At 37.6% G+C, this 144,179-nt stretch overlaps 5 protein-coding genes and 1 long non-coding RNA gene across 7 annotated transcripts; 4 read left to right on the top strand and 2 right to left on the bottom strand.

Annotated features, from left to right (window-relative positions):
* Window positions 1-20,225: 20,225 nt before the first annotated feature.
* On the bottom strand, window positions 20,226-25,768 carry LOC133528890 (carboxypeptidase B-like). 2 transcript variants are annotated; one of them, XM_061866384.1, is made up of 7 exons: window positions 25,628-25,768; window positions 24,162-24,374; window positions 23,547-23,637; window positions 23,021-23,122; window positions 22,478-22,693; window positions 21,014-21,439; window positions 20,226-20,454 (listed from the first exon to the last, which is right to left on the bottom strand). In XM_061866384.1, the coding sequence occupies exons 2-7, from the start codon at window positions 24,248-24,250 to the stop codon at window positions 20,290-20,292; spliced, it is 1,089 nt and encodes a 362-aa protein (XP_061722368.1). In that variant the 5' UTR covers window positions 24,251-24,374; window positions 25,628-25,768; the 3' UTR covers window positions 20,226-20,289. The 2 variants fall into 2 exon arrangements, with proteins under 2 accessions (XP_061722368.1, XP_061722367.1); XM_061866383.1 differs by lacking the exon at window positions 25,628-25,768 and adding an exon at window positions 24,634-24,766.
* A 4,819-nt stretch (window positions 25,769-30,587) lies between these two features.
* On the top strand, window positions 30,588-35,263 carry LOC133528891 (uncharacterized). Its single transcript, XM_061866385.1, has 4 exons — window positions 30,588-31,007; window positions 31,570-31,739; window positions 34,037-34,212; window positions 35,032-35,263. Exons 1-4 carry the CDS (start codon window positions 30,851-30,853, stop codon window positions 35,249-35,251), a joined length of 723 nt encoding a protein of 240 aa, XP_061722369.1. The 5' UTR covers window positions 30,588-30,850; the 3' UTR covers window positions 35,252-35,263.
* Window positions 35,264-50,997: 15,734 nt separating this feature from the next.
* Window positions 50,998-80,979, top strand: LOC133528779 (clavesin-1-like). The gene is made up of 7 exons (XM_061866245.1): window positions 50,998-51,150; window positions 59,110-59,248; window positions 71,916-72,069; window positions 76,036-76,194; window positions 79,343-79,436; window positions 79,977-80,193; window positions 80,802-80,979. Exons 2-7 carry the CDS (start codon window positions 59,116-59,118, stop codon window positions 80,951-80,953), a joined length of 909 nt encoding a protein of 302 aa, XP_061722229.1. The 5' UTR covers window positions 50,998-51,150; window positions 59,110-59,115; the 3' UTR covers window positions 80,954-80,979.
* A 6,932-nt stretch (window positions 80,980-87,911) lies between these two features.
* LOC133528783 (uncharacterized) lies at window positions 87,912-91,497 on the top strand. Its single transcript, XR_009801052.1, has 3 exons — window positions 87,912-88,066; window positions 88,853-88,961; window positions 91,428-91,497. It is a non-coding gene; the product is annotated as an uncharacterized LOC133528783 (long non-coding RNA).
* A 2,046-nt stretch (window positions 91,498-93,543) lies between these two features.
* LOC133528780 (cuticle protein 16.8-like) lies at window positions 93,544-115,909 on the bottom strand. The gene is made up of 4 exons (XM_061866246.1): window positions 115,761-115,909; window positions 97,222-97,420; window positions 95,792-95,992; window positions 93,544-94,729 (listed from the first exon to the last, which is right to left on the bottom strand). The coding sequence occupies exons 2-4, from the start codon at window positions 97,418-97,420 to the stop codon at window positions 94,572-94,574; spliced, it is 558 nt and encodes a 185-aa protein (XP_061722230.1). The 5' UTR covers window positions 115,761-115,909; the 3' UTR covers window positions 93,544-94,571.
* A 1,234-nt stretch (window positions 115,910-117,143) lies between these two features.
* On the top strand, window positions 117,144-143,421 carry LOC133528777 (clavesin-1-like). The gene is made up of 8 exons (XM_061866242.1): window positions 117,144-117,262; window positions 125,756-125,898; window positions 130,920-131,073; window positions 138,905-139,009; window positions 139,919-140,066; window positions 140,484-140,609; window positions 140,891-140,981; window positions 142,278-143,421. The coding sequence occupies exons 2-8, from the start codon at window positions 125,760-125,762 to the stop codon at window positions 142,430-142,432; spliced, it is 918 nt and encodes a 305-aa protein (XP_061722226.1). The 5' UTR covers window positions 117,144-117,262; window positions 125,756-125,759; the 3' UTR covers window positions 142,433-143,421.
* Window positions 143,422-144,179: the final 758 nt, after the last annotated feature.

The following is a 144,179-nucleotide window of genomic DNA, read 5'->3' as shown; positions in this document are numbered from 1 at the left end:
GGCGGCCCAAAACCCGGCTTGGGGCGGGATTCGGGACTTTTATTTAATCTCGTAACATCGCCGCTTTTGTGGCATTTTGATCTGGCGCTTGATTTATATAAAAACTGGTCGTCTACCAGTTGAGATTGGCTCTACTGGTACTCACTGGATCGTACAACGTGATTGGTGTTTCTTCACATTTTCCTTCATTACCCTTTCGTAATGTTCAATTTGAGTTATTTCAAGTGATACCTCACTTGACCTAGTAACTAGACTTTGAAATTTTGCTCCCCCTTTATATATTGGGCATTTTAAATAACACTTTCAATGTGTCTGGGTTAGCGTTGTTCATAACTATACTAAAATATGATATCGATCGCATGCGTGCGTTCGATACGGTTTCGTATGATATATTATGGGATAAGATGGAAAAGAGCACGAGCATTCCGAGGGAGGAGATTAACCTGTTTCGGTATTGGTACGGGCATCAAACCAACCAGGTGAGATGGGTGGGCGCGCACTCGGACGTGTAGGTTTGAGTGCGGGGTGAGACAGGGTGGACTTACCTCACCGCACTTATTCAATCTGTACATGGATGAGCTGATTGTTGCCGCATAAGCGTTTTGGCATCCTTAGCTGTAAGTTTATGCATATGAATGAAATAAACAAATATTGAAACATTTATTTTAGAGTCTGTATGTAAAATTGCTCCTTTTTGAAGTGAACGAAACTTCGGTCGGTACGTCACCAGCTGTCAGCAAAGCACGTCGAATTGAACCATAAACCCTTGGGACGAGGGCCAACGAGAATACAGAGCAGGCTGCCAGCTATTTTACAATACTATCCAAACGGTTCACCTTAGGCTAGCCACTCTAACACGGCTTTATACACCTCTATACACGGTGTTTTTGTTCAATTCCGGGAATATGGCTGAGCACATTCTAGGAAACTAATTGGTATTGTGTATATATATATTGTTGCTTATGTATATTAAATCTCAGATAAGCTTTTGTGTTAATTTTGTTAACACTCTCAGCGCCATGGAACAAACTATGTTTTCTTCAACGGCAGGCCATGTGGGTATTCCGGCCGCCCCAAAAAAATCGAGCCCAGAAGGCCGCTGTGATATTTAGTAACTTTGCCAGCAGGCCAAGTAGGCCGCCTGCGGCCCACATTGATTCTGATGTGGTCGACCAGTTCGATTTTTAACAACTTTACCAGCAGGCCACGTGGGCCGCCGGTATGCGAGTAATGATAAAGATGTTGCAATATGCGTAATCTCTATTGCTACTAAATTATCCGGTATGGGTATAGGTACTTTATCCTTAATTTTTCTATTTTCTAGTATGAAGTATCAACTGTATTATTTTGAAAAAAAATATATATTGTGGACCTTTATATAAGCAATAACGTAACGAAGAACTGTGTACATTTATTAATGATTTCTTTAAGAAATAATAATAATAATTCAGCCTATATACGTCCCACTGCTCGGCACAGGCCTCCTCTCATGCGCAAGAGGGCTCGGGCTAATAGTCCTCACGCTAGCCAATGCGGATTGGGGACTTCACATACACCTTTGAATTTCTTCGCAGATGTAGGTATGCAGGTTTCCTCACGATGTTTCCCTTCACCGAAAAGCTATTGGTAAATATCAAATGACATTTCGTACATAAGTTCCGAAAAACTCATTAGTACGAGCCAAGATTTGAAGATTTGAACCCGCGACCTCCGGATTGCAAGTCGGACGTCATATCCACTCGGCTACCACCGCTTACTCAAATAATAAAAATAAAATAAAATATTATTTAAAGAATATAGAGATTACCGTACCAAAATTTACGTAAATCGCATCGGCCAGTGTGGGATTTTTTATAATTTACGAGTATAAAAAGTTTAAAAAACTCATAGCTCAGAATAACAGAGATAGGAAGCTAAAACTTACAAGAAATAATACTTGTCATGAGAGTTCTCAATAAAAAAAAATACTGTAAGCATTTCGTGGAAGCAGCTCGCTTTTCCATGAAAACACGACTGCGCTCTTTAGAGCGTAACTACGTTTGGGGAACCTAGCTTGCTGTGGACTCTTAAACCCTTGGATTTCTGTTGGATTAGGGAAAGGAAGCCTAGCTTAAGTATTTAAAAATGGAGCAGCCGAGCCTTTCGCTACATTATGGTTGTTTTCCAATAAATTCTCCTTCTTTTTTTCCTGAGTCGTGGATTTTCTATGTATTTAAATGTGTATAAATATTTATACATTATATATATCGTTGTCTAAGTACCCTCAACACAAGCCTTATTGAGCTTACCGTGGAACTTAGTCAATTTGTATAATAATGTCCTATAAATAGGAAGCTCCCTAAAATCTTGTAGTATGTTATCTAACCTACATAACGTAATATAATTATGTAGAAAGATTGTACATAAATAAATAAATATTATAGGAACATTCTTACACAAATTGACCAAGTCCCACGGTAAGCCAAGAAGGCTTGTGTTGTGGGTACTCAGACAACGATATATGTAAGTATGTACATACATATGAATAAATTATTTATATAAATACTTAAATACATAGAAAACATCCATGACTCAGGAACAAATATCTGTGCTCATCACACAAATAAATGCCCTTACCGGGATTCGATCCCAGGATCATCGGATTCATACTATAGGAGGGACGCTACCTACTAGGCCAAATCGGCCGTCGTACAACAATTGAGTATTTTATTTAGTTCACTAATATTTTTATATGACTAGCTTCTGCCCGGACTTCAAATTATCCATGATTTTTTCTATCCAAATCGGTTCAGCAGATTAAGCGTGAAGAGGTTGTTAACTCGCTTAGCTTATACTGCTGAACCGATTTACGGGATCGCGGGCTGTGTTGACAGACAGACAAAGTTAACTAAACTTTCACCACACCAACGCAACAAAAATACTAACTGTAAAATAAAAATAAAAACCAAACTAAATCAATTTAAAAGCATAATTTAAAAGTGAATTCTACCAACCAACATAAGGAAACAACTCAAAACTTGCATTTAATTACTTTGCCACACATGTGGATAAAATGCAACTTTCTCGTCCGTTTTTGAACAATAAAGAGAGCCACCAGCTGGTGTGGTAAAATTTTACTTTCACATTTATTGGTAATTAGTAGGAATACCATGTCGTCTCAGATTGAGCAGTAAAAGGAAATAATTACGTCCTGATATGAATCTTAGTTATTCGAAATAAATAATTAATAATAAATAAATTAATTAATTAATATTATAGGACATTATTACACAAATTGACTAAGTCCCACAGTAACCTCAACCAGACTTGTTTTGAGGGTACTTAGACAACGATATATATAATATTAATGAATGATCGAATGAAAATAGACATGAATCGAACTCATTTCAAAATTCAAAATTCAAAAATGTATTCTGCAAGTAGGCCTCAAGGGCTATTTTACAAGTCAATACAACATTTATAGTAACATCATATAGTGACATGAAAAATACATAACAACATTTATAAATACAACAGCCAATACCTGGGTAAACATTACATTATAATAATCTTAAAATAAATAATTACTACAATACAATAGAGATGTATAGTCTCTATGGTTAAAAACATTAAATCTGGAGATGTAAAAGGTCCCCAATGTCAGAGTACTAATACTAATAAAATTTGGAGGTGTAAAGTCTCTCCAAGTGTCAAAATAAAATGTATACTAAATAAATAAACCGCGTCTGGACTGTTAAACTAGCAGACTGTTAAACTAGAAATCATGAATATCATTCCAATAAGCTTCACTACATTACAACCAATAGTTATATGTCTCAGATACACTCTCACAATATCATGGTAATATATTATCTTTCCCCATATATCCCTAATATTATTGGTGTAATCCTTCGATTTTCCCCATAAAGGAAGGCCGTAGGAATAAATAACATTTATCGCCGCATAATACTGATAAATCTTTTCAATGCACGCCTTCTATTGGGCCTATTTCTTGATAATCCTTACAATGGCGAAAATGAAGCTGGTTTGTTCATGTTACGTACTAGTCATAAATATACGACCGGTCTGGCCTAGCGGGTAGTGACACTGCCTACGAAGCCGAAGGTCCTGGGTTCGAATCCCGGTAAGGGCATTTATTTGTGTGATGAGCAAAGATTTGTTCCTGAGTCGTGGCTGTTTTCTATGTATTTTATATATTATATATATCTTTGTCTGGGTCACAACACAAGTCTTCTTGGCTTACCGTGGGACTAGTCAATTTGTGTAAGAATGTCCCTGTAACATTTATTTATATGCAAAAAAAATATTAACACATTTTACAAATACAAATACAAATACAAATTGTTTATTTGACAAATATAAGTTTAAACAGTGTTACATGTTATACTGACCTCCACACTAGGCATAGCCTGTCTCGTAGAGGAAATAATAAGATTAACATATTGTAAGCATTAGCGGCTAGTAGCAACAGTAAGTACTTATTCTAAAGGTAATACATATAATTAATTTAAGTAGCAATTAAAAACAGATAAGACTTATGACCTAGGTAAGTAACATGCTAAGAAAAATGAAGTTGTATTATAGCACAAGCGTGTGTGTGTGTGTGTGTGTGTGCGTGTGTGTGTTAGTGTGTGTGTGTGTGTGTGTGTGTGTATTTAGGTCTCGTTAGGATGTCGTCTTTAATAGATTTTCGGTGTCTACATAAGATAGGCTTATCATGTTTTTCAGTAGAAGCTTCCTTGTCTTGAAAACGGAGTGCTCTTTAAACTCGTATAGCCCTACTAGACGATTGTAAATACGGGGGAACAAAAATACTGGGAAATGGTGTGCAAATTTGGTATTAACTGCTGTGGTTGGGATTTTAAAGATACGGTTTTTTAGTAGATTGTTGTAGTTGGATGAGCTGAGAACCGCTTTATGTACGTGCAATGCTACCCTCGCTAAGTATAGTTTCCGGACGCTGAGCACCTGTGTGATTTTTTGAGAAATATTCCCACATTTTGTTTATTTTTCATCTAGTTACCTAGTAGCAGTAATTTAGTAGTAGGTGTACCTTAGCACCTTAGGTACTTAACACCAAAACGCAAAGGACAACGAAAGGTACAAAAGTAGCTTTTGCTTCTTCTAATAAGTAGGCAAGTGAATCAACTTTTTCCTGCCACGCGTTGCCATGGTTACGTTCTCCTGTGTCACTATTAATAATATTAAAATCCGGCTTTTAAGGTATACAATCTAACCAAATATGCATTTTGTGATAGTTATAAGCCCTTCATAATAGGTCCAACTTCCAAGCTTCCCAACTTCTACTAGTTGATGATGTTACAACAGTTCCTCTAACAACCTGGGCTTATGTTGTTCCGGGAAGAATACCCCGTTTCTTCCCGGAGGGAGAATAAGAAATATTCATCAAGAAATATTTGATCCACCCTAACAAACTAGGTACCGCACAGCGCACCATTTTGGCTGTTAAATAACGCCTTAGTTTAAAAACTTAGAAACTATCCGCATAGGATTTGAACTAACTTATTCAACCAAATCCTTATAATATTACCCTAGATCATAATTCAAGGAATAAAGGTCGTTATGCTAATGAGAATTGGTTCCGTATTGCGTTATTGTCATTTCTGGGTGCTTGCCAACGCAGCGTTACTTACGGCCATTTTATCCTTAACCAATAAAACCGACTAATATTATTATTTCATGAGAAACGCAGCAAGTATTTCCTTTACTATATTCGAATATAACATTTATATTTATTTTATGTGAAAATGTACTAATTTTTACTTATAAATTGGTTATTTCCATAATAGGTACAACATGTATAGTAAAAAGGGGTATTCGGGAGAATTTATTTATTGTAGAAAAACAATTTTTTACGTCAAAATTAAATCGAAATGTTCTACTGTAGAACACATCACACCACTCTCGCTCTCTACTTACCCACCGCCACCGCTCCATTTGCCGTTCCGCTCACCGCTCCGCTCACCGCTTACCGCTTGCTGTGCGATTGTCGCGAGTCAACACGCCACGCAAACTTCAACTGTAATTAACTACATTAATTCACAAACTGTTCTCTCTCGTCTACAAGACCTTCCCTATTATAATTAGACCTTTAAATCAAAAATACCAAAGTGCATTAGAAGACCAAGCTTGTACTGGTATGTTGTGTTACAACCAGTTATCTTAATTGTCATCGTAATTAGAAAATTTTGGGAAAACGAGTTTACTTTGGGACGTTGGACGGTTAAGCAAATTTAATATTCGGTAACATATTTCACTGTCAAAATGAGATTCATTAATAGTGATATTTTCTTGATTTATCTTTTATCTCAGGTACGATTTTTTACAATATGGATTTGTTTTATTTATACCCATATATCCATATATTACAAAAATATGTAAAAAGAATCATTTAAGAAACCTCAATATCATTATTAAAGACCTATCCTATAGATACCCCACACGTATGGGTTTGATGAAAAAAGATTTTTTGAGTTTCAGTTCTAAGTATGGGGAACCCCCAAAAGTTATTGTTTTTTTTTTTCTATTTTCGTGTAAAAATCTTAATGCGGTTCATAGAATACATCTACTTACCAAGTTTGAACAGTATAGCTCTTATAGTTTCGGAAAAAAGTGGCTGTGACATAATCGGACAGACATGACGAATCTATAAGGGTTCCGTTTTTTGCCATTTGGCTACGAAACCCTAATATGTAGGCAAAAAATATATATTTTTCAAGAGAAGGGTTTGAGGGCGTTTTATGCCTAGGTACATATATAAAACGTATTTCATTATTTTTTCACCTAGAGTCAGTTCGAAAAGAGAAAAGTCGTGGAATGTATTGGGCCCCATACATTCCACGACTCTTCTCTTTCCGCACATTCTAATATTCTTTAGGTCATTCTAATTTATCCATAGAGAATATACAATATTTAACGTGACTCATACGATACGAGTAAATAACCTTATCAAATTATAAATAATATAGACAACGATTAGATTACTTTAGTACCAACAAATCAGTACAATGGATTGGTTTTTTGTTTTACTTTTTGTACTTATTGGATTTCTATTCCTGTATGTAAGTACCTATACATTTTTGAGTGCATTATTTGATGATACCGCTAAGAGAGGCAGGCAGGCAGGAGATTTATTTTATTTTTTTATTTTACTTTATTGGGTACACTTAACAGAAATCGTACAATAACATGAAACATACAATTGCATATCAATGCTTGGAATCAAGCATGAGATTCAAATCAAGTGTACACAGCATGCTTTACAAATAAATAAATAATAAATATTATAGGACATTATTACACAAATTGACCAAGTCCCACAGTAAGCTCAATAAGGCTTGTGTTGAGGGTACTTAGACAACGATATATATAATATATAAATATTTATAAATACTTAAATACATAGAAAACACCCATGACTCAGGAACAAATATCCATGCTCATCACACGAATAAATGCCCTTACCAGGATTTGAACCCGGGACCATCGGCTTCGTAGGCAGGGTCACTACCCACTAGGCCAGACCGGTCGTCAGCTTTTGCTTTCTAAAAACGCAAGCTTACTTTTACAAGTAAGCACAAATGTTAAAAAATAATGTAACACTGTATGAACACATAAAATAACTATCTTTTTTTATATACTACGTCGGTGGCAAACAAGCATACGGCCCGCCTGATGGTAAACAGTCTCCATAGCCTATGTACGCCTGCAACTCCAGAGGAGTTACATGCGCGTTGCCGACCGTAACCCCGCCCCCCTCGTTGAGCTCTGGCAACCTTACTCACCGACAGGAACACAACACTATGAGTAGGGTCTAGTGTTATTTGGCTGCTGTTTTCTGTAAGGCGGAGGTACTTCCCCAGTTGGGCTCTGCTCTAGATCTGGAATGACATCCACTGGCTGTGCCCTACCACACAAAGCGAGATGAAACTTTATACTTTACATTATTAAGATTTAACATCGCAAATGAGAGATTACCGGCCAATTGTTTTTTGCCCTGGGCTTTTTATTTTGGTTTGGAAACGACTTCAAAAACGAAGTAATTACCAGGATAGTTATTAATTTACTTATTTTCTTCCTAGCGTTGTCCCGGCATATTGCCACGGCTCAAGGGAGCCTGGGGTCCGCTTTGACAACTAATCCCAAGATTTGGCGTAGGCACTAGTTTTTACGAAAGCGACTGCCATCTGACCTTCCAACCCAAAGGGTAAAACTAGGCCTTGTTGGGATTAGTCCGGTTTCCTCACGATGTTTTCCTTCACCGAAAAGCGACTGGTAAATATCAAATAACATTTCGTACATAAGTTCCGAAAAACTCATTGGTACGAGCCGGGGTTTGAACCCGCGACCTCCGGATTGCAAGTCGCACGCTCTTACCGCTAGGCCACCAGCGCTTTTTTTATAGTTATTAATTTATTATTAGGTATTAATTACTTTTTGTCAAAAAATTGCTTTACGACGGGATAGGGACGGGACAAAGATACGGGTGGGGTATATGAAAATTATTTTGTACTCTTCAGTGGGTTTCCCTTTAAAAATATATATATTTCAGGTACTTATTCAAGTCTGCAGTAGCAAAGATCCCAAACGGACAATCGAGCTCGTATCCCAATCCCACGCCACACGTATGAGAAGACCCTCGCCTTCCAGAATAACCCGACCGCAACCAAATGTTTTCCACATTGACATTGACCCTAGAGGAACTGATAATGGAGTGTATGTTGTCCCTCTGCCAGAAAAAGGTGGAAATGATGATGGAAAACGAGTAGGTTGAGATGATTGCGTTTCTCTAGAAACTATCTGCCTCGCACAGCTAAACTATGGTATGAACTGTCGCCTGCGGTATTTCCAGATCAATACGAGCTTTTTCTTCTTCCTTCCCTTATTCCAAGCTTTATCTGGGGTTGGGCTTCTTGTACGGCAGCGCCAGGACGCTATCCTGGGTTATCATATGAGTTAGGTTCTGGGCTTTCATCTCCCTCTTGATATTGGACCACCATGTGTCGGGAGGTCTTCCTCTTCCGAGGGATTTTGTGTGGACATTTAGGACGGATTACCGACCGGACGGAGGACCGATACCGCCTTGAATGAAACCTTTAAAAAAGAGCGCACTTGTAACCACCCAGTGTTGCAGGTGTCCATGGGTGACAATAATCGCCTGCTTCTTTGCCTCCTATGTGAACAAAAGGTCAGATCGCGAGTATTGAAGAATAAGATGACAGACGATTTAATAACATTCAAGTTAACGATGTATTGAGGGTAGTGACCCTGCCTATGAAGCTGATGGTCCCGGGTTCAAATCCTGGTAAGAGCATATATTTGTGTGATGAACACGGATATTTGTTTCTGAGTCATGGGTGTTTTCTATGTATTTAAGTATTTATAATTATATATTATATATATCGTTGTCTAGGTACCTACAACACAAGCCTTATTGAGCTTACTGTGGGACTTAGTCAATTTGTGTAACAATGTCCTATAATATTTATTTATTTATTTATTAAGAATAATATTAAGAATGACGATTATGATTTAAAGACAAAAGATTGTAAAACGGTAAAGAAGATAATGATAATAATGCCGATATAAAAATATAGTATTGATAAGATAAGGATGGTTAAATGCAAAGGCCTCAATAAAATTTAGGTCATTAATTTAAAACTGAAACATGAAAATATCTACTTATATTAATAACGGAACCATGACATGTAACTTTGTGTTAACAATAAAAAAAATATAAAAAATGAATGCACCTTTGCCTTTTTCTATCGTGTGTAAATATTTAATTTTATATATAGGTACTTATTTAGGTATTTTAGTTATATATAGGTTTACTTTGAGTGTTACTTATTGAAAATAAATTAAATTATTTAACCCATCAACCATTTATTAATAAACAAGAGTGTTAATCATGACTGTATTGGTTATTTTATTTTAATTATTTTTTTATAAAATTACCTCGTTGCAGCTTTGACGTATACTGCAATAAAACATATATACATCATTGTCGTTTTTTATATAATGAAAGGTTTTGGTTTTTATAATTAAATTACAGTTTGCTAATTTACGATCTAGATAATTTATTTTATTAATGTTATTGTAGTGTGTGCTACGCCTCACCCACACACTAGCATAGCCTTAACATATATAAGGTACGTGTTATTTAAGCCATTATACGTTTTACCTCGAACCTAGTTGTTTGATTCAACGCCCAACATCACATTATATTGAATTTTTGTAATTGTATATTTAAATTAACTTGACAACATCACGGTACGTGGGTATAACATGTATCCGTAATAGTTCCATTAATCATTTTCATTACGTATTTTTTATCTACTCACATATCATAAACCCTTTAGATTTAAATAAGAACTGTTAAGTACCCTTTTCTGAAGCCACTCAGCAAGAAAGCAGGTGTTTTAGCTCCACTATTTTCTTTGACAGGTAATCGAGCATTCTGTTGAGGCAACAAGCTATAACCGCTCTCGGCTTCCTACGGTCTGAGTGCCACAGAAGAGATAGACAGCTAGAGCTAAAGTTAAAAGGTCACAGAATATCTGCTTCTTTCCATCCTGTTACCTCCTGCTAGGGTGTAGGGCTCGAACCAATTTTCTTCCGCTGACTCCAGACCTGGGCAGCTTGGGTAACCTCCCAACACTCCAATCCCCAATACACCCAACTCTTGCTTCACGGAACGGCGCCAAGTAAATTTAGAGCGACCATGTTTCCGTTTTCAGGGCATCTTCCAGGTCAGGGCCACTTCGGATAGGTGGATGTCAGGCTTCCTGAGGATATGCCCAATCTAATGCCATCAGCATGATTTCTGCTTGGAAGCCTGGGCTTTAACTCCTTGGAAGTGAGGCGTAATTATGCTCTCGTGACCGGGGCGTGCCGAATAATACGTGGGGATTCGGACTGTCCACAGCTGGTCTCGCAACTTTTACGCCTTCTAGTGCCCCCTCTGTTTCAATCAAAGACGAATTTTAGGCCACGTAAGCGCGACTTACTGGCAGTTCCTAAAGCGCGCACTGTGGCGTACAGGAACTCACCATTAGTTCGCGCCTTACAATACCTAAACGCACTTGTCAAATCAGGTCCTGACTGTGATGTTTTTGCCAGTAGTTGGAAGATACTATGTGACGAATGTAAGAGGTTATGTGAGACGATGGCTGATCACGCGTCTTCGGTTAGTATTTAAGTTTATTTGTTATTGTATAACGCAACTTTACGTTAACGTTTTTGGATAGTAATTATATTGTATGCATTCCACAGTGCCTTAGTGTCTCACTGTAATACTGTGTAATCTGTTTGACTAAAAAAAAATGATGGCATTGGACCAGGACATTGAAAATCACCGCACACTTACGACATAAGTAGTAGACCTATAAAGTTCATATCTATTCATATTATATATTGATTAATTATTTATTTTTATTTATATATATATATGAATGAATTATTTTATGGTTAATTTTCTATCTATGTATATTTGTATCAATGTGTATTCAAAACATGCATTTCATTAATTTCAGTGATTGTACACTTTTGTTTGTGTTTGTCATTCATTCACCGTTACTTCTGTTTTACTCATTTCTTCAAAGGTCAACTGGAAGAGATCCCATACAGGGATAAGTTCGCCTTTGTTGTATTTTATTTACTCTGTAACTGTGTTTTTCGTGTTTTTATTTCTATGTACAATAAAGTATACACATACATACATACATACCTATAAAGTTCTCAAACAGTGATCCTTCTTCGAATACTTGCGTCTGCATCCTTTCGGAAACGCTTGGGAATCGAATTTTAAAGCTCGTTTTATGGAAATTGCCGGAAAAAATGCCGAGGAAGGGAAGTGGGAATTTACTAGGAATTTTTCATTGCAAACCGTTTATTGATTAAATTGGGAAATGCCAGCTTGTTGCCTTACGCCTGTGGCTATAAAAAGGACTTACTTGTCGCGATTAGAGATGTTTGCATGTATATTTGTGCAGGCGCTCAAAGCCACATATAGTCTCCAGACCGGGGAAGGCCGGTGAAAGCATATTTTAGATTACTACATTAGAAGGTTCGATTCGCGTTTCGAAAAATCTGGATTCATGTTTGGGATTGACAGATTGAAACTTTATGAACTTTGGATGACGTAAAAATGAAGTCGTTTTGCAAATTTACACACAGATGATGTGATTACGAATATTTAATATATATATATATATATTTTTTTACTTTGTACTGTCTTCGTAAGCATAATAAAATATCATGGTGTCCATTTATTGTTTATCTGCAAAAAAAAACATTTTTGGTACAAGCTTTTATCGCTTCCATTGTTCGTAGACAAGAAGCGAACCATCAACGCTCCGTACCGAACGAAACGCAACTGACTCTGTCGCACTAATATGAAAGAGTGATAGAAAGAGATATCACGCTCCGTCGTGAACGATTGGACTGTACTTTTCTTTCCACAGGCAACTAATACTCATCGAGACAACTCTAACAACCCGGAACACTATTAGTTTGCGTTGTTTTATCAATAGAGTTCCCATGGCCACCTCCTGTCTCCATCTGATCAGCTTCATGTCATCAGAATATTCCATTGTCATCCGATTTACATATGTATACAAATTTTCAGCTCGATCCGAAATCGGGAAGTTAGTCAAATTTTGCTTCCAAGATTTGACATAAAGCAGGCAATTTAAATAAAAGCCTGTAAGTAATAAGTTTTTGGCAAAAATTTCATTTTTGGTACAAGCTTTTATCTGACTGTACTTTTTTTTACATAGGCAACTAATACTCATCGAGACAATTCTAAAAACCCCAAACAATTGCGGTTGCGTTGTTTTATCACAGAATTCCTATGGCTACCTCCTGTCTCCATCATCAGATCAGCTTGATGGTAATTGGTACCATAATATTGCATTGTCACCCGACTTAGATATGTAGGTATACAAATTTTCAGCTTGATCGGAAACCGGGAAGTGGGTTAAATTTAACTTGCAAGATTTGTTAAAAGAAAAGCTTGTAAAAATACGCCGTGACCACCCTTTTCAGAGACCTTACAAACTTCTGTCAGACCGTCATAAAGAAAGATATAAATTGACAGCATTTCGTGAAAATAGTAATAAAACTATGGAAGGTGGAGATAAGGAATGAAATCTCCATTTACCAAAAAGTGTCATCAAAAAAACTTAAATAGGTGGCGCTACGATACCTAGAATACTTGAAAAAAAAACAATCATAGACAGCTCACTTCACTCCGTCAAAAACGCCTAGGTTCTTAGCTACTCTAGCGCAACTCTGGAGAAATTTGGAACTATTATTTATAGCTGACAGCTGAACACTTTTGCAACAGTTCTACCATAAGAGATTTCACTCCTTGTAATTCTACCCTGCATAAATAAAACCTATAACAAACAAATGCAATTACCATTCCAGAATTTTTTTCTTTAATTCAAATATAAATAAGTATTGCAGATACTTGGGAAAGAAAAAATATTGCTTTATAACTGGATTAGTAGCTATCGAAAATTCACCCGCTGGGTGTTTGGGCACAATTTAATTTACGTGATTGAGGGCCAATCCCAAAGGTTTTGAGGTCAGGAAAGAAGCGAACACTTATCTGATTAATTTATTATTACGAATACACAATAAAAACAAAAAAGCTGCGAACATAAAGGCACATTTATCACAATTTTGACTTAAAACTAACACGCTTTGAAAGAGACACGTGTGATTTTATCGGATATTTCAAATTCTGTGCTAATATGGTAAAACAATTACCAGTTACAACCTTGCAATTATTTTAAAATATCCAAAACTAAGTTAAATACATCAGTTTTGTATTTAGAAATACAGTAGGCACTAGGTAATCCTGCACCTGAATTATTTCCCCTATGCGATATTGTTGGAACTGCTGGATTATTGGATTTGTATCTTAAACAAAAGCTTTATGTAGAAGACAAATTCTAGGTATCTAATGTAACCCTTCTTTAATCCGGCGTTCGGTTGTGTTAACTGCCGGGGTGTAAAACGGGTCACTCGAGTCACTGAATTGCCAGATTGCTGGGCGTGCCGGACTGGCGGACGCCGGAATACCGAGCGCCTACTGTATACGAGTACGTTAAAAATATTGAGATTGCTGATCACTACTTCGAAGACAGATAAAAATGTTGCCCATGGACGGATCTTTATTTAAAAAATTCTGTATAATTCTATAAAATAAATGTAACATGATGACCAAATGCAAAACGTATTGTTTAAATGCTGGCTCTCCTCAATAAGATTTCATTTGCTCTCCATTACATTATATTTCACATGACTTAGGTACTTTTGCTTGGTAGACTAAAAACGACTAATTTTACTGTATAAGTTTATCGAAAAATGTCTGATTGGATCTGTAACTATCAGCCATCATTCCTTTTAGTTACGCAATAGAGTCCAATCAAAAATATGAAGAAAGGAAGAACATCTTGTTCGGCTGCCTTTACATTGAGTCGGTGTCGGAGATAAGAGGAGTCGTGCGGGAATCAACCAATAGATTACAACCAATGCTATTAGTTGCTTCTCTCAAGTTTCCTCTCATCTCCGCAGTTGCTTCCTCATTGACGACTTGTTGCATGAGTACAAGAAAGGAAATATGTAAAAATTGTGTTCTAACGATAGGGTTGCCATACATCTTCATTGACATGTCAGGATTATTGGTCCTTTGTCAGGATTACGGGGGGACTTGAAACTAGACAAAAGTTTGTAGTTGGTAAAGGAAAGGAAAGTTTTGTTGCAGGAGTGCAGCTACACCTTATGGTGGCGAGTTATGAGACTAGAAGCCCACGAAAGGTGTTGGAATAAGGGATTTAATGATCTCTTTTTAAGGTGGGTCAAGATTCCAATCCACTCTGTCAAGCTTGTATTTGCGTCTTCGATCAAATAAATAAAAAAGTCGAGTGCTATTGCATGTCTTTGTAGCTGTAGATTATAATTATCATGAGAATAATTTAAAAATAAATTTCATCTCATACAAAAATTTACACTCCGTCACAATTTTTGGGGACAAACACAAAACGAAAATAATTTTGACCCAGGTATACTTTTTCGTGCTAATGGTAGCGGTAAATTGTGGATGATGTTGGGGAGGCTTTTTAGAGAACTTACCGTCTTGGCAATACCAGGATTTAAGAGTGAAGTCCGGATTTTTGTCAAGTTATTACATATTTTTACTTGGCAACCCTAACTAGGGATAAACATCTGTTGTTACCATAGCGCTCTTCGTGAACGCTATATTACGGTATTTGTTAGTCTATGTTCCAATTTAACAATAGTCAGCAAAGCATCTTGCTACATTCTTAAGACTGCAAAGGCGTCTGTTCTGCCAGCAGCGCCTTTGGCGGGGCGGAGGGAGCGGAGGGTGGAAGCAGCGCAGCGTTGGTCGCCCCTGGTGCCCCTGGTTTCTCACGCTTGCGGAGCAGGCCGCGCTTGGCAGCCAGCAGGAGGAGGATGGCCGAGGATATCGAGAAGGATACCACCTGGAATTGTAGAAGAAACAGTTTTTCAAATTAGACTTCAAGTTAGGCATGTACAATTAATACTCTTATGAATAAAAAATGTTATATCATGAAAATCTTAAATAACATTTATATATCTTAAATAATCATAGTCAAAGTCATGGAGCTGGGCGGGACATGTTGCCAGGCAGAGTGATGGCATGTGGGCCAAAATGCTAACGGAATGGTGGCCGCTTTCAGACGAAAGGAGTGCCTGGCGTCCGTTGGCTCGTTGGGTGGACGACATTCGGAAGACTGCGGGTCACTTCTGGATGAGATTGGCTCGGGACCGGGATAAGTGGCGTACTAGAAGAGAGGCCTATGCTCAGCAGTGGGCGATAAAAGGCTGATATGATGATGATGATGAGTCAAAGTCAAATCTTTATTGCGTATCACAAATCACATTAGATGGAACAGAAGGTGTAGAAGTACAGTGCCCTGAAAGGGCACAGCAATTTAAGAGGACTAAATCTACATTAAATAATGAGAAACTAATAACCTAAACAATGCAATTAAATACATGAGTTCTAGCATAATACTAATGGTAGTATTAACATCAAACATGAGTATCCTCTTCAAAGTATTCACTTAGGGAATAATAGCATTTATTTATTAGAAATATTTTTAATAGTTATTAATTACTTTAATCATAGGTATTATTTATTCTAAGATTATTATAATGTACATACTATGTAATTAATAAGACACTTTATTGTACAAAAACAAACATAAAACAGGAAAGAACACACATCATTTGTATAAAGGCGATTTGTACAAATCTCTTCCAGTTAACCTTTGAGCAATCTTTGTTTATATATAATCTTTGTATATAATAAGTGTTGATATGTATTTTTCGTGTCACTTAGGATATAATATTATTGTAAATGTTGTATTAACTTGGCAAAGAACCTTTGAGGCCTACTTGCAGACTAAAATTTTGTTTTTTTTTTCGTCCAAAGTATCGTAGAAAAATAATTCTAAGTTTTTCGAAAAACATATCGCTATTCTGCCGATCCCATTTCCATCTGCTTTTAGGTCATAAAAATCTATCACACAAATATTCTTTATTTATCACCAAAACAAACAAGATAATTTAGAAGGTACATAACTAATACAATTCGTACAATCTGTTGTAAAAACATACCGTCTTATCTCTATTGATATATTCCAGTCAACTTTGTAGATTTTTTTGAAGTACGAGTAATAAAAAAGCGGTCAAGTGCGGGTCCGACTCGCCCATGAAGGGTTCGACTTAGGAAGTGTCTCTCGCGTAAACTATTCAGTTTAGAAAAAAAATATATTAGACACCTATCATTTTTGAAGACCTATCCATAGATACTCCACACGTATGGGTACGATGTTTTTTTTTTTTTTTAATTTTATGACGTATTAAAAAAAACTACTTTAGCTAGATCTCGTTCAAACCAATTTTCGGTGGAAGTTTGCATGGTAATGTAGGGTCAAGGAATTTAATTTCCTACCCATTTCGTACCTTGTCTCAGTGACAAACAACATGAAACTCGCCAGAGACCTCATACTATTGTCACTATGACAAGGTACGAAATGGGAAATTAAATTATTTGACTGTACATCATATATTTTTTTTAGTTGTATCCTTATCTTATTTTAGAAGTTACAGGGGGGGGGGGGGCACATTTTACCACTTTGGAAGTGTCTCTAGCGCAAACTATTCAGTGTGACATAAGGACGAACAGACAGACAGACATGACAAATCCATAAGGGTTCCGTTTTTTGCCATTTGTCAACGGAACCCTAAAAATCCTTTAAAAATCACGTGAGCCCAATGAGCATGATATTATATTGGCCGTGTTATATTATAATTTATAACAGATACTATCAGTACCAACCGTTTACCTACCGGTACTAACAATTATTAATGTATGTCAGCGATAAAATCCCAAGGCTTTGTAAACAATAGCAACGGTCGACGTCGATAAAAAAATGATATTTGAACGCTTGAAATTCGAATGATGTCATCATATCCAGTCTTGCATTATAAATAGACCATTCCAGAGTTAACCAATACCTAACCAAATATAGCTTTCTGCAAATAACGTTGATAGAATGGATACTGAGAGTGGTCTGAGTCTGAGAGATGCAACAGATACCAGATACTAATTAAATATAGACTAGAAACTTATTTATTATATCAGTTAGAAGTTGTATATGTAAATATCTTATTACTCCTTCATACACTGCGTTTTAGTTCACAAAGAACTCCAACAAAATGCACAAAACCTTTCATACATTTGTTTGGGTACAAAGAACCATTCATACAAAATATTAAAAAAACTGTACTCACAGCTGACACTCCGAATGTGGCAATCACTTCAAACGTCAAGAACATGTTCACAAAAAAATTAATAGATCAAGCCAAAAAAAACGTAAACACACCGAGACGCGTGCGCAGCGAAACTAACTGCGAAATGATCATAATCCCGTTTTCCAACTTTTAAAAACACACGAGGTTTATCAAGCGAAAAACGACACTGTGCCACACTGTGTTTGAGTTGACTCATTGTTAAAACGTCTATACTGGACAAACTTACATTTGCAGTTGAAATAGGCGCTGCTATCGCAAATTACAGCGAATTGATTAGTTATGAATTTGACCACCCGCATTTACAAGCTGGTTGCTTTGACGTTTCGCTCGGAACGGCAACGTTGTCAGAATGGCAATGACGATAACAGGTTATGTCGTCACTTTTTGTTTGCTATGGTGGAATGAACCTTATTTAAAATGGTATAGAGTTTATTTTAATACGAATATCGTTTATAAGAGGCCAAGAATTAATGACGACTTTGTATCATAATCTATGTCAAATGAAATATCTAAAGGGCGACTTTTAAGCTTCTAAGCGGATGGTGTGCAGAGCTATAATCGAAGTTCGTAAATTGCGGGCATCTTTCTCTTTTACTTCAATAAAGTCGTAAGTAATTAAAGTAACAGAGAAAGATGCCCGCAATTTGTGAACTTCGATGTTTGCGGCAGGCCCTCAGTTATCAAAAATAAGTTAAAGTGTTTAGGTGCACCATTCTCTATTGTTTTTGTTTTACTGGCACATACAAAAAAAAAAAGTTAAAATGGCTGCTACTTATATAGGTACTACCAATTTAATGACAGCTATGGTGGTTAGAGGTACCTCTACTCTCCATAATGACAACTTATCGAGACAATTCTAAGATAGAATTTCTATCAAACGCAAACACAGGTTGCGTTGTTTTATCACAGAGTTCTTAAGGCCACCTCCGTCGGCTCCGTCCGAATCATCAAACCAGCTTTGCATTATCATCCAAGTTACATAAGTATGTGAAATGTTAGCTCCATTGAATAATGGGGATTGGGGCTAATTCAGCTTGCAAGATTTGATTAAATAAGTACGTACATACAGACAACGGGACAAGTGAAACTACATAAAAAATAAAACTTTCAACACTTTTTTTCGGGGTTAGCCCTATTAGTATTTTAAATTGCTTATCGATAGCGTAAGTAGTTCCAGAGATATTTATCGATATGACAGATAAATGACGGACAGAGTCGCATCAAAGGTTTAACCTTTTTGGTACGGAACCCTGAAAAGCTTGTTAAACCACGATGCGTAGTACTTTTGAGGATAATGGATAATTTGCGACGTACAATAGCCCTGTCCGAAATATCCCTATCAAAAAAATATGCTCATCAAAAGACAATGTGGAATGGCGCTGTGTACACATTTTTTCTTATTATTAAATTTCCAGCATGTACTTTGTAACTACCACGCTAAGTAAATGAAAGTAGATTTCGAATATTTCTTAGGGACTAAGGAGAAAATAAAATAGTCTTCTGGGAAATGAATATTTAAATTCGTGTTCTTTTATCCGTCACTAAAATTAAATCACGTTGCCCGGACTAAAATATTTTCAGGTGAGGGCTAAAATGGTGAATTAAGTTATACAGTTGGTTTCTCGTTTTATAAGTTTTATTTCAAATTGTTTTTAACTGCCATTCTAAATTTTTGGAAGTGAAAACTTCTTTAGCGGCCCTGTGCACTTTTTGTAATGGGGAAAATATGTTAAACTCGCGACAGGTCACGTGACCGACAGATTCGTCAGATTGAAAACTCGTTAGACGGACACGTGACCTGATCGAAAAACTGTTACCATGTCATTGAAGCCAGTAGTCGTTGAAATTATGGATGGAAGTTGATTTTTCTGAGAGATAAACTTTTTAATGTTAAATAATTGTAATAGTTCTGTACCCTTAGTGTAAATTTATTCGATGGCGTAACGTGACGTACGCGTTTGTGTTAAGTCTCATTTTGTATGGGATTTTGAGTCCAAAACGTTCCGCGTGGCGTGTTGTTAATGAGACTGACGCAAACGCGCGTATGTTACGTTACAAAATCGAATAAATTTACACTAGGGGCTCTGAAGTGTTAAATTTTTAATGTAATAAAAATTTTCATGTTTGTGTACCTACGATAGCGCAATAAATGAATATTGTATAAATGATAGTACTTTTATACTGATAATAAAAGCAATTCGTGCAAAATTATTCCTTAACCATTGCAAAATATCAAAAATGCACAACGTTAATATTCAAGTGCCAGTGCCGGAGTGCAAGCCGTTCTTTTTTTTAGGGATATTAATGCAATCAACTGTAGCGAAAGATAGGTCATGTCACGGTTTTTATTATAAAACAAAAATCATTTCACATTCTGGCAATTCTAGAATATTAGTTAGTGTTGCGAGCGTGGTAGTAAGACCTCGCGAGACGCGCAGTGGTCGCAATTCCCCTCCAGGTCTCGGCGTTGATGTGGTCGATGTACTGCGGTGGCACGCGGAAGTCCTGCCCGTAGCCTGGCAGCTCCAGGGTGTAGGAGAATGGGACTCCAGCGTACTGCAAAATATAGAAAATCGCTGTAAAGTCCAGGACCTAGATTTGAACCTTGGGGTACACCTATATTGTGAAAATTAAATGTAAGCCTAATAATGTATTACCTTTCAAAGAGACTCAGGGACGCAACTGGGGACCGGAGAGCTGGCAGTTATAAGTTTTCGCTCAACGCATCGGTCTGGCAGTTCAGCGGGGTAACGCAGCCAGCATCTTTGGGACCTTGCCGTAGGGGCCTTTTTCAGGTTTAGTGCAGTTTTGTTTTTGTATGGTCTGTATTTAGATTAATTGTAATTTATAGTTGTTTTTATTTATTGATTTTGACATGTTTTTGTACCTTATGTATGTTGCAAGTAATAATATAAATTTCAGTGCCAAGAAAAGTAGGTACTTTGAAGTAGACCTAGACTGAGACATTAAAGTCTAAGTATTGAAATTGCTATAAAATGCAGGACATTGGTGTAGATTTAAGTATACTATGCATCTAAGACTTTTAGACTTATAGGAAGTTATTAATAAGTAAATATATGTTTATAAATCAGTAAATATATGTTTATATACTAACCTGTCCATAATCCTGAGCACTTCCAGACGTAGGGTAAAGAATTAACGCACTATTTCCAACCCTATAAAACGTAGCTTCTGGCAGTTTAACAGCATCCATCTCAGCTCCCATAGTCGCACCAACATGGTGGATATGTGCCACATTCGAAGGCAAATCTCCTGATCCAAATCCATACAGCACCCAGTTCCCATGGCTATGAATGTTCATGTACAGTTGGATTCTGTCTACATATTCTTGAAGGATATCTCTAACGATTTGGGTTTCTGGTTCGGAGAAGGCTAAGTGGCCAGGATAGACGTCGCTGCAGGGGTTGGAGGAAACGCCGACGGTATTAAAAGAGACGTTGAAATTACGGTTGGCGTCAACACCGTAGCAAGTTTCGCTGACTTCGGGATAGTAGGAGCGAGTGCGGCGCCAGAGACGAGCCTGAGGGATGGAGAAGAATATACAATATGACTACAGCTCGTAACAGTATTTGCACAGGTGAACACACATATTTTTTTACAAAATTAGATAAAAGAAATATAGCAAAAGAGTATTTGAATAAATAAATATTATAGGGACATTTTTAAACAAATCGACTAAGTCCCACGGTAAGCTCAAGAAGGCTTGTGTTGTGAGTACTCAGACAACGATATATATAATATACAAATACTTAAATACATAGAAAACATCCATGACTCAGAAACAAATATCTGTGCTCATCACACAAATAAAAGCCCGTACCGGGATTCGAATCCAGGACCATCGACTTCATAGGCATGGTCCATGGTCACTACCCACTAGGCCATACCGGTTGTCAAGTGAAGTAGATAGTAGTTACTGGCTCATAACAAAGTTGAGCTTCTTAGGAGAGCTGGCGAGCGCGAGTCGGACTCGCCCATGAAGGGTTCCGTACCATTTATGACGTATTAGACAAAAACTACTTACTACGATTTTTCATGGTAATGTACATCATATATTTTTTTTAGTTTTATCATTCTCTTATTTTAGAAGTTACAGGGGGAGGAGGGGGACACACATTTTACCACTTTGGAATCGCGCAAATTATTCAGTTTTTTTTCTATTTTTGTGTGAAAATCTTAATGCGTTCCATAGAATACTTCTATTTACCAACCAACAGTATAATTTTTACAGTTTCGGAAAAAAGTGGCTGTGACATAAACGGACAGACAGACATGACGAATCGATAAGGGTTCCGTTTTTTGCCAATTAGCTAATTAACTACATCCAAAAAGTTCCAAGAAAGGAAAAAAGTTATTATACCTCTTAAATAGTTCAGTTTCTTAGATACTGACTCACTACGCACCGACTAAACGTATGATCTGTAAAGGTAACTTTGAGACATTATTCAAAGAGTTCCACTGAGGAAGGTTTTTTATTATTTAATACCCAATACCATAGGTGACAAATTTTTGCTACTTATCATTATTGACATTAGACGATCGAGAATAGAATACTCACAACAGTATGCGTGTGTTCATAGCCGTCAGGATTAACGAGCGGATGAATGATCCAGTCAACATTCTCCAGTAGGTCTCTGTCCTGCTCCTGAAGATCCTCGACCAGGCGGTGGATGCTGTACAGCGCCACTGGGGTGGTCACCCATTCTCGAGCGTGGATCATGGCGTCCATGTAGTAGATTGGCTTGGAGGTGTCCGTGAAGTTGGTGGTTGAGATCTAGTCAAAATAACATTAGCAGAAATGGAACAAGCAATCGATTAATATTTGTGTCGTAGTCCTTTAAGGTCAAAGGGTCAGATTTCTAAAGTTATAAGAAACAGCCAAAATTAAACGCAAAAAAATATAATACTTAAAAACATCCAGCAAACCTTTATACGTAATCTGGTCAGCTTTTCAGTATATTCAAAATTTGAAGGTTTCATATTAATTGTTAAATTGACGTGGAAATTCTACAAAGTAGCGTGCCTCTATTAAGACATATTTACAAATTCATATAAATTTGTCTAAATTCACGATGTATCAACAAATAATTAGAAGATGTACCTTAAGATACTTGATAGCACGACCTTCCCAGCTGGTCCCAGCGTTGACTAGAGTCACAATATCAGGATACGCCGCTGCGATTCTTTCCAAATACGCATCTATCTGTAAATAAACGAAAATAATTTCAAAATTCATTGTAACGTCCAGAGTATGGACCATACCCCAAACAGATACAAAACAGCATGCTTTTAGATTCATCTTCTAGGTACACGTATGCTCCATCCTAGACCACGTTGGCACTTACTATCAGGTGAGATTGAGGTCAAATGTTGACCCATCAAAGCAAAATGCTGTGCTGCTTGCTGCGCCTCTGAACGGGTTCCAGCAGGCGTTCTACATAACATTAAAGCTCTCCACGGGGCATCTACGTATTGGATCTATATCCCCACGCAAGCCTATCAAAAGACCAGAATTTATAAGCCCGTGAAATCCAAGGAGATAGAAATAATATTCTGATACTTAACTTTCTTTAATTTTTACATATAATTGAAATGCTGTGTAGTAGTGTGCAATATATTTCACAAACCTCAGCATACCGAGGGTATGATTCGAAAACCATCCTATTGGTTCTGGTCCGCTGATAACGCGATATCTCGGCGTCGTGCTCTTCGAAAGCCCTGTAATAAATTATATTGACATGTACTTATTGTATTGGCCTTAAGTCTATGTCAAAGACCATGCCGTGTGAAACGGACCCTGCTGAAGATGTAGAGAGTATATTGGTATTTATGTATTAAATTGTAGAATCGTTCTTTCGTTGCTAATGGAAAGACGATCCAGAGATTCTTAAAAATGTATATTTGTTCTCACTTGGAGAACATCTGATCAATCACTAGTTTACTTGGGGTAGAATGTCCACCTTGCGACATCTTCCATGCGCAAATGCTTCAAATAACTATTGCTTCAGAGAGACCATCAGCGGAGCTTCACTCAGTTTTATGGTTGCTGTCAAACATCCATGCGAGGGATTTTTGGTCAAACCCTTTACTAGTATTAGTATTACCTGAGGACCTACCGTCAACATCGAGAAATCTAAATTCGCTATCTGCAGATATTATATTCTCTGTCACTAATATGCAAGATAACGTTTTCCTATTTTTTGATGTTGGCGTTTGGCCACTTGAGTACCTACTCTACTTACTTAGCTACATCTTCTAAATGCAAATAATGTTCTACGCCATTCTTCTCCAATTCTTTAAGGAACTGTTCCTTGTTCTGAGGAGACACCATCACCAGAGCGTCGCTCAGGGCTACGGCACCATGTTGCCAGACGTCCACGTCCAGGGAAACCTCCAGGTCGTGGAGGAGCTGGGCGTGGGACGGGTTCGTGAGCTTGACTCCGTGGACTGTGAAGCTGTAACACATTTATTTATATTTATTATCATATATCATATAATGTTTATCATTATTTCCTTAATAAGAGATTCATTTACTTATAACTTTCTCTTAAAAAAGCTTAAGGTCAATATTGAGAAGACCATCTATCACGTAAGACCGTCTACAAACACTTTAGAGCAGAAGGAGCTAAGCTCTTCCTCTCTGACTGTGTCTGAGCGAAATAAATATAACTAAGCAACGAAGCAAAAATAAACAGTAATAAAAGCATTACGTACCCGGAGTAGATGTCATGTTTCCCAGCATTAGCAAAGGAAACGATAATAGCACTCAAAATGAAAAATCCTCGTAAGACCGCCATTTTCATGGCAAGCCACATAAGAATGTGCCATATCTTTAGTCTTAACGAATTAGTTTAATCTTAAACTTGCTTTGATAATATGATAATAAATGACATATCTGATATTATCATTATCGTCAAATAATTATATGTATTACACTGCATGTTTCAATCAAAAGATCGACGTAAACTCAAAGATATTAGTGATAAAATTTACAAACAGAAGTTTTAATACATTAAGTCCGCACTTATACGCACTATCTTGTATTATCCAATAAATATTAAATAAATAAACAAGTAGGTACCAAAAAAACTTGTAAATGTTAATAGCCTAAACAGTAGAAAATATACAAAGAACAAATAGACCCGTATCAATGAACTACCGGCAAGTACAACACATCTAAAATTGGTTTCGTTTATATATTGCAGAATTAGAGAATAAATTTAATATTTATAAGTAACAAAATAAATAAAATAAGTATATGTTAATAAATGGAAATACTAGAGTCAGACCAAGATAAGTTGGCAGTGATTTTGATAGGCCAGCCTGTGCAAGGGTTAAGTAAACGTCATAATGTCATAGAAGATTGACGTTTTAAATAACACTGGCATTGTCTGTGCTGCCAAAATCGCTGCCAAATTATCTTGGTCTGTCTATATGTTTTGATTACTTTAGTCCATACTCATTTCTGTAGTTTGATCTACATTCGTAGTTACGCAATGAACGTGACTATAAACACGTTGAAATGGACGTCCTTGGACGTCCTTTAAAAACCCATGATTAATAAAACTCCAGCGAACCATGCATAGTACCCCTAAGTTCAGTTTGCATTGTTTTCAGAATTTCCTGTTACTTGAGACGAGAGTCCACTTAAACAGCCACAATGTTTTCTAACGTCTCGAGGTAAAGTTCAATATCCACTGAAGTTTACCTGAAGATATCACCTTACAGCTTTGTGTAGTTTTGTATGTGTACACGCAAGTTGATCCAATGTTATGACACATCAATGAACGGACCAAGCGAATCAACTTGCACCTTTTAAATTCGCTTTACTTGACTCGAGCAAACCAATTTAAAGTGAGTTCTCATTACGCATAGTTCAAATGTGATGTAGGCATATATTATAAACTAGTTCAGAAGAGGAATTAGCTAGCTAAACGGTAAAGAAAATAGCAAGAAACCGTGTTTGTGGTTTTAAGAGTCAATGCTCACAAGCATCACTGAGTTCTGTCGGAAAACATACTCTGGCCAATTCGTCCCAGTTCGTTTGAGTAGAGGCGATTACGATCGTCTTTTATTAAATTTTATTGTGTTTGATCATATTGAAACGAACTTTGCTGCTTGAGCGTTAGAACTGATATTTGACTGATGGCTGATCATATTGAAAATACTCAAGCTTGAGTTCTTTTAGTTGTTGTTAGTGAAGAAAGTATAACCTGTAGAGTTATTTGATTTGTTTGTGATTGTGAAATTATATTATAAATTGTAGATAGACAGTGTTAAAGAAGATCGACGTGAAATGCAAGTTATAGGGATAATCTTTTTCGCATGCTTGGCCTTCGTAAGTATTTTCTCTTTGCTCGTGAATAACCGGTTATAAGGTGAAAAACTTGATTGTTATGTTATATCGAGTAGTTTAGCCATTTCTTCGTGTGAAATTAAAATATGTAAAGGTTAATGTAGGTGTGTGTATAATGATAACTACTTAAAAATTCATTAAACCAATTATGCTATGAAAGTAGGTAATTCAGAGAGTATAAATAGAAGTTTAAAACACGAAATAAAATTAATAATCACAAAGTATGTATAAAAAGCTATTAACACAGCATTTTGTGATTCACAATTCTATAAATTATAGACGATTATATTGTTCTTATACATAAGTATCTTAGCAAAAAAGAACAAACAGTTTTAACTAATATTGGTATAGGTAGTCAGTTATTGAAACGAGGAAACACTTATAATTTTTAACATAGATACTTTGTATTTATTTTCAATATTGATTACGATGATTTAACAATGTGTAAATACAACTGAGTATAATTATTGAACAAAAGATAGATAGATAGATAGAATACTCGTTATTGGCACACCTCGGTAAAAATATACAAGAAAAATAAACAATTGATTAAATTTAGAGGCAGACAACAGGCGGTCTTATCGCTAAAAAGCGATCTCTTCCAGACAACCTTTGGGTAGCGGAAATAGAGAAGTTAATCGAAAAAGTAGGTGTTGCTAAACCGTTATGAAGCCTACATTCACACACACAACTACAGTGAATAAACATACACATATAAGGACTACAAATAGACATACATATAAATATATATAAAATTAACCGAAACATAGCTAAATATGACAGCAGCAAATCAGCCACAGAGTAAAAATAACTATGTACTATATAAAAAGTGATTTATAGTTGCAAAGAAACAAACAAACATATATGCCTTGACATAATCCTTCCCCAAATAAGTTTACAATGAATGTCAGTCCAAGGGCTGATGCTCATTAATTCCACGGTTCCCCGCCAATCCTATATATCTTCGCCGTTTTTGTTAATTAAAATCAATAATGAACTCTTATTTTATTGTTTCAGGCCATAGCTATTCTAATATTAATCACATGCTGTTTCTGCAAAGTCAGCAGCGGCAAAAACGATCCTAAAATGTTCAAAGCATCAATAAAAACACCAGAGAAAACACATCCGATGACACAAATCACACACAACAAATCAGCCAATGACGAAAAGCCAAGCGCGAATGTAATTTTATTTATAAACAAGAAAAATAAATACTCAGATGAAAAAAGAAATTATCAAAGTCCCAGTGGTGGGCCTGGAAGGAACCATTACCAAAGTACCGGTGACGGGCTTGGGATTGGTCATTTTAATGATGGTTTCTGCAGTCAAAGTGGTTGGGGTCATCACAGTAATGATCAAGGATTTGATGATTGTGGACATACTGATGTTGGAGGGCATGGAGGGGATGACGGTGGTGGCGGGGGTGGAGATGTTTAAGTCATTCATGTGAAAACCCAATGTATTATTCATAGTGACATAAGCAATTACTTTTAAATTAGTCTAGGTAAGTAGGTACCTAATGCCAATATATACGAGAATACCTAAGGGTCAAAAACATTCGGGAAAACCGGTGTGTTTTCTTATCTGCATACATCACAAAAACTAACGATTAAGATATATTTTTCTAAGAATCAGAAGCAGGTTTTAACATGCCGGTAAAGTACGAAAATTAAGCTTTGAAGACCGTTTATTTTATGAATTTTATGATGCCTACGGGAAAGTAGCATAACTTACGGCCCGATCCGAACTTTAAGATAATACGTCATAATTATATTAGGTCTAGGTACTATCTAGATACAATAGGGCCTGGATCGGATATGTCAGTGTCATAAATGACTTTAAACAAAAACATCACTTTAGACACTGACATATCCGATCCATATCGTATCTAATATTTGACGTATCTTAAAGTTCGAATCGGACCGTTTAACTTGTACTAAAAAAGTTTTAGAGCCAGACCAAGATAAGTTGGCAGCAAGTTCGATAGCCCAGCCTGTGCAAGTGTTAAGTAAACGTCATATTTTCATAGAAGCTTGATGTTCAAAATAACACTTGCACTGTCTAGGCTGCCAAAATCGCTGCTAAATTATCTTGGTCTGACTCTAGACCCCTATTGCTCTTGCATTGAAAGGCCGTTGGCAATGATACTTCTTTAGTTTTATGATACAGGAGGCAAACGAGCAGACTGATCACCTGATGGTAAGCGACTACCGCCGCCCATGGACACCTGCAACACCAGAGGGGTTGTAATAATAATAATAAAATGCTTTATTGCACACTACAAAAAAAATGGTGCACAGTATGTAAAGATATAAATATGTAGGTAACAACAGGCGGACTTATCGCTAAACAGCGGTCTCTTCCAGACAGTTGTAAGTGCGTTGTCGGCGTTTAAAATGGGAGTACGCTATTTTCTTGAAGGTTTGCAGGTCGTATCACGGTCGTAGGTACTTGTCAGAATACCTTTGTTTTTAACCCCGTTATTTACAGTTTCATTTATATTAACAAATAAACACTGATTGATTGATTGACATTTTGACAAAATCAAATATAGCTTGAATAACAAATAATGTATTTGTTTAGAATACATTAATGTAATTAACTGCAAAAGCCGGCGCGGCGGCAGAGGCGGCCGAAAAATTAAAAAAGATCAAATATAGGGGTCTCGGCCCCGAATACGATTTCGTACCTTTTGGCGTTGAGATCCTTGGCCCGTGGGGTCCGAATGCATCTACACTATTCAAGGAATTATCCAAAAAAAATAGCAGACGCTACCGGTGATCGTAGAGCTGGCAGCTTCCTCGCACAGAGAATAAGTATTGCGATACAACGAGGAAATGCTGCCAGCATCTACGGCACCATGCCCCAGGGGGATAGTTTTTAATTATTTAAGATTAGTTTTATTTATTTTTAGATTTAGATTTTAAGTTTTATATGTATTATGTTGTGTTTTTAAATAAATTTTAATAGGATTAATTTAGGTACTTACCCACTGCAAATTACTTTTTTAAATACACTGTCAACTGTCACCAAATTAAAATTAAAACTAATGAGAATTTAAACCATGTTATTTAAGATATTACCAATGTCAAGATATTACTAAAGCTATTATAATTAAGTATAATAGTGACCGAAGTAAATACTCGAATTAATATTTCCATAGAAAGTAATTTAGCATTTTAGTATTTTTGGTAGCGATAAGGCCGCCTGTTGTTTACCTCTATCTTCATGTTTTTTATGTGTTTCCATGTACATTTTTTCAGAGGTTGTGCAATAAAGAGGCTTTGTATTGTATTGTATTGTAATTTAATTTGTTTTTATAATATTATATGTATAGGTATCAATATGTTAGTTTATTTTATAATGTTTATTATATTGTTTAGAATATTTCAATAGCGTTATATAAAATATCATAAAATTTACAAAGTGTTTTATTTGTTTCTGATTTTACCAACCTCTCCGCTTGTTTTTTTATATTTAGGTAAAGATTAAATATCATAATGGGTCATTTCATCTGATTTCGACGAATGGGGCGGGCTTGGTTATTTTTTTTTAATAAAAAACATTGAGAAATGAGAATTATCCTTATGGTGCCAGGAAAGATAAGCCACCACCATTTTTTTTTTTGAGATGGCGGCACAACCTTGATGAATGACAGAGACTGGTGGGACACTTCCGGGGATTGGGACACGTGGAAGAATAAGTGGGAGGCCTCTGGCTATGGGCTCATATAATAATATGGTCCCGAGATATGGAAAGACATACAAATAATCATTTAAGAGCAGTGTCCATTCGAAGGAAAAATTGTTTATTATACTAGCGACAGTAGCGGCCCGCCCCGGCTTCGCGCGGGTTACACAAAACCTTAACAATTTGTACACCTAAACCTTCCCCAAGAATCACTCTTTTTTTTTTTTTTTTTTTTTTTTTTTTTTTTTTTTTTTTTTTTTTTTTTTTTTTTTTTTTTTTTTTTTTTTTTTTTATATAGGTGAAAACCGCATAAAAATCCGTCCAGTAGTTTTTTAGTTTATCGCAAACATACATACACAAGACAAATACGGCGGGGGACTTTGTTTTATAAAGTGTAGTGATGTAAGATGTGGCTTTTGATTAGTAAGGACAGTCAAGGTATTAAATATCGACACGGACAAAATGCCAAAAATATGTATATACGACCTTATTGGCCGTACATAGGGTGTACATATTTTTGTGACTTAGGCCGTGTTGATATTTTATACATACCTCGACTGTACATCAGTTACGTAAATTGTTTAATTAGTGATATTATTAACTCGTTTCGTTTGCACCTCTTTAACTGATTGTGTTATACTGTCGTTATCATTAAGGCACAATTAATTAATTGAATAAATGGAGCAAGTATAATTGCACTAGAATTAATGTATAAGTACACATTAGCCAAGTTTATCAGTATAATCACAAACAGCGACAGACTTGTCGCTATTTCAAATCATAAATAGGAAGTCTTCTTCAAAACGTCTACAGTGAAAGTGGGTGACATCGCGTTATTTTAACAAACGTTTTATTACATGAAGAAAAAAAAGTAAGCACAACAATATGTCACCAAAAGTATGGTTGAGCTTTGAAAAGCAGACGAGAGATGGGACATTGATGAAGCTGAGGATACAGGACTTGCCGCTGGAGAGGATCGGGGTAGCCACGGAGCTCATGGTGAAGTACTTCGCCAGGGATGAGCCTTATCGAAAAGCGACAGGTAAATCTCAGAGAGTCATCAAAGGGAGAGTAAAATATGTTACTTTTACAAGCTTATAATCAATTTCACCGGTCCTGTTGCCTGTATATCTGTTATCAAATCTTGGTGCAAGCTAAATTAGCCCACAGCCATTCGACCCAATTCCAATTTAAATAATTGGATTGAGCTGAATCTTCACATTCTTATTTATATTATAGTATTTTGAGTGACATATTGACAATGCAATATTAACGAATATGTTTTTACTTATTAGTAATATTAATTACAACTTACGTAGGTATTAAAATTCAGACAAAAACATTTTGAAAAATTGTTGTCAAAAATTCATATTTCATTGGAAACGTGAGGTTAACGTTCGTTTAAAATATTCGACAAAAATATAATGACATTATATTACTCGATGGCTTCTCAGGTCATAGGTGTGTAGACTGTAACTTATTAACCGGTGGGATTTTTTGATATTCTTAAAAAGCGCATTATACCTATGCCCCATTTGAAACAAAAAAACTTGTCTACATCTTATGTAGGTACCTAACTAATGTAAATGTAATTATTATTTAAGGTTTTCCTAATAACCCAGAAGCATTAGAAGAATACAGAGTTTACATAAACAAAATATTCCGTGAAGCTGCCAGTCGCAACGTGATGTGCTGCGCTGATACTGATGATGATAACCAGGATATCATCGGGATTTCCTCGGTGGCTGTAGCTACCGAATCGTATTGGGATATGGTAATATTCCTTATGGTACAGTATATTAGCGCATCCAAGATGTTCAGAAATATTCCGTGACCCTGCCAGACGTTATTTGATGTGCTGCGTAGACACTGAAGAGGATAACCAGAAGATCATTGGGAGCACATCGGTGGCAGTAGCTACTGAGTCATACTGGGATATGGTAGTATACACTCTGTTGAACACAGAGCTTCTTGTAATTTAAGGCAACCGACCGGAGGAGGTGTAGCAATTTTTTATGTATTTCACAAATATCTTCTATGTTACGGTGCCATTCCACAGAAAGGTCTACTTTGTCGGGTACTTGACGAGTATGCTGGCAGCTAACTAAATCATTTGCAGAAATCTGTATTATATAACGTTGAAATTAAAGCTATTTAAGTTATCCATAGTTTCAAGGCACGAGGGTTAAACAAACTTTGCCCCCGAGTGAAACACAAAAATTTTCACCACACCAACGCGAGGAAAATATTAACTATGAAATACCAAAAAAAAAAAAACCAAATCAAATCCAAATGAACGTAATTAAATATTTATCATCCAAAGTCATCATTTAAAAGTCAATTCTACCAGCTAACATAAGGAAACGACTCAAAAGTTGCATCTGATTACTTTGCCCCACATGTGGATAAAATGCAACTTTCTCATTAGTTTTTGAACAATCAAGAGGGCCTTTGCCAGTTGGTGGGGTGAAAAAGTATTTTATCATTATCATGCCTAATCGGCTTCTTAGCTTTATCTGAAGTGTTAAAAATATACCGTCACGTAGGTACTCGACACTTTTCTGGAATGCCCTTACTGCCAAATGATATCACTGTTGAAGGTTAAAAGTTGTAGTTTCTTATAAGGTCATCTACCAACTTCTCGCCTATATCGAAAGCTTATAGTACCTAGGCGTCGATAATCCACAGCAAAAGGAAAATGCTGCCCTATCCCAATAATTCACGCACGCTCCCTTGAACGTACGATGTTGATACCCAAATCGAAATCTTAGACAAGACAAGACAAAGCATTTATTGCAATCATATTAAGTACACAAAATTACATAATATGTACCCTGCAAGGGCGCAGCAGTCTTATAACTAAATAACAATCTAGTACAAAGATTTAGAGACAATTATTTGAGATCACAGGCAGTGCTTAAGAGCTAAGTTACCTACTCATAGCATAGGTATTAATTTAACGTTCCATTATCAAAAAACTCCTGCAGCGTATAGAAAGATTTGTCTTTTAGATGTGTGTTAAGTGCTTTATTGAATAATTTTGAATTTTCTATTTCTTTTATTGACTGCGGAATTAAGTTTATTAAAGATTTTTATGCACATCATGTGTGGTCCGGAGTGAAATATTTTTAAGGTAGAAGTGGGCAAGGAAAGGAAGTTATTTTGGCGGAGATTTAATGGTTTTGCATGACGGTCTTTTGCTTGTAGGAAGAAAGAGCTGTGTAATTTGACAAAAGTGCAAACTTCAAAAATATATAAGGAGGTAAGTGTTAATATTTTCAGGTTTTTAAAATGTGGCCGACAACTTTCCCTTGGTTTTATGTTCGCTAAAATTCGGATGCATTTTTTTTGTAGAATAAATAAGTTATTGGCATTCGTACTATTACCCCAAAGGAGTATGCCATAGCGGAGTATGGAATGGGCGTAGGCATAATAGGCGGAAGTGGCAGTTTTTAAGTCTGTTGTTTTTTTAATTCTAATAAGGCATATGAAAATCTGGATAGTTTATTGCTTACTTTCTGTATGTGGTCTTTCCAATTAATGTTTGTGTCGATGGTTAATCCTAACAAGGGAAATGTATCGGTTTGTTCCAGTTTAATGTTGTTGTATGAGAAATCTATATTTAACGGTTGTCTTTGGTGTGGTCTGAATTGCATTAATTTTGTTTTGCTGAAATTCAATTGTAGATTATGTTCGGTTAGCCAAGAATCTATTTCAGTCAGGATATGGGTGAGGCTAGAATTAAGATTATTATTATATATGCACGGAAATACTACTGAGATATCATCTGCAAATAAAATACTAGGTGTACTCGTATTGATGGAGTAGGGCAAATCGTTGATGTATATAAGGAACAGTAAATCTAAACTAGACATTCATTGACACTTCGCGCAACTTATACTGACACTTAGACAAAGGGCTTCTGCCCTCACAGTTCTCGCACGTTCACAATGAGCCTCATGATATTATTCAAAAACCAAATACAATGTCTCCAGAACAATGGCAGCAGGTTTATGTGAAGACTAGGAAAGCAAATATTTCTTTAAGTAATAAAGAACACATTATTCACAGACTGCTGGCAAAGGAACGGAAGAAGCTAAGAAGATCAACGCAATCTTCTACGACGTGTCCCATAAGTTCGATATCTTAAAGGAGTTCAACCTCTCCTCTTACTACTCCGGGAAATCTTTGGTGGTCGTGCCGGAGTACAGGGGTTACGGGATTGCGGAGAAGTTTCTGACAGTGAGGTACAATTATTTTAGTATCTTTCCTCACAGACCGGTGGCGGGGGTGGCAAAGAAACAGGGATATTACCGCGAAAATCGCAGTTGATGAATTGCGGAAATTTTTCTTTATCATTCTAATTACGGCTTAGTGAAAGTAAAAGAGGAAAATCCCCGCAATTTGCGAATTTCGGTTTTTGCGGTAGCCCCCGTCCCACTCGTTCAATCTCTTGAAGGAGTTCAACCTCTCCTTTTACTACTTCGGGAAATTCTTGATGGTCGTGTCGGAGTACAGGGGTTACGGGATTGCAGAGAAGTTTCTGACAGTCCGGTAATTTATGTGTTTCGTACAAACCTAATGGTGCTCAGGGCCGGATTTAGGGGAGGGCAACCGGCGCTGCAGCCCCGGGGCCTCCACAAAAGAGGGGCCCCAGATTAGAGACTTCGGAAATATTACCTTTTTTTTGGAAAATAATTTGGGGCCAGGGAGCCTCCACTCCTTTATTGCCCAAGGCCTCCAGACCTCTAAATCCGGCATTGATGGTGCTCCTATGCTGGCTGTAATATATTTCGACGTGTTTTAACAAATTAAAACTTTATTTTATTCTCCAGTCTTGGATAGTATGGCACAATTTGTTTTAAAACAGATATAAATTAATGGAGCGTTAAACTAAAGGCAGCTCTTACCTATTTGCTTCTCAAAGCCAAATCTATTACTTAATAAATAAATAAAATGTTATTTATTCAGGTATCAACACATTAAATTACAACTTCTAATTAATACCTCCTTCAACGAACACTAATAATTTATTGAATGCCGCTCATAATATATTTGTTTTACAGGCGACTAATGTGTGGAGCCCACGGCATACCCATGACCGCCGCATGGATGTCCACCTTCGCGACGCAGATCGCCGCAGCAAAAGACGGCTGGCAGACCCTCTGTGAGCTGGACTATGGAGATATTGCTCGGAGGCATGGTGTTAGCTTTGAGGGGGTACCCCCCACTAATAAATACATGGCGGCTTGGCCTCTTTATGAATCAAATAGGCTTGATAATTAAACTTCTTGTAAAGATTTTTTTAGTCTTAGTTACAAGTTATACGGGCTTAGGACGACTTCGTCCAAAATTCTATTCCTTTTTAAATCGTCCACAATGCCATGTCGCTACCATTGAATTCCTAAAAAAATAAAATAAAAATAATTAAATTAAAATTAATATTTAAATAAAAATAAAATAAAATCCGAAGTCGTCGACATTCTTATGTCGTCAATTTCTTATCTTGTTCATATTCCTCCTTCCTTCCATAGGTCGCGGGTTCAAACCCCGATTCGTACCAATGAGTTTTTCGGAACTTATGTACGAAGTATCATTTGATATTCACCAGTCGCTTTTCGGTGAAGGAAAACATCGTGAGGAAACCGGGCTAATCCCAATAAGTTTACCCTCTGGGTTGAAAGGTCACCTGGCAGTCACTTTCGTAAAAACTAATGCCTACCCAATCCTCGGGATTAGTTTCCAAGCGGACCCCAGGCTCCCATAAACCGTGGCGAAATGCCTGGACAACGCGAGGAAGAAAAAGAAGAAGAAGATTCCTGCATGTTCCACCGTGCTAACTCGTCACCTTCGGATATCTTCTATAGAAGAGTGCTAACGCGATATAGGAATTGTGGTATTGTGGTCGATATAGGAATCGTAACGAGTTAGCACCGTGGACTATATAAAAATGTGGACGAAACAGGACAGTGGACCTTATGGCAATAAGGATAACTTAAGAAGGTGACCAAATAGAACTGTAGATAAGGTGCCCTGAAATGAGCCGTAATACGTTTAGTGAAGTAGAATGTTATCGGCTGCAGCCACCAACTGTTAGCTTATGTATAGCGATTTGATAAATAATATGATTTTACAATGTACGTTTAATTACAGTATTATTTGCCTCTAAAGTTATTTTCCTTTTATTCAAATCTCTGCAACGTATAAAGCGCCTTGGTAATAAAGTAAGCAATCTATCATCATTTAACTTTGCTGCTCATTTTATGGTAGGCGCTTACATTATGAACGAAAGTTCAGACATTTGAAGCTAATCTTTCGTTTTATTTGCGTTCAAAGCACGTTTAAACTGCGGTTTATAGCTTAGAATATGGTGTAAAGGACTTTGGGATCTGGTGGAAAACTTTATTTGATGATATAAACCGTTTTATTATCTGATAAACTCCAGATGTTGAACTTAGTTCTTAAGTCGTTAGCGCGAGACATAACGTTTGAATTAAATATACTTATTATTGAGTAATTAATGATTAGAGTCGATAAGATTATCCATATCCTGTTGACAGAATAACTCGAACATAGGTAACTATGTTCGAATAAACAGAAAAGTGAAATAAAAGATCTTTACTCTTTACTCAATTTATATTTTCAGTACCAAAAAGTTAAGAACATTAATGAAACCAAATGCTCATTATTTTCACAAGAAAAAATCACATCGGAAGCGGTTATGGCTGATATGTCAACTAAGTCGTTTCCTTTTAGGGATAGACAACTTATTTTGACAAATTATAGGTCGGGTCATCCCTAGAAGTTCATAAAAACCATTAGCGGATGGGTTTTACGAGGGTTTATTTGACGTGTATTTATAATAATTCAGCCTATATACGTCCCACTGCTGGGCACAGGCCTCCCCTCATGCGCTAGCCCAATGCGGATTGGGGACTTCACATATACCTTTGAATTTCTTCGTAGATGTATGCAGGTTTCCTCACGATGTTTTCCTTCACCGAAAAGCTGGTGGTAAATATCAAATGATATTTCGTACATAAGTTCCGAAAAACTCATTGGTACGAGCCAGGATTTGAACCCGCGACCTCCGGATTGAAAGTCGGACGTCATATCCACTCGGCCACCACCGCTTATATTTATTGCATAATATAGCCACTATTTATTTATTGCATAATATAGGCACTTTATGACTCCATAGAGCGTCTAGTGGTGCAGGGTAGATCAAACGGAACAAGACCGCGTATAAAGCCATCTATGCGATGGACAGACCAAATCAAATCTGCCTTGGGACCGCTGAACGCATTTGCCAGTATGACCTCCAACCGAAAAAAATGGGGCGAAATCGTATGTCAAGCAACATCTGCGCCTGATGTCAGCAGTTGACCACGACATTCTGCAAAGAGCGAAACGACAAAGAAAAAGAATATTTTTCTCTAGGTACTCATAGATAGATAGATAGAATACTCTTTATTGGCACACCTCAGTAAAAAGATACAAGAAAAATAAACAATTGATTAAATGTAGAGGCAGACAACAGGCGATTTTATCGCTAAAAAGCGATCTCTTCCAGACAACCTTTGGGTAGCGGAAATAGAGAAGTTAATCGAAAAAGCTGTTGCTAAACTGTTATGAAGCCTAGATTCACACACACAATTACAGTGAATAAACATACACATATAAGGAATACAAATAGTCATACATAATAGTACATTACGATACAAGTGCGAAAAATAGGAAATTCGAAACGAGTGGCGATAAATTAAAACACGACCGAAGGGAGTGCTTTAAATCGACACGAGTTGCGAATTACCTTTTCGCACATGTATCGTACAACGTTTTACAGTACATATGGCCCTTTAAATGTTCGACACAGTAACGTAATATGCTAATTTTCGCACTAGTGCTATAAAGTAGCACCATATGTACTGTAAACATACATATAAATAATTTCAGGTTTTGCTTAATTTTTAATTTTTTGTATGTAGTTTTTTGACAGAATAAGATAATATTATGTAAAATTTTTGTGTTCCTTATTCTGTACAGTATATGTATGGCCTACAAAATCTTCCTCTAAGTTACGAAAACTTGCGATATTTAAGTTACCTTAATGGAAAACTACATTACATTTACATACTACTACTAACATTTACATACTATTACTAGATAATTAATTGTAATAGAGAGCTAAAGTCAAGTAAAAAACTGACCTTGACATCCAGAACAGATGGCGCTGTACTGCGCCATATGTTTGAGGTCATTGAATTGTCAAACGTCAATTTTCGACAGTCAAACTTAACGCACAATGTATTGAGCTGTACAGCACCATCTCGTTAACCTGTCAAATTTGAAGCACAAAATTGTCTTAGATTTTACGCATCTTATTAGTATCTTTGCTACCATACAATACATATTCACCCAGAATAAGGAGCTCTTCTAACTTACCAAATTTTATCAAAATAACTATAATAAAGTAAAAATTGACACATTTAGCACTAAAAATGACAATTGTGTCTGTTTAGAAGATATAATCTTGAGGGTCCATCCCCGACTAGTCACGTTGCGTTATTCAACGGAATAATTTTAAGGGCAAAGTCACGCGGCTTGCCCTTGGCCTTTCCATGACCTTGGGTCTACGAGTCCCTATCCCTTTGACGGTCATGGAATACATTAAACTAAGAAAGTTTCGTAAACAACCGGTTAATTGAGAAAAACAAGCTAATTCTAAGGCTTTGCTTGACATTTTTATAACATTTTTTTAACACAGATCTACGATGACGCTTAAACTAAGATAGGGCCCATTTTATTTGAAGAAACGTCACTTTGGACACTTTTGGACACAGGACAATTTTGTTTGAAGAAACGTCACTTTGGATACTGACATACCCGATCCATATCGTAGCTATACCTAATATTTGACGTATCTTAAAGTTCGAATCGGGCCGACTTTGTACCTACGCGATCATTGACAGCGGTTAGGGCATTCAGTACCGGTCAATTCGCAATACCTAACAATATTGTGTATTAGAATACCTACCTAATTTTCATATACTTCGGATATCTCTCACGCTGCCAAGGGCGGATCCACCGTTGTGGGCACGATGGGCATGCCCACAACCCTAATAGGGTGCCCTATTGATTCGCCGAGTAAAATTACGCCAATTTTTGTTTCGCAGACGCTTTGGCAGACCACTGTTTGGCAGAATTTCATAATACAGAGTAGTCAATTGGCAACTTGGTATAACATTTATAAGCGGATTTACTCTTCGTAGAGTAATCGATTGGTAACCGTCACAATTACCCGAGAAACCCGTGGTCGAAACACGATAGGTAGAGTGATTTTTTGTATTAATTATTAGAAATTGGAGCATATTAATATCAGCTGATCCCTACTTATTTACAAGAGTAACAATTATTTACTAACATTACAGGGCCGGGGCAATTGATTTTAGCTTAACGAGTCTTAGAAACCCGAAACATTTACAAATATTAGTCCAAATTTCTAAAAATAATGCCAGCTTTGAATTATCAGACGTAGTTGTTTTTTAGCGTAGTTATTTATCTAAACAGGGCAATTTATTGTTTGAGATTTCAGATACATTACTTTATACACCTATAATATGTATGTAGTACCGCAATTACTAAATTACTAACTGTCACTTTATTCGAAATTAAATTTAAAAAAAAAGCGGCCAAGTGCGAGTCGGACTCGCCCATGAAGGGTTCCGTACCATTTATGACGTATTAAAAAAACTACTTACTAGATCTCTAAGTATGGGGAACCCCCAAAATTTATTCTTTTTTTCTATTTTTGTGTAAAAATCTTAATGCGGTTTATAGAATACATCTACTTACCAAGTTTGAACAGTATAGCTCTTATAGTTTCGGAAAAAAGTGGCTGTGACATAATCGGACAGACAGACGGACATGACGAATCTATAAGGGTTCCGTTTTTTGCCATTTGGCTACGGAACCCTAAAAACGTTACTCGAGAAAAGTTGTTTAATCCGACAGATTACTCTGCCAAATGAAATTCTTAGGTTACTAACCGATTACCAAATTTTTTGCTAAATAAGAAAGTAAGAAATAAAGAAAAAAAACTCTAACCAAAAGACCCAAAAGATGACCAAAAGTTTTTGCAAAGAATTTATCGCAAAAGAATAAACACCAAATAATCATTTCCCAACTCAATACATAGCATTAAAAATGTTTTGCATCAGAACGTTTTGAAAAACACTGTGTAGACATTTCCGTATTTCAAAAAATTTTGTCACCATTTTTATTCCTCGAATTATATTTATCAAAACATTACAAACCAATTTTGACAAATATTTTTTTTATTTAGTCATTTTTATACGTCGCTGTCTCTTTCGCTGTCGCTTAACCTAACCACACAGTATTTTTATGCGACAGTTCGTTTTTGTGGGGGTCGTACCTCTAACCTAACCCGCTTTTCCGGCAACCGTTTGCCTTTCTGGGGGTCGCAGTTCTAACTTAACCTGCTTTTCTAACAAGAGTTCATTATTAAGAGTGTCGCAGTTCTAACCTAGCCCGCTTTTTATGGCAACAGTTCGTTTTTATGTTGTTGTAAAAAATAAATAAAAATAGACTAAACATGTTTGATAAACTAAAAATTGTTCAACATTTTTAAATCAAGTTCAAAAAAATTGGTCTAATTAAATTGTTTTTAGGGAAATGGTAATTTGTTAAATTGAAATCTGTCAAATAAGTATAGAGGAAAAGGTTGATTGAAAAATGTACAGTTGCAAAAAAATATTTGGGAAATGCAATTGGGTAATTTTTTTTTTGGTAAAACCAAAATTACCAAAAGTTACATCTAGGTACGAATAAATCCCTCTGCAAATCGATGTTCGGCGAAACGTTGTCTGCGAATCTACAAAAAATATGTCGGGGAATCATTAGGTACACCCTTATAGTCTTGTGACGTAACACTTTCACAGTCTATTGAGATCGATAGGCTGATGATCGTTCATAAACGACGAAGATCATATCTCATGAGTCATGATTGTTCATGAGTGAGTTCGTAATCCGACTCGCACTTGGCCGATTTTAGGGTGGCTGTGACCACAACCTTTTTTGAGGGCTGGATCCGCGCCTGCACGCTGCTCCCCGGATAGCCTAGATAGAGTTATTATGACGGGCAAAGTTGAAGGCACCAGACCTCAGGGCCCTTCCCCTACTAGATGCCGTACTCAAATCACTGGACCTATGCAATTAAAAATGCACGAGGCCATGCGCTTGGCGAGGAGTAGAACCCTATGGAGGAACCTAGTCTTCAACAGAAGGACATGATGTCACGATCCTCAGCACTGAGGGACCGACTGAAGAAGAAGACCAATATTGTGTTTCTTCTTATACGGAATTTAGATGGACTTTTTTTTAATACCACGTCGGTGGCAAACAAGCATACGGCCCGCCTGATGGTAAGCAGTCTCCGTAGCTTATGTACGCCGACAACACCAGAGGAGTTAGATGCGCGTTGCCGACCCTAACACCCCGCACCCTTGTTGAGCTCTGGCAACCTTACTTACTGTCAGGAACACAAAACTATGAGTAAGGTCTAGTGTTATTTGGCTGCGGCTTTCTGTAAAGTGGAGGTACTTCCCCAGTTGGGATCTGCTCTATTTCTGGAATGACATCCGCTGTGCTGTGCCCTACCACACAAAGCGAGATGACATTCACAATGCCCATACCTCTCTTTTGTAGTACTTTAAGGACGTACCCAGGTCCAACTACACTAAAAGCCATTAAAAATATATCTGCAACATTAAATTTCATACAACGTTACCTCCAAAACTAGACTAAGCCTTCTCCAAAGCTAAAGTGCCGTAAGTGCTCAAGGTCAACATATTACGGCATTGTTGTTACGACATTGTGCACGTAAAGGACAACTTGTCGGGCTAGCTACGTAGATTTACGTCACATACCTGTCATGGGTCACAGGTCGCACGAGATGAGAATTTTAAGTGTTTTTTCGTGAATTTGCTGTTAGTATAAGAAATATAAAAGTACGTGGATAGTATACCAAATTCTCCATAAAATCAATTTAAGTATTTTACATACAAAACTTTTATTCACTCTATTCTTCGTTTCTGAGGGCACTGTAGTGCCCCCGCCAAGACAAGCGAAGCGCAAGGGTACTACCTTTTCTCAAAGCGCTTCGTAGTTTTTTTAACCCTCGTAACTTCGACGACCGGTTTGGCCTAGTGGGTAGTGACCCTGCCTACGAAGCTGATGGTCCCGGGTTCAAATCCTGGTAAGGGCATGTATTCGTGTGATGAGCATGGATATTTGTTCCTGAGTCATGGGTGTTTTCTATGTATTTATAAATATTTGTATATTAAATATATCGTTGTCTAAGTACCCTCAACACAAGCCTTATTGAGCTTACTGTGGGACTTAGTCAATTTGTGTAATAATGTCCTATAATATTTATTTATTTATTATTTAACTTGGGTTTGAATTTTTCCAGATAAACAAAATTCTCGAGATATAATGTCAATAGTAGACCTATTAAATATAAAAAGTTACAATTGCATAGCTTTTATACTTAAGATTTTATTGATATCTAAAAACCTCGATTTCGTCACTAACTCAATCACTGATGATTATCAAAACTCTTAGCTAGTATTATATGATCTGTGCTCTTAGGGTAGTTCCTGAAGTCCTAGAATGCTGAAATTTGGTATGTAATTTGGAACTTTTACCCCCCAACCCCTTATTCTAGGGGATGAAAATTTGTATGAGGGTTCCGTAATTTTTTATGCTAGACATCTGAGAATTGATATATGGACTCCTAGTTAAAAAGAATAAATATATATATCAGGAATTTTCGCAAATCACCCCCACCCTTTAAATTAGGGGGTGGAAGATTGTCATAAACAACTTACAAAACCAAGTGAAATCCCACCAAACACATGTTCATGTAAAATGTTGCCAAGACGAAACCATCACATAGGCGTAACGTAAATTTTTTTATTCATTGTTTAATACTTTTCTATAATACAATAGTTCTTGACGAAACGACCAGACCACATATTTTGACTAAGGTGTAGAATTTAGGCTTGTAGAGTTAGAAGCTTGGCTCTACAAGAGATCTGATAACTTTTTAACAGTGCGAGCCTTATGGTTTGGTCTTGGTAACATTTTACATGAAAATGTTTTTGCCACCGACGTAGTATAAAAAAAATACATACCTAAACAGAATAGATGTATTATTTGGTTGAAATGTTATAAAAACTTTTTCCTACTCCTCTACTGTTATCTGTCATTTATGCATTCATTAACACGAATATAAGAACATACATAAAAGATTTCAAGAAAAGTCTATATTGTCTATTCCTCATAAAAGCTCTTGTGCTTTTATAAGCTATAACGTTACTGCGATTAATGGCTACCAACCTAACAAAACCAAAACGAATACAGTTTTAAACTAAGTGCATTGCTGCCAACTTACTAAATATTGATTTGGTTGCATAGTAAAAATAATTACTTCATAAGTCAGAAACACGCATGTGACACCCGTAATATAGCAACACCCATAGACTACGAAGACCGCTTAGCGTTGCTTGTTAGTCTCCATAGGCTACGGTGGCCAAAATTGAGAAAAAACTGTCCAAAAAATTAATTTAGCAAGTAGCAAGTACCAGGGCCTCATGAGTTACGAGGAGGTGTCGCCGACCGGCCGGCCGCGGCCCGGGGCAGGCCGGGCGCGTAACAAGGTATGCTGGCGCGTCTTGGCTATATACTTTTGCTGTAATTTGTTTACCTAAATTAAGATTTATTTTTGTTGACTCGTAGGAAAAATATTGTATGCAACGTTGTATAAGTAGGTCAAAAAATTCTCGTGGCGTATTCCTTTACAATGTTCGCCTACGCCTTCGGCTCCGGCTCACATTGTAACTCACGCCACTCGCCTTTTTTGACCCTTCTTATACAACTGTTGCATAAAATACTATTAATTACATATCTACTTCCTCCTGCAGTCAAACTGTTAAAACAGTTTTGCAGGGATTCTGTCCAAATTGTAATATTATATGTTTAATTATTGTTTAAATGAATAATAAATAAAGCAAAATGTTTCAACTTCATCTTTTGACGATCGGTCGTGTGATGAGCATGGATATTTGTTCCTGAGTCATGGGTGTTTTATATATATTAAGTATTTATAAATATTTATATATGATATATATCGTTGTCTAAGTACCCTCAACACAAGCCTTATTGAGCTTACTGTGGGACTTAGTTAATTTGTGTAATAATGTCCTATCATATTTATTTTTATTTTTTATTTATCGTAGTATAACTGTAGCCCATATAAAAAAAAACTCGTAAATAATTAAATATCTGGGCGTTTTAGGCATGGTTTCCATTGTTATTTACGAAAACGGAACAAAATGGCGTATAATTAAGTTTTCGTTAGTAATAATGTTGACGACCGATCTGGCCTAGTGGCTAGTGACCCTGCCTATGAAGCCGATGGTCTTGGGTTCGGATTCCGGTAAGGGCATTTATTCGTGTGATGAGCACAGATATTTGTTCCTGAGTCATGGGTGTTTTCTATGTATTTATCTTATACCTTTAAACGAGCAATTCTTGTATATATATATATATATATATATATTTCTGTGATCTCGGTACTTATAGTATTTATAAATATTTATATATTATATATATCGTTGTCTAAGTACCCTCAACACAAGCCTTATTGAGCTTACCGTGGGACTTAGTCGATTTGTTTAAAAATGTCCCTATAATATTTATATTTATTTATTAATGTGTAAAAACGGGAAAATTGTAATCAGTGTGATTTCGATTATACACGTTTTTATCGAATAAATATGAAACTAAATTTACGTAATATTTTGTACCTCTATATTATATTTAACCTGTTATTTTAGAATATAAAACATTCTGCCAGAATTACCTACGCAGAATTTTATAATACCTAAGTTAAAAACTGGTTTCGCAAATGCAAAATGAAGCGCATAAATTTTGGAAACAAAGTTATGTTAATATTTACACGCGAAGAAAAAACGTGAAGAAACATCAAGAAGAATTCAAGGAAAAAACAACACAAATGACAGGCCGATTCGAATGTGCACTGACATCAAACCGATATTAAAATGATATTGGAATCGTACCAGTGTTGCCTCCCTGTCACACATACGTACAAATTTACAAGTGCGACAGAGAGGCAACACGTCGAACGTGGTTCGCGGTAGGCCCTCAGCTCTCATTGGCGCGGGCGTCTCCCACGCAACTTGTGCGGACAAGTCTGAGCGAAATGAACACGCGAATGACAGCCAAAGTGCCAATTACATCTACACTTTATCAGGCCTGATATCAGGGGGCCTACCGCGAAAACCGAAATTCGCAAATTGCGGGGATTTTTCTCTTTTACTCTTAGTATGACGTAATTAGAGTGACAGAAAAAAATGCCCGCAATTGACGAATTTTGATTTTCCCGGTAGCCGCCCAGGCCTACGTCGGGCCCCAGCAAGAATATTTTTCCGTTTCACCAAATATCAGTACATCGTTAATAATAATTGAAATGTAAAAAAACCCGGACAAGTGCGAGTCGGACTCGCCCACCGAGGGTTCCGTACTTTTTAGTATTTGTTGTTATAGCGGCAACAGAAATACATCATCTGTGTAAATTTCAACTGTCTAGCTATCACGGTTCATGAGATACAGCCTGGTGACAGACGAACGGACGGACGGACGGACAGCGGAGTCTTAGTAATAGGGTGCCGTTTTACCCTTTGGGTACGGAACCCTAAAAAGCTCTAATAAAACATTAACAGAACCCTAAATAATAGAACTATATATATATAGAACTATATGTATTCTAATAGAACTTAAATAAGGTTCACCATCATGTATATGTACATAATTATATGTATTAGTCTATCTTTTATACATTATATAAGTAGTAGTATTTAACTATTTATATATTTTTGATATTATTTGACTTCACGTTTAATTTTTTCCTTATTATTTGTTATTATTTTTTCCTGCACCAACATACACAAATGTCTCTGTTTGACCCAATGGTTGACTGGTAGAGAATGCCTTTTTGGCATTAAGTTCGCCATTTGTACATTTTTCTTTATGTGTGCAATAAAGTTTAAATAAATAAATAAATAAATAAACATTGAGTTGACTATAAGTACATCAAAACAGAAAGCGTTTATGATAAAACCATTACGCGAGATACATTTTCCTCATCCCTCGCACAAAGGACTACTATTTAAAACAAATGCGAGTCAAACTCGCCCACCGAGGATTACGTACTTTTTAGTGTTTGTTATTATAGCGGCAACAGAATTACATCTTCTTCCTCGCGTTATCCCGGCATTTTGCCACGGCTCATGGGAGCCTGAGGTCCGCTTGACAACTAATCCCAAGGTTTGGCGTATGCACTAGTGTTTACGAAAGCGACTGCCACCTGACCTTTGAACCCAGAGGGTAAACTAGGCCTTGTTGGGATTAGTCCGGTTTCCTCACTATGTTTTCCTTCACCGAAAAGCGACTGGTAAATATCAAATGATATTTCGTACATAAATTCCAAAAACTCATTGGTACGAGCCGGGGTTCAACCCGCGATCTCCGGATTGCAAAGCGCACGCTCTTACCGCTAAGCTACCAGCGCTTTGCAACAGAAATACATCATCTGTGAAAATATTGAACTGTCTAGCTATCACGGTTCATGAGATACAGCCTGGAGTCTTAGTAATGGGGTCCCGTTTGACCATTAGGGTACGGAACCCTAAAAACACCGTGTATTAAGGTATTTATTTATGTGCCACTAATTGCCTGGAATAAAGATTTTCTCTCAGCCGCCAGAAGCTTTCCTCCTTCAAAGTTAGTGTCCTCGGCCCAACGCAGCGACCCGATGGCAGCTGAAGAATCCGCAAAAACGTCGAAGTTGAACAGATAGTAGCTGAGCCAAATATCATGGGTGTCACAAAGGCGCAAAGGCTGCGGTGGCTCGGTCATCTAGAGCGAATGGGAGCCGATCGGGCGGTGAAAAGAGCGTTTGAGGGAAAACCGACAGCACGCCACCCAGCCGGTCGACCTAGGTATCGATGGGCGGATGTGGTGGACACGGATCTACGCGAGCTCCAGGTTGAAGACTGGCGAGAAACTGCACAGGACCGGGATCAGTGGCGAGCAGTAGTGTTGGAGGCCAAGACACACTGGGTCGCTGCGCCAGAGGAGTAAGTAAGTAAAGATTTTCATTTCATAAGGCAATCGAATAGTGTACCGTAAGAAATAATGTAGGTATAAATTAATATCAGTACTCGTTAAAAGTATCCTTTTAAAGAAGACACAAAGGGTCACCTTTATTAACCTTTTCTTAAAGTCAGGTCAGATTTATTCGTTTTTCTTTTATGTCAAAGAAAATAATTAATAGAATCAGGCGTTACTTTGCGGAAATCCATGCTAATTAAAGCAAGAAATATTACTGTGCTAATCCGCGAGAAAATAACGTGTTAGTCAATCAGTGCTAACCCGTTATACTTACTTGCGTATTTTTACATGCAATTAATATTCCCACCTTCCCACCGCAAAAATAAATACGCAAATAAATATAACAACCCACCACCAGAAGTACAAAACTCGACACGTGTTTCGCCTCTCTACGAGGCATCCTCAGGAGATGCTGGAGATGTTGACGGTCTGACACCCGACCGGGGTGGGAACATTAATTGCATGTAAAAATACGCAAGTAAGTATAACGGGTTAGCACTGATTGACTAACACGTTATTTTCTCGCGGATTAGCAAAGTAATATTCCTTGCTTTAATTTTCAAAGAAAATAAGCCGTCAATCATATTAAGGATCTCAGCACACTGGGGTCCTCAATAAGGAAAATATTTGAGTATAGAATTTTAAGAAAGGGAACGGCCGCTTGTCTATACAAACGTAATCCCCATTTTCCTCTCTGAATATTATAAATAATAATAATAAATAAATATATATTATAGGACATTATTACACAAATTGACTAAGTCCCACAGTAAGCTCAATATATAAGGCTTGTGTTGAGGGTACTTAGACAACGATACATATATAATATATAAATATTTATAAATACTTAAATACATAGAAAACACCCATGACTCGGGAACAAATATCCATGCTCATCACACGAATAAATGCCCCTACCAGGATTTGAACCCGGGACCATCGGCTTCGTAGGTAGGGTCACTACTCACTAGGCCAGACCGGTCGTCGTATAACAACGTGTATTTTATTTAGTGGGATCACAATTTAATCACGGCTCATGAGAGCCTGGGGTTCGCTTGGCAACTAATTCCTAAATTGGCGTAGGCACTAGTTTTTATGAAAGCGACTTAACTTTCAACCCAGAGGGTAAACTAGGCCTTATTGGAATCGGGATGGAGCTCTGGATATAGTCGTTATGGAAAATATTTTGACATAATTTGATGTATATTAACTATAGCTATGCCCTCAACGCAAGTTCGACTTTATTCGATTTTTTGATTAGTGTAAAAATTAGGTGCGTAAAACAGATTTCATATAAAATTCTGTACCCCTAGTGTAACTGTGATCGACATCATAACGTGACGAACGCGTTTGCGTTAAGTCTCATTTTGTATAGGATTTTGAGGTTCCAAAACGTCCCGCTTGGCGCGCTCTTTCGAAATCCAATACAAAATGAGACTAAACGCAAACGCGTACGTCACGTTTGGAAATCGAATTTATTTACACTAGGGGTACTGAATGCTCCTAACTATTATAATAATCAAAATTCGAATAAATCAAACGTAGCGCCATAACTGTGGTTGATATACAACTATATGTGCAACAATAATACTTCCTTTATTCATAATAAAAAAAAATAATAATAATAATAATAATACATTGTGCAACGAGGGGGGGTAAGTGAAACTTTGGTTACGAGTGGCTGGAGGGAATTAAAAACCCGAGTTTGCAATAATCTTACCACAGTTACACACAATGTTTTTCATCACACTTGCGAAGAAAAAACTAAGTTTTAAGCGAAATAATTCTTAAATACGGTGACATATCAAACATTCGTCCGCCATTTTGTAATTTCTTGACAGGTAAGGCATCGAAGGCACAGACCTATTCGGCATTCAGCCACGATTGAAAATTATGTAAAAATATTTTAAACGGCTGTTAAATTAATCAAACTAAATAATTTAAAACATAAACAAAAATATTAAATTATAATCGTCCGTATTTTAAAAGTAAAACTCATTTATGCTGCTTGGTTTTTACCGACGTTATGAATAAGTGACATAATAAAAAAAATGCTATAACTCCCTAGGGAGTTACATTCTTTTTTTCAGAATCCATAAGTCCCCCGGGAACAAAATAGCCCTTATCAATACACTTGCATGAAATAAGATCTTTTTCAAGCATGTGAGATGAAAAAACATTTTTTTGAAAAGACGATTTCGCACGGTCCTCCTCTTTAAATACCTACCACTTATTTAATCACATTATTCATTTCATAGGTTTTTTTATTTTTTTTATTAATATATTTATTGACAATAACAATATACATAATGGATATATACAGATGATTACTATAACTAGCTTATATCTAAAATAGGCCCTTGAGGCATTGTACCAAGGATGCTGGCGGCATTTCCTCGTTGTATCGCAATACTGATACGTTGTGCGAGGAAGCCGCCAGCTCTTCGGTCACCAGTTACGTCAACCAGACGTTTCGCGATTTCACCAAAAAACTTGTGCGCGCTAGGACCCCATGGACCTAGGGTTTCAACGCCAAAAGGTACAAAATGGTACTCTCTACCGAGGCTCTTATATTTATTACGTTTCATAGTTATACTAAAGCCACTAAGATGAGAAAATGGGAGTCATTAAGTTCATTACATACAGGGTGATTTCTGGGTCGTGATCCAGAACCACTTTTTCTGAATCTATAAATGATTTACATTATCATACGGTAGTATTTGATTGAAAGATAATTAGTTTGATTTTTATTATTTTTCAAGTAAAATTAATCTTATACGAAGTAATCATGGTCACCCTATGACTTTTGACATACGCTGTATGGAAAGCGACAAGACGTCACATTGAGTAGGGTGACCAAACTGTATGCAACATGTTTTTTTCTACTTGTCATCTTAAAAATAATCATAATTATTGGTGATAATAAATAATGAGCAACATCATTAGACTCATCTTTGAATTCTGTGTGATGTCTTGTTCTCTTGCTCCACGACCCCGAAATCTCCCTGTATAGTGGTTCATAAAGTTGAAGAAAATTGAGGGTGCCACTGAGTTTCTACAGGCACCTCATGATGCAAACATCAGAATGATCCTCCGATATGTCAGGATTGTCAGTGTTTTTCGGACTTTTTGCAGAATAACTTTTTCATATTAAAACTATAGGTAAACGAAAATTAGATGTTTTCGTGATTTTTCTATCGAGCCATCTTTAACCTTTAAAAGTTTTGGTTGAAGTCTGCCCTTGCGATAGTCTAGTTCCGTACCCAAAGGGTAAAACGGGACGGGACCCTATTACTAAGACTCCGCTTTCCGTCCGTCTGTCTGTCACCAGGCTGTATTTCAAGAACCGTGATAATAAATAAGAATTTTCACAGATGATGTATTTCTGTTGCCGCTATAACAACAAATACTAAAAAGTACGGAACCCTCGGTGGGCGAGTCCGACTCACACTTGTCCGGTTTTTATTTTTTATCACTTGCACTTGACTAACGGTCCGATTCGAAGAATAAAATACGATAACTATAAGTTCTGGTTTAGATATCGTTTCTATGTCGTATATTTGACAGAAGCAGCTCGATTCAGGCAACCAATGTCACTTTGACGTTAGAAATATCGTAAATAGATCTTATTGGGATCACAGCGGAATCGAAATAAACGTCAGTTTTGACATGTCGTTTAGTTATCGATCTTGTAAGGATCGGAGAAGAAGAATCGGGCCGTCAATGTGATTCAGCCTTAAGTCGAAATCCTTCGTCACGGCGAACTCCCGCGCAGTTGACCTGCGCGCTTCGGCTTAAGCGCCAGGCTTCGAAATATAATTGTTCATAGTTTGTGAATTCAGTAGTATTTAATTTTTTATTAAGTAATTTTTTTACGGTGTTGTGATATTTAGTGACAAAATAATTTGGTAAGTTTTTGTCTTTTATTTTGTAGGCCAGTGCGAAAAAAGATTATTTTAACTCATTTACACTTATAAATGAGTTAAAATAATATAGTTTTTGTTAAACAATAATAATAACTTTATTATTATTGTACATAACTCAAATATAAATATGTAAAAAATCGTATTTTTTAAGTAAAATAAATCAATAAGTGCGGATCAAAAGCGTTATTCGCCATTCCATTATTTCGTACAATGTACAACAAAAACTCATATCTAGTTAGAGCATGCTCAACGTATAACTCTAAATATGCCAATTTTGATGTGTTCAATATGAAGCTGGGTAAATTTGTTACCTCAATGAAGAAAAAAAAACCTAACTTAACACTTAACATCAAGCTACATAACGCACTAACGTAAGAATTGTACTGTACCTTTTCTTCTCCCAAATTAACAAACATAAGCGTCCGCTAAAATACCTGTTAAATAGCTTTCGATTTACTACTTGATTGCTTTGGATAATACTTTATGTATTTTACTAAGTTCTCTTTGAGCTTTTATGATTTCATTAACTAGTGGAAACTGTTTTGGCTTGTGTTCTATTAATATTAATTCATATTATGTAACATTGTTAGCTGTTTGTTTTCCAAATAATAAAAAAAGAGAAAAGCCGAGAAATGTATGGGATCCAATACATTCTACGACTCTTCTCTTTCCGCACAGATTATAGTTGTTAGAAGTTTTCCAAATTTTCGATATACGTCAATCGGTCTCAGAGAAAAACGCATTTGCAAAACCGAAATGATCCCATAAGTGCTCTGTGATCTGAATGAAGTTTATATACGGAGCACCAGAAAGTACACATTATATGTACCTGTATGTATCAGTAAATACACGTAAGTGTACTTTTCTTGACATTTATTTTATATTAATATCCTCTACACGATTTGACGACCAGTTTGGCCTAGTGGATAGTGACCCTCTAGGTTCAAATCCTGGTAAGGGCATTTATTCGTGTGATGAGCATGGATATTTGTTCCTGAGTCATGGGTGTTTTCTATGTATTTAAGTATTTATAAATATTTATATATTATATATATCGTTGCCTAAGTACCTTCAACACAAGCCTTATTGAGCTTACTGTGGGACTTAGTCAATTTGTGTAATAATGTTCTATAATATTTATTTATTTATTTATTTAATATCATTGCTGTATCTGGAATTAGTTAATGTTTAATATTTAACTGCACCTAGAATAAAATTACGAATTTAAAAAAATCGCATGTCATTAAGTGGCGAGATGTAATCAGAACATACTGTATTTACTATAACGACTCGACTCAGATAAAATTCATAATACAATAACAAAAGTTTCAACCGAAAATATAAAAAATAAAAATAGACAGAGTTTTAACAGACTTTCAAAATGCGAACCATAACATTTTCTAATAATAATTTTCTTAGTTGGAAGTCTAAAGACCATGGACCATCTTTCTTTTTAGATTTTGCGGTAGGTATCGATCCCACAAATATGTACGTAACTTATCCTGTAGAACGACTCATAAATTATACAAATAAAACGACAGCTATACCTACAGCGAAGCATTTAAAAACTCGATTTCCACCGTTTATAAAAAGTTAAATTAGGCCCGGTTTGCCATTTTACGCGCAACCACACTAGTTTTCATAAAAAAATTGGTTGTCTGTAAAGTTGGTTTACGGTTAATTTTGCGTGATAACGTTATAAGAAAACATTAATGAAAAATTACATACTTTTATTTATGATTTGAATTGAATTATTATCACTAAATTATCATTATTTTGTATAATACAAAGAAGGAGTTAATTGGAAAATAACAAATGTTTCGATGAATTAACATTTATTTGCTTTTTTACTTAAATTATACAAGTAACAATGTGCTATTAACAATTTATTTACAACTTATATACATGTGCGATATTTAAGATCCTGCAATGTGCGTTATTCTGTTTAATCTTTTTAACTTTTGAACCTTTTTAACGTTTTATCCTTTTTAACTTTTTGAACCTTTTGTACCTTTTGAACCTTTTTAATTTTGTCACTCCTTGATACTTGTTATTGATCTTTATACTTTTTTACATTTATTTTATATATAGATATAGGTTTACGGCGCATTTACTGGGCCATTTTATTCGCTTTTGAAAATAACCTAGTTCTTATAAAAACAAGAATAAAAAAATGCAGAACATACTGACACAGGTGTTGGTAATATTGAATTCATATAAAAAAAAAACTAGGGCCAAAATCCGGAAAGGAAAATGTTGAGAACATTTGTTTGTATGGAAAAATAACCACTATGTTTCCTCTCAAATTTCTCATAAACATATGCTATTGCTACTAAACCCAAGTTAAATATTTAGCAATATGCCTAAATCTGGGCCTTAAGCCACAGCCGGGTGCGAATTATGTACAAATTCGCCAAAATTTGCAACAGGTTTTTTGATTAGTCCATAGTTCAGCAAACCTCAGAGAACGAGAGATACAGGTTTCCAAGGCCATACGACAACACGTGTACATATTTATGCTGTCGTGAACCGAGAGCCGGCTATTAAAGATGTCAAGGACAAAAATGTCGACCGAAAACGTAATTTTTTTTTTTTATTGCATTTTTTGCAAAACACGTCCCCTTTATGCCAAAAAAATATTAAGCAGACATGACACAAAATTGGCTTTCAAGACGTCGCATTTGCGAATTGTAAATAATCCACGTCGTTTACATAATTTTAATTTGAAATAGTTGAAAATGCAACAGCTGTAGTACGGTCAAATTAAGTCAAATTTCCCTAAAGTCAGGAACTAATTCTAAGGACTAATAAAATCACTACGGATTGTTTTGTATGGGCTAAAAATCGAACTTTATACAATCGTTACTAAATTCACCCCCCCCCCCCCCCCCCCGGAAAGGGGTGAAATCGGCTGAAAATAATGTAATGGTTCTTAAAGTATCAAACAAACTGTCTCGGAACAATCGCTGCGCGTAGGGTTTGAGATCCGGATATTTCGGATATCCGGATATCCGTCAACTATAAGATCCGGATCTAGCGGGTCATAAGATCCGGATATTACGGATCCGTTAAATATGGTTATTGACCTATAACCGAAACAATTTTCTCATGAAATTTATGAATAATTTCATACCATTTTGTCATTTAAATATAGTATTTTCATATATTTAATCAATTCAAATACTAACAGCACATCAATTTTGATAAGTACATCATGTCACGCAGTAACTTTATACAATGAATGCGAATGTTGCTTAATGCAAACATTAGATCATTGGATATCCTGATGACTTGGGGCTATAGGCTCAAAACAAAAGCTACCTGGAGGCCAAGGCTAGGATAGTAGAGTAGGAAAGAGAGAAAATTGGTCTGATAATCAACCACTAGAATATCTCCAAATGAATAGGGCTAAGATGGTCGGCTATTTATCATTTGTCATGAAGGGCATAGTGACAAGTGATAAAAATAGAACCATGCTGCCACCGCAGATCGAAAAGAAAAGACCTACCTAAAGTAATCGGGAAGAGGAGATAGATGTTCGAATCCAAAATGCCCTTAGATGCTCAGCAGCGTTTCACCGAGTTCTAGTGTCCAAGCTGATCAGTAGACTGTCCATGATTCAAGTCTATAAGACAATAATTAGATTTTGATGAATGGCATCGGTAAGTATTACACTTGGACTCTGAATCAGAAAAAAAAGATAAAGTTCTTAGTGAAGAAGACGAAATTCTGGCGGAATATTCTGGGACCTATCAGAGATGAAGATAGAGAAGATGAAAGCGTAGGAAAAATAGGGAGCTAGAGTAGCTAGTTGCGGCACCCAATATAATTAGCGAGATTATAGCCGCACGACTTCGCAGGCTTGGTCACTTGGAGTGGACGGGAGAGAATCGGGCTGTGAGAAGGTATATCTTCTTCGCAGCGATGTAGCCCTAAAACACATTTTCGCCCTCGGAGTATCCAACTAGCGTGGAGTGGTGTAATTAACAGAAACAGCTCGATTCGGGCAACCAATGTCACTTTGACGTTAGAAATATCGTCGATAGATCTTATTGGGATCACAGCGGAATCGAAATAAACGTCAATTTTGACATGTCGCTTAGTTTGCGATCTTTAAAAAAAATTGCTTATGTCCATGGGCGACGATGACCGCTTCCCATCACCCGGCTCGTCTGCTCGTTCGCTGACTATCACATGAAATAAAAAGCGGCCAAGTGCGGGTCGGACTCGCCCATGAAGGGTTCCATACCAATTATGACGTATTAAAAAAAAACTACTTACTAAATCTCGTTCAAAACAATTTTCGGTGGAAGTTTGCATGGTAATTTACATCATATATGTTTTGTAGTTTTATCATTCTCTTATTTTAGAAGTTACGGGGGGACACACATTTTACCACTTTGGAAGTGTCTCTCGCGCAAACTATTCAGTTTAGAAAAAAATGATATTTGAAACCTCAATATCATTTTTAAAGACCTATCCATAGATATCACCACCCACACGTATGGGTTTGATGAAAAAAAAATGAGTTTCAGGTCTAAGTATGGGGAACCCCCTAAAATTGATTGTTTTTTTTTTCTATTTTTGTGTGAAAATCTTAATGCGGCTGACAGAATACATCTACTTACTAAGTTTCAACAGTATAGTTCTTATAGTCTCGGAAAAAAGTGGCTGTAACATACGAACGGACAGACAGACAGACATGACGAATCCATAAGGGTTCCGTTTTTTGCCATTTGGCTACGGAACCCTAAAAAGATAAAGTCAGGGGATTTTATGTCTATGCCACTTCCTACCTTGTCACAGTGAGAAGCAGTGTTGGCCGAACGTCAATTAGAATTGAAAATATTGAAAATAACCATTACAAATTGAACTATAATCTGTAACCGTCCGTTACGGCTTATGGTTCAATTTGTAATGGTTAATTTGTAATATTTTCAAGTAAGAAGCTTATCTCAGATTATAGTTTTTTTTTTTTTTTTTTTTATCTCAGATTATAAACGCCGTTAGGTTAGTGTCATGGTGACATTGGGTACAGACACCAATTTTATTCAACGTACAATACATACTCTCGGAAACATAACCCTCCTTCGGCAGTCGGGTAAGGTCAACATGCGAATTAACACCTGTTTATGTATCACCTTAAAACCAGTAAACGTTTTTAGGGTTCCGTGGATCTCGGGAACGCGTGGAGGTATCAAGTTGAAATGAAAACTATATACTCACGTCTACAGTCTCATGAAGCCGTGAAGAAAATCAAACTTCTAAGTTAACGTAAAAAATAGGTACCTACGGCCGTTTTTGCCGCAAAAAACATTGACTTATATATTATAAATAAATTATTACACAGATATTTTTTTTTTTTTATATTATAGGACATTATTACACAAATTGACTAAGTCCCACAGTAAGCTCAATAAGGCTCGTGTTGAGGGTACTTAGACAACGATATATATAATATATAAATATTTATAAATACTTAAATACATAGAAAACATCCATGACTCAGGAACAAATATCCATGCTCATCACACGAAAATTTGTCACGTTGAAATCCTGGTAAGGGCATTACGAATAAATGCCCTTACCAGGATTTCAACCCGGGACCATCAGCTTCGTAGGCAGGGTCACTACCCACTAGGCCAAACCGGTCGTCGAAAATATTACATAAGTCAATTGCTAAAAACGTATATTTCAACGCTCTCAAAGGAATCAAAAGGTATCTGACTCTAGGGTACTTTCCATTAACCTAGAACTATGAACTTTGGCAAGTAGCGTCTAAAACTATACAAGTACAGGGAAAAATCAGTTTTTTTTTTGTAAAAAAAATATTTTTTAATAAATAAAAAATTGAATTTGTACGGAACCCTCGGTGTGCGATCGCGACACACACTTATCCGGTTTTTATGTATTTATGACATGCAATCAACACGTAACACTTAAATAAAAACAAAAACTCGACAAACAGGATTCACACGCCGTGAACGTGACACGAAAAAATATTTCGACACTGTACAGTCAGCATCGCTGGTACGAGCCCCGATGCATATGTTCTCGTCTAGTCAGATCATTTTTTGGGGTTATCCTGTTTGTGCAAAAATAACGTTTCTAGTAAAAAAAATCACTAATGTTTAATGCTAATGTAGTAAATGGGTGAATCAACTTTTTTTGTTTTGTTATCCTGTCCCGTTGTCCAAGGGACAACAGTGGCACAGTTTGTTTGAAGAGACGTTGTATGCGGTTCTATTAACATGCTTAGTAGGGGGCCCATTATGGACATTGGTTATAACGACCACAAAAACGCAAGTTTAATACATTTAAGTACCATAAAATCAGTATTTCAATGAACTTTTGTCCCCTGGACAACTAATCGTAACCATGGCAACGAGTGACGCTAAAAAGTTGATTCTCCCAAATACCGTTTTTAGTGAAAGAAAAATAACGATTTTTTTTTAATAAAAACTCGTTATTTTCTTAATAAACATCCTGTATAACAGATGCAGAAAGGGCTATATATTTCCAAGGAAATCAACACGGCTCTACCAAATGTAGAGATGAATTTGTTTCGAGCCCATGCATGCAGAAGTGCTGTAGGAGAGGACAACATAACTTGGACAACGTTTTTAAAACTCACAATTTAATAATTATACGATCAAAATAAACTACATACTTAGATTACCTAAACATTATTATTATGGTACCCATTACTGAGTCGTTTGATCTACGTGTGTACAATTTATTATAATACACAAAATATTTGTGTATATGACTATATGAACTATATGAACTCCACTGGATCGGGGCGCATCGCGAATAGAACAAGGAACCATAAATTAAGTATCTGACACCTAGTTTCACAAATTCCTACTTCCTTACTAATATGATAAATAATTTCGGCTGCCTAAGCTCTTTAAGCTTTTAGGTTTAAGGATATTTAACATGAATCAGACCGCCGACTAACAATTCAAGCTACGCTCTCATTTTAAAACGATATTCTTAAATAACACGGAATTTATCATGAATGTTCAAGTAACACATGAGGAGGACTATATATCTATGCCTGGCACTAGTTTTCGCTGCTAGAAATTGTAATACACAAGCAAGCAGAAGTTTTACACACATAATAAGTACGTTTGTAAGGGGTCCCATTTGGGTCCATTATTATTCAACATTTACATTAATGACGTCGTTGATTGTTTCAAATTTTCTGACTTATTATTATATGCCGACGATACTAAAATATACACCATTATTACATCAAGTGATGATTGTATGAAAGTTCAAGCTGATCTTGATAGACTGAGTTTATATTGTTCTGAATGAACTGTACTTGAATGTCGAAAACTGCTGTGCCATTACATTTACAAGAAAACGCAATAAGGTAGAGTATAATTATTCATTAAACAACAAAAATTTAAGGGTTGTGTCTGAAGTGAGCAGGGATTTTACAAACCCTAAGACTCTGCAACTTCTCTTTAACGCATTTGTTAGGTCCAACTTAGAATACGCTACTACAGTCTGAATCCACATTTCAATGTTCACTTAACACAATTGAAAAAAATCAGAATAAATTTATCAGAACGATGAAATATAAATTTAAATCTTTTTGCCCTGACAATTTAGAGTCAAGAGACTATATTTATTAGCATTGAAAGCTATAAAATAATGTTATTCGAAATTAGGTCAAAGAATATTATAAAATTCTAATAATAATATTGTTATAAGAAGAATGTCCAGAGTATTTTGAGTAGACTTTAACATTTACGAAAAGTCTTTGTTTATTTTTATTAAAAAAATGTTTCAAAACCTCAACCGTCATCGCTCACTTTTACATTTCCGAAAAGTCTTTGTTTATTTTTATTAAAAAAAATATTTCAAAACCTGGACCGTCATCGCTCAAGCTAAGATAACTGCATCTGAAACCTCCTTATTTGGTTACAGTTAAAAATGTCCAAAGCGGTGGCACAATTCCCGATCGAGCAGGAGTACATCAAGAACCCTGATATATCGCCGGAAGACATTCAGAAGTTACGGGAATGGCTGACGACGCAACCACATCTGCCAGAAAAATACCTCGATGGTAAGTCATACTGTAGACAAAGTTACGGGAATGGCTGAAGACGCAACCACATCTGCCAGAAAAGTATCTCGATGGTAAGTCATACTGTAGACAAAGTGTCGGGAATGGCTGAAGACTCAACCACATCTGCCAGAAAAGTACCTCGATGGTAAATCATACTGTAGACAAAGTGACGGGAATGGCTGGAGATGCAACCACATTTAACAACCACATGAACCAACAGGGTTCACAAAGACGTAGCTTATAAGTTTACCTTTTGTACAACTACTTTGTGAATTTGCAATAAAATATTGAGTATTGAGTATCTGCCAGAAATGTACCTCGATGGTACGTTGTACGTAGATAAATTTACGGAAATGGCTGGAGACGCAACCACATTTGCCAGAAAAGTACCTCGATGGTAAGTTAAGACAGTAAATTAAGTGTTATACGAGTAGTTCATCCAGAACCCCGACATATCCCAACTGAAAACCTCATAGAGACAAAACTTTTATTGATGAATTAAATCTTTTATTCGTAAAAACAATAATTCATTGTGGGATTATTAACGAATACAGAATTATTCGTTACTTTATTCGAATAAATAACAACAATTATAATTTAGTACTCGTCTATCTGAATGAGCAACTTCAGCGTATTTTAGGGCTAAAGAATGAATAACATCGTAAGTAGCCAACTATATAAAATATAAATGAAAGAGCGAGAAAACCACGTAACTAAACTTTCTCATCAGAGACTACTGTTTCAGGCAGAACCGTGTGTTGATAATTATTCACATATTATGGTAGACCTAGGTGACATCAAACAAACCAGATTTATATCGAAAGAAAACATTTTTTTATTGGAATAGAAAACAGCTAAATAGTTGTTTTTTAAGCTAACTATTCGACCAATATTATTCGCGAATAAATTGAAAAATTAACTCGTTATTCGCGAATGATTTTCTTATTCTCAATAATTATTCGTCATTCAAATATATATTTGGCCATCTCAAATCCCAAATGTGTTTTATGATGTAGAGGAATACTCCATCATCATCACTCCATTCTATGTCGTCATAATATTGCATTGTCACTCGATTTATACATGTATGCAAAATTTTAGAATTTTTATCGAAAATCGTGAAGGGGGTCAAATTTACCTGCCAAGATTTGACCCACAAGAACACACTAACAGTAGGGCTAATATGCTCGGCTCTTTATCATTCGTCACCATGCCTGTCACGTTCTAACAAGTATGTAAGTGCGAAAGTGACGCATGACATGACAGGTGATAAAACTGTGACCATGATACCGCTGCAGGGCAAGTTGAATATAAGCTTGTATTGTAATTACTAATTACACTCATACACCTGTAACTGAAGTCGATTTTAAATAACAGTACCCCTAGTGTAAATTTGATCGACATCATAACGTGACGAACGCGTTTGCGTTAAGTCTCATTTTGTATAGGATTTTGAGCTTCCAAAACGTCCCGCTTGGCGCGCTCTTTCTAAATCCAATACAAAATGAGACTAAACGCAAACGCGTACGTCACGTTTCGAAATCGAATTTATTTACACTAGGGGTACTGGAAATGAATTTTACGAGTTGAACAATTCAGCAAATGACATGAAATGCGATCGAAATTGCTGTAATATAAACAAAATTGTACATAATGTGACTCATTTTAATATATTTCCGTACATTACACCGAAAAATTGTTGTTTATATCTTGTTTGTTCAAGGACAAAACTGATTTGAAAAAACAATGAACGCTTTTGGAATAATTTTATTCGGAAAATTAAAAAAATATATATATTTATGCACTACCACTAGTAATGAATAGAATCAGGCGTTACTTTGCGGTAATCCCTATTAATTAAAACAAAAAATGCTACTTTGCTAATCCGCGAAAAAATAACGTGCTCGTCGGTGCTAGTCAATCAGCGCTACTTGATATACTTACTTGCGTATTGTACATGCATGCTTACTTGCGTATTGTACATTTGTACATGCAATTACTGTTTTCATACTCCCACCACAAAAATAAATACGCAATTTAATATAACAACTCACCACCGAAAGTACAAAACCCGACACGTGTTTCGCCCATTAACATATATTTCTAAGGACGGGCCTTACGGACAATAAGAAAGGGGCCAGCACAGCGGTGTCACGCACACGAATTCGAGCCAATCGTGCAGTCTAACGCCGCAACGCGATTGGTTGATAAGTTGAAATCACGTGCGCGATTGGTCGCAACTAGTTCCGTTAGACTGCACGTTTGGCTTGAATTTGAAAGTGACACCACTGAACTAGCGCCATTCTTAGTGCCCGTTAGGGCCGTCCTTAGATATGTCAATGGTTTCGCCTCTCTACGAGGCATCCTCACGAGATGTTGACGGTCCGAAGTCCGACGACTGAATTCTTCTCGCGGAGTTATCTTTTCGCGGATTATCAAAGTAATATTTTTTTGTTTAAATCACTACCCACTAGGCTAGACCGGTAGTCAAATATCATAGTTAATGCCGCGCAAGAAGTTTGAAATAATTATAGAAACATCTGGGAGACAGAACTTTGCTCGGAAAACATATAAAAACTCGAAAATGCGCGTTTTCCCAGAGATAAGACCTAGCTAGATTGATCTGTCGCCCCCGAAACCCCCAAAATAGAAAATCATCGAAATCGTTAGAGCTGTTTCCGATATCCCCTAAATACATAAATATATTTTATTTATTAGGTTCTCCTAAAAGAGTAAAATGTACATAAGGTTCTATTAAAATTAACTTACTTACACATAAAACGTGCATTTTCCTCCACGACAGTATACACACTGTATACGTATATAAAGAAGAATTGCTCGTTTAAAGGTATAAAATAAGATAAGATTTTATTTTAGCCAATAAAAACTTTTATTGACCAATTTATTGATCAATTGAATTTGTGCATTAGGTAAGTAATACTTATTTCAAAGCTGCGTGCGAGGTGTGTTTATGGAAAGGGATAACCAGACAGAAGTTTTTGTGGCAATTGGCAAAAGTGGCAATTAAGTTTTTGTGGCAAAATAAAGACAGAAGATTTGGGGAAAAATAAAGTTATTGACAAAATCAAATATCGACATGTCTATTATCGACGATACCCTAGCGTTATAGATATTTTTAACATTGTATAAAAGATAGCTACCGCGAAATACACAACACGTTCCATATCTTCTTTGATACACCCATAGGTAGATTGTTTATTTTTTGACACTGTATTCTATAGTTCACGTTTTTATTTTTAAATACATTATGGTCGGATTTGCCAAGCGGACCCCAGGCTCCCATGAGCCGTGGCAACGCGAGGAAGAAGGAGGAAGAGGAGAAGATGGTCGGATTTGTAATCGATTTGCATTCTTTAAATTTACCGGGAAATTACAGCAAGTAGAATTTATATCTTTTAATTATTAATTTATGACTGACTTATCGATTTTATTATTTGTCGATGTTTCATTTTCTCAAGCACTTGTTTTTGCCACAAAAACTTCTATGTCTGGGGATAAGTTTCAGTGATATGTGTCATATAAGTGTCAGTCATGTGGACCGTTTTTCGAAGTCAAAAGTACCTATAGCTTCGTATATTTATTGCGTCGCAGCTGACAACGCATATTTCGTGCAATCTGCCTTTCTATGAAGACACTTGACAGCGATTAATTTAATGACAGATAATTTAGTCTGCATCCGTCAATGCGACCACAGTGCGACAACTCTTTATAATTTATAATTACGTTATTCTCATCGTAAATCGAGCATTTGACTCAGAAGAACTGGTTTATACTTTTAACACCTATTACTGTGTAAGGTAGGGCTAAGATGGTCGGCTCTTTATCATTTGTCACCATAGATAGACAGATAGATAGAAAAAGCGTTTATTTGTTTGCTGCAACTACACACAATTTAAAAACACATAGGCAAACAGAGAAATACACAATGACTTATATAATACACACTTAGAGACCAATGCGAACATGCATCTGTCGTCATACCGATATTGCGGTAAGTCACTAAGGCGCAAACGATTCGCACCTTGGCTAGGCCCCTTCGAGCAACACCGGAAAGGGAAACGGCATTCGTACTATTTACCCTCTACCGAAGTTACAACTGTACCTATGGCGGTGGATGTTGTGACTCGTCCTTACACAAAAAGAGATCGAGGTGTGCAAGATTTGTCTTTGACGTGTGTCATTTTCTATGTATTTGTGTCATCATTACAGATTGGATTTTGTATGTAGTGAGTGAGGAGTGCGACTATGTGCACGGTTCCCCCACAAAAAATGGCAGAATGATTTGTACGGTGAGATATCGCTTGAGCTCCTCCCTTCCGACGTGTCGGAAGCCGGTGCTGCTCGAAGCTAGGCCCCCAGGACCGGGACAAGTGGCATACTAGAAGAGAAGAAAATGCTAAGTAGTGGACGATAAAGGGCTGATTTGATGGTGACGATGGTGATTGAAAAAACACCTTGGAAAGCTGTTGGAATAGCTCCTGGCCGCCGGCAAACGTCAATTATCATAGAAAACGTGCAAAACGCAATAAGAAACCACGTTTTCAATTTATACGTTTTTGTCAAAGATAGTAGTAGTAAACAGTTTATTTCACAAAACAAGTATATAACACAGAAAGAATACAGTAAATGTGTACAAAGGCGAACCTATCCCCTTAAGGTATCTCTTCCAGGTAACCTTTAAGCAAGTGAGAGAGATACATGACGGCAAGACTTTAAACTTTAAAGAAGTAGCTAATCCTAGAAACATAACTATATACAGTCCTCCACATCGATTTCGATGACGGCGACCTCAGCAATCAAGGGTTTTTCCTCTCATGAGCTCTTATGTGGCTGGCCAGGCCAAACTTGCTCTTAAACACCCTTTCACATTCACAACAGTATAGTTGACCGGCCGCGTTGTATGTATACACATAGGAGGGCTTAGGTCTATCCTTGCGTAATTGGCGTTTTACGTCTAATGTAGCGAGGCGGTTTTCCTCAAACGACTTGGTAGATTCGAAGATGGTAGATCGCCAAGATGACCGTTTCGCAGCGAGCTCCCCCCAACGTGCATTATCGATCGCACACGCCTTTAGGTGGCGCTTTAGCACGTCCTTATATCGAAGGTGTTGACCGCCGTGCTTCCGCTTTCCCTCTGCTAATTCTGAGTAGAATATAGCTTTAGGCAAGCGGCGATCGTCCATTCGGAGAACATGCCCACACCATCTGAGCTGACGCTGCATCAAAGAGTAAAATGTACATAAGGTTCTATTAAAACTAACTTACTTACACATAAAACGTGCATTTTCCTCCACGACAGTATACACACTGTATACGTATATAAAGAAGAATTGCTCGTTTAAAGGTATAAAATAAGATAAAATTTTATTTTAGCCAATAAAAACTTTTATTGACCAAGTAAGTAGCTAATCCTAGACACATAACTAAATACTATATGATGCATTAGGTAGTGGGCGATAGTAAGCGATTTCAGAAATTAGTCGGTATGTATAAAGGCAAATATATGCAATTGGTATATGCACATATTTGCAAAGGTAGAAAGGTAGTTTTGCTCATCGATTCGTAAGAAAATATCATAACAATAAGATAATGAATGCATACCGTTTTATTAGGCAGACATTTTATTTCCTATAACCCAGAATTATATTTAGTCCATCGCTTTTACCCAATAGCCTAGTTCTTTTTTTTAATACTACGTCGTTGGCAAACAAGCATACGGCCCGCCTGATGGTAAGCAGTCTCCGTAGCCTATGTACGCCTGCAACTCCAGAGGAGTTACAAGCGCGTTGCCGACCCTAAATCCGCCCCCCCCCCCCCATCCCTCATTAAGCTCTGGCTACCTTACTCACCGGCAGGAACACAACACTATGAGTAGGGTCTAGTGTTATTTGGCTGCTGTTTTCTGTAAGGTGGAGGTACTTCCCCAGTTGGGCTCTGCTCTAGATCTGGAATGACATCCACTGACTGTGCCCTACCACACAAAGCGAGATGACATTCATAATTCCCATACCTCTCTTTTGGACGTAGTTGAAGGACGTACCCGGGTCCAAAAGTTCATTCTAGATTCCATCAATTCTCAATAACGCTGGCGGGTGCTTCCTCTGCGTGAGTCCTATGACTCTGGCAAGGGCAGCATCCGCTCGGTGTACCCCTTACACTTTATTACTGTCAAAAGTCTACATCTTGGCTTAGGCTCCGAGCACGCCTCCCAAAGATACGAAACACCATTTTTCCGTGACAAGAAAGACATATAGATAATTAATACCTACTTTTCATGCTCAATCAATCATGTTATCGCTATGACAAACTTGTCATTAAAGAAACTCGTGCTCGCAGACAATACAATTGCCACCTCATTACTTGCTGGTTTCTGGTAATCGTTTTTTATAGACTACCACGTTGAAATCACTCACACTTTTCTAAGTTAAGTAAGTAGCATTTTTCAAACAATGGGTCGCGAGTGTTGTGACCCATTGGTGGGTCGCGAGTCGCGAGCCAAATGACGACATGCCAACAATAAAATGCAGCTAACGAAAAACTGGCTCTCAGTTGCCGGCAACTATCCTTGCCTATTTGAAGCTAAGTAAGGCCGGGGTTTCGGCAATAATTAGGTGGGTCCCGAATGTAGCAGTCAATTTTGGGAACCACTACATTTAGAATATATTTCCCAAACTCATCTGCATCCAGCGGTAGTAGGACGGTCGCATTTCTATCACTTCTTACTATGTCTGTCACGTTCTGACAATTGTATAAGTGCAAAAGTGACAGGCATAGTGACAAGTGATAAAAAGCGACCGTGCTACAGCCGCAGTTTTTGAAATGATTTAATATTGCATGAAGATTGATCAATACGTTCATTTCGTTCAGAATTATCCGTACATGTGTTAGTGTGAGCGAGACGCCCGCGCGAATGACAGCTAACTGATATGATTCCAATATGATTCAAATATCGGTTAGATGTCAGGTGCAGGTTCGAATTGGCCTACTATGTAGTGTTTTACACCTTACCTAATGATTTGCATCTATAGTAATTCAAAGTAACATTGTTTCTCACGCTTTACGATTAATGTGAGGTGTAATTGCAAGATTTATTAACATAAACTATTCCTGTAATTACACATACCTGCATTTAAAACTAATGCTTGAAATCAAATTTATTGATTATAAAATATATTTTATAACTACGATTCTTGAGTAAAATTAGGGGTCACAAAACCGCTAGTATTTTTGAAAACCGGTTTTTCGGTTTCTGTACATTACAAAACCGGGTTTTCCGGTTTTTCGGTGATTTTTCGGTTTTACATATAAAAAGTGGAAAAAACTGCATTTTATGAATTTAAACTTTAAGGTGGTTCGATTTTCATACAAAAAACAATCGCTATTTATTAATTAATTACACAATATTATTACATAAATAGTTGCGCATCTATCTACTTTCGAATATTCATTTGCGCTAAATTAATAGAAAAACTTTGTTTCATACAGAAATCATGCAATAATCAACGTTATATTTTGATAAATTTTACTCATGTGTGTGTGACAAATGTCGTGTACAAATACATTGCGGCGTTGCCACTCTATGCCTCGGACGGCCATCGGCGCGACGTTGCGATGTTTGACGCGTTTTTAGCTGACTCTGTCGACACTGACACTCAGTGTGACCAGGCGTACGATAATTGTCGTACATATACGATAATTTGGGTCCCGGTATGACGTAATGTTCCAAAGAGCATTATCGTACACTAAAGTACTATAATTTCAGCCCTTGTATGATGCCACCTTAAAAGTCTAGTAATTTGAAGCAAAATATGACACTTTCTCTCAGAAATAGGCTAAAATTAGTATCTTTTGGGTGTTCGGCTCCTTGGTGTAAGTTTAAAGTTTAAAATGTCTCAATTGCCTGTATACCGTTTGAGTCTATCCCAAAAATACACAAACATAAACAGATTTTTTGCGCAATTTAGACGAAAATTGTCTTTTTTTTATTATTAATTGGAAATTTAAGCTTATTTTGCTAGACATTTTTAGGGGCTGCCTTTTTGATTGGCGTACGATATTTTTTTCAACGGTACAATAATATTGACACTCAAGTACGATAATTCTCTTCCGCTCACCTGGTAACACTGCTGAAACTTGACAGGATCTGGGGGCCTACCGCGAAAACCTAAATTCGCAAATTGCGGGGATCTTTCTCTTTTACTCTCACTAAGACGTAATTAGAGTGACAGAGAAAAATGCCCGAAATTGACGAATTTCGATTTTCCCGGTAGCCGCCCTGGTGATTGAGGTACTTGATAGAAAACAACGCTGCCGCATGTTCTGAATTGTGATTTTATGTGTTTTTGGATTGAAAATGATAGCAACGTCTAAATCAAGTTACAAAAGTCATCGATATTCTGGTCCGCGAAAAACCAGGAAAAGTGTAACTGTAATTGGGGTCTACAAAAATGACCCAATTCATAGAAAATATGACCTAGAAACTAGTTCACTTTTATAAAACTCAATTTTGCCCGAGATTGTACTTAGGCGAACCTAAGGGAGCTAAGTGTATTGATCTTGAATAATTAGTTGGCTAATATATGACTCCAACATGATATGGACATTTACATCATAACTATTATACCTAGTTGGTTACTAAGTTCTGTTACTCGATTTCTTTCTTTCTTCCTAGCGTTGTCCCAGAATATTGCCACGGCTCAATGGAGCCTGGGGTCCGCTTTGACAACTAATCCCAAGATTTGGCGTAGGCACTAGTTTTTACGAAAGCCACTGCCATCTGACCTTCCAACCCAGAGGGTAAAACTAAGCCTTGTTGGGATTAGTCCAGTTTCCTCACGATGTTTTCCTTCACCGAAAAGCGACTGGTAAATATCAAATGATATCTGTTCTGAAGTTCTGTTACTCGATTTGCAACTTCTTTATTTCCGTTAAAACAAATGCTACCGAAAAAATAAAAAATGACATATTGTAGTGGATTTGTGAGCTATAATTATATACCACACATAACGCTTATCTCGTCGTATCTATAATGAATTGGGGCCTAAAAGAGAATCGTATTCCAATTTTTTGAAACACTTGTATTACTTTCTATATTAACTAAAAGTTGCCTTAAAATTCAGCTTTTATACTAAAAACGGCTTTAAATATGTTAAATTAACAAAATATATTTTGACAGATGCTTTTGCGCCCAAAACGCTCTTTGAAAATTGTGTGACGTCACAGTTTATGGTTTGACACATAACTACATACACGTGTAGAAGATACGAACTGTCAACTGATATTTGTCATTTGTTGTTAATCGCCTAACTGTCAACAGTGTCAATCCGAGAGTTGTGACGTCATCAGAATCTTCAATGACGTTTCGAGTTTGGTCACGTGACGTGTGCCAAAAGATATTTTAAATTCAATATTTACAAAAATATGGTCATTACAGGTCCCCTAAAAGTAGTTTAACATGTTCTTATAATCCAAAATAATTTATTGGGATACAATTATGCCCTAAGATTTGTAGATGGAAGCAACCCTATTGCGTTGCACAAATTTGGGCACCCGCCAAACATGATTTTGGGTGTGTCATACTCAGGGCTAACACAGATTCATTTCTGTGAAAAAGGTGTGAAAACCGGAAACTGAAAACCGTTCTCGAACCAATAGTGAAGCCCTTAAGCCACACCCTATTTCAAAACCAGCCATGGATCTTTGAACAGGACTCAGCTCCTGCACATAAGGCAAAAACAACTCAAGCCTGGTTTCGAAGGAACAAAATTGACTTTATTGCCCCCGAAGACTGGCCGTGACCCCACACAAATCTTAACTCCCTCAAGCGGGCCATAGTTAAGACAGTGACGGAATTAGACATGACAATCGTGCGTGCCGCTATTGATGACTGGCCTCGTCGTTTGAGGGCCTGTGTCAAAGCCAGAGGAGGCGATTTTGAATGATATTGTCATATGTAATTCCTGATTTTGTGTTCTTCATTTTAATATATACTTTATTAAACTTTCGTTGGTATATTTTATGTAGATAAAGATTATTTCAGTAACAGAATTTAATAACCAACTAGGTAGAAAACAATGCAATACATAAACACATAATTGGATATGATGTGATCCGTTGAATGAAATTGACAATAAATAAAATAAATAAATAATTTTCTATCTCTAGGCATTGTGTGAAACTTCTAGTTGTGTCAAAATATCGGGAAATCAATAATATAAACAAACATGGTAAATATCTCATTTCTTTTTATAATGGTTATAAATAGAAGGCCATGCAATTTTGTAACTCACTGTAATTTAATTAAATGTATCGTAAAAAAATGTTTTAATTCTACTGTAAAATAGTACCTACTTTTTTAAAGGCTGGGCAGTAAGGGATTGCTTTAATTTTAGAACAAAACAGCGTTTTTTTTTTTTAAAAAAATACCGGAAAATCTGACTTACAAATTTGGACTTTCTTAGGTTCATTCTACTTAGAATCTTCTCCACCCTAGCATTAAAAAAAGATATCCTAAAATATCCATACGTCACATTTTAGTATGAAAGAAATTTCAGTGTAAAACTATAATTTCAATACAAATATTCGGGTTTTTATCGGGGTCGGGGTAGGATTGATTATGCTAGTGATTATGATTTGGAAGAACCCAAAAATATCATGATGTGTGAGAATCAGATTATTAATAGTTTTATGGAAAAACGCTCATATTTCTCATAAAACAATTTATTAATAATAGGTACTTGATAATACTAATAAGAAAAAAAAATTTAATGAGTCTCGAACCCACATCCTCTTGCATGTATTTCCACGTACTTACCGCAACGCTATTGAAGCCTACTCACGCTGTGCCAAATTGTCTACTACAAGGATTCCAGTACGACTGTTTGAATGTGTGAGTGATACTTAGAAATAGAGTCAAGAAACATTCTGTCGACATTAAGGGGTAGTTTTTGTACAATGAAGTGTTCAATGTTTGTTTTAATAGTTCAATATTTATTTAAAGAGTGCGCTAAACATAATTTACAGTATAGAAATACCAAGACTACTCCACAAAAAAATTAAAACTCAAAATTTGCAATTGTGGCGCCATCTAGTGAGGTTTAAGCTTTGGGTAACCTAGTCGAACCACCTTAATATTCAGTCATTTAACAATGGATATAAAACCTTTTTTATATCTTATAATTATTAGGAACAAAAATTAAAAACAAAATAACTAAATTAATAACCTCCATGCACTTCTGGAACGCAAAATTAACTACAAATAGTTATCATTATAACACAAAACATCGTATATTCCTTTTACGAAAGTAAATACTTATTAAATACACTTAACATTTGAGATCAATATTCATTTCTTTCATAGGTTAAGTTACTAAATTGGAGATCAGTGAAAAAAATAATGTAATTATAATCCCTCTTCTTGCCTTCTTTCAGCCTGGCAATTAAGAATAAATCATTATAATAACCCACATATAGAGATATTCGTTGCAGGGATAAGTTCACATTTGTTTGCACACTTATAATTTAAAAATTTTCATAGTTTGCATTTACCTTGTGGTTCGTACAATAAAAAGTTCGACTACTAGTATTAGACTATTGCTAATAACTTTACTAATTGGTAGGCTAAATCAACTATCAAGGCAAGCGATTATTTTTGGTTTTTCTTTACGAATTGATAATGGGATCTTAGGATAGAGAGAATGTCTAATGTATCATCACTCAGCGATGTTCTTAAGTGGTTACAGAGGTATCCTGCTGACGAAAACACCCTTTCGGACTCTACACTGGTGGGAGGCACTTTCAATAAAATGTTATAAACCTGTAAAAGGTTTTTGCCCTTAACACCTCCGTTTTCGTAGAGAGCCATTTCGACTTTTATCACAGACATAGGATCATTGTCAAATTCTGGCTCTACAAGATGTTGTATTGAAAAACAAACTATACGTAGGGTGGGGCAATTAGCTAATTTTTATTAATTCAATTATAATATGTTCTATTCTATATTTACTGATAAACTAAAAAGTAGAAATTACAAATAGAAGAAGAAGTTATAAGTAGTAATAAACAGATAATCAAAATAATACTTACAACTATCAAGTATTTAAGCGTAAAACCGAAAAACTCGTAAAACCGGTTTTTTCAAATTTGAAAGCCGGTTTTTTCAATCGACGAAAAACCCGGTTTTTCCGGTTTTTTCGGTTTCGGTGAAACCGGTTTTGTGACCCCTAAGTAAAATGTAAATATATATAACTATGTCGGTCTAAGGAAATGGGGACCCTAGGACGATTGGCGTTTACCATATCATTAATTGTTAAAAGAGTATGTGATATAATAAAGAGCTTTTCAGTCGAGTACCGTGTTTAGACAACGATGTTTGCTGAGTTGCCTAAGTAAGGTAAGAGATTGAAAATCTTGATTATATCACTATTGTATACAATACTTATTCTACCATGTCATCAAAAATAATCCTTTTTTTACTACAAAACCTAAATAGGTAGTGAAAATTGGTAAGTATCTCAGTAGACAAAAATGTAGTACAAACACAAAAACGTGCGAGCCACCGCCCGTCCGTCCCCTGTTCTATTGGTACACGAAAACTTAATTCAATTGAAAAAATTGTTTAATGAATTGTCCTTTTCTCTCGCAGACCTGGATCTCCTGGTGACGTACCACTGCTGCGAGAACAGCGCAGAAGTAGCCAAGCAAGTGCTGGACTTGCATTTCACACTTCGCACACTGTTCACGCCCTACTTCAAGGACCGCTGCTTTGACAAGAAAGCTGAATATACCTTGGAGACAGTGTGAGTTTCCTTCTAGACCTGGATCTAATGACGTACCGCTGCGAGAAGTAGCCAAGCATCTGGACCTGCACTTCACGCTTCGCTCGGTTCATGCCCTACTTCAAGGACCGCTGCTTTGACAAGAGAGCTAATTATACCTTGGAGACAGTGCGAGTTTCCTTCTAGACCTGGTTCTAATGACGTATTACTGCGAGAAAAACGCAGAAGTAGCCAAGCATGTGTTGAACCTGCACTTCCAGCTGCGCACGCTGTTTAAGCCCTACTTCAAGCCGTCGAAGGTCTCGGGGTCGAACCCCGGTTCATACGAAAAAAATTCGCGGCAGTTATAGATACGAAATATCACCTAATATTCACAAGTTGCTCTTAAATTTTTACAAACCTGTGTCAAAGTTTGTCTCTTTCTAATAAGGAGGAGGGAGGAAGAGAGGAGTTTCGGAATGAGGGATCGGGAAAAATGGTTATCTGGTACTATCCTCATCTATCTACCCTCATGGGTTTTTCTATGTTAAATCTTATGGAATAAAACTAGTCCCAACGGCTGCCGTTAGCCATTAATCTGCGACATTACATAAGATTACGTGTGGTTGTAACAATCAGCACCACTTCCTCCTCCACGTGCTGCGCACAATACAGGCGACAATTCGCTGTTTTACGGCTTAAAATGAGGTACTTTATCATTGAAATAGCAATGAATTCCCAGCATAGTTGAGGAAAACTGCAACCATTCCAACAGTCACGATTATACAGTGTTCACAGTGACATAATTGCTTACAGTGACAAGGTTCACTTTGTGAACGAACTTTAATTGAATAGGGTTTATTTTAGATTGGCTTTTGCATAGCGATAGTGTAACGAACCAAATTAATTTGAACCCTAAATTGTTGAAAACCATGACCGTAACTATAGCACACTAAGCATATCTTAAACGATACACCCGCTTTAGAAACAGACTAATATAGTCCTTTTCTAATGACAATAAAGTCGATCGCTTTAGCAAATTCTTCTCGTCAAAAGAGCGAATGAGCTGCGGATGAACAAACTAAAACAGACCTTCGAGTTAAAGGAGTAGAGTTGCATTTAGGTAGGAAATTAAAGAAGGACAAAATGTGACGATAACAGGTAAACTTAAGTCAAAGATAACATCTTAGGGTAAATGTTAGATGTTTATCCACAAGTGTATACTTAGTCGCTTTAAGAGGAAGTTTAAACTAAGTATACGAGAATATAGGTATTAAGAACAACCCTCTGAACTGACCATGAGTAGGCAGACTTTTATATGTTTGCAATAATTGCAATAAGGTTTACGAATTGTTTCACTAGGTCCAGTCAGCATCAAAAGTAGCAGATCAAACAAGGTTTCAAAAGTATCTACCATTCCGAAACAGCTTAGCAAAATGTGGTGGTTATATATCTAGAACAATTAAGACGGTAAAAGATATAGTTTTGAATGTAAATTTTAGAGATTTATCTATATTTGGAAAAGTGATCCGGAATATCAGATACTTTTGGCGCGTTGTTTCATCCGCTACTATTGATGCTGACTGTACCCGTAAAACTTATGTATATATTGTAAATATCATGGCATTAAATACCTTCATTTCATTGTTAAATTATGCATGTTTTGTTTCTGTACAATGACACTTTTGAAGCAATGGATAAAATGTTATCTGGGAGCCAGCTTTGCTCGAAAAACACATAAAAACTCAAAAATGCGCATTTTCCCATAGATAAGACATAGCTAGATCGATCTGCGCCCCTAAAAACCCCCATATAGTAAATTTTATCGAAATCGTTAGAGGCGTTTCCGAGATACATATACTGGGTGTTTCCTGTAACAGGAACAATAAATTAAATTGTAGGCTGTACTCCTCAAACTAACCAACATTTGTTTAGCAACTTTTAAAAATAACTTATGTTTTAATTTTCATTACACATTGAAGTTAATTCTAAGACGCAATGTATTGCTAATTTTTTAACGTTTAAAGCGTGACAAGCACATGTCAGCACAACACATGTCAGCGTACGTTGAAAATAATATTAAATTTGTATGTAAAAAATAAAATCGAAAGATTTCATAGTATTTAAATGTTGTTAATCAAAAGTTACATCGTTCTAAGAGTACACTACTTATATCATTTAATTATTTGCTCGCGTCACAGGAAACACCCGGTATACAAGAAGTGCTAGTTTAAAAGTATACGATGTCCATACATTTAATGCCGGTTCTATTCTAGTCCGCTTTGGCAATCTTGTCACAACTTAGAGCCGGCACTTCGTACTTCGTACGAAAAAACCGTCCAACTCAGAATTGTAATTAGGCCTTATTGATCCGGTTTTCTCACAGTGTTTTCCGTCACACATTTGACAAACCACGGAGCCCATCCAGATTTAAACTTGTCATTGTTCTGTTCTAATTTTCATACGACCTTAAAGATCGATGACGCTGATTGGTGCCTGTGAAACGAAGCGAAATTTGTGCTTGTGATGCGCACCAATCATACCAAGACGCTCGTCTTGCATCAAAACCAGTTTATACCCTGATTCATAATGAAATTCCATCAAATCTACCACTGTGTAGCCAATAGAGGAAAAGTAGAGGAAAAGAAATATAGCATAATGGAAGTAAAGAACGAATTAAAAAAAATACTTTTAGATAATTTACCTTGACCTCAGCTAACGTGTATTATTATTAGACTTGTTGTTTTTGCATAGTCTATCTTCTTGTAAAGTTATGTACTTGTATAATTTAGGGTAAGCATAGAATGATAGCAACTTAATCCCTTAACGTGTCATAAAAAAATATAGTTTTAAATTTGAACTTAAATAGCTGTCAATAGAGTAGAAGATTATATCAGCCATATATATAGGTTGCATATGCGGGAAGGGGTTTAGTACGGTACCTTTTTAGGTGCATAAAAATGTAAAAAATGAGCGCCTCGCCAAGAAACCGCATAAGCAGTTTGGCGAGTAACTTTAAAATTGATTATGTATATGTGCCTTTGAAAAAAAAATGAAAAAAAAAAAATGAAACGTTGTATTATGTTCCCATCCAACGGTTTTATCGTGTTCGTAATAATATTTTATATAATATCTGGTCCGTCATATTGACGTTGACAGATGTCATTGTGACAGTGACATTTCTTGGTAGATTTGATGGAATTTAATTATGAATTAGGGTATAATTGACGACCGGTCTGGCCTAGTGGGTAGTGACCTTGCCTACGAAGCCGATGGTCCCGGGTTCAAATTTCAAATCCCAAATCCTGGTAAGGGCATTTATTCGTGTGATTATTATTTATTATATTTTATATATATCGTTGTCTGAGTACCCTCAACACAAGCCTTATTGAGCTTACTGTGGGACTTAGTCAATTTGTGTAATTTTTTTTTTTTATAGTCGACCTCATGGTAGAGAATTTGGTAAAGATAGGTAACGAATAATGTTTCATATACATAAATTCTAAGACTCAGTGAAGGCACAGTCAAAGAGTCATTGAAACCGGAGTTTCCAAGCGACCCTCGGTTTAAAAGTCGCACAAATGACTAATATGGTAATTGCTAATGAATACAATACAAGTAGGTACAACACTCGTCAATACACCCCTCACGCGGTTTAAATACAGGTACCTACAGTACTTAACAAAGACAACATCGCTGAAAGGCACCGCTGATAAGAAAAGAAAAAATGTAGTAAGGTTATGCTCTAACTCTGAGTGCGGGTAAGACCGGCATATAAAATGTATTGCTGGGAAGACCGTCATAGGGCAAGAATTGTCGTATTTGTATACGTACGTGACTCAGACACAGTCAGAAAAGAAGAGCTTCGATCCGTCTGCTCCACCTACCGACCTTTGTGGAGCATGTGTACAGTACAAACGTAAAAGTCAAAAGCGACAAAAGAGTAGACGGTCTTTCCTTATAGACGGTCTCCTTCACACATTAATTGAATGAATTGTATTTTTCCAGAGTATTCGCCCCTCTCCCCATGCCGCTGGTGCGCGGCTACCGCGGATTCTACGCCCGCCTGATCGACCCAGACCCCCGTCACTTTAATTTCGTGGATGTCGTGCGGACGTTCATGATGGTGTTTGACCTGTGGCAGTACGAGGAGGGGACCTGGCCAGGGTAGGTTATTGTATGTTCTACGCGCGCCTGATCGAACCAGACCCCCGTCACTTTAATTTCGTGGATATCGTGCGGATATTCATGATGTCGTTCGACCTGTGGCAGTACGAGGAGGGACCTAGCCACTGGCTAGTATAGCCAGGGTAGGTTATTGTATATTCTATGTGCAGTTGATCGACCCAAACTTCTGTCACTTTTTTTTATACCACGACGGTGGCAAACAAGCATACCGCCCGCCTGATGGTAAACAGTCACCGTAGCCTATGGACACCTGCAACTCCAAGAGCCTGTTGGGGCTACCGCGAACACGACGCATCCTGATGCCTGCATAATGGCATGAAAATCGTCCGTATGTCCCTCCGCGAACATCCCCGACGCACTGTAGTACCGCGGCAGCCCCATCAGCATCCTGAACGCGTTATTGTAGAGGACTCGCAGCGCACTATAACCTGTTTTGAAACAATGTTTAAAACATCTCATACAGAAATTAACACTTGTTGTGCATTTTGCAAACCTGCGGATCAACATGTTGCTTCTTACTGATAGCGCCCTGCGCTCCCTCTCTACATCAATGTCATCATTTTGAGATACAGTGACGCAATGCCCAGGTACACTTAATCTGTGTTACTAATTTCAATTGAACGCCCCTAACATGATTGGTGGTACGGTACTATGCTGTATGTTTTTGTGCCGGCTAAGAAAATTAGTAACTCAGTCTTATTAGAATTGTACCTGAGGCCGTATGCCTCCGCGTATCTTTCACACACATACGGTCAGTAACTGATTAAGTGCGCAAACCGAAGAGCTAAGTACACCATATCATCAGTGTAGCTGATGTTATTGAAACACTGTCCTCCAACTGAACAGCTCGATCGAGTGCCGCTGAGCTCATCCATCAGGTGATCCACATATAGGCAGAACAGCCTTGGCGAAGTTAGGCTTCCCTGTCTCACACCGCACTGCAATTTGTAGGAGTCAGACAGCGAACTCGCCCATCTAATTCTGTTACTCTGGTTATATCCAGTATTTAAACAGCTCAACCGGCTCTCCAGATACCGCCGCTTGGTTTAGCTTATTCCATAGGAGATCGTAGGACACCAGGTCGAATGCCTTGGATAAGTCCAAGAAGCATGAATAGACTGGTGTAATACGATCTGTGTGATATCGGACAGTATGCTTGAGGCACAGGACCGCAGCCTCAGTTGATAGACCTGATCTAAACCCGAAGAAGGCATCATGGACTTCATGGAGCGGCACACTATACATAGAACTTACTCACCAAGTCTGAGAAATCGTAAGGAAGGCCTGCACCTCTCTCTTTGACAGAAAATTCATTACGTATGACACCATGAAACACAATATACTATAAAGCATGAGGATGAGGAGGACTAGAACGGTCCGGGTAAGAATAAGAATAAGAATAAGAATAAGAATAAGAAACCATTTATTGCCACACAAAATACAATGTTTCACTTAAAAATAATAATAATAGGCATGCGCGGCAAAAGGAACGGACTCAGCGTACGCTGCGTCAGCCATTTTATTACAAATTGATTGCGCAGCGCTGATTTTCAGTCCGTCCCCTTCACTGAACCACATTGATATGACATGCGGGTTAATGGATTTTTTGTTTTATTACCAGAGATAGCTAGTGTATACAATTATAGTACGAAAAAAATAAAGAAATTTTTATTACAAGTGAAAATTTAATATTTTAATTTGGTATTTACTTGATATTGACAACTGGTTACATTTATAACTCAAGTATTTTACTGAATAGGTACAAACAATGCCATAGTCATAAGTTTCGTTCATTGAAACGTACAGCGATAAGTAATAGTACTTTTTGTATGAGAGAATACTTATAAATAAAATAAAATAAAAATACAAACTTATAAACAACAGGAATAGTAAGTGTCCAAAATATAGCACAACACCATTTTAAATAATTATATCCTCTGAGGAAATTTGGTAATTTAATAAAAGTAAGCTCAATTTGCCTTTAAAGGTTGGAAGGGACATTTTAGCTCGCAATGGCGGTGGTAGGTCGTTCCAGATCTTAGATGCAGAGTATTTGAAGCTACCACGATAACCTGCTGTTTTATGTTTCGGGGCACTCATTTTATTTAGAAACTTACTGCGAGTATTCCGACCGTGAACGTCTTTCATCCATCGAAACTTATTATAAAGATATTCTGGTTTATGACTAGAGACTATATTTTTAACCATACTGGCCATATGCAAGGTTCTACGTGCTGCCATCTTCAGAATTTTTCTCTCGTTTAGAAACGGTGTGATATGGGCTCGCTTTGGCACCGAGAAACAAAACCTAGTACAAGCATTTTGAACTCTTTGAATTGCCTGTGCGGTTTTGGCCAGCAGGCGTGGTCCATATACGATATCGCAATAATTAAACTGTGATAACACTAGCGACTCAATCAAAACCAGCCTCACCTCTTCTGTTAGGTAATTTCGGATACCATACAAAATTTTTAGCCTATAAAATGCGTTTCTTATTTTTGTATTAATATGATCAATGTAGCGTATATCACTATCTATAATCAATCCCAAATTTTTGGCTGCATCCACTCTCTCAATCCTTTTACCATTAATCACCAATCTAGGATCAGAATTAATTATCCGATTACGCTGTAATTTAGATCCAAATATAAGGTACTTTGTTTTTGAGGGGTTTATAACTAGGTTATTATTATACGCCCATTTGTATATTGCATCCAGATCCTCATTTATTTGCTCTATAGCACATTTTGTGTCTTTTGGGTCGAATGAAAAATATACCTGCGTATCGTCGGCATATAAATGAACACTACAGTGCTTGAGTAGTTTGCCGAGGTCAGCAGTAAACAGAATAAAAAGCAACGGACTGAGAATCGAGCCCTGTGGTGTAAGGCCGAGGCATCCGACACTTCCTTTCCTATGATGGGTGATCGATGATCACGTGATGCTTGCCACAGAAAACGAAGTCTTGGCGCCTCGGCCCGGACTCGGACCATTCATCCTACGGTTCATCCTTAAAAACCATCATCACATAGGATAGGTATCTAGTTACAATTTTCTTTCGCCATTCCATTTTTTCTTTTGCAATAAAACATTTACCTTTATTAATTGTATAACTCGCTGTTTTCAGATTCGAGCTGATTGTAGATTTGGACACGGCAGTAGCAGGTCATCTCGCGAGGGTGGAAATCATGGCAATTCGTCAAGTATTATACTTTCTACAGGTTAGTATTCATGTGTATAACTTATAATCATTACTTTATCTTAGCTAGGGATTTCATATTCATTAAAAATAATAGTAGGCATGTAATGACCTATTAATAACTTGGATCTATTGTTTATCTCATTAACTGCTGTGAATGCTCACGCATTACGGACGCCTGCAACACAAATGTGTCAAATAAATACATAAATATTATAGGACATTATTACATAAATTGATTGAAGTCCTACGGTAAGCTCAATAAGGCTTGTGTTGTGGGTACTAATAGTGTTGTGTTCCTGCCGGTGAGTAAGGTTGTCAGAGGTCAACGGGGGGGGGGGCTTAGATTGCAGGCGTACATAGGTTACGGTGACTGCTTACCATCGGGTGGGCCGTATGCTTGTTTGCCACCGACGTAGTATAAAAAAAACTTAGTCAACGATATATATAATGTCCCATGTATGTTCCCTACCATTTTGAAAATTGTTTTTTGAACCAAAACCTCCAAACCACGGCATCTTGCTGATCGTTTTAATAGTAGGCCATTTTTTATTATTTTCAGGAATGCATGTTAATAAAGCTAAAAGCGGTCCACTTCCTGAACGCGCCCGGCTGGATGGACAAGCTGATGATGATGCTGAAGCCCTTCCTCAGGAAGGACCTGCTGGGGCTGATATGCATCCACCAGCGTGAGTCCGACAGCGTCTACAAGTACATCCCGAAGGCGGCGCTGCCTAAGGGAGCAGGGGGAGATTATAAGGACTTTGAAACTATTAAAGGTGAGGTTTGACCCTTTGATCGCCAAAGACGTCAACTGACGAGCGCAGCTGCAGCCCAATAACAACCTTCGTGCATTCTGACAAGGTTTACAATGACGCGCCGCGCTCGATAGGCACGTGTATTAATAACGGGCCAGCAAGATAAAGACGATCCTAATACTGCTAGATTTCCCTTCCTTTCTTTTCCCTTCATGAATAAAACTTTACTTTGGGTCTTTCTAACACACACAAATGTCAAAATGATATGTAGTGAAAAACTGTTACCAAAGGCTTCTTAGATTTTATAGATTCTTATATATAATCTCACTATATAGATAGTGTTGGGATTCAGACTAATGCTGGTGAACATTACTGCAAACATGCGGACAGCAAAATCAATTTTGACATTATCGACAGTAATGCAGCCGACAGTAGTGTCACACCACATTACTACAGCAGTAATGCCTGTGTAGTCTGAATCCAAACAGTACCTTAAGTGTAACAATGATGATAAAAAATAGACGATAAAAGTGCAATCGTTATAAATCCATACTGTACATATTTTTCGTGTCAAAGGTCTCTCGAGATCTAAACGCAAAAAGTTTGAATATAAACATATCTGGTTCCAGAGGAGACCCTTGAGCGACTCCAGAACAACCGAGATTTCTTCCGCGATGAGAACCGGCGAAGAGTGAATGAGGCACTCCGGAAGGGCAAGAAGACCACCGTTGAAGACATTTTCGGTATCCAGGGCAGCTTCAAGAAGCTAGATATAGATTAAATATGGGAATATAAGCTTTTAGGTTACATGGTGTTTTATTACTCCCCCTTTCCTTGGGGTCGGTTGCTTCAAACCGATGACTTAATGAGGAGTTATAAGGGAACAGATTATGATTACATCATTATGATTATAAACCAATAAAAAGTTGGCTCGTCTTTGCTGACCTTGAAGGCTAATTACAATAATTATAATTAATTTTGCATGCTTAGTTATTAAGTTAAAATAATACAGCATGTTTATATTTAACTGACACAAATGCATATCATGAGCAAAAATAACTGACATCAAACCACTTCGCCGTTTGGCAGTACTATTTTAATATAACACTTACGTACCGTGTCTTATGAAAATAAATGATAAAAAAAGCATAGGTATACATACATATAATAATAAATAATAAATAAATAATAATAAATAAATAAATATTATAGGACATTACTACACAAATTGACTAAGTCCCACAGTAAGTTCAATAAGGCTTGTATTGAGGGTACTTAGACAACGATATATATAATATATAAATATTTATAAATACTTAAATACATAGAAAACACCCATGACTCAGGAACAAATATCCATGCTCATCACACGAATAAATGCCCTTACCAGGATTTGAACCCGGGACCATCAGCTTCGTAGGCAGGGTCACTACCCACTAGGCCAAACCGGTCGTCAGAACATCGTCAGGTCGTCGTACATACATGTCGTAAATATGATTTTTGTTTCATCGTCGAGTGAAAACAACCTAGGTATATGAAAATTAACTGCATAAATCATAAATGCCCGGGATCGAGCCCGGGACGCTGACGTCGCAATTTTAATACCGACTATTCCCAAACTTCACCACCACGCTGGGATATAGCTAACTAGGTGAAATTTGGCTACTTGTTCTCGAGTAAGAATCTTGGAAGAGGCCCTTGTGCGACTTCAAACCAACAGGGATTTCTTCCGACACTCCAGAAGGGCAAGAAGACCACCGTCTATGACCTTTTCGAAGAAGCTAGATGTAATAATAAAGGCTTATAGGGAACGCAGGCTTTTAGATTAGGTACATGGTGTTTTATTTATTATCAAATCACTTTATTACTGTAGCAACTCATGAAAAATTAGGGTTGGCAAAATTATTTTTGCTGTAGGAAACACAAACTTTGACCAATTAAATAATAATATAATAATTTTATCAAGATAATATTCAGTAGGTACAAAACAATGCCATAAAAATCAAAATATTAATAAAGTCGGCAAGTGAATAGGTAAACATGGATTGTTTATTTTTCTAACTTGTGTTTGCTAATACTCATATAATTTTTAGCACCTATTTCATAACTTATTTTGTAAATAATGCCAAGAACATACAAAGAGACTTCCTTGAGATTGCACAAACAAGAAACCACGAATAACACGAAGATCTGATAATGTTGATCGAGTCATATAAATGTAAAGAGACGAAACATAATGTAAGTATTCATTTATGGCGATGCGCGATGAATAATGCATTACACGACTTGAGTTTGCAATATCATAATATAGGAGTCGCCATCGTCGGACACGGCGAGGAGGACTATATAGTGACTGTGCGCGTTGGAGGGTCTGCCATCTTGTGGCCTGAATCGGAACCATAAGTATATACATTTACACGTCACGTGTTTTCTTGTGCATAGTAGGTTCTGCCATCTTGTGGGCTACATCGGAACAATAAACATCACATTTACGCCTCGCGCCAAAAGTCTGACGGCTCCTGTGCTGCCTCCTACAGTTCATGCACGCTCCCTATATATATGCTACAATGAGACCTATTTTGTTAGAAATTTCTTACGTCATGCTCTCTGGCAACTCCACATTGCGTTTTTAATTTTTTTATCATATGACGATTTAGTACTTACCTACATAATCGGTACCGTAAAAGCAGCCAACTATACGCCCTGATTCGACCTTTGAGATACATCTAACATTTGCTAAAGATACGATATGTATTAATAATAATAATAATAATAAAATGTTATTTATTCAGGTATTAACCCATTAAATTACAATAAAGCAACAATACAATAAAATAAAATATACAATTAAAATATACAATTAAAATTAAGACTATAGATATAGGTGCAGCGGGGAAACCTTGCTCATACAGTAGCAGGTTGTATACACTACTTTAACAATATTGTTCGCCGTTTCGCTCACTCTCCCGACAAACGACCAGTGCCTTTTACGCATTATAGCGTAAAAGTCATCTACTCTGTTCTCGGCGAACATACCAGACGCACTACACCGCCACGGTAGCCGTAACATTGCACGAAACGCGTTGTTGTACTGTACTCGAAGTCTATTGAACGATCGTTTCGTGAAATGGTACCACAGCTGGCTAGTGTAGAACGCCTGACAGTACGCCTTGAACAAAGTTATTTTGGCTTGGTCGGAACAGTGAGCAAACCGACGTGCCAGCATGTTGCTTCTCATCGCTATGGCCCGCCGCTGTCTTTCGAGATCGTCATCGTCCTTTAATCTCTCTGTCAAAACATGCCCTAGATACTTAAAACTACTTACACATTTTAATTCTGTCCCGTTTAACCTAACAGGTGGAACGAAATCTGGGCCCTTATCATATTTAAAAACAATTATTTCAGATTTTTTTACATTGTATTTTAGTCCGTGTGTTGCAGCATAATGCTCACATATCGACACTAGCATCCTAAGGCCCGTGATAGAAGGGCTCAGCAGCGCCATATCGTCCGCGTAGCTAAAGTTATTGGCACATACGCCCGCGACATGACACCCGACGGCGGCGCTGCTGAGCTCCTCTATCAGGTCGTTTATGTAAAGATTAAACAGCAATGGCGATGTCAGTCCACCCTGTCTAACTCCGCATTGCAACTTATACGGGTCCGAATTGGCATTTCCCCATCTAACGCTATTCATCTGGTTCCCATACCAGTATCTCAACAGAGCGGCTATTCTACTCGGTACACCCGCCTTTGATACTTTATCCCATAATAAATTATAGTCAATAGTATCAAAAGCACGGCTCAGATCCAGAAAACAGCCGTAAACCGACGTCCTTTTCTTAAGATATCGGTTTACGACGTTTTTAAGACAGAATATAGCCATATCTGTTGAGAGACCCGGACGGAACCCAAACTGGGCGTCGTGTAGACGTATGTGTTTGGCAAGTATCGGGTTAATTAATCGTTCAAGAACTTTGGAGAACACGGTAGCTAACGAGATAGGTCGGTAGTTGGACGGGTCACTAAGATCGCCAGTCCTGTTTTTAACGATGGGAACCACATTCGTAGTCATAAATTCATCAGGTAAGTAGCCGTGCGCTAAACACAAATTAAATAATTGCGCCATCTTTACATGCAATAATGGGCCCCCATACAAAATATGTTCAATACTTAGACCGTCGTGGCCCGGCGACTTTCCGCGTTTCATTTTTCTAACACATTGCCATATCATATCTTGCGTAATGAATAACTCGGAACCTGTCGACGGGCAACCACGGTTCCGCGTATTATCAAACAAGTGAGAATTCGATGAGTTTAGAAGTGAGTTATCGACTTTAAATTGCTTAATAAACAAATTAGCTATTTCTTTTTCATTTTGAATTCCATTTACTGATAATGGTCTACTTTGTTTATAACTTAGTTTATTAGTATCCTTCCAGAACTGAACGAAATTTCCTGTCGACCTATGGGATGCTATAATATCCATTTTAATAATATCTTGGTTCCGTTGGCACCAACTTAATTTATTCTTAAATAATTTGCGTTTATTGGACATATCATCAAATTTATATATATGTCAGTGTTAAAAGTGACGTTTCTTCAAACAAAAACGTTTCCATGTCGTATCTTTAGCAGTTTTTTGACGCATTAAGTTCGGGTGGGGCCGTTGAGTTCTAATTCTTTACTCAGAGGTAGAGAAAAATTAAAATAAAAGTGTGTTCAGGAAAATTAGACCTTGTTTTATGTCTACTAAGGGTCAGTATAAATGTCTACACATACTACACGTTTCACATCTTTAGACCATTGTCATCTGAGCCTAAAGTCCCTTTTTCTCATTCTAGTAGGTAATAGTATTAGGGTGGACACTAAAGATAAAAGAAATACATAATGTTTTATTCTTCAGTAGGTACTTTTGGAAAAATGGTTTCATTGGGAACTAGCCGGAACTATATATATGCTCCTGACCGTTTTCGGCCACGGCGACTGCTTTAACTCCTTTTTTGGCGTTCATGTGCTCTCGTGTGGCTGACGTAGCCGATCTTGTTGGCAAATACCCGTGCGCACAACGGGGACGAGAGGACACCATCAATATAATTATAGCTGATCACCGCTGGTGGTCGGGCTTTCAGCTCATCCCTCTTGTCGTCCAGATCTGTTTGACGACGGGATTCAAAAATATCCGTATATTTCTTAAACAAAGATCTCCACCCAGGGCGGTTGGCGGCCTGCTTTTCCCACTGTAGGGGCTCAATGTCGCAGTTCTTCATATGGCGTTTAAGCACGTCCTTGTACCTGAGGAGTTGTCCGCCTTGCTTTCGCTTGCCTTCCTCCAACTCGGAATAAAAGACGCGCTTAGCCACTCGACCCTCCACCATTCTTGAAACGTGGCCGCTCCAACGTAACTGTCGTCGCATGAGGTAGACTTCGATTCCACCCACGCCGGCTCTCCGTAGGACTTCGGTGTTCCGCACTCGGTCGGACCAGCTGATCTTTAGGATCTTACGGAGGCATTTAAGATGGAATCGGTCTAGTGTGCGGACGTGACGACGATATACGGTCCACGTTTCAGAGGAGTACAGTATGTTGGGCAACACCACCGCCATGTATATGGAGATCTTTGTAGCTAGCTTTAGGTCATGCGAGCGGAAGACCTTGGCATCCAGCTTACCGAATACTGCAGCAGCCGGAACTATCTGTAATACAAAAAAATACTTTTAGATGAATTACCATTAGGACCTATTTATGAATATACAGAAGATTTACAAAATTAAAACATACTATATCTTACTAAAGATCCACACATCAACTTACTAAATACACACACACACACACACACACACACACACACACACACACACACACACACACACACACACACACACACACACACACACACACACACACACACACACACACACACACACGCACGCACACACACACACAATTACTGGCTCCATTATTCCTTTTTTTTTTTTTACTTTTTTACTATTTTCTACTCCATGTCTGACAACCCCGATACTTACCTAGTTCTATAAACAATTGTTATATGTGATTTTAATTGTATACATATATTATTAGACTTACTTAAATTTTCGTGTGACAATCTGTAAATTAAGGAAGAGCGGTGTTGCCCAATACAGGCAAATTTTGCTTACCGGGTAGCATTATCCCCTACTTTATAAACACCTGTATATTTTACGAAAATAAATAATTTTAATTTTTTTATTTAATGAATGGATCCTCCATGGTCCATGGATGGACGATGGATTTATGACGACGGTGGATTGAAGAATCCCTTGAAGAGTCCCTCGAGAAAGGCGTTGAAGATTGCTAATTAAATTTATGGCAGCCATATTGTGATCGAAAAAAGTGCTACGACTGCCTGACGTTGCCTGAACATTAATTACTATTAATAATATTTTTCGAGTTGGCAGACTACGTGCAAGAACTGTCTACAAAATAAATACCTAATTATCAAATAGTTAAATAGGCCCATAATAAAACATCATGACATTGTGTTGGCTGTGTAACAGCGACATTTCAATGGATTTTAAAGTCAATGTCAAAAATGCTAAATATCTAAATAACAGTCAGATTTTGCGGACATATCAGGAACATTCAAACTTTAGTCATCTGTGCTGAATTTGATATTTCATCTCATTTGCATTTTATTTGTGCGAGAAAAGGGATCCGGGAAAATAGTAGCAGGTAGGTAATATGGTTCAAAGATTATTAAAACAATTTAATGTTTTTAACAATTAAAAGTTTAATGAATCTTTATTGCAAACTTAATAGACATTACAATAATGAAGAGAGCTCATGTTAAGAATAAATTAATTGTTTTCATCTATAGTCGTTAGATTTGTAGCTGGCCCCCAACGGCTTATCCTTTGTCTATTGTTGACTAAAACGGCGCGTGCCACTACCTGCAAAAAAAGGGCCCGGTCACTTTAACCGGTTATTTAATTACAACTCCTGTGGTAATTCAAATAAGATTCAAAATGAACAAATGGAAAAATAATATGCGATTTCTTGTGTGGTCCCTATACGATTACCGAGTGCCGGCGAGTCGAACGCTGCCAATCCATTCTAAAATGTGTCCTCGATATGCGTAACGAAGGCGCGTTATCGGAGAGCACACCTACACTGGTTTCTTGAGCGTTGGACTAGCTCGTGCTCAGGTGCCAATTAGAATTATACGACCCTTTTTTGCAGGTAGTGGCACGCGCGGTTTTAGTTAACGATAGACAAAAAGATTAGCCGCTTCGGGCCAGCTTTAAATCGAACGACTATACACTAAGATCTTATAAACTGATCTTATCACGAGTTTCTGCTTGATGACGTGATACCTATAAACCCTCTATGATGCTTTCAAAATCCGTAAATAATGGCCAACATTACGATAAACTGTTTTGTTACAACAATTTTCTTATCTGTGATAATGTTGTTATTGCTTCATAACTACATCAAAATTGATTTGGTTATGTATTCAAATTTGGAACATCTCTGAAAACAAAGCAATACGATTCGAAAGTCATAAAAGCAGTAGGCGACACATTTAATATATTTGCTTTTGACTCTTGCAAAACAGTTCCAATCAAATCAACATTATATTTTCAAAATCCGAACAGACCTTCAGCAAAATGTATCACGCAAATCGACACATTAGCACGCTCCGCCGCCCACTAATGCTCAAGCCATTTCTAAAATAATTATTATAATATTTATGTAAACGATAATTGGAACCGGAAGAGAATTATTGAGATTTTTCCTGTATTTTCAGTATAAAAGGCAGGTGTTGATGTGGATCACACAGGTGGCTAGGTGACATTTCGAGATGAAGTTCGTAGCGTTGTTTGTGGCCGTGCTGGCTATCGTGTTTGCCGTTGTGGTAAGTTGGATTTTGATAAACTCATAATAGTATTTTTTGCAACAGATACATAATAAGGGTTCTTAAAATTCAAAGGCCAAAGTTACGAAACGAGACGAAGTCAAATTTTGTAAAGACAGGTCCGAGAAGTTTAAGACCTAATAGATCGCTGGCCAGGAGTATGTATCAGTCATCGCCTCCTGGTCAGTACTTTGACAGATGATAGTTTAGATGCTATCATGATTTAAAAAATAGTCAGCTGGTTGTACCGCGGTGGAAAGACCGTCAGTTGATGACATGAGAATGTAAAAAAAAATGTTTTCAGTCATCGCCTCCCGATTGATACTGTGTCAGTAGTTTAGATGCTATTTTATTTATTTAATTTTTTATTTTATTATTTTTATATCTCGGAGATAACACAGAAACAATTATACAAGAAACAACCATAGAACAAACATGTATAGATATAGATATTTCCTTGGATATATCTCACTAAGAACACATAGGTATTACTACATACTGATAAGTAACAATAATGTACATTGACGGACATAAGTGTATCTTGTATACCTATATGGGAAGAAAATAAAATAAAATAAAAAAAGTATATTCATATGCGCAATGTGATAATACTTTGCTAAATTTGGATACAACGAAACCAAAGCCTACAGCAGCAGCAGCAGGTAGTAGCCTGTTGTATCGCGGTGGGTGGAAAGACCGTCAGCTGGTCATATTAACATGTAAAAGTGTAAATATATCCTTGACGTCAACTGTATTAAGAAGTGTTCTAAAATTGTTGTTTTACAGAGCGGCATGGGCATCGGCGGCAACGCGGCGTTGTCGCACAACAAGGAGAAGGCCGGTTGCGGTGGCGGCGGTGGCGGCGGCGGCGGACCCCCACCACCACCCCCCTCTAGTAAGTATCCTATAACCCCCATCGTCCTCTAGTATGAGGATAAACGCGCAACTAAGCTCAGGTGACTCGGCAATCGTTAATAAAATGGGACCAATTTCTTGTTTATGTAGTGCAAGCTCGTAACTAGATCAGACAAATTTTAGAAAAAAATCGGTCAAGAAAATTTCAAGTCATGCTCAGGGTACCGTAGTTTCCAGCTTGTGACAATAGGAACGGGGACTATTAAGTGGTATCGTATACTGCGTAAAGCAAATAAAACGGAGTACCTTTGCAGCACTTTTAAGCTAAGAAAGGACAACTTTTTGCAAAAACTCATAGATGCCTGAGAGTACTATACCGTTATGAATTCCTGTGTCTTAGTTGTTCATGTGTTATTGCTTTATAATGTTAATGCTTTATGTTATTAATGTGTTCCAATTTGTGCCGCTTTGGCATTAGCTGTAAGGTGCAATTTGTTATTTGAAATAAATAAATAATAAACGGCTCAATCGGATCATGTTCGCCACAGTTTTCATTAAAAGTATTTACTAAGCTTTACTTGCATAATTTTTTTCATAATTTATCGACCCAATTTATATGATTTAAGCAAATAAAAAATATAATGTAGGGGAGGCACCCAAAACATTTTTTTTGACATCTTTAAATTACCATTTTGTTGCCTTGCGGCTGTAGCACAGTCGCATTTTTATCACTTGTCACTGTACCTGTCACATTCTAACAAGTATGTAAGTGCGAAAGTGACAGGCATAGTGCTAAGTGATAAAAATGTGATCGTGCTACAGCTGCTGGTTGATTTATCCATCCATGCCAAAATGCAGCTTTCTAGCATTACGGAGCAAAGCCGCGGACGGACAGACAGACGGACATGGTAAAACTATATGGGTTCCTAGTTGATTATGGGACCCTATAAAGATCACTACTGTGGACATTACATTAAAAGTTCTGGTAAATTACTATGAGTCTCAAATACTGAAAAAAAATGATTCCGCCTGTAAGGGAGCAAGTATTATGCTTTCATTCTATTTTGTGCATTTGACAGGCGCCAGGAAAGTCGGTTTTTGCATGTAGAATATAGGGTTGTTTCCATCTACAAATCTTAGGGCAGAATTGTATCCCAATAAATTCTTTTGGATTATAAGAACATGTTAAACTACTTTTAGGGGACCTGTAATGACCATATTTTTGTAAATATTGAATTTAAAATATATTTCGGCACACGTCACGTGACCAAATTCGAAACGTCTTTGAAGATTCTAATGACGTCACAACTCTCGAACTGACTTTAGGCGATGAACAACAAATGACAAATGTCAGTTGACAGTTCGTATCTTCTACGTGTGTATGTAGTTATGTGTCAAACCGTAAACTGTGACGTCACACAATTTTCAAAGAGCGTTTTGGGCGCGAAAGTTCTGTCAAAATATATTTTGTTAATTTAAAGCCGTTTTTAGTGTAAAAGTTAAATTTTAGGGCAACTTTTCGTTAATATAGAATCGTAATACAAGCGTTTCAAAAAATTGGAAACAACCCTATTCTTCTTCTTCTTTTAAAATATGGCTTCCATCAATTCTATGACGATTTTCGCAATGTCAAGTTACGTTGCTCGTAGAGCATGACGTTGTTCGGTAGTTGCTTTTAGTAAAGAGATAGCTGGACTTTACTAAAAGCCGGGATGGATTGCCGGGTGTTGATTAAAACATGGTTAAACGCGTTTCAAGATTAGTTTTTCATTAGCTGCACACTTCCACGATAGTTTACTCATAGTAAGCTATCAATATTACACTTTAAACTACATGAATGAACAAAACACAAAAAAATATTCTCGAGACGTCTTCGCCATCTTGAATCTCAACAACAACCTCTATTTAGAATTCATAAAAGCAGTAGGTGACAAATGTTATACAGACAGACCAAGACAACTCTGCAACGAGTTTGATAGCACACGCAGTGCAAGTGTTATTCAAACGTCATAATTTTATAGAAATCGTTGCAAACTTATCTTGGTCTGACTCTACGTATAAAGCTAAAATAAATAAAAAATGTTGTATGAAGGTTGTATAGTCGTTAGATTTGTAGCTGGCCCCCAACGGCTTATCCTTTGTCTATTGTTAACTAAAACGGCGCGTGCCACTACCTGCAAAAAAGGGGCCCGGTTACTTTAACCGGTTATTTAATTACAACTCCTATGGTAATTCAAATAAGATTCAAAATGAACAAATGGAAAAATAATTTGCAATTTCTTGTGTGGTCCCTATACGGTTACTGAGTGCCGGCGAGTCGAACGCTACCGATCCAGTGTAAAATGTATCCTCGTTTGGCGTAACAAAGGCGCGTTATCGGAGAGCACACCTGCACTGGTTTTTGAGCGTTGGACTACCTCGCGCTCAGGTGCCAATTAGAATTATACGACCCTAGGCTCAGATGTTTCTTTATCTTCTCACATTAAATTTGTTTTTCCTTTTTCAGACAGCTCGGGTTAATCTTCCGGTACAGCATCCTCACAACCATGCCTCAAATAAAATAAGTAGCATCATCATTATCGCTTTTATTTACATACCTTTACATATTCACATTTCATATGGCAATGTCGTATAAAAATAGAAAAATATCCAATAATCTCATATTAATTTTATGGCAAGCTCGTATCTCCTCGAGTAATTAAGAGGAAAGGGGACGGCAGCTTTTCCGTACAGTCTCCATTTTCCTCTGGATATTGACATTATGGTAAATATTTTTACATCATTTGATGCATACCATTGCTATGCCTACGCTTGACTTTTTTCGATTTTTTGATTATTATAAAAATTAAGAGAGAATAACAGATTTCATACATTTTTTTAAATGCTCTCAGCTTTTTTTTATACTACGTCGGTGGCAAACAAGCATACGGCCCGCCTGATGGTAAGCAGTATCCATAGCCTATGAATGCCTGCAACTCCAGAGGAGTAACATGCGCGTTGCCGATCCTAACCCCCCCGTCGTTGAGCTCTGGCAACCTTACTCACCGGCAGGAACACAACACTATGAGTAGGGTCTAGTGTTATTTGGCTGCTGTTTTCTGTAAGGTGAAGGTACTTCCCCAGATGGGCTCTGCTCTGGATCTGGAATGACATCCGCTGCGCTGTGCCCTACCACACAAAGCGAGATGACATTCACAATGCCCATACCTCTCTTATAGTAATAAAAATTAATCTTATAATAATAAAAAAATCGAAAAATAAAACAAACGTAAGGGCATAGCTGTGGTTGATATACAACAAATTATATCAAAATATGTTCAATAATGTCAATATCCAGAGGGGAAAATGAGGATTACCTTTGTATGAAAAGGCGATTTCGCGCGGGTCCTCCACTTTCCTCTTAAAACATTTGTCTAATATAAAAGCAAAGAAATTTCGACTTTTTTCCTTTGATATTAAGACAGAGTTTTCTTACCAGCAGTACATGTAGTACCGAAATCATAACGAGATAAGAACTTGCAAAAGAAACAAACATATACTAGTATTCTATCATAATCTACATATATTGATTTGGCAATATTAAGAGTATTTTACTGGGTTATATGTGAAAGTATTTTTCACACCTGGTAATGGCTCTCTTGAGTCCTGGTATTAAACATCTGACGAGAAAGTTGCACTTTATCCAGAAGAGTGGAAAAGTAATTTGATGCAAATTTTGTCTTCTTTACTCATTTTGGCTGGTGGATTGAACTTTTCAGTCGATGAATTTCAATAGTAAAATATTTGATAGCGTTCATTTGGATTTGAATTGTAACATTTTACAGTTAGTATTTTCCACGCGTTGGTGCGGTGAAAACTTTTGTTTCAATGTTTGTATAACCCTCGCAACGCTTGCTCTATAATTTTGTATTGCTCTGTGGTGGCAGCATGGTTCCATTTTTATTATTTGTCATTATGCCCGTCACTTTCGCGCTTATACACTAGTTAGAACGTGACAGGCATGGTGATAAATGATAAACGACCGACCATCTTAGCCCCACTGGTATCAATGAGTAGTTAAACAACAACTTTACCTCTTGTAAAACAAATAACTATAATTGAGGGAAACTTTTACCTAGCAGTTAGACACAACAGGCTTTAAGTCACTTAAAAAAAAAACAAGATTGTAATAGGGAATATTACGCAAAACTCTGTATAGAGGGCGCCACTAGCACAAATAGTAAACAAACCTTGATGCATCAATATCATTTTTGTTCATAACGAATAATCTGTGAAAACTTGTCAAAGAACTGTTTACGGGGTATATATAAGTTCCTTTATGGGTTACGGTTTGTGCTAGTGCTGCACTCTGGCGGCGAACATTGTAGTACTTATTCTAATTACAAGTTTCTCGATATTCGACAAACGCCAAAGTGACAAACGACAACGCCAATAGAAAATCAGATAACTGTAGTAACAAAGGTTACTTTTCGTTCCCATCCGTCATTTCTATGTATATAAGTATATATTTATCTATAAACGTATATATATCGTCGCCTAGCACTCATAATATAAGCTTTGCTTAGTTTGGGGCTAAGTGGATCTGTGTAAGATTGTCCTCAATTTATTTTTTATCGTTTGAATTTTTCGTTTGGCGTTCGTCGATAAATGATTGTCCTCTCGGCTACGGCTCCAGATACTTTTGTAAAGATATTCTAACCATCATACCTATACTTTTTATTCATCAATATCATCGAGAAATGTATTTTCTGAAGGGTTTTGTATGGTTTCCATAGAGAAATAAGCCCATTTGAAAAGACACTCCTCCATTAATCTCTTACAAGTACTACCACTGCTTCTAGAGCGGGAGACAGCTATGTTCTTAAGAGTGTAATATAAGTAGATATACAGCTACCACCTTACTCTATTAGATGCGTCCTGCTTTTGTTAAGCAATATCTAGAATATAACTGGTTCCTTATTGTATGAGTCGAAATAAATACGATGAGGACTACGTCAAACATGGTGTAGAAGCCCCCGATGGCAACGGAGGATCTTGGAGGGCAATCCATCAGAGAGCGATGGGCTGCCGTTTGGTTGTCGCTTTGGACAGTGGTCGATGGTAATTCCATCCATGATTCTTTCCGCAAGGCGTAAGCCAGAAACTCCCATTATCATCTGTATTTATGTCAAAAAGTTACCCCTTAAAGCATTCTGGCTATAGTTTATAGTTGTTGTTGTTGTATTGTTGTTGTGAGAACGTTATCAATTTACTATGGGAAATATTCTCGAGCGAGAAGGTTCACAAGATCGGTAGAACTCTAAGGGCCAGTTGCACCAACGATATTTAGCGGCCTGATCAACGTCAGACAGCAGTGAGGTATGAAACTTACCATACAATAAAATTTAGCGAACGCTTTAACGGTGACAGACGGTTTGGTGCAACCGACACTAATTCTGGCAAGAGGGTGGGCATTTAAAGATTGCTTTTTCTGTAGTTGCTTGAAATTTTTGAGGAGCTGCTAATCGATGGCCGTAGCCAGAGAAGTCAAGCTGTTGGGGAGCAATATTGAGGATCCGTTGGATGAGTTGGTGTTTCTTGGAAGAGGCCCATGTTTGAGCGATCGGTTGAGATGATAGGTGCTTAAACTGCTTAATATAGCTATCCCTCTCTAATGTCCTAGTTCTTGTAGCTCTTCCTCTTTCTGAAGCGCTTCCCGTTCGGCGGCGATCCGCGCGTGCTGCTCGGCGATCACTCGGAACAGCTCGGCGTGCTTCACCGTGGCGGCGGCCACGGCGGCCGACTGGCGGGGGGACGCCGAGGCGGCCACTGGACGAGAGATATAAAAGGTTAAGTGGTTGGGAATTGGAAGTAAAATTTGGTGAAAAGCTCAACCATTTATTGTACAGTCAGCGTCAAATACTTCGTAGCCATAGTATTCGTAGCGTGTAGTAGTAGTAGTAGTTCGTAGCGTAGTATTTGACGCTGACTGTAATAGAGGATAGCTAGGGTTGAATTGGAAACGGAAGAAGAAACATGCTTGGAAACCTGTTATGACACAACAAATGTATAAAAGAAGGAGATTTGAAGCAAAGAGTAGGAAGGAGAGACCAAGAACAGCGTACAGGAATCAGGTGTGAGAGGAGAGAGGTGAAGGAAAAAATCATCGCCGTGTCGTATCAGGTTGTCAAGGGAAGGCAGAGGACCGACATACATGGAAATTGCACCACCGACAAGAGTATAACTCTTAAATATGTAATGATGGCATTGAATTGAACCAGATTCTGATCTCAAAAGGATTAGAATGCCATGCGTAACATTCAGAGTCAGTGCTCGAACTTTTCGCTATTAATAGGAAAGGGAAGCAACGCATTTGTCAGCTTTGGATGGGCCTCTGTTTACGTATAAGAATATACTTACCATTATGCAGGCCACAAAATTCGTAGATGTATTTCCCTGACGATAAAATGACGATTTCCTGCCGATGCCGTAGCTTTAGACTTAATTTCTACTAAACAGTTAGAAATTATGTGTGAAATGGTGTTATAATGACCATGAATCTGGCAATCGATGTAGTTAGGTACAGAAAGCAGCATCAACTTTGATTGAAACAACTTCCCAATATCCTCACTTACAGGCAGGGTGAGGGTATGCAGCATGCTCCTTAGCGATCTTCACATAGAGCTACCTGCGTAGCCAACATGCCAATCGTTAACGCACCGTAGCATAGCGTAGTCATCTCTCTCTATCACTCTTCCTACTAGTGCGACAGTAACAGTTGCGTTTCGCTTGCTACGGAACGTAGATTGAGCGTTGGCTACGCAGGCTAGTAATGGCGATCCTTTGCTTTGTGCGCTCAGGATTGAGTGACACCTGTAGAGGTGTACTTACCAGCAGGATGTGGATATGTGGCATGCTCCTCAGCTATCTTCGCATACAGCTGGTAGTGGCGGTTCTTAGCGTTAGCTACGGAGGCTGAGTCCGTAGGCAGATCTGGTGGAGCGTCGTTCAGGATAGGGTGGAAGCCCTCCTTGTCGGCCACGTAGTCTACTTTGCGGACCTTATTGCGGGGGTCTACGTAGGAGAAGGTTCCTGGAATGAGGAGGAAATATGATTACTATTAGGCATTAGTATATTTTAGAGGTATAGAAAACACAAAGAGTAGAGCGAGAGAGAGAGAGAGAGAGAGAGAGAGAGAGAGAGAGATTCTTAAGAGTTCTTGACTTTATTCCGCACTTTATCCATTTGGCGGTTTCGGGGGAACCTGCCGAATCCTAACACCAGTAGGGCTAACATGGTCGGCTCTTTATCATTTGTCACCATGCCTGTCACGTTCTAAAGAGTAAGTAAGCGTGAAAGTGACTGGCATAGTGACAAGTGATAAAAATGGAACCAAGCTGCCACCGCAGAATACCTAAGTGATGCAATAATAAAATTGGTGTGTCGACAATATAGTTTTTAGTTTTTAAGAGTATTATTATATACTTTAGCTGGTAAAGTAGGTATCTATTTCTTCTTCCTCGCGTTGTCCCGGCATGTTTGCCACGGCTCATGAGAGCCTGGGGTCCGCTTGACAACTAATCCCCAGAATTGGCGTCGGCACTAGTTTTTACGAAAGCAACTGCCATCTGACCTTCCAACCCAGAGGGTAAACTTGGCCTTATTGGGATTAGTCCGGTTTCCTCACGATGTTTTCTTTCTCGGAAAAGCGACTGGTAAATATCTAATGATATTTAGTAAGTTCCTAATAGAAACTCATTGGTACAAGCCGGGGTTTGAACCCGTGACCTCTGGATTGAAAGTCGCACGCTCTAACCGCTAGGCCATCAGCGCTTTAGCTGGTAATGTATGTTGCCTGAAAATAAATTATATTTGAATTGATTTTACCATCTAATCCATTCATAAATCTAAACGCTATGAACTCCCGTCGCAATCACCAGGGTTTCTAAGAAAATAGCGTCACAATAAATTTATTTTTGCTCGAAACTTTGCTTGGATAGTCCATTAATGGACTATCCAACAATATTAATGGACTTACAGGTTTGCCTATCTTTAAGGAAATTAAATATTTTCTTTTATGCCGTTTAGTACAGTTTTGATGTCTACCGTTCTCCAATTCTTCCTCAATTGCTCAAAGGTTAACTGGAAGAGATCCCTGAAAGGGATAAGTTCGCCTTTGTACAAATGATGTATGTTCTGTCCTGTTTTATGTTTTTTTCTATACAATAAAGTGTTTTACTCCTACTACTACAATGGCCAGGCCAAGGTAGAAAAGGTAGACTACTACAACAAAGCTTAAACCTTTTAAAGCTGAATCCTACCTCTAACAACGCCACTGCCATCACTAACTTCAGCGTGGTGCCTGTCCGTGTGTCCCGGGTACCTGCCAGCAGTGTACGCGAAGGCATACGGCCTGTGTGGTGGGGGTTCGGTGCTCGGTTCATGTTCTTGCTCATGCAAGTGTGACACATCGCCGCTGCACAGCGCCAGGGTCACCAGGAACAGCAGAGGGTACAGCATCTGAAATTGACATGATAGATAGTCAGTTTCTATAGGATATAGAAGGCAAACGAGTAGAGGAAGCGCCTGATGATAAGCATCACTGCCGCTTATTACGGGCAACTGAAACACCAGAGGGTTGCAAGTGCATTGCCGGCATTTAAGATGGGTGTACGCTCTTTTCTTGAAGGTGTGAAGGTCATATCGATCCGTCAATACCGCGGTTGACAGCTTATTCCAGTTTAGCTGTTTAGTTTATAATCTTCCACGCGTTAAACGAATAGAATAACGTTAAAAACCAAAACCTCCAGCTAGTATGTCTAGTATACACCGCGCCCAAGATATAGCGGCTTGGAAGAGCATTAGTGAAGTGTCCACAGTTATCACGACCCTTAAAGATGAAGATACAATAAAGAAGATAAGACAGAGATTCTTTCACGTACTTGTCGCGAACGTATTGCGAACCAGCTAATATTTGCCAACGTCATGGAGTAGATGGCGTTAGTAGTCACGTTTAAGTAACCGCTTCTAGGTTATTGGGATTTTTTGAGGGAAGTTGAGAGGGTAGATGAGAACGACAGTAGGAAAAAGGAGGTTGTGTGCGAACAAATCGACGCGGCAGTGATATTTGCTTTTAGATCAAGTCAAGAACGTTCTTATGGTGTTATTAGAATAATGATGTGTCTCTGGTATATTGTGACCAACGTTATCAGTACTCAGAGTGAACAGTGATCCAGTGAGGCTAATATGAACTTAAGGTAAACTTTGTGTGAGGAATGGGGTCGCTATAAGGGGAGGTTTGGAGGCGACTATTAAGCTCAAGAAACCAGGTGGATAATCATGTGATACTCATGTTATATGTAGGTAATAAAGTCGGACACCAGCACAACTCATATCGTCATCTCACTAACATCCAGGCCTCATAGGTATGTAGTACATTTACATATCGCTTTCCAGTATCCGTAAAAGCATTAGCTCATTCGATAGGTTAATAAGTATGGTGAGCTTGACGACAGTACTGCAAGGATGGCCGATAAAGTTATCTAAGTAGTATTGATTAACTACGACGGAAATTTCACCATACCATGCGAAAAATATCAAAATCGAAATGGTAAAAAAATGGTGGAGGTAAATGGTGGTCAAACAGGATATTTCGTCTTAGTACATTACGATACAAGTGCGAAAAATAGGAAATTCGAAACGAGTGGCGATAAATTAAAACACGACCGAAGGGAGTGTTTTAAATCGACACGAGTTGCGAATTACCTATTCGCACATGTATCGTACAACGTTTTACAGTACATATGGCCCTTTAAATGTTCGACACAGTAACGTAATATGCTACTTCTCGCACTAGTGCTATAAAGTAGCCCCATATGTACTGTAAAGTAAGTTTTCTCTATCGTGCTGACAATAACGATAACCGAGTCCACCATAACCGAGGTAGATAACAGTTTGCTAATGGGTTACATTGTTTCTTTATGTTAATATCATTGTGTTGATAAACATCAACGGTGGTTAGTGCATCCAGGTACCTCGTACAATCATCAAACGTTTACGTACGTATATTTACTACTACAATTAGATATTATCCTCGAGTAGGAACACAATTTGCTTATCGTTTACCTCACAAGCGAGCTTGCCAAGTATGTCAACCGTTACCTGATCCTATCTACTCTATTAACTGTCAATTTTATACCTTATATCAAGGATATAAGGTTCACCGATGGTCATCAGAGAGTGCTATTGCGAGTATAGTCAGCTTTAAAGGAACGAGAGAATATGCGTCAAAACTTAGATATTTTTGACGATAACTTAAGCCTTTATAAGGCAAAGGGAATATACTTCCCACATGATTTTGAACTTTATTTCAAAGTGAAAGGGTTCAATTTTAATTTCAGACACGCTTATGCCTTGGCCATAGTTATTTCAAGTTTGCAATTATATCGGAGGCAAAGGGAATATATTTCCCACCTGATTTTGAACTTTATTTCAAAGTGAAAAGGTTAAATTTTAATTTCAGACACGCTTATGCCTTGGCCATAGTTATTCCAAGTTTGCAATTATATCGGAGGCAAAGGGAATATATTTCCCATCTGATTTTGAACTTTAATTCAAAGTGAAAGGGTTCATATTTCCATAATTTCTGACTTCAGGCTTATGCCTACCTTTTTGCAGCGGGCCACATTCGCTGCAAAAATTGGCTATGTCAGTCACATGAGAGCATATCAACAAACGCTCTCAGTGGTAGAACGCAGTTTCTGTGGCCGAAAACGGCTAGGAGATGATGATACAGGGTTAACAAAAAGATATCTTAGGTAAGTCGCTTGAAACGCAAACTGTAGAGAGAAATCTCTATTTCGAAAAAAAACCCCCGATGGTACATACTTTTGGAGGGTCATTTCATCCGCTACTATTGTTTCTGACTGTACATACGAGGTTACACACCATGGCTACTCATAATGAATTATCGTGCCATCTATTACGTGATTTGATCACATCGTTGATTATGACGGTTGAATAAATGTGAAATCGTGAGGGAAAACCTCATCTCATAGTTTTACATATCGATAAACTTACATACGCACTAAAGAAAGAGCCTACGTAAGGACCTAATATTGCATTAAATCGTGCACAACGTAGACCATTTTAAATTAGACAAAATCCGCAAAAACTCGTTTAAATCCAGTAAAACATTGTTAAAAATCACTTCTGCCGAAATAACCTTAGATATTTAATGTATCCTTAAGCCATCAAATGGAAATGCCATTTGGATCAGTTGAGAACTGGTTCGGTGTCATTGCCTCCAAATTCCTGCGTTTGGATATTTCGAGAAATTTAAAGGTCATTTTGTATTAAAATAAGTTTTATACTTTATCCTTAAGCTGGTGTATTTGAACCAGAACATTTTTTTCCCAATTTTGAAAAGGAAGCAACCTTCTCGCGACCTTTTGCATGGTTACATCACCTAAACACAAACTAGATTCATCACAACACCAATTTTATACGACTGTTGTATAGTTCCATTTATAATTATAATCATGTACATTATTTGAAATAGTCTAAGGCTGTCCAACTTTAAAAAATTTTCTTTATATGTTATTGATTCTCGTTCATTAATTTAAGCGCTATAAGCTAGAGTGTCTTCTATTGTAAATTATTTCAAAACTGCCTCACTCAGAGGACTTAATTACTCTTTTTCAAATATTTTAAGTACCTAGTAAAAACTAACAATTACTCATAATTCATTATCTTCTTATCCTAGATATCCCATTATCCCATTATTTGGGGTCGGCGCTCCTATTAATTCTACTCCACGGCCGTCTCTTCGCGATCAGCTCTAGGCTGTAGTGGCGGCGCGTCACAAACATTCGTAGGGAACCCGGAGCTAATTTTGCTTTCGAGTCGAATCGAGTCCTTTGAACGATCCGCCACTGCTAGGCTGGTATTTTTGAATTAAGTCTCTAAAAATGGTCTTCCTCACGTCGTCAGCGGTGGATATATTAAAATCATTCTATGTCATGTGGTCAGGTCTCTTCTTCTTCTTTGGTCCCTCATTACTGAGGATCGTGACCACTTGGTTTTGCAGCTCCTATGATTTGTCTCCATCGGTCTCGATCTCCCGTAGCCCTCACCGCTTGATGGAGTTTGCCTGAGGTGGCCTTCTTAACTTGGTCGGACCATCTATTTGGTGGGGGGCCCTGCGGTATTTCGCCTTCCACTTTTCCGAGCACGAAAAGTCAGGTACTCGGATCGTAATTGGACCATTATAATGTCTTTAAATAAATAGATTAGAAATGTTGCCGTTTAAATGACATAAATAAGTTTTAAGACTGAATATTGTCTGTAACGTCAAGCTCTAGGTTAATTAAGTTTTATTGCATATAACCATTAATTTATTGCTTAGCAAATTATCAGCCAGTAAAGCCTCGTATAATGAGGATGCCGATGTTATTAGACATGCAAAGTGACCTCATCTTCTGCGCGTTTAAATGATGCCTCGATCTCTACCGGTTTAGTGAACAACAATCTTGATTCATCATCAACAAGCTACGGCTTTTGTTATACTTAGTGGATTCTTGTTTAAAATTTTAAATATTGTATGAAAAATTAAGAGAGATTCACATTAAGCCCGGATCCCCTTAACTTCGATGCTAAAATAACTGTACCCGCAAAGTCGGGTATTAGCGGCAGAACGTTCCCGCGAGCCTAAATAGAAGTCAATCAGCTTTGGACAATTTTAAGAGAAACATGTAATTTTATCCTATAAATTCTGAGATAAAAATAAACTAAATTCGTTTTCATACGGATAATATTAATCTCCACCACCAGCCGGGAGGAGGTAATTTGGAGGAAGTTTATTGTTCATACTTAGTTATTTATTTATTTTAAACTTTATTTCACAATAAAAATAAGTACAAATGGCGGACTTAATGCCTTAAGGCATTCTCTACTAGTCAACCATAGGGCAAAACAGAAATTCTCGAATGTGGTTGCAGTGAGAAAAATAATTCAAAAGAAATGACAACTATAAAAGTAATTTTGAAAACCGATTTACAATTTTATAATATTAATTTATTTTATTAGTTTTAGGTTTTGTTTTGTTATATCATATATATCAGTTTAAATTTACTTTAATATTATTGTAGTTTGATTAATTTTATGTGTTTTTAGGGTTCCGTAGCCAAATGGCAAAAAACGGAACCCTTATAGATTCGTCATATCCGTCTGTCTGTCCGATTATGTCACAGCCACTTTTTTTATAAATAAATATCTCCATCATGACATACTAGATAATTATATTACTGAAAACAAAGTAACTCTTCTGAGTTAGGATCGCAATCAATAGATGGCTATTGTTTATTTATTATGTGGCATTCCGTGTCTTTGAAGCTTAGCTCCAAAATCCCTCCTTAAACAAAGAACCACTTTTGATACGGAACCCATTATCCGGAATACATTGCATAAGGGTCGATATAATGGGTACTAATATTTATTGAAAAAAAAACCACAGAAGCCTCTCGCAGTGGCGCCGGCGCAGGCCGATTGACCTTGTACAGTGTCGTTATGGTTATTTTGTAGATCCAGTTCATTTCTACACAAGACAGTGACATGTGCTTGAATTATCAAGGCCAATTAATGGCCGAATGATTGTATCGTTATAAAAACCGGCACGTAAAGTGAGTATTAAATGTCTGTTTTATTCGTGTTATTAAAGATTAGTTTTGACAAATCTGCGCGTCACCGTGGATGACACGTCCGACCTACAGCTGAGACGGAGTTTAACAACATTTCTATTTTTTTTTTTTTTTTTTTTTTTTATGGTAGAGGAGGCAAACGAGCAGACGGATCACCTGATGGTAAGCGATTACCGCCGCCCATGGACACCTGCAACACCAGAGGGGTTGTAAGTGCGTTGCCGGCCTTTGAGATGGGAGTACGCTCTTTTCTTGAAGGTTTGAAGGTCGTATCGGTCCGGAAATACCGCAGGCGACAGTTCATCCCACAGTTTAGCTGTGCGAGGCAGAAAGTTCCTGGAAAAACGCACAGTTGAGGACTGCCAACCATCTACGTGGTGAGGATGGAAATGTTGTCGCGTAGGGCGATGGCGAAAAGAAGCGGCAGGGATTAATCCAAACAATTCCTCGGAGCACTCCCCGTTGTACATGCGATAGAAAATGCAGAGCGAGGCCACATCTCTACGCAGCGCCAAGGAGTCAAGCCGATCCGAAATACACTGGCAGTCGACAATTCGAGTATTTTTGAGTTTCTTCGATTGGACCTCGTAAAATGTGAGGGATGGCATGCGCACCAATCGTCTTACTAAACAGGATGCCGAAGACCGTGCGAAATGGAGGAGAAAAAGGCGAATAGCGAACTCTGGGCGCTGAAGCAGTAGCTCAGGATGGAATCAGAAAGGTAGACAAAAGAAAAAATCTTTACAGTACATATGGTGCTACTTTCCCGCACGCATGCGGGAATGAGCACTTTTCGTGCATGTGTCGTAACTCTAAAGAGTACTGTAAAACGTTGTACGATACACGTGCTAATAGATATTCCTATTTTCTGCACTTGTATCGTAAATAACTATTATCTGCCTCTTCATCGCTGAAATGTGCAGGAGCGTAAAAGGCCTTCAGAAGAAACGCTGATGGTGTCAGAGATCCTAGTGCCAATGGTGTCTTGGGTCGATGTGTTTTGCTTTTCAATATATTCGTTTCTATGTCGACTTTTGTGACAATAAAATAAACCAAAGGAGCGTTTTTGCTAAGAAATAGGAAATCTTTATCTTTCTATATCTCGAAAGGGTTAAGAGTAATGGGAATAGTCCAGCACGGAGCCACAACGGAACCCCAGTTCACTCTCATGTTTTACACGAAACCGTTCGTTCACCTGCGCACACGTCGCCTTGACCCGCGAAGTGTAACACTCACTTTTCGCGACAATGCGTCGGTAATGCGGCCCGAAGGTTGCCGAATTAACAGGTGTATTTTCTAGTTTCCAATAGGTTGCACATATTACATGAAATAACAGACTCGACAGACAGTAGTGCTTGAAGCAATACATTAAAATGTAGCAAATTGTAACAGTTTTTGCGACAATGTTTCGGTAATATAATCAACATTCTCTAATAAGTTAACAAAATAGTAGATTGTTAAACAAGGGATGAAATGGTGCCTTTCAATATAGTTAAACACTTTAATTTTCATTTCGAAAGAGGAAAGTAAAATACATATGTATCAGAAAAAACATAACCAAGTATAAACTTACATAGATACATAGTACAGTCGCCATCAGATATATCTGAGCGGCCGACGTGCTCACAAATATCTGAACAAGCCTCTATTGTCAAGGCGTTAGAGTCGTGTTCAGATATTTTGAGTACCTCGGCCGCTCCGATATATTTGACGACGACTGTACTTCTTAAGAGAATTTTCAATTACCAATCTAGGTAAAAGTATCGTTATTTATGGAATGGGGAGTTAAATTTAATATCAGAATGGAAATGGTCCAACAAATCCGTTTGAAACCAATTGCTTATCGTATAAGAATAAAAAATAATCATAATAATTTAATTGGTAATAAATAATTACATGTCAATATTTCACATTTCAATAAAAAAAAAAACACACTTGAAATGTAAAATGCTCTAATGCAAAAACGTATCACTTTCTGCATACTCTATAGAACAACAATGACCTACTTTCAGATCAGGAGAAATGAAACGATAACTAAATGTAGAACAATTATTTAGACTGCAACGTTGCTGCAGCGTTGTTGGTGGGGCGTTGCGTCAACGGTAGATAGCCCTCCTCCAATTGAGGGGGATTTAAATCTTCTCGGGTCAGAGGTGTAGGGTTAGAGCCGGTGTAGCTTTATTCGACGTTCATAAGCGCATTGTAATATGCCTACTTGAATAATAAACTATCTTTATCTTTATAGGAGATGTTACTGTCATTTTCCCTGATAAAAAACGCATTTAACCGATTTGCAATACCGAAATGATTCCAGAAAAGCTCCGTCAACAAAATTCTTATTAAGTGACCCATTGGACGTTCTAATTCTAACCACGGCAGCAATGCGGAAATGACAGCAATGTGCAACGCGATTTATCAAGGAAATCGACAGTGAATGTGACATTCAGATATCAACTACAACTGCATTACTGTTGCAATATTACGTTGTTGTCGCCGCTATATCACCGCTATATAGCCGATGGACAATCGTGAATCTTCTGTCTTGTACTAGATTTTCTTTCTTACATTTGTTTGCCTTTTCTAGTCTGTATCATTTATCTAGTTTGTATAAATAACGTCTATTATAAATGTCACAGTGTATTACTTCGCTATAATGATATTTTTTTTAAATCAATAAAATAAATAAATATCTGTCCATTTTCTAGATAAAATGAGTGACATGTGCCGCCGCATTACTGACGCAAGGATATTGACAGATACAGCGGCAGCACCAATGCTGCAGCTGCAGTTGACATCCAAATTAGGAATATTCGCATTCGTATATACGAATTCGCATCATTTTAAACATTCGCATCCAAATTCGCATTCGCATTAAATAAAGCGAACGTTTTGCGAATGCGAATGTGCGCAGGTCGTGTACTGTCTCGATGACTCGCGTATGGGCAGTGCGCGAAAACAGTTTTCAAGTAATGCATTTTGACTAATAAACAGCATTTTTCGACACTTTATAACGTCCAAACAATCTATGCACATACTTATTTATACTGTACGCATGATAGGTAGTTATTATCATGTAAAAACAAAAGTGAATACATTATCATCCAACACAGCCCAACGCAAGTAATATGTTTGTAATATTACACCATTGAACACGGCAGGGGGGCGTGAACCAGCATAATGTATTAATCACAGCAAAGTGGGCGAGCCCACTATCACCCAAAACATGACACATAACATGCCCTCGAGTATAGGATGTAGGATGTCATCCTCGGGGAAATATAAACAACAAAACCTTGTTTTTATATTCCAGACAAAGGTTTTTTGTGATATAGGTGGCAAACGAGCAGAAGAATCGCTTGATGGTAAGCAATGACGTCGCCCATGGACACATGCAATATCATTGCAAGTATGTTTGTCTTTTCTTGATGGTTTGAAGGTCGTATCGGTCCGGAAGTTATTTCCACAGTTCAGCTATGCTAGGCAGGAAGTTTCAGAAGAAAAGCACAGTTGAAGTCTGCCAACCATCTAAAGGGCATCTGATTACCAGTTCGCCGGACGATATCGGCCTGTCAGTTATTCGCAATAGCTGACAATCTCGAATAACTGACAGGCCGATATCGTCCGGCGAACTGGTAATCAGTGGTTCCCTTTAGTGACGAAGAAGTAAATGTAGTTGGCGTAGAGCGATGGCGGAAAGAAGTGTCACGAACATAACAGAATGATCGTAACAAAAGTTTTCACACTAAAACTTATTCATAGCTATTTATAAACAAAATATGTGGTTGATATTCGTATAAAAAAATACTGTATTGGGAGTAAATCAGTACCCCTAGTGTAAATATTTTCGACAGCGAAACGTGACGTACGCGTTTGGCGCGCTGTTCAAAAACCCATACAAAATGAGACTTAACGCAAACGCGTACGTCACGTTTCGAAATCGAATTTATTTACACTAGGGGTACTGTTATTAATTCCTGTACATATATACAGTGTTCGACTGCGCAGAAACACCTTTTATGAGCAATGAATATTTAATGGCTTCAGGCAAACGTTATATAACGTTAGACCCAGCACTTCATTAGATTAGGTTGATCAATATTTTATGCTAAATCTTTGCGTAGAAGATTTACATACTAAACTTAGCTACTATTTTAGAGAGCTTTATTCTAGATAGTTGTATCTTTTTTATAACGTTTTGCTCATCTTATATATGAATGAAATACTCGGCAGTGATGAAAACAGAATAGTCAGAAACAAGACAAGAAAAGAATTCTGAAGTTTCTTGGTAAAATTTAAGAACGTCGCCGAACCTATAACCACAAAATAAAAAATAAACAGAAGGTCCATTCCCGCCGTTCTTGAAAATACATACCTAAACTTGCCCGACTCACTAGGGTTGATTCTGTATTAATTTCGAATTTTAAAAAGGAGGAGGTAATATAAGTTTACAGACATACATACATCCATCGTATCATGTTTACATTCCTTAGAGACTGCATTTTGACGTACATGACAGTAGGTACCTACGTGGCGGCGGGGACGTCAAGTGAGCAACGCGCGCACAGCCCGACTAAGCTCTGCCCGAGAGTGCCCGAGAACGCCTGTAAATGTAATGTGTGTGCGTATGCGTAAATGTCACGTCTGTGTGCGTGCGGTGAAAATGGCACTTTGTAAGTTTGTACTGAGCGGACTCTCTGCTCCGGCGCGCGCCGCCGCTATTTATTTTGTGGCAGTAGTGATGTTGCAACAGTAATGCAGCTGCAGTTTAAGTTGCCACCGGAAAGTCTTTAGTCGGAGGCCACACTCACGCTATTTCTACTTCAAAATGGGTAGCAATTTAGATTGCTGTTAGCAGCAAATGGTGTAAATTTGGCATTTGCGGTATCTCGGCCTTCGGGCGCCCTCTGTGACCCCGACCTTTTGCGAAGCACGACTATCCAAGCGGACTGCAGATTCACCGTGAAACAAGAATATTACATACATCGAACTCAACAAACTTAACTAACAAAGACCTTTTTTCAACTCTTAGGGCGTCCACGGACCGGGGAGGGAGTTCACGAAAAATACTGGTGCGGACGCGTGCAACGGATTTTACCTGCAATGTCACCCGCGTACGTGCACCCGAATCAACTAGCGGACGCCCTTATTAATATGGCAATGGCTTCATAAAAACGTATAGTCAGTCCAAACTCCAAACAGTCCAAACTTAACTTCGCATCGATTTGGCAAGCGACAGAGTTCTTTTGAAAACATTGTCTATAGTCTATAATAATTTTTCATGTTTTTTTAGTATGAATAACATCAAAAAAGGTAGAAAAATTAAAGAATGTACTTGACTACAATAAACAACTACATACCATAATATATTGCCATAGAGATTGCCTCTCTCGTATTACTGCATGACCTTGCTTACGCATCTGCAAATGTTTTTTTCCCTCCTCGCGTTGTCCCGGGTCCGCTTGACAACTAGTCCCAAGATTTGGAGTAGACACTAGTTTTTACGAAAGCGCTTGCCATCTATTATATTGTCATAATTATTTGTCACAGTCAATAAGGCCTAGTTTACCCTCTGGGTTGAAAGGACAGATGGCAGTCGCTTTCGTAAAAACTTGCATACGCCAATTCTAGAGATTAGTTGCCAAGCGGACCCTAAGCCCCAGTGTTGTCACATACATATTTGGCGAAATGGTAGAACAGGGTGCAAAAATAGGTAGAAATGGGTAGAGTTTAAAATGAAAAATAGGTAGATCTACCACTCAATAGAAGTACATTTTTATGATTAAAAATGTGTATAAAATATATTGAATTATTTATAAGTTTTTGATATTATGGATTTCCATTGTTTGTAGGTAATAAACCTGCTTGTATAATCTGTTTCTTTGGCAAGCTTTCGTTAAATCGAATTGAAATTCGGTAGAAATTAAGTAATGTTCCGTCACATGTATTGAGAATTGCTTACAATTGTACCATTTTGAAAAACAGGTAGATTTCAGGCCGAGGGAGGTAGATTGGTAGAACGCAGGCAAAATAGGTAGATCTACCGAAAAGTTGATAGATGTTGACAACACTGCTAAGCCCCATAAGCAAAAAATGCCGCGGGACAACGCGAGGAAGATGATAGTATTTGTCGCAAGTAACAATTCTCTTATTGCAACAATAGTATTAGAGCAGAATGTTAGGTCTTATGTTTATTTGCCACTAACTTCAGTAAATGAAAGGCAAAGAATTAGCAATAATTTTGTAAGTAGTATTGTAGCTTGTATGTGTAACATCACTTCTTTCATTACCGACGTTATGTGCGCAATCGAAATATTTTCACACATGAATAGGCGCTAAATGTTAGTTACATAGAAAGGAAAACTGTAGCATACTGTAACATATAAACACGATAAAATGCGCTTGCAATTGTAACTGATATGAGGCTTATTAAATATAGTACCTGGGCGACCGAGCTTTGCTCGGTTATAACTATTTATTGTAAATTGTAATATGGTGGTGTATAGGTGATAATCTTAACTACATTTTTTTACTAAATTAAACTTGTCTAAAACAATAAAACTTAAAAAAAAATATATAAACTTGAACATATAAAAACAAAAGTTAGTCATCGGGCGAGATTCGAACCCGTAACACTCGTTTAGCAGTCCGCGTCTTAAAGTCTTAACCCGCTGGACCAGACGGACAGTGGCCGGTAACACGAAATTAGCGACCATATTCTGCGTCGAATGAAAAACGTATGAAAACTCGAAAACACGCGGACGGACAGTGGCCGGTAACACGAAATTAGCGACCATATTCTGCGTCGAATGAAAAACGTATGAAAACTCGAAAACACGCGTTTTCCCAAACATAAGACTAATCTAGATCGATTGTATACCCCCAAAAACCCCCATATACCAAATTTCAGCGAAATCGTTAGAGCCGTTTCCGAGATCCCGGAAATATATATATATATATATATATATATGTATAACGAAACATGTCGAGCTATCTTTGACTTGAAATACATGAGTGACCCGTTTTAACATGACGTCTGTCAGGCGTATTTGGATTTTAATAATTAGATCTGGATCATATATGGATCTGATCTGTCAGTGTCAAAAGTGATATTTATTTAACCAAAAATATCACGTTTTACATAGTGTAAATTTGATCGACATCATAACGTGACGAACGCGTTTGCGTTAAGTCTAATTTTGTATAGGATTTTGAGTTTCCAAAACGTCCCGCTTGGCGCGCTCTTTCTAAATCCAATACAAAATGAGACTAAACGCAAACGCGTACGTCACGTTTCGAAATCGAATTTAATTACACTAGGGGTACTGAACTCCTAGCAAAAAATGTTATATGACTTTTTGTAAAATTCGACAAAAAAAAATTGTTTTTTTTTCTCTTTTTTGAACACTCCTGTACATAAAACGTAATTTTTATTGATAAACACATAATCTAAAATTAACTAAAAAGTTTTTATTTTATTTGGGAGTAGCCTCCCGAATACATTTTTTTAATTTTTCGATGTCAATCAATAGGTATGTCCAGACTAGACCTCAAAGTGGCAATACCGCAGTCAAAAATGTGTTTTGTACCGACTTATGGCGAAAGAATGATTTCGAAAAACATTTAATTATCTCTGAAACTAGGCCTAATCCAGATAATTTTATATGACATTTTAGTTTCTAAATATTACCAGGAATGCTTAGTTAAAATGTCTCGCAATGCTCACGGGCACCTTGCATAACATAAATAACAGATGAACTTTTTGATTGCGGCAGTAATGTGGTAGAGTCGGTAAAATAAGTCGGTAGCGATTTTGGCAGCCTAGACAGTGCGAGTGATATTTTATACGTCAACGTTCTGTGAAATTATGACGTTTACTAAACACTTGCACAGGCTGCAGTGTTATTATATTATTGGGGCGTTGCGGGCCTTTGAGTGCCACGTCGACCAAGCAGTGATCTATTGTGACGGCCATTTAAAGTTCATTACTGATGCCCGTTGAATCCAGGAAACTCCAGATTCTTTGTGCCGCAATGTTCTGTATCTCATAGGGATGCAATACGTGCCACCCTAAGTACCTACGTACTTCTTTTTGATATTAGTGATCCACAGGAACACAGAATGTGCATTGCAGTCTCCTCTGACTCCTCGCAGTACCTGCATGTCGCATCTTGTTTCTTTCCAATTTGAAACGTTTGTTCAACTTAGAGCAGTCAATATTCTAGTCACCGCGCAGGTTTTGTATCTTTTGAGTCATATAGAAGCTCCTTAGCAGTTTTACTGTTTAAACCACAGAGGCCAGGTAACGTGTGGTTGTCAACTCCAGCTGCGGCACTGAACGTCACCCAGGGTATTAAGGAAGAACGACGCCGCCGCAACAGTAATGCAGCTGCAGTTCACATTCGAACATCACCTATCTGCCGCGGTTTGCATTCCGAAGCTCTGCATCAGCAACTCTGTTGCAGTCGCCATTCAAGTGTAACATTAAAGCGATATATCACTTAACTGGACTGACGCCTTAAGAGGGGGCCACCGCAAAGTTGTAGTTTTTGTATTTAATTTTTACACGTTTCAATCAAGAGCAGACTTAAGACAAAGTTGCCTTGATAGAAAAAAAAACTGAAAACACAATGACATATATCTAAGGACGGACCTTACGGGCACTAAGAATGGTGCTAGTACAGCGGTGTCATTTACTAATTCGAGTCAATCGTGCAGTCCAACTCAGTTGCGACCAAACTCGCGCGTGATGCGAACTCATCAACCAATCGCGTTGTGGCGTTAAACTGCACGATTGACTCGAATTCATGTGCGTGACACCGCTGTACTGGCCCCATTATTATTGCCCGTAAGGCCCGTCCTTAGATATATGTCAATGCGAAAACATGACTAATTTTCATTTATTTACAATTGTATATCATTACCCGGCATACTATAGCAAATAGCTTTAATATAAACTACCTAGCCAAGGAATTTGACAAGCAACATTTTATACAGATGTATACTTTCAGAATTATTAAAGTAAAACGTTACAACACGCGCGAACTCCAAATTATCTGTCTGTCTTAAATTTCGCGCTGGCTTTATACCCCCTCTTAAGTAATACATCACTTAACTTGACTGACGCTTTAAAAACGAAATTATAGATTAATGCGATAAACATCACAATGATGCGGATACGTTGGAGCGATTGCAACACAGATGTTATCGCAGTTGGGCAACGTCACGCTCCGACTGCCTGGCGTCTAGAACATTCCAGGATTTACTCACATATCTGTGTCCAATAAGCATACGGCCTACCAACCAAGTAACAGTAGCCTATGGATGCTTCTAGCTCGTGTTAGTATTACGTATGCGATCCACCACCAAAACACCAGCAACCCCCAACACTTTGCTTTCGAACATTATTTGAATTTGAAATCGGAAATCTATCGCTGGATACCCTGTATAACTAGGTACGTGTCGAAAGAGTTGTTGTGTTCGAGTCAATCGGGCCGATTGACTTGTAGTTATCGATATTTTTAAGATCTTTAAAATATCGATGACTACGACATGTCAAAATTGACGTTTATTTCGATTCCGCTGTGATCCCAATAAGATCTATCTACGATATTTCTAACGTCAAAGTGACATTGGTTGCCCGAATCGAGCTGCTTCTGTCAATTATACGACATACAAACGATATCTAAATGAGAACTTATCTAAACCAGAACTTATCGTTATCGTATCTCATTCTTCGAATTGGGCCGTTGAGCTTAATTCCTTTACTGCGGCGGTATCATGGTCGCAGTTTTATCACTTGTCATGTCATGCGTCACTTTCGCACTTAAATATTTGTTAGAACGTGACAGGCATGATAAAAAAAAATCGGCCAAGTGCGAGTCGGACTCGCACAGGAAGGGTTCCGCACCATTATCTATAAAAACGGTCACCCATCCAATTACTGACCCCGCCCGACGTTGCTTAACTTCGGTGATTGGATGGGAACCTCGAGATTGGAAATAAATATTTATTTTATTCTGTTTTTAGTATTTGTTGTTATAGCGGCAACAGAAATAAATATTCTGTAGAAATTTCAACTGGCTAACTATCACAGTTCATGAGATACAGCCTGGCGACAGACGGACAGCGAAGTCTCAGTAATAGGGTCCCGTTTGATCCTTTGGGTACGGAACCCTAAAAACGACTATCTTAGCCCTACTGACGTCAGATATTTTCGCTAATTGTGTTGTGTTCGTTGTGCCACTAGTAGAGGGCATTTATTAGTAGGAACGCCACCATCGCGTTTTGTTTTGGCCGTCAAATAGACCATTCTTACACATTTCTTCTTTCCTTCTTCAGACGAGATATTTTCCTAACATGTGTTTGAAGAAAATTACGAAGCTAAGCTAAAATGGTCGTTAAAATATGTAGAATATTTGGCAACCACCTACTATCGAGCATCTCGAAACCCGCTAGGTCGCGACCTTTAAAGTAACTACATAAAGGTCATGTCCAATCTCATAATCTGCCTACGATTAGATCTTGAAAATACAATTCGACTTCCTGTACTAACTGCAATCAGTTTTTTCTCCAAACAAATAAATAAGGACACAAATAACTCAATCCCACAGTAAGCTCAAAAAAGTAGGTTCTTAAACGACGATATACATAACACAAATACTTCGAAAACATTCGTGACTCAAGAACAAATATTTGTGCGCATCACACAAATATAATGCCTTTTAAATAAATAGGAACCGGTCGTTGATTCGATGGAAATAATTAAGACATTGTTTGTTTCGTATTTCATCTTAAGAAGAATTAAATGTTATACCATGAAACAACAATTTCAACACTTGTACTACACCAACAAGTAACAAGTGTATAGGTTTTAATAACAGGTTATGAACTGTATTAGTTTGGGTTAGATCTATCAAACAGATCTAATACATAACTAATCCAGATCTAATTAATAACCTGTTATTGAAATCAAAATACATCTTTATGTCCCAAAGTATTAAAGCTACCGGCGACCTAAAATCATTCAGAGGAGTTTCAATTTGAGGACTGCGTCGAAAATTCAAAAGAAGCACAAAACAGTAGCGTTTCGTGGTATAGACCAGTAATATATGATCACGCGCCATATTGCGGAATTTCATTGGAACTAAATTTTTCATACTAAACTGAACTGTCACCCTATACATGAGAATAACAGCGCCCTCTTGACAATGATCACATATTTCTGGTCGGGCTTTAAATAGAGATATTATTTTTTCCCAAAACGTGAACAATGCAACAGAAAAAAAATAGAAACTACCGAATTTCATAAAAAGGTAATTAGGATAAAATGTCAAAGCTGACAGGATGAGCTTCCTTGAGTTTGAAAATCAAATTTCGACTTTCGAATTGAAAGAAAATAAGTTCATACTGGGGACTACCAATGTTACCATCAGGTAAAGCTTGACCAGTAATATATGATCACGCGCCATATTGCGGAATTTTACTGGAACTAAATTTTGCATACTAGACAGTCCCTTACTTTGTTCAAGCCTTTGTTAACCGCTTAATCTTACTTAATTCAGAATCCTAAACGTGTAACCACGTTTAGTAAGAGTCTGTACCCCTAGTGTAAATAAATTCGATTTCGAAACGTGACGTACGCGTTTGCGTTTAGTCTCATTTTGTATTGGATTTAGAAAGAGCGCGCCAAGCGGGACGTTTTGGAAACTCAAAATCCTATACAAAATTAGACTTAACGCAAACGCGTTCGTCACGTTACGATGTCCATTAAATTTACACTAGGGGTACTGATTGCACTAACTATAGTAAACACCGCTATAATGGAACAGGCACCAGTAACGGGATGGTCTAGACAAATCCTGTAAAACACTTGTTTTAAATAATTATTTGTGTTGTAAATACTTATTTACCATCAGTTTTTAATCGCTGGCAACATTTTACCAAAAACAAGAGACCAAGAACTGCTTAAATTTAATTTTTCATTGATATTTGTTAGTTTGAAAATGAATGGCGCCATACATCCCATGGCTGGAGCAAAAACACAGTTTTAATTGGTTAATAATATTGAAACCAATTGCAGTAGCTTTCAATAAATACATAGAAAATATAAAGGACTAATTGGACATTCAACTTTTAAAGCAAAAAGCGATCGAAATTTTACAGGTGTCGGTGAAATATCAAAAATACTCCATATTTCTCTTAAATGACACATGATTGGAGCCGTTAACATAGGAACATTGTTTTAGGATCCTAGTTAGTTTGACGACCGGTCTGGCCTAGTGGGTAGTGACCCTGCCTATGAAGCCGATGGTCCCGGGTTCAAATCCTGGTAAGGGCATTTATTCGTGTGATGAGCATGGATATTTGTTCCTGAGTCATGGGTGTTTTCTATGTATTTAAGTATTTATAATTATTTATATATTATATATATCGTTGCCTAAGTACCCTCAACACAAGCCTTATTGAGCTTACTGTGGGACTTAGTCAATTTGTGTAATAATGTCCTATAATAGTTATTTATTTTATTTATTTAGTTAGGGTTCCAGTTAGGACGACTGATTTGAGTAAGGTATGTGAAGCGTTTTAGACGGAATCTATTGCCCAAAAGTTATTTTTCAATTGCATGTATCCAATAGGTCCTCGAATCGATGTACAGCCGCCATCAGATAAATCGGAGCGGCCAAGGTGGTCAAAAATATCTGAACACGCCTCTATTATCAAGGCGTTAGAGTGCGTGTTCAGATATTTATGAGCAACTTGGCCGCTCCGATATATCTGATGGCGACTGTACGTATTACAATTTTGAATTTGTATCATTTATATTTCATTAAACATCACCATAAATAAATAAATACTTAATACAAGTAAATTACCAATCTCTATCGGCCATTTATCAAAGATGTTTGATTTTAATAAACAATTAAAAAACAATCTGTAAAAGATATGAGATAAAACAAAACTGAAATAACGAAACCAAATATTAGTCATCCTAAACAAGTCCAAACAATTGTCTAATTATGTACAAAAGCTCTTAAAACTTTCCAATATTGAGACTTAGGTAAGCCTTTTCTAAAAATGGCAACCATATTAACAAATTTAAATTTACATACATATTAGAACATATAATCTAGCGCTAAAGGTCATAAAGTTACGAAAACACTCACCTTTGTATTTGTATTCACACACGAGGGTCACAGGCGCGCACAACTCACTGACTGAGTGAACTGCGGAGTGAAGGTGAATGAACGATTCGACGTTCACTCTCGATCTCGATCTCATTCACTTTCAACCACAGATGCTGTAACGTGTCTGACTATCTATGGGTTACTCGTACGTGAATGTCTATGAGCACGGGAATCTATTATAATATTAATGTTATTATTTTAGAGATAAAGTGCGAAAACTATTGCTATAGGTACTTACATAAATATTAATTAAATTATTTGATAGTAATTTAAAGTAGGTACCAAATTAAAAAAGGGCGACAAATTATGAATGTTTCTTCGTAACCGTGTCGTCCTTGAAACGTCGGAGGTAATTTTAAAACTTAATTATACGGGATTAAGCATTTTTGTAAATAATAATATTTATATGTAGGTTTAAAGTCGAAACGAGTTGCGGATTATCTATTCGCACTTATATCGTACAACGTTTTACAGTACATAAGGCTCGTTAAAGTTTCGACATATGCACGGAAAGTGCTCATTCCCGCACACGTGCGGGAAAGTAGCACCATAAGAACTGTAAAAAAAACATAACTAATTAGATTTCAATATATCCACCAGTGACAAACTACATCCAGGAAGTATTATTTTAAGGTCATGTATTACCTATTTTTGGAAAACTCCTATTATCTATTGAATACTTATAATCGAACAAGTTACTTAGTAGAAACAAGTTAGCATCTATTTTTTTTTTACAAAAAACCTGTATTTTGGTCGTAAACAGCCTTCGATGCAACCTTGATGGAGCAAAGTATTCCCAAGGGTGCTATAGCTATGTAAAAAACAAATGAAAATGGACTTAGCAGTAATAGTTATTTACGATACAAGTGCCGAAAATAGGAAATTAGCAACGAGTGGTGATAAATTAAAACACGACCGAAGGGAGTGTTTTAAATCGACACGAGTTGCGAATTACCTATTCGCACGTGTATCGTCAACTTTAGTAGACGTTTATGAATAAGGGGGTTAGAGTGTAAGTAAATTGTCAGTTTGAATTTCTTTTGATATTTTTATGGTGTTTTTTTTTTATAATTAACGCTATTTTTGTTTACTTTGCATGTAGTTCTATTATTTATGGCAATTTAGCTGTTTTCCTTACGTGTAAGTGAGCTGATCTAAAACTATAAGCTTACATTGTGTTCAATATAAAAAAAAAACATAAATTTATTTAAAAAAAACTGTATAATAATAACCTAAATGACTTTCCGAAACAGGAAACTCTGCCGAGACCTTCCATCCTGTCACAGGAATTTCATCGTTAAGACTATTATCATACGGTTCACCTTAACCTTGAGGACAATTCACAATTGTAGTTAACCTCTGTGTTGCGTTTTGAGCGAAACTGTTGCCAGTACAGAATGAATCTTTGTTGAGAGCGGTCGTGACGTCAAAGACATTTTTTTTAAAGTTTTGTGATTTGTATGGAATTGTCATAAATTACGGTGAGTTTAATTTTATAAGTTAAACGATTTTTTTAAAACATACTTAATGAGTTTTACGTATTTGTATTAGGTCTTTCAATCCAGACAATTTAAAAAATCCAAAATTTAGTTTCCGTGTTGTCAACTTTCGTATATCCAGATCGATTTGAACTTCAAACCTTCAAGAAAATAGCATACTCCCATCATAAACGCCGGCAACGCACTTGCAACCTCTGGTGTTGCATGTGTCCATGAGCGCTAGTAATTGCTTACCATCAGGCAATTTGTCTGCTCGTTTGCCTCCTATACAGGGTGATTATTTAGTAGACTGGAATAATTTACGTGGTGAATAAACAAGGTGGCCAAAAAATATGTGCATTCCCGTTGCCAGGGAGGTTTTGGGCTTATACTGAACAACTTTGACTATGGGACCAACCCCGAAATCACGAAAAAATTTTTTGGCTGGTTCATACATTTTAGTTGGTCCATTTCCCATACTATCAATACAATCACGTTAGTGCTACCTAACGATGATTTTTCTAAGTTCAAATTTTAGGAATTTCTCGCTATCATCATAGAGATAGAAAGTTAAATTGAAATTGCTAATATACCATTCCTACTGTTTGCATATTGTACCGACGTGGGGCTGCCATCTCGAATTTCGCCAAACCCGGACAAAGATTCAAAAAAACCCGGACATTTGGCGTAAATCGCATTTTTTCCCCGGACGAGTCCGAAAATAATATTTTTTTAAAAACAAGACCTTTAATTTTACATGTAGTTTTAATGTGCTTCCTTACATGAAAAGTGTCCGAGTTTTCCCCGGACACTTCTTGACACCTCCCCCCCCCTCCCGGACGGCCCCCGGACGGCCTCCAAACTAGGACAAATCCGGGAAAACCCGGACGGATGGCTGCCCTATACCTACGCTACATTAGTCTTACCCACTCAAAGCGAATTCTGACACAGTAATAATATATTGTACACAATAATATGTTATGCACGCTTATATATAATTAATTTAATTTAATTCTCATATAAGTGAAGTTTTATATATCTTCTTTTGAGAAATGAAGTTCTTAAACCTTAAACCTTACTATACATATTTCATACATTTTAGCTGGGCATAATCCCAAAACCACCCTGGCAACGGGAATGCACATATTTTTTGACCATCTTGTATAGGTCATACTGAGTAACTTTTACTATGGGACCAACCCCGAAATCGCTAAAAAAAAATTACTCCCCCATAGAAAATGTCAGACAGCCAAATGTATGAAACAGTCAAATTTTTTTTCGCTATTTCGTGGTTGGTCGTATAGTAAAAGTTGATCAGTATGACCTATATATTCATCCCGTAAATTATTGCTGGTGACTAAATAAACACCGTGCATTATAATAAAGATAATTCTTATTTCTGATAATCTCGTTATGATCTTAATTGTAAAAATGTAATTTTCTTCACGGTCATTTCCATCATTAGTCACAAGGAAAAAGTGTAAAAAAAGTATAGACAGCAAGTTGCAAGATTGCAATATTTTAGTACCGTGAAATGTAGGGCAAAGCCGGATGAGTTGCTTAGGGCTTGTGCACAAATCACGCGAGGTTCGATAGGGGGGAGGGGGTCACGAAAATATCACGACAGATCACGTTGGGGGAGGGGGTATAAGGAGACCTCACGTGTATTTTTCTACAGGGTGACCTTAGCCATTGGACAAACCCTGAAATCTCACGTAGGGTTACTTCTCAGGAATGTTCTGACGTTAATAATTTTTTTTTCGAACAAAACTTATTTGCAATAATCGACAACAAAAAGAAACACACTGTGTTAATCTTTGGCAGTGTTTTTGATAATTTGTTCGAAATATTTGATAATGATGACATTTTTCAAAAGTCAGAAGCTTATTAGTGTCATAAATAAAAAAGATAATCAAAAAGGTCGAAGAAGGTTCCATACTATTCTTTGAGGATATTACCTTAGGAGCTACTAACACATACAGGCTGCTCCAAAGTAAAAAATGGTAATTTGTTAATTTCTTCGAAACCGCTACACCGGTTGTTATGATACTTTACTTTGTACACTGGTTCTAAATACCCTAATGCATATGTACATTTCGGCTTTGTCCAATGGCTAGGGACACACTGTATAGTGAACGAAACTAAGAATAAATATCTCCCACATACTTATTCTCGGTTTCGTTAAAAATAATTCTTCACTTGGCACTTCAAAATAGCGAGTCTAACTAAGATTTACTTTATACAATACTAATAAGGTCAAATTGAAATTTAAAAAAAATACACGTGAGGTTATATGGGGGAGGGGGGAATTTTTATAAAAAATTACATAATATATGCCTTTATTGTTACCTGCCAAATCTACCGCGATTAGATAGTCGGGGATCGTTCGAAAAACTTTCAGCTTTAATTACACTATCGGGCCGATTCGAAGAATGATCAAGATCATGTTTAAGATCTTGGAAGGACCTTTAAAAGATCGATAACTAAACGACATTTCAAAATTGACGTTTATTTCGATTCCGCTGTAATCCCAATAAGATCTATCTACGATATTTCTAACGTCAGTGACATTGGTTGCCCGAATCGAGCTGCTTCTGTCAATTATACGGCATACAAACGATATCTAAACAAGAACTTATCTAAACCATAACTTATCGTTATCGTATCTCATTCTTCGAATCAGGCCGTATGACGAGACTATGACGTAAATCTTATCCAAGTTATCCATATCACGTTTTGACGTGTCTATGATTCCAGTATATTGACACTTAAAATTTAACATAGTTGACTTGCGACGGCACTTATTTGATCTCACCGAGGCCGTGCATACCACGTTTACAAAACACCAACGGGTACAAAACTGATGATGAAATGGATATTCCAATGTATGCATTTCCTTTGTTGTTTTTATTATATTTGTTTGACATTTAGAATTTATTCTAGAAACAATCTAGACTAGTATTTTTTATACATTTTTTTTGTATGACTATATTTTGTGAAATTTTTAGTATGAAATTTGATCTATGAATTATATTCATTAGTATTATATATGGAATAATATTTACAACATCAATAAATTGCTCTGATAATTAGATTAAGATAATTATATGTAATACTGTCTTACTATTCATAAGTGCTTGTTGCTAGGCCTACATGAATAAAGTATATTTTGAATTGAATTGAATTGAAACAAACTCAAAATCATGTTTTTTGTTAAGCGTAAAAATTGTTGTACCTGTAGTATTTTTCAAATATTGTTTATACCACAATTCAAGCCTGATCGTAAGCGGTTACCGTAGTCTCTAGACGGTTGCGAGGTGTCACGTGCGTGGTGTTAAGTCTATCAGAAACCTATAGAATTTTTTTACCGTATACTGAAGTCCCCCGAGAAAACCTTGGTAAGAAGTGCAGGGGGACGACACGGTAGAATGGTCCCGCGACCCCATGGCGTCCCCCAATAACGGTAGAGCGGACAGCGCCACAGGGGATGTTAGTGGGTATTCTCTTCCCCTCCCTCTGGCTAGCAGGAGTATTGGGAGGAGCGAGTCCCACATACCACCCCCAAGTGGCCTCCCCAACCCGGGGCTGAGAAGCATAAATGTATTTACCCATGCATCCAAAAAATGGTAAGAAATGCATTCTAGGTACACATGCCAATTGCAACGTACACTGATATCAGAATGACATCTATTATCGACATTATTTTCATTTCATTTCATTTCATTTATTCGTTGCAACCATGGTATTACAGATGTTCTTTAAATAGAGTACAATCATGGACCCTACTAGGGCGTAGCAACATTTTTATGTCTAAGTACTTATTTCTAAGGCACTCTCTTATAAAATAAATCTGTAAACAACAATGACAAATAGAATAATAGGTAATTAAAATCAAATATTTACAGCATTACAATAATTAAAATCGCGTACTATCCATATAAGTAGTGTTATTATTATTATATCACTCAAACATTTATCATGTTCCATTTTTATTAAGTACATAATTATGGTTATTATTAAGTATTTATTTATTCGAATTATTCATAAATTCTTGTAGGTTGTATGGACATTCAGTTAGAAGGTAACTCTTAAGCTTATTCACAAAATTATTATATTTGATTTCATTTTTTATATACTGAGGGATGTGGTTATAAATTCGAATGGACATTGAGTAAGGGCCTTTACTGAACATTTGGAGGTTGGCTGGAATTGCTTGCACAAGTTTATTCCGATTACGCAAGTTATGTAGTTGTGGCTTGGGGTTTTGGATTTTAAACAAGTCTTCGTATTTTCGCACAAATTTACAAGTTTCCAAGATGTATAAGGATGTGAGGGTGAGTATATTTAATTTCGAGGGTGAGTATATTATCGTACATTTCACTCGTACTTGACCGTACATGTATTAACGCAGGCGAGACGCAGGTCTAATTTTATCCTACGTATGTTAAGTTATTATCTATGGCATACGGTGTATAAACAAAACAACAACTATTTTTTTTTATTGTACTAATTTAGGTAAATCTACTGGTAACCTTAAGTTCACCTTGTTTTTCGTCCTCTAGGTTATAAATAAAATAGTCGAAGGTGCATAAAGCATAAAAAGGTCTAATACGGCGTCGTCTGAACAAAAGAGTCCTAAGATTAAATTAAAAATAGAGCCACCCAGATTTCGGTGACGGGCGGTGACGTCTGACGGTAATAATTGTTTAAATAAGTCAAGTTTGGTAGCATTTTCAACAAAATCGAAGATATAGACGTAGATTTCATCTAAATCGGTTGAGCAGTTATTGATTCCCCATACAAATCTTCACCTCCTCACTTTTAAATAAATAAAAAAAAACTATCCTGTGTTCTTTCCTAGAACTCAAACTATCTCTATACCAATTTCATCAAAATTGGTTCAGCGATTTTTTTTTAATACTACGTCGGTGGCAAACAACGGCCTACCTGATGGTAAGCAGTCTCCGTAGCCTATGTACACCTGCAACTCCAGAGGAGTTACATGCGCGTTGCCGACCCTAACCCCACCCCCCTCGTGTGTCGTGTTATTGTATGTTTTTACTTCGGAATGGTGTCAAAATGATACCATAAATGACTTCAGTATCCCCGATGTATACTGTTGCGACTGCAACTTAATATTATATAAAAATCAATGCAGTAGCTAAACGCAGCCGTCGGGCTCGGCTAGTATTCGGAGGCTTTTTAAAAGCACCAATAGGAGCGCTCCACATAATCTGTATCGCGGCCAATTGGAAGCATTTAAATCTAAACCTTTTGTACTGATCAAGTCAAATATTGCAAATCACTCTTGCATCATCCTCCATACTTTCAACACCTACTTTCTACATTGAACCGTTTTGACAAGAACCCTTGTAAACCATCAGTACCCTTTGGAAGAATATACTTCACTTCACATCGAAGTTTTATTTAAGTCGTCGAGATCCTGACCTGCACGGCGGCTACATATACCAATACGACACAATACTTAGCCTAGTAGTTTAAATGATATAGATATCAAGATAAAGTTGAGAGCCCCCCTTATAATATTTACATCAAAAATCTTGGTGGTTCCACTTCTTAAACCCATCCTTGGGTCCTAAGGACCAATCCTTCAAAGTAGATCTTTTGTTCACGCAACGCCGTATTTTATGAGCTGCGCCTTCGACTAAAAGGATTTTGACAACTATAAAATTGACAGTTATAAAATAGGGTTGTTTCCAATTTTTTGAAACGCTTGTATTACGTTCTATATTAACTAAAAGTTGCCCTAAAATTCAACTTTTATGCTAAAAACGGCTTTAAATATGTTAAATTAACAAAATATATTTTGACGGATGCTTTCGCGCCCAAAACGCTCTTTGAAAATTGTGTGACGTCACAGTTTACGGTTTGACACATAACTACATACACACGTAGAAGATACGAACTGTCAACTGACATTTGTCATTTGTTGTTTATCGCCTAACTGTCAACAGTGTCAATCCGTGAGTTGTGACGTCATCCTAACCTTCAAACAAGGTTTCAAGTTTGGTCACGTGACGTGTGCCAAAAGATATTTTAAATTTAATATTTACAAAAATATGGTCATTACAGGTTCCCTAAAAGTAGTTTAACATGTTCTTATAATCCAAAAGAATTTATTGGGATACAATTCTGCCCTAAGATTTGTAGATGGAAACAACCCTATTAACTCGACAAGATTTTAGCACAACCAAAAGCAATACTTACAATACAAATACTGTTTTATTGCACACCTCAATAGAAAAAAACAATACAAAAGGCAATACAAGCAAACAATAGCAACACGAGCAGAGGTAAACAGCAGGCGGCTTTATCGCTAAAGCGATCTCTTCCAAACAACCTCTAGTAGCGCAAAGTAATAAATTTATACATGTCAGTAGGTGTTGGAAATGCAATGAATACGAGATTGTTAACCAAGGGATGAAAGGTACCCATTTCTGTCGAAGTAGTTTTGCGCGCGTTTAACTAAGTTGTTAATAAAATTGAAAGTAAGAAATAAAAATATTGATTGATTGATTTCTAGAGGGTACTTTCCATTAACAATTTAGGTAAAAGTATCGTTATTTCTGGAATGACAAGTTAAATATCAGAATGAAAATTGTACAAAAAATCCATTTAAAACATTAAAACCCATTTTTTTGTAAAAAAAACGTACTACAAAAGTAAAATGCTCTAGTGCAGAAACGTATCTTCTTCTGCACATTTCTTAGAACAACAACGACTCACTTTCAGAGCATGACAAATGAAAAGAATCTAATCACAAAATACACAAAGTACCGTGCAAATAAAAAAATACACATACAGTCAGGGTATTAAATATCGACGTGGACAAAGTGTCAAAAATATCTATACACGACCTTATTGCCGTAGTACATATTTTTGAAACTTTATATGTGTCGATATTTAATACCTTGACTGTACACATACAACATACATAAACATGTATATATACATATTTATGTATATATATATATTTATATTTATTTAAATACATTATACATTATAATAGTATACAGTATTTATAGTCATATTATAAGATAAGATCCGGCTATTTTTAAATATCAGGATAATGTTTTTTTTTGTGATATAGTTATCTAGTTAATGTTTTCAATATAGGTGTTGTTGATTCGAATTTGAACGATGAGGAAAAATTTAGTTACTGTAATTAAATTAGTACCTACAAGATACCTAGCAGAAACTTGTTCTTAGGTACAGTCAGCATCAAAAGTAACGGATCAAACAAGGTTTCAAAAGTATCTACCATTCTGAAACAGCTTACCGAAATGTGGTGGTTATATATGTAGAACACTTAAGACGGTAAAAGATATACTTTTGAATATACATTTTAGAGATTTATCTATAATTGAAAAAGTCATTCGGAAAATCAGATACTTTCGGCGCGTTGTTTCATCCGGTACTATTGATGCTGACTGTACCACAAAGTCGATTGTAGAGATACAAAAACTGTATTGAAATTATTTAAAAGTTTTGGCTACGACCTTTTCTAAATGGAATAAACAGGTAATAAAGCTTCGGCAACGCGCATGTGATGGATAGAGATCGACGCTTGCAAAGCCGTCGATAGGCTCCGGAAAGTACTTTCTGACAGGCTACAAGCTTGTTTTCCACCGACGCGACATGATATAAAAAATGTATAGGTTGTTTTATTTTTGACCATTGTCACCGTTTAATTAATGCCTCCTACCAACCAAACAAATATGTTCTGTGCGATGGTATAAATAACAATTTACATGAAAAAAAAAACTGATATTCATCTCGTGCAAAAAATACCACTTCGTCACATTTTTACAGATGAAAAACAAAACTATGACCCGGACCCGGGTACGTCCTTAAACTACGTCCACAAGAGAGGTATGGGCATTGTGAATGTCATCTCGCTTTGTGTGGTAGGGCACAGCACAGCGGATGTCATTCCAGATCTAGAGCAGAGCCCAACTGGGGAAGTACCTCCACCTTACAGAAAACCGCAGCCAAATAACACTAGACCCTACTCATAGTGTTGTGTTCCTGCCGGTGAGTAAGGTTGCCAGAGCTCAACGAGGGTGGGAGGGGGTTAGGGTCGGCAAGGCGCATGTAACTCCTCTGGAGTTGCAGGCGTACATAGGCTACGTATACTGCTTACCATCAAGCGGGCCGTATGCTTGTTTGTGTTTGTAAAAAAAAAAAGTATGAAAATAATATTTAATATATTTTTTTAGTTGACTACCGGTTTGGCCTAGTATATGAAACCCTGCATATGAAGCCGATGGACCTGGGTTCGAATCCCGGTAAGGGCATTTATTTGTGTGATGAGCACAGAATCGCAGATATTTTTTCCTGAGTCTTGGGTGTTTTCTATGTATATTATTTATATGTATAATTTATATATATCGTTGTCTGAGTACCCTCAACACATTTAATTTTGACCCTGTACTTACCTACATATAATAACTGACCTTATCCACCTTCTTCCAGAACCATGTCAACGCCAGTGGTGGTGAAGCAGTTCCCATTAGAGAAAGAGTACGCCAAGAAGACCGGAGTCACTCCTGAGGATGTAGCCAAGCTGCGGGCCTGGCTGGCCACACAGCCTCACCTTCCTGGGGAGCTGCTTTCAGGTATTATAACTACAAAACTCCCCAATAAAAAAGAATACTGAAAGACAAATGTATTTAGTAGATAAAAGTAACAAACTAAAATTAAAAACGAAACTGAAAAATAAATTAAAAATAGAAAATTTGCCCTAAATCGTCGTCTATTGTCAGCGTGCCCAGAAGGCTGGCAGCATCGCCACGTTGTATGGCAATGCTGATCCGCTGTGCTAGATATGACCCAGACCTCTGGTCACAAGTCAATTGCACTATCCTGCGGTTACATTCTTTGAAGACCCTGTGAGCGCTTTCCCCCCAGCCAGAGCTCCAGAGTCTCAACCACTATTCATAGTTGTATACTTGCGCCGCTTGAAGAGCTCAGGCAAATTGGCAGCCAAGCCAGCCACTGCAATGTCATGGAGATGGGACAACACCAAAGTATCGGCACAGGTTGCGTGCCAGACCAACGGCCATTCCATCTTCCATGGCACGAGAGTCATGCTGTCGGGTCTCTTACCATCATCGCGGGCGAGGCCGGTCGGTTCCAAAACGGAATGATGGAATACTGTATATGGCGTATGGTCACTGAAAGAACATTTTGACGAGAGATCCTAGGAAAAAGGCATCTGGCCCCTGGGTTTTCGGACTATTATATTAGGACCCCTGTCGAATGTTCTGGTGAGAAGTTTTTGTTATGATATAGGAGGCAAACGAGTAGAGGAATTGCCTGATGGTAAGCAATTACCGTCGCTCATGGACACCTGCAACACCAGAGGGGTTGTAAGTGCGTCTTGAAGGTTTGTAGGTTCAGTTCATTCCACAGTTTAGCTGTTCGAGACAGAAAGTTTCTGGAGAAACGCACAGTTGAGGACTGCCAAGCATCTAAGTGGTGAGGATGGAAATGTTGTCGCGTAGGACGATGGCGAAAAGAAGCGGTAGGGATTAATCTGAACAATTCCTCGGAGCACTCCCCGTTATACCTACATGCGATAGAAAATGCAGAGCGAGGCCACATCTCTACGCAGCGCCAAGGAGTCACGCCGATCCGAAATACGCTATCAGTCGACAATTCGAGTCGCTATTTTTTAAAGCGGGTAAAACGGTATCCTATTACTAAGACTCCGCTGTCCGTCCGTCCGTCCGTCCGTCTGTCACCAGGCTGTATCTCATGAACGATAGTTAGACAGTTGAAATTTTCACAGATGATGTATTTCTGTTGCCGCTATAACAACAAATATTAAAAAAGTACGGAACCCTCGGTGGGCGAATCCGACTCGCACTTGTCCTATTTTTTTTCTTTTATACTAGTAAAACCGAGCGGACATGGTTTGTTCTTGGTACAGTCATATTCCGCATGTGATGAACAAAGGTACAAAAATAACTTGCGCTAACACACAGCTGCTACTTTATCAATAAAGTTGACAGTAGCATCGGCCAAAGTAATCTAGTAGGTAATGTTATCCAAATGTCAACCTAACCCGATTGCCAAAATCGACAACCCAAGATTTACATCTTGGCCCAAATATGTGAGGAGACTCAACCCCAAATAATGGGAAAAAGGATGGAAGAAGAAAAAGAAGAAGAAAAAGAAGATATCAAACGATATATCGTACATAAGTTCCAAAAAAGTCATTAGTACGAGCCGGGATTTGAACCCGCGACCTCCGGATTGAAACTCGCACGCTCTTACCGCTAGGCTAACACGATTCTTTGGTAAATGATGAACATGCCAGGAAAATTACTATTAAGGTTTGTTGCAGTGACGTTACAAAAGTAATGCAGCTGCAATTGATATCTGAATGTCCTTTAAAAGATGACATTCGAATGTCGACTGCAGCTCAGCAGCAGAGCAGGTCTTCAGACCTCCTCATTCTGGGCAGAATAAACACGAAAAACCAAATGTAACAAATAAATCGATGTAATTTTCCGTTGAGTTAATGATATGTTTTCGTAATTCAGCAGAGGTGAAATTGCGCTTATAAATTGCACATATATATCTTTCACAGAATAGAGAACTCTATCTATCCACCAAATTTTATCGAGAACTGACGTAAAAATACGATCACAAAATAAAATAAAAATCGGCCCTTTAACCGTAATAAAATGTATGAGAAAAAGTCTTCAAAATGGAGTATTAAGTAGAAAAACATTCATAACATGATTGTAATAAGCCTGGTCAACTGTATAAAGCAACACATCATTGAACAATCTTCTTATCTTAGTATTCTTAGTAGGTATAGTTAATCATACTTAACGAGTTCCATTACATATTCTCAAGATGTCATTAGATGACACGCCTGTTACACTGGCGTCATTAATTACTACTATTGTATATACTTTACTTATACCTAATCACACTAATACCCTGTGAGCTGTAGACTTCGTTAACCGCCATGACTCCGTCATTTAGATTTTTTTCCAAAAGCTGACATAAAAGTTCCAAATAATTATCGAACCTGCTCACAATTTTTCACGAGAATTGGACGAGAAAACGACCTGCAGAGAAACTCAGGAAATTCTGTTCTATAATTTTATTCAGATATTTAGATATTTGTTTCCGAGTCATGGATGTTTTCTATGTACATATTTAAGTATTTGTATATTATATACGACCGGTCTGGCCTAGTGGGTAGTGACCCTGCCTATGAAGCCGATGGTCCCGGGTTCAAATCCTGGTAAGGGCATTTTTTCGTGTGATGAGCATGGATATTTGTTCCTGAGTCATGGGTGTTTTTTATGTATTTAAGTATTTATAAATATTTATATATTATATATATCGTTGTCTAAGTACCCTCAACACAAGCCTTATTGAGCTTACTGTGGGACTTAGTCAATTTGTGTAATAATGTCCTATAATATTTATTTATTTATTTATTATACACCGTGTTTTTTCCGTTAATTTCAAGGGTGCATCCCTGAGCTTAAATTAAGTAACTTTCTCAAAGACACCGGTATTCTAATTAATTCCATTTCGGAGATAATCAATAATTATTTTTTATCTTATAAAGCCCTTACAAGCGTGTACACTTGCCTTAGGGCCTATTGACATTTTGATTAGTGTTTAGTACGAGTTCATACATTTGCTACAAACGTAAGTAGGGTAAAGGCACCTGTGCTCAGCCAGGCACCAGTGGTCAGCCTTTCTTGCTTATTTTTGCTTGTAAATATCAAAGATTTTCAGATTTTCATGCCAAAAGTAGGTCATATTATAGATTGATAAAGTATGAATTAAAAAGTAACTTAATTTTTAAAAGAATTGTCTAGCATAAACCACAACACTACTTCAAAGAAGTGCTATCTTCTGACATGAAGGGAAATGTGATATGCGCCATTATTTTGTAGCGTCACATGGTATTTTGATCAGACGTTAGCAGCCGAAATGTGATATTTTTTTAAAAAAATGTGCACTGCTTCACATAATTAATACTTAATTTATCTGGAAAACGTAAAAAAATAATAAAAATCCATATTAAAATAACATTTTTTGAGAGGGCTGCCTATTGGGAATTACTTTTTTGTACAAAATCCAATAGTTAGCCACCCCTGGCCGACTACTGGGTTTAGGGCAGTAATTTTAAAAAGGTCGTAAACCCAGAAGTCAGCTGAGGGAGGCTAACCATAGGTTTTAAGATTTTTTTATTTTCAAATGCAATGTAAGTCGTTAATTCAAGCAACTTTAAATATTCCTTCTTACGTCAAAGTGACATTGGTTGCCCGAATCGAGCTGCTTCTATCAATTATACGACATACAAACGATCTAAATGCGATATTATCTAAACCACAACTTATCGTTATCTTATCTTTATCGTATCTCATTCTTCAAATCGGGCCGTAGGTGCATTTACACTTTGCCCTTTTTTTTATAAGACATTATTACACACATTGACTAAGTCCCACAGTAAGCTCAATAAGGCTTGTGTTGAGGGTACTTAGACAACGATATATATCATATATAAATATTCATAAATACTTAAATACATAGAAAACACCCATGTCTCAGGAACAAATATCCATGCAATAAATTCCCTTACCAGGATTTGAACCCGAGACGATCAGCTTCGTAGGCAGGGTCACTACCCACTAGGCCAAACCGGTCGTCCTATTGTTTTATAAAAAAAAAACATGTTTATCCGAAACATCATACCATCATTTCAAAATCCATAATTATAGGTTGTTACTGACAATAGCTAAGTACCACAGTGCATGTCATGCATGAAGGATTGTATTGTCATTATAATAACTTGGTTGTTGATATAGCCGGTTTTTAATCTCAATGTCAATGTCATTGTTTACTTACATTTATGAAGGACAATCGACACTCATAATCGTCCATTTCTGGGGCGTTCCTGAAATGATCGCAAAAAATATATTTTTATCACACTTGCTCAAAAAAACCTATATTGTTCCCGTGGGAGTTATGGATTGTGAAAAAACAGCTATAACTCCCTAGGGAGTTATAGCTGTTTTTTCATTTATGAAGGACAATCGACACTCATAATCGTCCATTTCTGGGGCGTTCCTGAAATGATCGCAAAAAATATATTTTCATCACACTTGCTCAAAAAAACCTATATTGTTCCCGCGGGAGTTATAGATTGTGAAAAAACAGCTATAACTTCCTAGGGAGTTATATATATTTGTTATCATGTCACTGATTCATACAAACCAAGTAGCGTAAATGAGTATAGACTCTCCTGTGGACATCATAAAATAAACGAGCTTCAAACCTATTCGTACTTTATCCTTAAAACCTGCCACTTCTTTCAATTGGTACGATGAAAGTCTTAGAAAAATGTATCCAAATCGTTAAATTTAGGAATAATCACAAAAAAACCGGCCAAGTGCCAGTTGGACTCGCGCAGGAAGGGTTCCGTACCATCATCTATAAAAACGGCAAAAAAATCACGGTTGTTGTATTACAGCCTGGTGATAGACGGACAGACAGACGGACGGACAGCGGAGTCTTAGTAATAGAGTCCCGTTTTACCCTTTGGGACCCTCAACGGCGGTCGCCCGAACGTATCTAAAAACTACCTGTTCCGTTTCAGACCTGGACCTGGTGCTGGCGTACCACTGCTGCCAGCGCAGCGCCGAGGTCTCCAAGCAGGTGTTAGATCTCCACTTCACTCTCAAGACCCTCTTCACTAACTTCTTCAAAGACCGCCTGGTCACAGAGAAGACCTTCGCTACTTTATCCATGTGGTGAGTTATTTTGCTGTTAAACGAATATATCCGACGTACACTATAAAATATAAACTGTTAATTTAAAGCATGTTATTGGCGTCTTAGCTTTATCAGGAATATTTAATAAATAGCGTCTCGTACCAGATACTTTTCTGATTTTGCACGCAATACATCAGTCGCTTAGAACTACAGACTACCTCCACTACTAGCCAGATGGAGCACATAATGGCACCTCTAAAAGATCGGCTATAACTATCATACTGGCCCACTAAGATGCCAGCGTGTAGAGAGGGTAGTGGTCTCGGATGGCTTATGGGTTTGCGATGGCCACGGTGTCGGTTTTTCGTCCGCACATCAAAGGTCAGCCAGGGCATATCAAAGGGCCAGCGATGGTGCGTACACATGGCACATTCCATAGTGCGTGCTCTCAACCATAGCATGGCCATCTCGCTGGTCCAGCGTGAGGCCATCGTGTAGAGGAGCCATAATCATCGCATGGCCCTCTCGCTGGTCCAACAACGCTGGGCGCGGGTCGAGGTCACCATCACCAGACATAAGTGCTCCTGTAAAAATTAAATATACCTGGGCTATTATAGTATAAAAATTTAGAACACATAGGCCAATTTAAGCGTATGTATATGTCCATCGTAAAGTCCCTGTGTCATGTTTTAACGGTAGTCACATTAAACCAATAAATAGGAAGGATAGTTTCGTTAGGTCTGCTTCAGATGCCCGAAGGGCAAACCGTCCAGAAATAGGAGCCACGCCTAGCGGGGCTCCGTTGACTTAAGGAACGAGACAATGATTTTTACGTTTCACGATATGCCTATGAATGTCATGATGTAGCGGATATTATGATCGGCCACCGACATATAGGGTAAAGGCACCTATTACCGTGGTAGTTAAGGAACTTTTCAAAAGAGATCCAAAAATTAAGGGTATCAATGCTGTCTAACAGCCAGGAATATTTTTTTTTCATCAGAGCATTTAATGAACTTTCTGTTTCACACGTTTTTGGATTCATTTTGGGTTATTATATGTATTAAGAGGCCTTATTCCTACAGACGAGCGTATTTTGTAAAATGCTTCCTTTTTCATTCAAGATTACGACGTAACTATTAGTATTTATTCAAAAACTGATAACGTACTTAAATAATCGTTTCCTAAACTAGGGGCTCCAACAGTTCAAATTTTCATTTTCTCTTTTAAACCTCTTTTTTAATGAGGTTTTTTGGGAGTCTTTTCCAAATTTTGCAGTGAGATGTGGCGTTTCGGTTCTCAATTTTGCTATAAACAAGAATCATTTGGTACACGAATGACTACAATTTGATTCAACATATCTCGTACGAGGGGCTGGAATGATTAACAATCGAAGATTCATTTGAAAAAACTGATAAAATACCTTCCGAGTTTTCTTCATTTTTTTGGCGAAAACAGGGTTTTATTATATTTTATTTCCGCAAATTGTACGCATATTTTGCTTTAAAAATAATATTATAGCAAACTGTAACTTTATGTTAACCTATAAAAAAACAATCGTAACTATGGGACCTACATTGCCGTAAATTTATATTTTTTAAAAACACGTATAAATCACGCAGCAGCGACGCCCCGCTCTCAGTCCGCGCGGAGCGCGCTTAGAGGACGGACCTGTGCTCGATTGTCAGGCATTCGTTGCGATCGTAATCAGCTACGGAGTTCCGAGAAGTGCTATATACTGCGATTAGAAAATCTTAATAAAAGTTCATTTTTTACAGTATGCCTAACAGACTCGCTTATTGATGGATTTTCAGTGTTACTTTTTTTTAAATACTAAGTCGGTGGCAAACAAGCATACGGCCCGCATATGTACGCCTGCAACTCCAGAGGAGTTACATGCGCGTTGCCGACCCTAACCCCCTCCCGCCCCTCGTTGAGCTCTGGCAACCTTACTCACCGGCAGGAACACAACACTATGAGTAAGGTCTAGTGTTATTTGGCTGCGATTTTCTGAAAAACGCATTTTCACTTGAAATTACGTTAGGGTTTGCATTATTATTTTTGACCCGGATGAAGTCCAAGTTCTCATGATGGAGTCAGGAGTTGGTCACCAGAACTCCTAATCTACTAATTATAATCCCATCGTGTTTGGGCTCAAAAGATTTGCCCTGACGAACACCATCGATCTAGATGAGGTCCAGGGTCTCATGATGGAGTCAGGAGTTGGTCACTAGAACTCCTAATCTATTCATTATAATTTCATCGTGTTTGGGCTCAACAGAGTTGCCCTGACGCGCACCTTCAATCTAGATGAGGTCCAGGGTCTCATGATGGAGTCAGGAGCTGGTCACCAGAACTCCTAATCTACTCATCATAACTCCATCGTGTTTGGGTTCAATAGAGTTGCCCTGACGAGCACCATCAATCTAGATGAGGTCCAGGGTCTCATGATGGAGTCAGGAGTTAGTCACCAGAACTCCTAATCTACTCATCATAACTCCATCGTGTTTGGGCTCAATAGATTTGCCCTGATGAACACCATCGATCTAGATGAGGCCCAGGGTCTCATGATGGAGTCAGGAGTTGGTCACCAGAACTCCTAATCTACTCATCATAACCTCATCGTGTTCGGGCTCAATAGATTTGCCCTGACGAGCATCATCAATCTAGATAAAGTCCAGGGTCTCATGATGGAGTCAGGAGTTGGTCACTAGAACTCCTAATCTACTCATTATAATTCCAACGTGTTTGGGCTCAAAAGATTTGCCCTGATGAGCACCATCGATCTAGATGAGGTCCAGGGTCTCATGATGGAGTCAGGAGTTGGTCACCAGAACTCCTAATCTACTCATCATAACTCCATCGTGTTTGGGCTCAATAGATTTGCCCTGATGAACACCATCGATCTAGATGAGGTCCAGGGTCTCATGATGGAGTCAGGAGTTGGTCACCAGAACTCCTAAACTACTCATCATAACCTCATCGTGTTTGGGCTCAATAGATTTGCCCTGACGAGCATCATCAATCTAGATAAAGTCCAGGGTCTCATGATGGAGTCAGGAGTTGGTCACTAGAACTCCTAATCTACTCATTATAATTCCAACGTGTTTGGGCTCAAAAGATTTGCCCTGACGAGCACCATCGATCTAGATGAGGTCCAGGGTCTCATGATGGAGTCAGGAGTTGGTCACCAGAACTCCTAATCTACTCATCATAACTCCATCGTGTTTGGGCTCAATAGAGTTGCCCTGACGAGCACCATCAATCTAGATCAGGTCCAGGGTCTCATGATGGACTCAGGAGTTGATCACCAGAACCCCTAGTCTATTCATCATAACTCCATCGTGTTTGGGCTTTGCCCTGACGAGTACCATCGATCTAGATTAAGTCGAGGGTCTCATGATAGACTCAGTAGTTGGTCACCAGAACTCCTAATCTATTCATCATAATGGTAATTTGATGGTGCTCGTGAGGGCAAATCTATTGAGCCCAAACACGATGGAGTTATGATAAATAGATTACGAGTTCTGGTGACCAACTCCTGACTCCATCATGAGACCCTGGACTTCATCTAGATTGATGGTACTCGTCAGGGCAAATCTTTTGAGCCCAAACACGATGGAATTATAATGAGTAGATTAGGAGTTCTGGTGACCAACTCCTGACTCCATCATGAGACCCTGGACTTCATCTAGATCGATGGTACTCGTCAGGGCAAATCTTTTGAGCCCAAACACAATGGAATTCTAATGAGTAGATTAGGAGTTCTAGTGACCAACTCCTGACTCCATCATGAGACCCTGAACATCATCTAGATTGATGGTGCTCGTGAGGGCAAATCTATTGAGCCCAAACACGATGGAGTTATGATGAGTAGATTAGGAATTATGGTGACCAACTCCTGACTCCATCATGAGACCCTGGACTTCATCTAGATCGATGGTACTCGTCAGGGCAAATCTTTTGAGCCCAAACACGATGGAATTATAATGAGTAGATTAGGAGTTCTGGTGACCAACTCCTGACTCCATCATGAGACCCTGGACTTCATTTAGATCGATGGTACTCGTCAGGGCAAATCTATTGAGCTCAAATACGATGGAATTATAATGAGTAGATTAGGAGTTCTAGTGACCTACCCCTGACTCCATCATGAGACCCTGGACTTCATCTAGATTGATGGTGCTCATCAGGGTAAATCTATTGAGCCCAAACTCGATGGAGTTATGATGAGTAGATTAGGAGTTCTGGGGAGTTTTGGTGACCAACTCCTGACTCCGTCATGAGACCCTGGACCTCATCTAGATCGATGGTGTTCGTCAGGGCAAATCTTTTGAGCCCAAGCACGATGGAATTATAATGAGTAGATTAGGAGTTCTGGTGACCAACTCCTGACTCCATCATAAGAACCTGGATGGACTTCATTCGGGTCAAAAATAATAATACAAACCCTAACGTGATTTCAAATAACACTGAAACTCTATAGCACTAATGTGCGCAAACGATTGGCATCTTGACTAGGCAGCATGGGTGCGTAGCCACCATGCCAATCGATACGACAACGAAACACTATCTGTCTCTCTCTCGTACTAATATGCACAAACGATTGGCATCTTGGCTGGGCAGCATGGGTGCGTAGCCAACATGCCAAACGTTTACGATACGACAAGGAAACACTATCTGTCTCTCTATCGCACTAATATGCGCAATCGATTGGCTTCTTGGCTAGGTATCATGGGTGCGTAGCCAACATGCCAATCGTTTACGATACGACAACGAAACACTACTCTCTCTCTCTATCGCACTAATATACGCAAACGATTGGTATTTTGGCTAGGCACTAAGCAAGTGTGTGGCCAACATGCCAATCGTTTACGATACGACAACGAAACACTATCTGTCTCTCTATCGCACTAATATACTTTATTTATACCTGCAGTCATTTACTAACTTCTTCATTTTCCATTGGTGTGAAAGAGACAGAATAAAGAGCAAGGGTTATAGTACACTCTGTAGTCTGTACACTTAGTAGTAATGTACATAAAAAAAAACTACTGTGCATATACAATAAAATAAAGAGTGCCCATATGATATCATATGACACTAAAATTTATGTTGCTTGAAATTATATTGAAAACTATCAAGATTATTCTAGTCTGCATTGAAACGCGCGTTGCGTTGCCGGTGCTCGCGTACCGAGCGCCAACGCCATCTATCGAGCGTTATTTCGTGAAATCGGAGAACGCTCCAAGGATTAAGGGCTCTTAAAATATTTTTTGAAGTCAAAATGACCAAATCTTCTATTACCGTGGCAAGGGACAGGCTGTGATTCTATTATCGCGAATTGAGCTTTCATTACCGAGGGTACAATTGGCATGATTTTTCTGCACTCGTTAATAGAAATCAAACTCAAAATTCGATACCTAATACCGAGGGTTAAAACAATAATAACGACGTGGGTTCTGTATATTATTTTTGTGTCATTAACTTTAATAATGACACAAAAATAAAAAATAAAACTATAGGAGTATGTTTAAAAATAAGAGATATATTCGAAGAGATTATAATTACACTTTGGCACAATCAAATACTATTAAATAGTTAACTTACCAAGTACCCACGAGTACCTGTATAACAAGTTATAAGTTGAATGTTTTACATGTAAAACAACAAAAATTACTATTAGTAAAGTTTTACTAAGGACGTATATGACAAATAGGCCTGCCTGTTATTAAATAAAGTAATTTTTAAATGCTATAAAGATTGATAAGAATTTGTCTTACTGACATAATTAGCTGCACAAAAAAAGCAAGTAAGTAACATTTACTCATAAGGCACAGCGTAAATTATAGTCGAAATTTTATAAGCTGGACGTTTACCACCTGAGTGAAAGTTTACCACAGTGAAATGGTAAACGTCCACCTTATAAAATTTCGACTATATATAAAAACATGAAATTTTTTAATTCTAATATTTTTGATAAGGTAATTAAGTTAAATAAAGTCTCTCACATATTATGTGTTATAATTTACCCATCTATAATTAACAAATCACAGTACTTTTCTTATTGCTGATTCTTATAGCTAAAAAAATCATGTCTGAGATTTTGGACTACTGTATAAATAAAATTATAAAAAAAAAACTAATCGGAAATGTCCGGCAGTTGGGTACCCTTCCTTGTCAGAGTAATAACTGAATCAGAAAACAGAAGAATTTAAATCTGATAATGATAACTGAAGTCTAAATTTTGTCAACGAAATCTGTACTTGCGGTACCCTAAATGCGATATTTCAATACAATACCAAATAGTCACTCGGTAATAGATAACTCTTTAAGAGCCTATTACCGACCCATTCGATATTTCTCTGGGTCGGTAATAGATTTCTATACATTCTATTACCGAGGGTAATCTGATCATACCATCGGTAATAGGCTTAATTTGGAGTTTAATTAAACCTAATTCCGACCCATAAAAATAATAAAACACAGATGGTTTTTCAAATCAAATCAAACACGTATATTACAAGCTTCTTGTAAAGACAAAATCACATAACTGGCAAGTAAATTTTAGGTTTTAACTCAAAATAAAAAAAAGTTGACAGATTAAGGGTTCCCATAGAAACAAGGAAATCGGTGCTGAAGTTTTTGTTAAAAATTAAGGGTTAGTTAAATACTTTCCATACCACGGAAATAGCTCTTTAATAGCGTGAATAGATCAAGATTGGAATAAATAAAAGAAATTATAAAATTGATAATTTGTAACAAAACTAAAGAGTAAATAACAAAACTACCACTTTTTCTATTACCGTGGCATACCACGGAATTACTTACCACAGAAGTAATTGGCGCCTATCACCGCTGTTTTTTATTTTCAATTTTAAACGTATTTCCGGGCCAAAAACTAAGTTAAAAGTAATTCAAAATCGTGTAGAAAACAATACACAACCTCTTAAAAGGCATTGCACTAGTTTATTTGCCATAACTATTACGTAAAACACTAAGTAAGATTGGAGTGCACTTACCTGTGGTGTCACGCGTCTGTATGGAACAACCGGTTCTTGCGCCGCCGTCGCACAAACTGACGAATCGCGAGTTTTTTGTTACACTCACACAAATGCACACTAATGGGCACGATAGACCAATGAATGAGCTTGTTTTGTGTATGCTTTATTTCTTAGGGGATAGATCTGTTTGCTTGCAAAATGCGTATTTGTAAACACCGCGGTGTTAGACGTCGATTTTGATACCCGCGTTAATAGCCGCCGTTACCCTACACTGACATCGTAAATATGTTTGAATCATGTTATTTAGTTATCATGCGTCTCGCCCGCGCCAATACATGTACGGATAAATTCGGGCATAATGCACGATAACTGGATAACATGATTCAAACATCAGTCAGATGTCAGTGTACAACTGTACAGACAGCAAAACTGTTAGCTTAGCTAATTGCTTTGCTGACTGTATGTTCGAATTAGCTTGTCAGTTGGGCTGCTGCTAGCTAGCATGTTACGAGTAATATATAATATTGCACCTACCTATGTATGACCTCATGCTCCTTTTAAACGCTTCATGACCATGCGCGTTGAAGGGTCTGACATCTTGTGGCGTGAATCGGAAACATAAACATGCACATAGACCCATCTCGCCAAAGCAAGTACTACGATCTACCGTTCTCGTACGTTTTCTTGAGCATAGTAGGTTCTGCCATCTAATGGACTCAATTGGAAGCATAAACTTCACATTTACACCTCGCACCAAAAATCTGACGTCTTATGTGCTGGCTCCTATAGTTTATGCACGCTCCCTATACGGTATCTGTGAAGTCTGGGGCTTAGGACTAATCAGCATGGTGCTGTTTCATGCGCAGTGGCACGTTGCCGGTGAAGATGCGCGCACACAACGACTCGGCTGTCTTCTACTGCTGTCTCACCGACCCTGACGCCAAGAAGTTCACCTTCCACGAGTGCATCAGGTACTTACCTGTCCTTACAGTCACGGACGTTAATTGTTGAGTCTTGTCTCTTGTCTTCTCCTTTCATTATGTGCATACATCGTGGTGTAATGTGCAATAAAGACGATACACCATAAAAAATATGTCCAAAAGTCAAATTACGGCTTTTCTTCAAGTCACAGTAAGTCTAACGTAGTTATTTTTATTGCACAATACTTTCTAAAACTAGGTATAATATGATATTTATATGGAAGAAAAAGTGACCAACGCCTCCAGTCCCCAGGGCTAAGATCGAACCAGCGTCTTATGTATCCGCAGTAGACGCCATAACCACTAGGCCACCCGAGTTACGATGGTATTGAACGAAATTTCTCAAATATTTTAAAAGCGCCCTTTGGCCACTCTAAGGTAGAACAATGTTTGCTCTTTTGTCTTTTAGTTACAAAACACTGGTTAACCCATTTTTAATGATATTTCAATTTATTTTTTAAAAGAACAAACAAAAACTAAGTGAAACAGAACAGTACAGAAAGACAATCATCTAGTAACGGGCATAACTCAGGCGAAATGCCGCATGATAGGTGAGCCATATCGGCCCGCTACCATAGCTAGGATGGGGTTGGAGCTGGCCCACACTCAGCAGAGCAACGCGACAATTCTTTTTCTTAAGATAAATATAAGATAAAGACAGTTTATTATTCAAGTAGGCATATTACAATGCGCTTATGAACGTCAAATAAAGCTACACCGGCTCTAACCAACACCTCTGACCCGAGAGGATTTAAATCCCCCCTCAATTGGAAGAGGGTATCACAATATGGACCGGCAAGAAACTCGGCGGTACACATCTTTTCAAAACATTACATATGTATTACGTATTATCAAGTATACGTATAATGGAATAATAGTTATTTTACTGCCCAATTCCAGAGTGGCCCTGATGACACTAGAACTCTGGCAGGAGGAGGAGGGCACTTGGCCCGGGCTGCAGATCATCTTCGACATGAGGATGTTCAGCCTTCAGCACCTCGCCAAGCTGGATTTGCATACCATACAGCAGTTCTTGTATTATCTTCAGGTAGGCATCATAGGTGATTTAGTTTTAATAAAGGAAGATAACTATCCATATAACAATAAATACGATACAATAGGTCTACCGTTTTACAGAGGCGGTTGGTAAGAAGTTATTATGATCAGCTATGAACTTCCTCCAAATTATTTAAACATTTTCTTACCAATGATAGTACATAAGGACCACAAAAAATACTTCCATATAAATTTCTAAACCTACGAAGAAATTATTTTTTATTACTTTTTGGATTCCATCCATCTTTGTTAAATATAAGCTTGTCTCTTTCGGTGAGCGGGAGCTCGTTAACACATGCACTTTTCTCGCTTGCCCAGGTGCGACTAAAGGCAACTTGTATAATTTGTCATAAGGTAAGCGCTTTAATTTTGGAACGCCTATCTTGAGTTATATCATTGTTTCTTACAGGAAGCCATGCTGGTAAAAGTGACGGCTCTTCAGTTCATCAACGCGCCCTCCTTCATCGACAAAGTGATGATGCTGATCAAGCCTTTCCTTAAGAAGGAGCTGATGGAGTGCCTTTTCATTCATCAGGTCAGACTCAACCATCATGATCATTTTAGCCGTAAATGGCATACGTCAGGATTTCCCCTGACATATCAGGATTTTTGGTACTTTTTGGCAGGTTCTTTGTCAGGATTGCGGTTTTCCCTGTCATTTAACGAACTTAAAAAACATTATTGACAATGGTCTTACGTTATTGCAATGACTTTTCTAGAATATTATACATATGTAAGAATCCCCCAATCTTTCCTAAACAAATATTTACATAAACATTGACAAATAATAGTATCTTCCATTTTATCTGTGACCAGATCGGCGCCACTACGTTGGAGAAGCACCTACCCATAGAGAGCTTGCCAGAAGAAGCTGGTGGAAAGGGTGTTTCTGTGATCAAGGCCATCGGTAAGTCCATGGATCTAGAATACTGAGGACGTAGTTTTGATAAAACACAATTAGGATTCCATCATCCACCAATTTTCTAGTATTTACGCGTGACACACACACACACACAGTTATAGTTATATCTATGTATGGAAGGTAGAGGCAAAGAACAGAATCTTCTTAGGCAGAACTGTTGCAAAAGTGTTCAGCTGTCAGCTATAAATAATAGTTCTAAATCTCTCCAGAGTAGCGCTAGAGTAGCTAAGAACCTAGGCGTTATTGACGGAGTGAAGTACGGTGTGTATGATTATCTGTATCTTTGGTAGTTGGGGCAATAAATATTTTTTATCTTATCTTTTATCTTATCTTTATCTAGATTTTTTTCTCAAGTATTCTAGGTATTGTAGCGCCACCTATTTATGGTTTTTTGTCGGACACTTTTTGGTATATGGAGATTCTGTTCCTTGCCTCTACCTTCCATATATCTATGGCCTCATTCTTCCGTCAGTCGAATTGAGACGTCATGCATTAATTGTTCGAAGTATGGAAGGTAGAGGCAAGGAACAAAATCTCCATATACCAAAAAGTGTCCGACAAAAAACCATAAATAGGTGGCGCTACAATACCTAGAATACTTGAGAAAAAAAAATCATACACAGCGCATTTCACTTCGTCAATAACGCCTAGTTTCTTAGCTACTCTAGCACCACTCTGGAGAGAATTGGAACAATTATTTATAGCTGACAGATGGACAACAATTCTGCCTAAGGAGTTTCTGTTCCTATAGGTCGAAGGAAAAAATTAAGTAGTGTGGTGAGAAATGTTATGCATCACTCCGAAGCAAACTATATTTAGCCCTCGTGCCTTGAAATTCTGGAAACCGCCACAACGTTCAAGATTCCACTTTTTGAATCAATATTAGCACGTGGGGTTAAAAAACAACTTTGCCCCCTTGTAAAACAAATAACTATTATTTGTACTAATTACACATGACATTGTATGTACTGGGTGCTTAGCCAACGTGCCAATCGTTAACGCTCCGTAGCGTATCGTAGTCATCTCTCTCTATCACTCTTCCGTATTAGTACGGTAGTGACAGTTGCGTTTCGTGCGCTACGGAGCGTTAACGATTGGCACGTTGGCTACGCAGCCTGCAATATTTTGGTAGATTTATGTATACTCAGCCGCAAGATTGTATGGTAACTTTATGAAAATATTATATTGTAAGTAAAAAGCCTGTTTTTTTCACCTGATGGTAAGCGAGCTGTTTGACCAAATCTGTCAAACAAACGCTAATTTCAATATTGTTCTTTCCAGAGGACCTAAAAGAACGTATGAGACTCAACAAAGACTTCTTCGAACGCGAGAACAAGAGACGCGTAGTGGAGTCCCGGAGGCCTGGCCGACCCAAAACCATCTCCGACATCTTTGGGGGGATCGAGGGCTCTTTCAAAAAGCTCGACATAGACTAATAATTGTTATTAATATTTGCTTAAGCGGGATAATGTCAATCGTTAAAGTTTCAATTAGTAAGTAAATATAGTTTAAATGACATGTTGATAGGAATAACGGCCAGTCCTATAGGGACCGTGCGTGTTGGAGGGTCTGCCATCTTGTGGCCTGAATCGGAACCATAAACATGTACATTTACACGTCACGTGTTTTCTTGTGCATGGTAGGTTCTGCCATCTTTTGGGCTACATCGGAACAATAAACATCACATATACGCCTCGCGCCAAAAATCTGACGGCTCCTGTGCTGCCTCCTATAGTTCATGCACGCTCCCTATACTTGACGCATTGTAGATTCCGGGAGGAATTCGTTTGAATGACGGGAACGGCCCGGGTCCGAGTCGAAGGATGCGACACATCGTCACACACGACAAAAAATGATTGTTGATTGACTCGTACGTATCAATTTTTTTAAAAGGGCATTTGTGCGTTTCGTTTGAAAAACACACTGTGTTTTCTTTAATTCGAAGCCCGGTAATATATTGTTGTCTTTATCACGAAAATTTGTTCTTGGGTTATGGATATGTATATAAGTAGAGTCAGGCTAAGCTAACTCTGCACCATATTTGATAGCGCTGAGTGTGCAATTGATATTTTAAACGTCATAATTCCATACAAGTTTGACATTTATGATAACACTTCCACACTCTGTGCTATCAAACACGGTGCAGTTCGTTGAGTCTGACTACCATATAAGTATAATCGTCGCCTAGTTCCTACGGCAAAAGTTTTGCTTATTTTGTTGCTAGGTCGATCTGTGTTCAAATGTCCCTAAATATTTATTTACCCATTTTTATTTCATTTATTTACTGTTCATTTATTTATGTTATTATAATGTTTGTCTGTACGAATCGTCGACGATCCCAAACTCACAAGCGGCATTGAACCATTAAGTCTAAGGAGAGACTTTGCCTCCTTGTGTGTGTTCTACCGCTTGAACAATGGACTGTGCTCTGAAGAATTGTTTGACATGATGCCAACGGCCGCTTTCTATCACCGCACCGCTCGCCGTCGGCGGGGTGTTCATCCTCATACCCTAGAGCCTAAATGGTCGCGCACTGTGCGGTTTAAGAGGAATTTCCTCCCGCGGACGCTCCGGCTGTGGAATGAGCTCCCTGCCGAGGATTTCCTGAGGGTATACAATATGGGGTTCTTCAAAAAAGGAGTGTACAGGTTTTTAAAGGGTCGGCAACGCGCATGTAACACCTCTAGAGTTGCAGGCGTCCATAGGCTACGGTGACTGCTTACCATCAGGCTGGCCGTATGCTTGTTTGCCACCGACGTGGTATAAATATATATATATAATGTTTGTAGATTTGCGTAATACAAATAGGAAGTAAAATCGTATTTTAAAATGTAGTATTGTTTGAAATAATGTTTATTGTGTGTTGTTATCGTAGAGGCTATATGCACTTTGTGATAATTTATAATTATAAACATATTTAAAAAAATCAGACAATTAATACAGTCCATATTTATTAGTATCAACTTAGAACCTATGTTATGTTACAAATAAATATGTTAAAATATCAAGACTTGGTGTTTGTTTTCCTGTCTATTCAGATTAGAATTGAGAATTTTACACTTACTCCGTTGGCTCAACGACCCAAAATGAGACTACGGCCCGATTCTAAGAATGATTAAAACACGTTTAAGATCTTGGAAAGATATTTAAAAGATCAATAACTAAACGACACGTCAAAATTGA

The sequence above is a fragment of the Cydia pomonella genome, chromosome 20 (assembly GCF_033807575.1).
Source record: "Cydia pomonella isolate Wapato2018A chromosome 20, ilCydPomo1, whole genome shotgun sequence".
Classification (NCBI taxonomy): Eukaryota; Metazoa; Arthropoda; class Insecta; order Lepidoptera; family Tortricidae; genus Cydia; species Cydia pomonella.
This window is presented reverse-complemented; position numbering and strand designations above follow the sequence as displayed.

Coding starts and splice junctions, on each gene's coding strand:
- LOC133528890 (XM_061866383.1), bottom strand. CDS start 24,734: ATGTGGCTTGCCATGAAAATGGCGGTCTTACGAGGATTTTTCATTTTG. Junction 23,638..24,161: donor CATTTAGAAGATGTAGCTAA/GTAAGTAGAGTA, acceptor AATTTATTACAG/GGCTTTCGAAGAGCACGACG. Junction 23,123..23,546: donor CATACCCTCGGTATGCTGAG/GTTTGTGAAATA, acceptor GTTTATTTACAG/ATAGATGCGTATTTGGAAAG.
- LOC133528891 (XM_061866385.1), top strand. CDS start 30,851: ATGTCACCAAAAGTATGGTTGAGCTTTGAAAAGCAGACGAGAGATGGG. Junction 31,740..34,036: donor CCGAATCGTATTGGGATATG/GTAATATTCCTT, acceptor CATTATTCACAG/ACTGCTGGCAAAGGAACGGA. Junction 34,213..35,031: donor GAGAAGTTTCTGACAGTGAG/GTACAATTATTT, acceptor TTTGTTTTACAG/GCGACTAATGTGTGGAGCCC.
- LOC133528779 (XM_061866245.1), top strand. CDS start 59,116: ATGTCCAAAGCGGTGGCACAATTCCCGATCGAGCAGGAGTACATCAAG. Junction 59,249..71,915: donor GCCAGAAAAATACCTCGATG/GTAAGTCATACT, acceptor TTTCTCTCGCAG/ACCTGGATCTCCTGGTGACG. Junction 76,195..79,342: donor GAGGAGGGGACCTGGCCAGG/GTAGGTTATTGT, acceptor CGCTGTTTTCAG/ATTCGAGCTGATTGTAGATT.
- LOC133528780 (XM_061866246.1), bottom strand. CDS start 97,420: ATGCTGTACCCTCTGCTGTTCCTGGTGACCCTGGCGCTGTGCAGCGGC. Junction 95,993..97,221: donor TGGCAGTGGCGTTGTTAGAG/GTAGGATTCAGC, acceptor TCCTCATTCCAG/GAACCTTCTCCTACGTAGAC. Junction 94,730..95,791: donor CACATATCCACATCCTGCTG/GTAAGTACACCT, acceptor TCTCTCGTCCAG/TGGCCGCCTCGGCGTCCCCC.
- LOC133528777 (XM_061866242.1), top strand. CDS start 125,760: ATGTCAACGCCAGTGGTGGTGAAGCAGTTCCCATTAGAGAAAGAGTAC. Junction 139,010..139,918: donor ACCTTCCACGAGTGCATCAG/GTACTTACCTGT, acceptor GCCCAATTCCAG/AGTGGCCCTGATGACACTAG. Junction 140,067..140,483: donor AGTTCTTGTATTATCTTCAG/GTAGGCATCATA, acceptor TGTTTCTTACAG/GAAGCCATGCTGGTAAAAGT.